Below are 137,758 nucleotides of genomic sequence, written 5' to 3' on the forward strand. Positions count from 1 at the left end.
GCTCGCATTGTGTCCTCGTTGGAGCAAAACACAGCCTGTAGACCGCGTCCGACATTTGTATTTCCTCATACCAGGCAGTGTCTTCGTAAAATTACTCTATTCCACTTTCTGAAGCCTCAATATGCTTCCTATAATATGGAGCCCAATACTGCACATTAATCTAGCCGAGTCCTTCTGTTCAACATCACTGCAGTTTCCACTGTTGCGAAGGATACAATAATTGAATAATTAGTCGATTAGTTACAAGTTTATAATTTCAATCCCAATCTAGAATGTACCTTGGTGTATATTTTGTTCACTCTGGGCACATGATAATGATGCAAATTCTGTGAAAGCAGATCCTGTCAATCTCTTGGCATTCACAAGTGGCACTTGGAGTCATCTAGAATCTGGGTCAGCAGCTTTTCTTTTAAACTCTTTTGTTTGTGGCCCGATGCTGTCATTTCCAGTCCAATTTACTTCTGTTAACTAGCACTGGTCCTTGGTGACTCACTTTGACAACAAGAGGTTCAGTGTGTGCATTTGATAAGAGCTCACACACAAAAACCATACCCATACCACTTAATTAATATCTAGCTGAAGTTACACCTGGGCTTCCAGTAAAGGAAGTATTAGTTCCTCATTTTAATGATAGTTGCTTCAGTGACTGAGTAACCATGTCTATCTTTACAGCTGACAGCCAACTTCTAGTTTCATCGAAATGTAAGCTTTTGGAGGTGAAAACCCGAATTGTTGTGACTGAATTACCTACTGGTGCAAGAGTGGAACATATCGCCAGAGATATAAAAATCACGTAAGTTGATGCATCGTTGATTCCCGATCATATTCACCATATGGTAAAATTAAATGGAAAGGAATATTGCTACAAACTGATGAGAGACAGTTCTGCACTGTGAACACGAGAAAATAAATGGAAAGGCACATAACAGAGTGGAGACAATCATTTCATCATTCAGACTAAGGCAGGTAGAGCATAGTTCTCCTGTCGGGAATGCAGGAATTCTGTCACGCCAACCATCCCACCACCACTGTCCTACAAAACAATTTCATTCCCATGATGAGCATGTAGGCTAGCGAATCTGTCAAATTTCTCCTCCATTTCTACTTCGACATTTAAAAATATCAGAATTGTAAGGAATTCTATTACCGGGTCAAAAGATTCCGGTGGTAGGATAAGCAATGTGCACAGTTTTGGTGCTATTATTCCTGTAGGATGTTTCCAAAAGCAATGACAAACTGTTGCTGTAATGAACCAAAAATGGAAAACAGCAGCACGGCAATTTGGATTGCTGCACGTTGTTGAACTCACCTTGACTGGATGGACTTGTCCAGCTGGCTGGGTACGGTGCTGCATGAGATGTAGCGACAGGATGGAATACCAGACCATGGAAATCAAGCTGATTCCAGTTAATCACAAGATGAGGAAGCCATCTCTGCTTTATCCATCCCAAAAGCCCATTGTGGCACAGAATCATTTCTTAATTAATTCAAGAACTCTTTCCCCCAATATTCTCTTCAAAGTGCAATTTTACAATATTTGTTCTAATCAGTCATTGGATTACTCAGTCAATCGGTTTCAATTGCACAATGTGTCATTAAGTTGGTTCGAAACTACCTTTATCAGTCAGATCAGAGAGAAAAACTAAAGCGGACTTGGGTTCGGTTTGAGTCATGCTACAAACATGACGAAGTTTAAAGTTACTTGAAAGGGGCAACCTTTTATTCTATTGATAATCCAGCTTGCCCTCAATTTCAGCATTGCTATTCAGCTATGTGTAAAGGACTTTAAATGATTGATTTTATTTAACAGCATTATAAAATTTCACCTGTAATGAAACATATCCACACACAATATGATTTAGGGGCATATGTTGAGCATCCCTGGTAATCTCGAGATGACTGTTAATTGCTCTTTCATTACAGAGTTCCAATGCGAACCAGAGTGAACATTTCAGATCCAACCTCCCCAATTCAGACCAAGTTTGTCTACAAGATTTCAGATTTGTATGATTGCTATTTTTTTTTATTACTTTCACGATGTATAATTTCAGTGTTCAAACCATCATTTCAATTCAGATTTTACAATGTGTCATGCATGTGGTGTACAAAGCAGAAACTAGTTACTTTAAATAATTTTGCCTCTTTCGAATGGATCAGATTATTCAGAAGCGACTGTATGATAGCTTTAGTGGGCCATTTTTGTGGAAGAAGAGGAGATGAAATGGAAGCAATCAAAATTAGAAATGCAAAGGATGGGGAAACATCTTTGTCTGGAAGGTGGATCAGTAACCGAAAGGGAGGTGAATTGTGGTTGGAGCAGGTGCTGCCAACCATGCAGGAAATGACTCCAAGCTGAGAAACATTGAAGAATGACACAACATGGGGGGAGCATGGGCTCCAAGCTTTTTTGTGCGCTGCACTTTAAACCTTGGAGGATGTGACGAAAAGGAAGAAATATTGCTGTATCCACAGGATCCGGACACATACTCGGAAGGAGGTCTGAAAGGCAGTAGCAGTCAAGTAGTACTTGGTTCCCAGTATCCCTGTGATAGCGGATTGCCCCAGTGCCATGGGGGGGGTGGGGGTGCATTTTTTAAAGCGCAAATCCGGGCACCCTTTAAAAAAGTGCCCCGATCTCTTGCCAGCTCTATCAGGCACTGCCCCACCACCGTGATGGCATGGACAACCCCTCCAACTGCAAGTCTGTTTTATCGCCAGCACTCTGTGCACAGAATGGAAAGTACCAGTCAATGAATGCATCTTCAAATGACATATCCTGCCAACTGCACCACTAGCCTCAGACACGGTTCAATTTTCCACGCCCCCAAGACTAACCGACCAAAAATCTTTATCATTGAGGTCTCACACCTGGCATTCATATGCTCCACCTTACCCTCATACGCTTCACACTGCTGCCAGCCTCACACATGCATCTCACAGCTTGAGCACACTGCCAGCCATTCAACCATGGCAGAAACATCAACTAAACAAATTGCACCACATTCACCGACCCACTTCCCTCTCTCTCTCTCCATAGCAGGACAAGTGGTGCAGAACTGGAGGCAACAGGAGCTAACTGGTTGGAAACAAGCCAATGGCAGAGTGCAAACCATTGAAGAAGAGTCTATCCTTATCAATAATCCTTCTCCTCAGATCCCCCCAACTCCTCATCCCACAATCTCTTCTGTTTTACAGGTTGCAGAAGCATGTACTTCTTGCTTTTCCCACATCATAACCTTAACTCTGGGCAGCACGGTAGCATTATGGATAGCACAATCGCTTCACAGCTCCAGGGTCCCAGGTTCGATTCCGGCTTGGGCCACTGTCTGTGTGGAGTCTGCACATCCTCCCCGTCTGTGCGTGGGTTTCCTCCGGGTGCTCCGGTTTCCTCCCACAGTTCAAAGATGTGCAGGTTAGGTGGATTGGCCATGATAAATTGCCCTTAATGTCCAAAATTGCCCTTAGTGTTGGGTGGGGTTACTGGGTTATGGGGATAGGGTGGAGGTGTTAACCTTGGGTAGGGTGCTCTTTCCAGGAGCCGGTGCAGACTCGATGGGCCAAATGGCCTCCTTTGGCACTGTAAATTCTATGATTATCCTTCTGCCTTCCTCCTATCAAAGACCTATAAAGTGCAACCGAACCAGACAGTGGAGGATCAGCAAAACGACAATGACAATGAAGGCACATTGAGCTCACTTTCACACTCAGCCACCAGCTCAGACTCTGCTGTGTTTAAGGATAGCACAGAGGCAGTAGGAAGTCATGTGCTGCAGTGGATAGTGTCCCAGCCTCTGAACCAGAAGCTCTGGGTTCAAGTCACCCTATGGCCACGGAAGGAGCATTCTTAACGTGGCCAAACAGGTTAATTATCAACCTGCAAGCCCTTCCAAAGTGCCTACAGGGGGAGTCTCCTAGCCAGCCATGCTTGCTGCAGATTCCTTAGCTATAGCTTCTGGTGACAGGCTAGAGACCTGGACCAGGGTTCTCCGAGCCCGCAGTGGGTCAGAGAATCGCCGGGGTGGGCATGTAAATCCCGCCACGCCGCTCCGACACCGGGCCGCCGATTCTCCGGCGACCAGAGAATCGGCGGCAATCGTGCCAGCGCAGTCACCGCGGTGCCGGTCGGAGGCCGTTGAAAGCTGCAGCGATTCTGCGCGCTCGACGGGCCGATGCCCGCCAAGTCCCGTCGGCGTTGTTTGTGTATGGTCCTACCCGGCGGGACCTCGGCGTTCTGGCTGCGGGGGCCGTCCTGGTGGGGTAGGGGGGGCAAGTGGAACCAGCTCTGGGGAGGTTTCTCAGCTGCTCAGTTGGTAGCAAGGTCTGTCCCTTCCTGATGGTGAGGTAGTACAACACACACTGGCCAGAATTCTCCCACCATCGGGATTCTCTTTTCCCACCGGCAGCGCACCCTGCCCACGGGTTTCCCGGCCGTGTGGGGTGACTTCAATGGGAAATTCCATTGATAAGCTGCGGGGAGACAGAATCCCGCCACCAGCGAATGGTGCGCCGCCCAGCAATACACTGCGCGGGAACCGGAGATTCCCGTCAAGCAGATCCCAGCAACACGCGGCGAGGGAACCGGAGATTCCCGTCCAGCAGATCCCAGCAACACGCGGCTAGGGAACCGGAGATTCCCATCCAGCAGATCCCAGCAACACGCGGCGAGGGAACCGGAGATTCCCGTCCAGCAGATCCCAGCAACACACGGCTAGGGAACCGGAGATTCCCGTCCAGCAGATCCCAGCAACACGCGGCTAGGGAACCGGAGATTCCCGTCCAGCAGATCCCAGCAACACACGGCTAGGGAACCGGAGATTCCCGTCCAGCAGATCCCAGCAACACGCGGCGAGGGAACCGGAGATTCCCGTCCAGCAGATCCCAGCAACACGCGGCTAGGGAACCGGAGATTCCCGTCCAGCAGATCCCAGCAACACGCGGCTAGGGAACCGGAGATTCCCGTCCAGCAGATCCCAGCAACACGCGGCGAGGGAACCGGAGATTCCCATCCAGCAGATCCCAGCAACACACTGCGAGGGAACCGGAGATTCCCGTCCAGCAGATCCCAGCAACACGCGGCTAGGGAACCACAGATTCCCGTCCAGCAGATCCCAGCAACACGCGGCGAGGGAACCGGAGATTCCCGTCCAGCAGATCCCAGCAACACACTGCGAGGGAACCGGAGATTCCCGTCCAGCAGATCCCAGCAACACGCGGCTAGGGAACCTGAGATTCCCGTCCAGCAGATCCCAGCAACACGCGGCTAGGGAACCGGAGATTCCCGTCCAGCAGATCCCAGCAACACGCGGCTAGGGAACCTGAGATTCCCGTCCAGCAGATCCCAGCAACACGCGGCGAGGGAACCGGAGATTCCCATCCAGCAGATCCCAGCAACACGCGGCTAGAGAACCGGAGATTCCCGTCCAGCAGATCCCAGCAACACGCGGCTAGGGAACCGGAGATTCCCATCCAGCAGATCCCAGCAACACACTGCGAGGGAACCTGAGATTCCCGTCCAGCAGATCCCAGCAACACGCGGTGAGGGAACCGGAGATTCCCGTCCAGCAGATCCCAGCAACACGCGGCGAGGGGACCGGAGATTCCCGTCCAGCAGATCCCAGCAACACGCGGCGAGGGAACCGGAGATTCCCATCCAGCAGATCCCAGCAACACGCGGCTAGGGAACCGGAGATTCCCGTCCAGCAGATCCCAGCAACACACTGCGAGGGAACCGGAGATTCCCGTCCAGCAGATCCCAGCAACACACTGCGAGGGAACCGGAGATTCCCGTCCAGCAGATCCCAGCAACACGCGGCGAGGGAACCGGAGATTCCCGTCCAGCAGATCCCAGCAACACGCGGCTAGGGAACCTGAGATTCCCGTCCAGCAGATCCCAGCAACACACGGCTAGGGAACCGGAGATTCCCGTCCAGCAGATCCCAGCAACACGCGGCTAGGGAACCGGAGATTCCCATCCAGCAGATCCCAGCAACACACCGCTAGGGAACCGGAGATTCCCGTCCAGCAGATCCCAGCAACACGCGGCGAGGGAACCGGAGATTCCCGTCCAGCAGATCCCAGCAACACGCGGCGAGGGAACCGGAGATTCCCGTCCAGCAGATCCCAGCAACACACGGCTAGGGAACCGGAGATTCCCGTCCAGCAGATCCCAGCAACACGCGGCTAGGGAACCGGAGATTCCCGTCCAGCAGATCCCAGCAACACGCGGCGAGGGAACCGGAGATTCCCGTCCAGCAGATCCCAGCAACACGCGGCGAGGGAACCGGAGATTCCCGTCCAGCAGATCCCAGCAACACACGGCTAGGGAACCGGAGATTCCCGTCCAGCAGATCCCAGCAACACGCGGCTAGGGAACCTGAGATTCCCGTCCAGCAGATCCCAGCAACACACTGCGAGGGAACCGGAGATTCACGTCCAGCAGATCCCAGCAACACGCGGCTAGGGAACCGGAGATTCCCGTCCAGCAGATCCCAGCAACACGCGGCTAGGGAACCGGAGATTCCCATCCAGCAGATCCCAGCAACACACTGCGAGGGAACCTGAGATTCCCGTCCAGCAGATCCCAGCAACACGCGGCGAGGGAACCGGAGATTCCCGTCCAGCAGATCCCAGCAACACGCGGCGAGGGGACCGGAGATTCCCGTCCAGCAGATCCCAGCAACACGCGGCGAGGGAACCGGAGATTCCCATCCAGCAGATCCCAGCAACACACTGCGAGGGAACCGGAGATTCCCGTCCAGCAGATCCCAGCAACACACTGCGAGGGAACCGGAGATTCCCGTCCAGCAGATCCCAGCAACACACGGCTAGAGAACCGGAGATTCCCGTCCAGCAGATCCCAGCAACACGCGGCGAGGGAACCGGAGATTCCCGTCCAGCAGATCCCAGCAACACGCGGCGAGGGAACCGGAGATTCCCGTCCAGCAGATCCCAGCAACACACTGCGAGGGAACCGGAGATTACTGTCCGGCAGATCCCAGCAACACGCGGCTAGGGAACCGGAGATTCCCGTCCAGCAGATCCCAGCAACACGCGGCTAGGGAACCGGAGATTCCCGTCCAGCAGATCCCAGCAACACACTGCGAGGGAACCGGAGATTCCCGTCCAGCAGATCCCAGCAACACGCGGCGAGGGAACCGGAGATTCCCGTCCAGCAGATCCCAGCAACACACGGCTAGGGAACCGGAGATTCCCGTCCAGCAGATCCCAGCAACACGCGGCTAGGGAACCGGAGATTCCCATCCAGCAGATCCCAGCAACACACCGCTAGGGAACCGGAGATTCCCGTCCAGCAGATCCCAGCAACACGCGGCGAGGGAACCGGAGATTCCCGTCCAGCAGATCCCAGCAACACGCGGCGAGGGAACCGGAGATTCCCGTCCAGCAGATCCCAGCAACACACGGCTAGGGAACCGGAGATTCCCGTCCAGCAGATCCCAGCAACACACGGCTAGGGAACCGGAGATTCTCGTCCAGCAGATCCCAGCAACACGCGGCTAGGGAACCGGAGATTCCCGTCCAGCAGATCCCAGCAACACGCGGCTAGGGAACCGGAGATTCCCGTCCAGCAGATCCCAGCAACACGCGGCGAGGGAACCGGAGATTCCCGTCCAGCAGATCACCAGGAATCCTGACATCTACTTCGCTCAGCCGTCCAAGCATTCTTTTAACATCCCAATGTTCTGCTCTGTCATTCTGTGTGGCATTATGGCTTTCCGTGTCCCAGAAGGAGTTATGAACAAGGAAATGGAAATGAGGGAGGAACTCGGGAACATTACAGCCACCAGAGAAGTGGTACTGAGCAAATTGTTGGAACTGGGGGAGTTGTTACACACCACAGTGATCAGCCAGATGGTAATTGGATCACCCTTGGTCATCCTTTGGTTTCTCATGGCAACTCGAGCGCAACTGGTACAGTGAGCTGCCATGGAGTGAAGGAATCACAAACTGCACCACGCCTCATCTCCTCCAATCTTCAATAGGGCAGCACGATAGCACAGTAGTTAGAACTGTTGCTTCACAGCTCCAGGGTCCCAGGTTCGATTCCCGGCTTGGACCACTGTCTGTGCGGAGTCTGTGTGTTTTCCCCGTGTGTGCGTGGGTTTCCTCCGGGTGCTCCGATTTCCTCCCACAGTCCAAAGATGTGCGGGTTAGGTAGATTGGCCATGCTAAATTTCCCCTTAGTGTCCAAAAAGGTTAGGCGGGGTTATGGGGTAGGGTGGAGGTGTGGGCTTAAGTAGGGTGCTCTTTCTAAGGGCTGGTGCAGATTCGATGGGCCGAAGGGCCTCCTTCTGGACTGTAAATTCTATGGTGTGAAAATCGCATGGACTTCTCTGTCAGTAAGATTGAGACTACCGTTACCATATCCCACCCTTCCACTGATCCATCAGACTAAATTTCCTCTAAAGGTTCCCCCCTACCCAAGACTTGAACTCACATCTTTCTCAAGTTTCTATCCACTGTCCCCCCTCATGCCCTCTCCAAGCTCGTCTTGTCCATTAGATTTACCTCCTGTCCTGTTCCTATTCTCACTAAACTGCTAACCACTGAACTTTGTCTCTTCATCCTCATATTAGCTGATATTACTAACTCTCTTCAGGTACTGTTGCCTCATCACCGCACACGCCAATAAAAGCCGACCCCTTTACTCCTCCACCATTCCAAACTACCGCCCTATCTCTCGTTCCTCTCCAAAGCCCCTGAACATGTTGCCATCTCCCAAATCCATTCCCATCTTTCCTGGAACTGCATGTTGAATCCCTCCAACCAGGTTTCCAGCCCTGTCACATCAATGGTGCTGACCAAAGTCACAAATGAGGACGGCACGGTGGCACAGTGGTTAGCACTGTTGCCTCACACTCCATTCCGAACTCAGGTCACTGTCTGTGCCGATTTTGGACTTTCTCCCCGTGTCTGCGTGGGTTTCCTCCGGGTACTCCGGTTTCTTCTCATCGTCCAAAGATGTGCAGGTTAGGTGGATTGGCCATGCTAAATTGGCCCTAGGTGGAATAACAGGGATGGTGTGGATATTGGGCCTAGGTAGGGTGCTCTTTCAGAGGGTTGGTGCAGGCTCGATGGGCCGAATGGCCTCCTGCACTGTAGGGATTCTATGACATCCTATGTGACTGCGATAAAGGCAAACATTGATTCATAAATTCATAGACCTTTACAGCATAGAAGGAGGCCATTCAGCCCATCATGTTTTTGACACGGTTGACTACACCATCCTCCTCAAATGCCTCTCCACTGTGAGGCAGCTGGGTGGAACTCTGAAGGGATGAGGTATTGACCGGGGCCAGCCAAGCGATGAAGCTTAAAGGGTATCAGATATGTGAGTGAATGCTGGCCACCGGAGAAGGTGAAGAAATGACAGACTCCAGGGCCAGGAGCAAACGTTGTGCCAGGAAGGCCTGAAGGCAACTGGTGAGAACACCAGCCTGACTGTCTCTCTCTTTCTCTCTCTCTCACACATCCCTCGCAGAATTCCAAGAGATTTTAGTATGGAGCCAGTGGAGCTGTCAATTCTACTCATCACAGACTCCAGCAACTAAGAGAGGCCACAGCCAGGGAAAACCCAGCACCAGGAGGCCAGGGCAAGCTCAAGGGTCAGCCACGGTTCAAGGCAGATATGGGCTTGAAGTTGAAGAAGAAGGAGGGTTTTCATGGAGCTGTCGGACATGTGCCGCAGGAGACTCCGCCACACAAGGGGGACTGTGCAACACATGTGCCATCTTTTTTCAAACCTGGCATCTGATGGAGGAGGAGGAGGACACCAGTTTTCTGTGACTGTGAAAGTCATGGTCGCCCTCAGCTATTACACCACTGGATCATTCTAGGATTCAACGGGAATCTTTGTGGCATCTCACAGACATCATCCCACAAATAAATCCGTGACGTGATGGATGCACTCTATGTCATGGCCTCGGTCTGCATTAATCTTGACCAGGCCCATCAGGATGAGAGGGCTGTGGTTTCTGTTACCATCGTTGGTATGCACTGGTGCAAAGGGGCCATTGATGGCATTCATGTGACACTACACACCCCCGTGGCATCAGGGAATCCCATACATTAAAAGAAAGGGGTTCCACTCCCTTAACATGCAGCTGGTGTGTGACCACCAGATGAAGATCATGTACATGTGAGCACATTTTCCAGGGAGCATGCATGATAGCTCCCTCTTTGTGCAGTCTCAAATCCCTGGAATATTCAAGGGTCATCCCAAGCTGCAGGGATGCCTAATTGTGGACGAGCAATACCCGCTGTGGCCTTGGCTGATGATGTCTGTGCGGAGGACTGAGACCGGAGCACAGTCCCATTACAACAAGGCTCACAGTGCCATCTGGTCTGTGACTGTGCAGTCTGCTGAAGATGTGCTTCCACTGCCTTGAGTAGTCCAGTCGGGCCCTTCAATACAGTCCACCGAGAGTCTCCCACACATTTGTGGTACGCTGTGTCCACCATAACGTAGCGCAACAGTGGGGCAACATTCTCAATGAAGAAGACCAGACCAGGAACGTTTCCTCTAATGAGAAGGACGTCTAGGTGGGGGTGAAAGAAGAGGTCAAAGATCAGCCGGAGGTTGGAGGCCAGGCAAGGGACAAGGGTTCGCGTGGTCAGGTGCACCAGGGATGCCCTCATCACGTTCCAGTTTGCACAATAACACCATCATGTTGTCCATCAGCTCTACGACCCCCCCAACACCCCCAAGACCTTTAGGACCCCCTTCAGGACTGAGGGTGGAGGTCCATTACAAAACTATCTCATGGGGGTGCTGGGCCTGGTGCATGCTTAGCAGGAGGGTGATGACCACTCGCAGTGAGGAAAGTTCTGATACTCCTCAGCTTTTGGGTATGGCTGACTCCAGTCTGTCTGCTGCGAGCAGACTGACTCTCCGACTTATTGCCACTGAGAGTCGGGGCCACATCCCTTTGGCCTGCTGCTCTAGAGGAGGTTAGGGGGTTATGGTTCACTGCTTAATGGCAGAGTCCTTCCAGAATCTAATTGATTTTCTGTTTGAGTGGCATAACCTTTAACCTTACATTGAGGGAAAGTGGGAAAAGCTGTGTCCAGATGGAGTGAGGACCTGTTCAAGTGGGGAGAGGCTCAAAGAGGGTGAGGCCTTCAGGTTGTGAATAAGGGAGGCTGAGGGGCAACCTGATAGAAGTTCATAAAATTATGAAGGGTATAGTTAGGGTGAACAGTTGGAGGTTTTTTCCCAGTGCGAAAATGACAATTACAAGGGGTCACAAGTTCAAGGTGAGGGGGTAAAGGTTCAGTTCAGTGGGGATGTGCGGGGTAAGTTTTTTTACACAGAGGGTGGTGGTGGCCTGGAATGCACTGCCAAGTGACGTGGTTGAGGCAGATACATTAGCGACCTTTAAGACTTACCTGGATAGGCACATGAACAGACGGGATATAGAAGGATACAGACGGTTAGTCTAGATAAGATACGTGATTGGTGGGGCTTGGAGGGCCGAAGGGCCTGTTCCTGTGCTGCACTGTTCTTTCTTCATTGTACCTCTGGGTGTATTCCCAGGCTGCACATCAGAAGTGGAGGCGGCCTGCTCCTTTTCATACCTGTTGCCTGAAATGTTCTTGGTGGCTGTCCTGTGGAGGGCCTGGAGCTGGAGGGACCCAGCCCACTTTCGGGTGACACTGATGTTTCCGCGTCACCCTGTTCTGCCTGCTTCCCCCCGAGAAGCACAGGTATCAGGAAAGGGGGGGGGGGGGGATCAGAAGGCATGGTCACTCCCTGGGTCTCTTGGGCGGAAGGTCCAGCACATCCTCCTCCCTCTGGGTGCTCGCGGGCCACTAGGTAACTCTACTGGATGGAGGGGCAGCTGGAGTGAGCTCCAGAGCCTCAACGCCAGTCCTGGAGGCCCCCAGTGTCTGAACAATACGATTGAAGCCCTCAACCAAGGTCCTCGGGAACTGGGGCACGCATTGCCCCAGGCTTTCCACTGCAGATGCCACCCTTGCCATGTTGACCTGGGTGCCAAGCATTGCCGGCAACATTCCTATGACTGAAAGCTTTGGGACTCCTCCATTCCTCCTTGTAGTTGGAGGAATGTCGCTGACAAACCCTTCCTGGTATTCCTGGCTCTGTCTTTGCATCTATAACAGCTGAGGGATGAACGTGTCCACAGCACAGCACCTGGCTGGGGCTCGGCTGAGTCCTGGGATCCAGCAGACCTCCGACTGCCTGATCTCTGGGACGTTCCTGTCTCCAGCTGATCTGCATCAGAGGCTGTGTGGTGCTCACCAGAAAGTGACCCAGAAGCCTGTCTGCTACGTTCTCCCACCAAGGTGTGTGTCTGCACTGGTGAATGGTGAAGGTGATAGCTGTGACATATCATCCACCTCCTCCTCAGACATCTCCAAGATGCTGTCAAGGGTAGAAGGGGGCACTGTTATTGACAACAGCGGCTCATTGGTTGATGTTCCTGCAAGGCAGGGGACATAGTTTTAATACATGGCCTTGTCAAAGTTTTGGACAACAAATACCTCACTTGAGACTGGTCAATGAATGAGGGTGCAATGGCTCCTCACCTTCCTGTCACAGGCCAACCTTGTTCTCTGTGCACGCCCACTCCTAGTTCTGCACTGTGAGTTCCATGGCCCTCTCTTCAAAAGGGGTTATGATCCTTAGTTTGGGCATTTCACCGCCTGTCAACTCTCTCCCTCTCTCTCTCTGGTTGTGGATAATCTCCTCCTGCGGGAACAGAAAAGGGGATAATGTGAGCAGAATGCCTGGCGGATCAGAGGTCGTGAATAACTAGCATATGTGGGCACTGTGCTTAAGTAAGGGAGGGCTCTTATGAGAAGTGCCAGGTGGTTTGAGGATGATACTGGGAGATCGGGTGCTGAGGACCTGCAAGGTGGTATCACGTGGGTTCAAGGGGACATTTTGGGGATGATGGAAGGATTGAATGCCACAGACAGACAGGGAGCACTTACCCTTACAGATCGCAGTAGGTCATTCATTTTTTTCCTACGTTAAATCCTTTTCCTCTTGGTCATACCACTGGCACTAACCAGTGCTGCCACTGTCTCCCAGGTGGGATTGGTGCCCTTGCTGGAGGGCCTCATGCCAACACGCGGGAAGATTGTGAACCGCCTCTCCTCCCCAGCATCCAGCAATCGAGTCAGAACCTCTTCCAAGAACCTGGGAGCTGGTCTTCTATCTGCCATCCTCCTCGGTTAAATGGGAGTGAGTGCTGTGGAGTCGGTTAAATACAGCGCCCCCTTGATTAAATTGCTCAGATGACCCCCACGCCGAGGAGGGCGAATCAGACACTTCACGCCTCATGTGAAAAAAAATTAAAATGAAAATCGTTTATTGTCACAAGTAGGCTTCAAATGAAGTTACTGTGAAAAGCCCCTAGTCGCCACATTCCGGCGCCTGTTTGGGGAGGCTGGTACGGGAATTGAACCGTGCTGCTGGCCTGCCTTGGCCTGCTTTCACAGCCAGCGATTTAGCCCTGTGTGCTAAACCAGCCCCTGGAGGGTGGAGGAACGTAATCTCACAAACTGCCTAAAGGTGGCGCTCTGGACCACCCCACTGGTGCTGGTGGAATTCGCCCCCTGTTTTCAGTGCCAAAAATGACACTTTGGCATATTTCGGAAATTTACGGCCATTAACTTTGTCGTTCAGAATTTCACCAGAGTCAGAAGTGCTGTGAATAGGATTTTCAGCCACGCTTATCCCAGCGTTGACCCATATCCTCTATTAGCTGAAGAGCTACATTTCGTGAGAATATCTTGGTAGATTCTCTGGAACCACTTTCCTACCAGCACTGTGATTGACTGTCTTTAGGATGTTAGTATTAATCCCCCACCTCTTAGCTTGTACCATTAGTTTGACTGCATCACAGATTGTCCTCTTGAATTCACTGTGAATGGATATTAGTTACATGCAAAAGAGTTCCTTGTCAATTTGAACATGCTAAATGAGTTGAAAAAATTTATTCTAAAGTCATTCAACTGCATGTTAGATAAAGCTGTTTGTTGAACATCTAATGACTTTCAGATATCAGTGTTATGTATTCAATGGTAATTATATCTTTGATAATCTTTGACATCTTTCTACAGCTGCAAGAATTGCACCCCAAAGTCATCTCCACTCGTACCTCAGTGCAACCCCAAACCTCCACCCATTGATGAATGTTACGCCCATGAAAACAAAACATGCGGGCACACCCAAAGACGTGAAGTTAGTTTATGGCATCAAACCCCTACAGTGGCACCTGTTGAAACGACAGTAGATTTGTCATCGATATCAGATGCTCCATAGATTGTTCTAAAGATTATACAGATAATTGCCCCTGTTTCTTTACGGCATTTTAGCTTTGTCTTTTAGCCATACTGGCCTTTTACCTTCTTGGAACAGATAATAAAATTCTTTGCTGCTTGCTTCATAATAAACACTGCTCTCCATATTATGCATCATTTGTAAATGTGTCATGTTTTGCGGCAAAATTGAGACAATGGGAAAACACGGCATGCTGGCACTCAATACCCATTTTCTAAAAGTGAACACTGGAACAGTTGAAATATTTAAGAGTAAGAAGTCTCACACCAGGTTAAAGTCCAACTGGTTTATTTGAAATCACAAGGGGATCCACCGGCCCTGTCGACCCTCACTGTGGCAGAGCAGAGGGCCCTGGACGTGGTCGGTGGCCTGGAGGAAAGGGAGGCCGCAGGTGTAGAGTTCAGCCACGGGCGAGGAAGTGAGATCCTGTGGAGCTGTAGTGCCCCATGCCATGTGTGTCAACCCCAACCCCAACATCACCCTTGCCCTTTCCCCACACCACCCCATCCCACCCTCACCTTCAGCATTACCCTCACCCCCACACCACCCTCACCCCATACCACCTTCAGCCTCACCCCCACCCCATACCACCCTCACCCCGACCCCCACACCACCCTCACCCCCACCATCCCCCCACCCTGCGGTCTAGTCATGCATCGTGTCTTGTGTCTGCTGGTGATGGGGCGGGTCCATCCGTTGTTCCCCCGTCCCCAGCCAGTGCCACAGCTGGAGCACCCCCACCCCACCGTGAGCGAAGCACTGACGAGGAGAGCAGCTCCGTCAGCAGCCCTCGACCCGAGACTCAGAGACACCTCGGTTGGGCATTTTAGTGGAGGCTCCTGGGACACCACCTGGTGCTCACCACCCAGCTCCACATCAGGTGGAGGTAGGAACGGCCAAGGGGGCGGACTGTCAGAGGGCAGGCCGAATCCAGGGACTAGCAGCCGTCCAGATGGCTTTTGGGCTTCTGGAACGGACAGTCCCATCGACTGCGGAGATGCAGTCGCAGAGCCAAGGACTGCATGAGGGGTTGTCAGTGAGCAGCCAGTACCCGCCAACGCAGGTTCAGGAGTCCAATCACATGCAGGGGCAGGAGATGGTGCCAACCATGGGAGCCACCCAGGACAACATAGCACAGGTGGCAAGGATTTTGGCTATGGATCGGCATTACCAAGGCCTGGGGCATTCAGTGCAGGCGCTGGTCAAGGCCCAAGATGCGGTGTCCGTGCCCCTGGCCAGTTTCCCTGTGAACCTGGAGACAATCAGAGCGTCACGTGCACGTTGGCCCTCCAGCATACACGTCGTGGGGCCTCACGGGCATACCTGAGCCCCATGTCCTGCCCTCCCTCATCCTCCTTGTCGGATGAGGCCTGCCGTTCATCCTCCTCCTCCTCCAGCACGTCGCCCCTCTGCCGTGATGTTGTGGAGGACACAGCAGGCCACCACGATGCAGGCGACCCTCTCAGCATCACACTGGAGGATCCCTCCAGAGTGGTCCAAGCACCTGAACCACATCTTCAGGACCCCGAAGCACCGCTCGATCATGCCCCTGGTTGCTGCATGGGCGTCATTCTGGCGGGCATGTTGGCAATGGCGGCGAACCTCGATGCCCATGCAGCATCCTGGTGGGCTCGGTCCACCGTGAAATGGAGGTACCGAGCTGACTGGACATATAGGGTCTCCATGACGGAGCGGATACAACTGTGAGACCCCGGACAGGTTGCCAATCGGTGCCTGGACGTGCCCCGTCGCGTAAAACCCACCGGAACCAAGTGCTCTCCCCCAGACACCCGCTATGCCAAGTGTGCCATGATCTGGCTGATATGTCGCACTGTCTCCCTGCTCAGCCGGAGTCTTCATCGTCATGCCCGGTCCAGCAGGCGCTGCCGGCACACACGAGGCCTCATGCGGCACTCCTTTGCACCTCCTCCTCTTCGGCCTGTTGGGTGGCCAGCTCTCCTTCCTGGGTGGCTGCCTTCTGTTGCTCTGGGGCTCGCTCTACTGCTCCACGCTCCGCTGCTCCACGCTCCGCTGCTGCACGCTCCGCTGCTGCATGCTCCGCTGCTGCATGCTCCGCTGCTGCATGCTCCGCTGCTGCATGCTCCGCTGCTGCATGCTCCGCTGCTGCATGCTCCGCTGCTCCACGCTCCGCTGCTGCATGCTCCGCCGCTGCACTCTCCACTGCTGCCCTATCCGCTGCTGCATGCTCCACTGCTGCACACTCCACTGCTGCCCTATCCGCTGCTGCCCTATCCGCTGCTGCATGCTCCACTGCTGCACTCTCCACTGCTGCCCTATCCGCTGCTGCCCACTCCGCTGCTGCCCACTCCGCTGCTGCCCACTCCGCTGCTGCCCTATCCGCTGCTGCCCACTCCGCTGCTGCCCTATCCGCTGCTGCATGCTCCACTGCTGCCCTATCCGCTGCTGCCCACTCCGCTGCTGCACTCTCCACTGCTGCCCACTCCACTGCTGCCCTATCCGCTGCTGCCCACTCCGCTGCTGCCCTATCCGCTGCTGCCCACTCCGCTGCTGCCCTATCCGCTGCTGCCCTATCCGCTGCTGCCCACTCCGCTGCTGCCCTATCCGCTGCTGCATGCTCCACTGCTGCCCTATCCGCTGCTGCCCACTCCGCTGCTGCACTCTCCACTGCTGCCCTATCCGCTGCTGCCCTATCCGCTGCTGCCCACTCCGCTGCTGCATGCTCCACTGCTGCCCTATCCGCTGCTGCCCACTCCGCTGCTGCACTCTCCACTGCTGCGCTATCCGCTGCTGCATGCTCCACTGCTGCATGCTCCACTGCTGCACACTCCGCTGCTGCACACTCCGCTGCTGCATGCTCCACTGCTGCATGCTCCACTGCTGCATGCTCCACTGCTGCCCACTCCGCTGCTGCACTCTCCACTGCTGCACAGTCCGCTGCTGCCCACTCCGCTGCTGCACTCTCCGCTGCTGCCCACTCCGCTGCTGCAGCTTCACTGCTGCCCTATCCGCTGCTGCCCACTCCGCTGCTGCTCACTCAGCTGCTGCCCTATCCGCTGCTGCATGCTCCACTGCTGCCCACTCAGCTGCTGCACTCTCCGCTGCTGCCCTATCCGCTGCTGCCCACTCAGCTGCTGCCCTATCCGCTGCTGCATGCTCCACTGCTGCACACTCCGCTGCTGCAGCTTCACTGCTGCCCTATCCGCTGCTGCACACTCTGCTGCTGCACTCTCCGCTGCTGCCCACTCCGCTGCTGCAGCTTCACTGCTGCCCTATCCGCTGCTGGATGCTCCACTGCTGCACTCTCCACTGCTGCACACTCCACTGCTGCCCACTCCCCTGCTGCACTCTCCACTGCTGCATGCTCCACTGCTGAACGCTCTGGTGCTGCACACTCCGCTGCTTCCCGCTCCGCTGCTCACTCTCCACTACTGCACTCTCCACTGCTGCCCGCTTCACTGCTGCACTCTCCGCTGCTTCCCGCTCCGCTGCTCACTCTCCGCTGCTGCCCTATCCGCTGCTGCATGCTCAACTGCTGCACGTTCCGCTGCTGCATGTTCCGCTGCTGCCCACTCCGCTGCTGCACAGTCCACTGCTGCCCACTCAGCTCCTGCACTCTCTGCTGCTGCAACTTCCTCTTCCTCCTCGAGCAGCTCCAGGGGCGGGGGTATGGCGGTGGGTGGGGTGCGGGGCTCGGGGCACCTGTACGACCGGTGTCACTCTGCAGAATCATAGGCCAAGATGGGTGGTCAGTGGGGTGCGCAGCAAGATGGCTGCCTTGCAGGCCATGGCAATGGCGGTCCGTGCCTGGACACCACCCCAATCTCGTGGGGGAGGGGCTGGTTCATCCTGGCCCATGGCCAGTCCCGTGGTAATCCCTCCCCTCCCCTTGGCCCTGGCAGGGCCCTCCCAACCCCAGCCAGCCTGGCCAGTGTTTGGTCTGACAGCCCACAGTCACCCTCTCCATGTCCTACCTCCTCTCTCTTCCTCATCCGCCACGTTGCTGGTTTCACGACTGTGGTGAATGTGTAACTGGTAATTCACACTGTACCTTACTGTTGTCCCTGTGGGCCCCATCTGTGAGCCCCTGTTGCGGCTCTGCCCACAGGTGGAGATGAGGAGCTTGTACAGGGCTCTGCTCTAAGCTCCGCCCCCTTTAGGGAGTATAAGTGCTGCGGTCCTGCGAGTCCGCCCTCAGTATCGTGCAGTAGCAGGCAGGCTCAGTTGTAAGCCGATTAAAGCCACAGTTTACTCCAACTCATGTCTCAGAGTGAATTAATGGTCGCAACAACGACTTTTAAAAGCACAAGTGAACCGCACCATCGGGAACTCTGCCCATCGGAGGAGGAGAACACAGAGGCCCCGGAGAATACTGCGTCAGGCCCGCTAATGATATGCAAATGGTGTTTACTGTACGTGCATTCGGTACACATTGACGCCGCTGTCGAGGTGACGGAGAATCACAATTTGGCATTAAATCGGCACCCGCCGTGATTTCCACGTCAAACCAATTCTCCGCCCAATCGCATTCCCCGATTTCAGCGTCAGCCAATGGAGTCTTCACCCAAGAACTTTAAGATATAGACACTGCTTATCCGGAAACCAATGTAAATCAGTGAACATTGCAGGCAGAAAGGGACACCCCCCCCAAGATTACTGGGAAGGGGCCCAGCCTTTACTGATGCAGCCAACCTTTACTATTACTTTCCTCATTTCCTGTCAGTTCTTAAGGCTGAAAAACTGCAGTTTGAGAAATACACAACAGATAAAACTCAAAAGCAAAATTTATTAAAAAACCAACAGGAAAGGGTAAAATATCCCTACAAACAAAACCATCTACTCACCACAGTAGACTTATCAGCTTTGCTGCACAGTATCGTTCAAGTAGCACTTATTACTGACAGAACCCAAGTCTGAGAATCATTTTCCAACAATGGCGCCATCTAGTGCTGTGTTTGATAAAATCCTTCCTCTAATAGAGCTTGCTTGAGCAAGGTTTTGCAGCACCCACCACTTTTACTGCCCTGCTTAACACATACAGCATCATATATCGGGCAAATGAAACACTAATGATTTCCCATTACCTTGGGCGTCATTTGCAAAGACGCCATTTGAATTTTATTAAACAGCGCCTCATTAAAGTGCAAATTCTGTTATTAAACGCTGTGGTGGTTGTACTGTAACATTCACTTGCTTCGATTTGACCTATTCCCTAAATCTAAAACATTGCAAGAGAAATCAATGTAACCCTTTATTAGGTTGGATAAAGACTCTGGCAGACGAGCCTAGGCTGTGGATTTCATAACACCATAAGTTCTTAATGATATCAACATTTTGTATCTTTTCCCTCTATTGGTCATGGGGAAAGCTGCAAAGAATTCACTGTGGCTCTCATTCAAGCTTTGTCAGTTTCACAGTCAGCTCTATTTCACCACCCTCTGGTTTGGCCCCTCTAATGCCTCTGATTGGTCAGACTATTTGCCCAACTATTAAGGGGAGGTGATAGCAGAGTGGTATTGTCACTGAGGACCAGGGTTCGAATCCCCCAACAGCAGCTAGTGAAATTTGAATTCAGTTATCTAGAATTAAAAGTCTAATGACCCATCTGGTTCACTTTAGGGAGGGAAATCTGGCATATATGTGACTCCAGATCCCCAGCAATGTGGTTGACTCTGAGGTGCGGCAAATCACCCAGTTCAAGGGCAATAAATGCTGGCCCAGCCAACGATGCCCACATCCAACAAACTAAAACTAATAGATTAGATTTAAAAATTAGACAAACACCACATCCCCTCATTGGTCGGAGGGTGGGTACTGGGGCCTCGATTATTTTTTCATTGTAGAACTTCCTAGACACATGCTCTGGACATAGCCTCAAAATTGGAGAATCCAGCCCTTAATCTCAGAAATGGAGAATCCCGCACACAGTGTTCGACAATTTATCTACGCCTTGCTATGTAGGTTGCAATGGTCTCCCCTGACGCTCTCCCCATGGAACTGAAATTGAATTGGTGCAAGGTCAGGGAGAGCTTTGGGTGGTAGTGCCCTCTTACTAAATTCACAATTTCTATAAATGAGTTTACACCGGGCAAGTTTGGGGATGTAAGGCTATGGATTAAATTATTAATTTAGGCCTTGCACGCATTAACAATATTGCCTTTTCCTTCCCCTCCTCCTTAACTCTCTTTGCTCTGAAGAAAAATTCTAGTCGCTCAACATTTCGTAACCGATGTTCAGCAGAGGGGTTGAAGGGATTCACTCGACCCACTATAGGCATGTCTGCACCTCGCTTCTCCTCCGCAAATGTGACTTCGATTTGACCAGGTTCTGAGTTGATGATCTTGCAAGTGTATTTGCTGCTTTCTTTTACCTCATTGCCAAATAACTTAGCTCCACAAGTGAGGTACAAACAATAATTCCCTTCACGGGTTGAAATGCACCAATAAATGCGATGAATGTAACAATTGCTTGACTCTTTTAAAAGCTTCTCTCTGGGCGTCTTCCAAACCCAACACTTGTTTTTCTTTAGTAGCATTTGCAAAGGGACCAATAATGTGGAGAAACCTGGCAGAAAAAACCCATAGTGATTTACCATTCCTAAGGATTGTCATAATATACACATCAATACATTATGGTGCAGACACACACTGATTGACACACTACAAGACCAATCAACACACACAACACCGCAGCCAATCACCAGTTAGAGCACACTCACTATAAAGCCAGAGGGCATCAGTTTTCCCGCTCATGCGGGATGCAGCCTCTGAGAAGGACAGAGCTCACAGCTTGTAGCACAGATCTTTGCCATGTGCTGAGAGTATAGACTGGTTAGGATAGGCATAGGTCTTCAGTTTAATCTAACACAGTGTCGACCCACATTGAAAGTATGTTCAACAGTTTATAGCTTAATAAAATAGTGTTGTACTATTTCAAGTGTTGGTAGCCTGTATGTGTTACTGCTAAGGTAAACACAGTCTCCACAAATCCAGAGTACCCACCACATCAGGGATGACTTGAGCTCAGATGTGTTTCTGGGAGCTGGTTCCTTCTTTATTGCTCTGACATTGTCTTTCCTGGGGTTTAATCCTTGTGCATCCACAAGATTCCCCAGATAGGCAACATCAGTGGCTTGAAAAGTACATTTTTCCTTCTTGAGTCATATTCCGGCCTCTTGAAATGTCTTTAGCACCTCCTCTAAGTTAGCGAGGTGATCAGCTTCTGATGGTACAGTTATCAAAACATCATCCAGATATACTATGACTCATAGCAGACGCAGACCTTATAATAAACTTTCCATTGTTCTCTGGAAAAGAGCACATGCCAATGACACATCCAAGGATAGGCATGAAACAAACCTTTGTGTGTGTTTATCTTTGCATAACCTTGGCAAGCCTTGTTTAACTCAGGTTGCTGATATGTTTGGCTCATGTCTAGTTTTCTATAAGACTGACCTCCAGCCAACTTTGCACACAAGCCTTCAACCTTGGCAGGCTGATTAACTGTTAATTTGTAGTCTCCACAGATGAGGATGGATTTGTCAAGCTTTAGTAGGGGACTATGGGTATTGTCCACTCCGTGAAATGAACTGGCTGGATAATACCCAGTTCTTCCAATCTCTTCAATTCCGTGTCCAACTTTTCTCGCAAGGCATATGGTACATAAGAACATAAGAAGAAGGTGCAGGAGAAGGCAATTCAGCTCCTGGAACCCACTCCACCATTCAATACGATCATGGCTGATCTCCTTCAGCCTCAACTCCATTTTTCTGCTTGTTCTCCATTACCCTTCAATCATTACTAATTAAAAATCTATCTATCTCCTCCTTAAATTTACTTAATGTTCCGGCATCCACCGCACTCTGGAGTAGTGAATTCCACAACAGATTCGCAACCATTTGAGAGAAGTAATTTCTCTTCATCTCTGTTTTAAATCTGCTGCACCTTATTCTAAAACTATGACCTCTCATTCTAGATTTCCCCACAAGAGGAAGAATCCACGATACGTCTACTTTATCCATACCTTTTATCATCTTATATACCTCAATTAGATCTTCTCTCAGTCTTCTAAACTCTAGGGTGGAAAGGCCTAACAGCTGGATGAAGTCCTACGTGCTGAATTTAGGGAGTTTGGAGCTAAACTAAAAAGTAGGACCTCAAAGGTGGTAATCTCAGGATTGCTACCAGTGCCGTGTACTAGTCAGAGTAGGAATGACAGGATAGACAGGATGAATGTGTGGCTTGAGAGATGGTGCAGGATGGGGGTATTCAGATTTTTGGGACATTGGAACCGGTTCTGGGAGAGGTAGGACTAATACAAATCAAACAGTCAAGACACGGGCAGGACTGGAAACAATGTCCCAGGGTGCTTGTTTGCTGGCGCTGTTGGGGAGGGTTTAAACTAATGTAGCAGGGGGGTGAGAACAAACGCAGGAAGTTAGAGGCTAAAAAAGAGGGGATAGAAACAAAAGTCAGTAAGGGGAAAAGTGGAAGGCAGAGAAACAGATTGAACTGAATTTATTCAATGCAAGAGGCCTAACAGATGAACTCAGGGCATGGATAGGTACATGGGACTGGGATAATATAGCTCTACTGAAACATGGCAGGGCAGCACGGTAGCATGGTGGTTAGCATAAATGCTTCACAGCTCCAGGGTCCCAGGTTCGATTCCCGGCTGGGTCACTGTCTGTGTGGAGTCTGCACGCCCTCCCCGTGTGTGCGTGGGTTTCCTCTGGGTGCTCCGGTTTCCTCCCACAGTCCAAAGATGTGCGGGTTAGGTGGATTGGCCATGCTAAATTGCCCGTAGTGTCCTAATAGTAAGGTTAAGGGGGGGGAGTTGTTGGGTTACGGGTATAGGGTGGATACATGGGTTTGAGTAGGGTGATCATTGCTCGGCACAACATCGAGGGCCGAAGGGCCTGTTCTGTGCTGTACTGTTCTATGTTCTATGGCTGAAGGAGGGGCAGGACTGGCAGCTCAATGTTCCGGGGTACAGATGCTATAGGAAACATATAGCAGGAGGTAAGAGAGGAGGGAGAGTTGTGTTTTTGATTAGAGACAGTATCACGGCAGGAGAGAAGAGGATATAGCCAAGGGTTCGCCCACTGAGTGTATATGGGTAGAACTGAAAAATAAGAAGGGTGAGATCACTTTGATAGGACTGTACTATATGCCCCCAAATAGTCAGAGGGAAATTGAGAAGCAAATATGTAAGGAGATTGCAGATAGCTGCTGGAAAAATAGGATGGTAATAGTAGGGAACTTCAACTTTCCCAACATTAACTGGGACAGCCATAGCACTAGGGGTTTGGATAGAGAGAAATTTGTCAAATATTCAGGAAGAATTCCTCATTCAATATGTGGATGGCCTGACTAGAGAGGAGGCAAAACTTGACCTCCGCTTGGGGAATAAGGAAGGGCAGGTGATGGAAGTGTTCATGAAGGATCACTTTGGGACCAGTGACCATTATTCCATTAGTTTTAAGATAGCTATGGAGAATGATAGTTCTGGCGCAAAAGTTAAAATTCTAAATTGGGACAAGGCCAATTTCGATGGTGTTAGGCTGGAACTTTCAAAAGTTGTTTGGGGCAGCCTGTTTACAGGCAAGGGGACAGCTGATAAGTGGGAGTCTTTCAAAAGGGTGTTAACTAGGGTTCAGGATGAGCACATTCCTCTTACAGTAAAGGATAAGGCTGGTAGAAGTAGGGAACCCTGGATGACTCGGGATATTGAGGCCATGGTCAAAAGGATGAAGAGGCATATGACATAGACAGCTGGGATCAAGTGGAGCCCTAGAAGAGTATAGGGCTTGTCGGAGTAGAGTTAAGAGAGAAATCATGGACGGTATTCTCCCCCGCCACACCGGCTGGGTGAATCACCGGGGCGCCGCGCGAATCGCGCCACGCTGCCCCGACCCAGCACACGATTCTCCCACCCCACCGAAACGAGCGCCACGAGAATCGCGCCAGGCCGCTCGGAGAATCGCCGCAAATGGCGAGCAGCAATTCTCCGGCCCGGATGGGCCGAGCGGCCGCTCCGACCCGACAGGTTCCCACCGGCGCCGTCCACCCCTAGTCACTGCCGGCAGGAACTGTGCGGGAACGCTGGGAGGGTGGCCTGTGAGGGGGGGAGGGGGGCTCCTTCACCGGGTTGGGGGGGGGGGGGGGGGGGGGGGCTCCGATGGGGTCTGGCCCGCGATGGCGACCCACCGATCGGCGGGCTGGCCTCTCCCCCCGCGGGCCTACATCCTTCGGCGGCCGGCCCCAGAACACCGGCGCCATGTTGGTGAGGGGCCGGCGCGCTTAAGAAGTTTCCTGCGCATGCGTAGGATGGCACGGCCCAACTGCCCATGCGCACCAATATGCGAATAAGCCGCGTAAGGATGCTGGAGTGGCGTGAACCACTCCAGCGCCGTGCTGGCCCCCTGTGGGAACCAGAATAGGTTGTGTCCAGGCGCCTGTTCGTGCCGTCGTGAAACACAACGGCGTTCACGACGGCACGGGCACTTAGTCCCGGAAGCGGAGAATCCCGCACCAGGAGGGCAAAAAAGGGGGCATGAGATTGTCTTGGCCGATAAGGCAAAGGAAAATCCAAAGAGCTTTTGCAGATATATAAAGGGCAAATAAGTGACTAGGGGGAAGGTAGGGCCTCCTAAGGATAAACAAGGTCATCTATGTGCAGATCCACAAGAGATGGGAGAGATCCTAAATTAATATTTCTCATCAGTATTTACTGTTGAGAAAGGCACGAATGTTAGTAAGAAGTCTTACACCAGGATAAAATCCAACAAGTTTGTTTCAAACACTAGCTTTCGGAGCACTGCTCCTTCCTCTGGTGAATGTTCGGGAAATTGGGGAAATAAAACATGAGGAGTGCACATATTACAGAAAAGGAGGTGCTGGAGGTATTAAGGTGCATCAAGATAGAATAATCCCCGGGACCTGATGAAATGTATCCCAGGACGTTGTGGGAGGCTAGGGAGGAAATTGCTGGCCCCCTAGCTGAGATACTTGAATCACTGACAGCCACAGGAGAGGTGCCTGAAGATTGAAGGGTAGCAAATATTGTGCCCTTGTTTAAGAATAAGCCTAGGGATAAGCCTGGGAACTACAATCCGGTGAGCCTTACTTCTGTAGTGGGTAAGTTGTTAGAAGGTATTCAGAGGGACAGGATCTACAAGTATTTAGACAGGGAAGGGCAAATTAGGCTTGGCTTTGTAAGGGGAAAGTCATGTCTCATGAATTTGATTGAGTTTTTGAAGGGGTAACCAAGAAGGTAGATGAGGGCAATGTGGTCAACGTTGTCTGCATAGACTTTAGCAAGGCCTTTGACAAGGTACCGCATGGTAGGTTGCAAAAGGTTATGTCTCACGGAATCCAGGATGAGGTAGCCAATTGGATACAAAATTGGCTTCCCGATCGAAGCCAAAGGGTGGTTGTGGGTTGTTTTTCAAACTGGAGGCCTGCGACCAGTGGTGTGCCTCAGGAATCGGTGCTGGGTCCACTGTTATTTGTTATATATATAAATGATTTGGATGAGAACGTAGGAGGTACGGTTAATAAGTTTGCAGATGACGTCAAGATTGGTGGCATAGTGGATAGTGAAGAAGGTTATATAAGATTGAAACCGGATCGTGACCAATTGGGCCATTGGCTGATGAATAGCAGATGGAGTTTAATTTGGACAAATGTGAGGTGATGCTGTAGCCATCTAAGATGGCCATCTGCAAAGGACCATGGGAATTATGGCCAACCCAGGACTCAGACAGATACACAGCCTATGTGTATCTAAAACACAGGTAACCAGACCTGATCGAAACCTCTGTCGTTTGCATTTTAATGGCCCATTTCTCAGGACAATAGAACTCCAATCAAGCAACCGATACAGCCACAGACTGATCGACGCCACTCCCCTTACTCAGAAAGCATAATTGCCAAGGTCAATGACCGCTAAGGACCTGCCCAGCCACCAAGGCACCTGCCCCTTTATTGGCCGAAATAGAAGACAGTGATCAGAGCCCTGTTGAACTATTGGGTCCAAGGTTAAGGACCGCCCCAAAGAGTGCGAAATCCCAGAGGGATAAAAGAGGACACAGCCATGTGTTCTGTCTCTTTTGGATCCGGTCTGTGCCAACCCAATTGCAGCAGGAACAGCTAGCTAAGTTCAAGACCAACGATCGCTACCTGACGGATGAGCCCAGCAGAGACAGAGCCACTTTATTCGAACCAGCCAAGTGAAATCCAGATAAAGGCCTTATCCATTTGCACAGTGCCGGTTGCCCTGAAGTTAAGTATAGGTTATTGTAGCTAATAGGTGTAGTTTAACTTGTAGTAGATATTGTGTTTGCATGTTGAGATAACTTTTGAGTATGCAAATAAACCATCTTTTGAACTAACTAACTGGTTGTGTGGTCATTTGATCGATATAAGGGGAGGCGTGAGGTTCATAGGCAGTATTGGCGACGCTGTTGGGTGGGAAAAACAGAGCAACAATGCATTTTGGTAGATAAAATCAGGGCAGAACCTACTCAGTTAATGGTAGGGACTTGGGGAGAGTTACAGAACAAAGAGATCTAGGAGTACAGGTTCATAGCTTCTTGGAGGTGGACAGGGTGGTGAAGAAGGCATTCAGCATGCTCGGTTTTATTGGTCAGATTATTGAATACAGGAGTTGGGACGTCTTGTTGAAGTTGAACATGACATTTGTAAGACGACACATGGAATCCTTTGTTCAGTTCTGGTCACCTATTATAGGAAGGATATTGTGAAACTAGAAAGAGGATGCTGCCAAGACTTGATATTCTGAGTTATGAGGAGAGGCTGGATAGGCTGGGACTTATTTCTTTAGAGTGTAGGGGGCTTAGGGGTGATCTTATAGACGTCTATAAAATAATGAGGGGCTTAGATAAGGTAGATCGTCAACATCTTTTCCCAAAGGTAGAGGAGTCAAGAACTATAGGGCATAGGTTTAAGATGAGAGGGGAGAGATACAAAAAAAGGCTAGAGGGGAAATTTCTTCACACGGAAGGTACATAGATACATACAAGATAGGAGCAGGTGGCGACCTTTTGGCCCTTCGAGCCTGCTCCGCCATTCATCACGATCATGGCTGATCATCCAACTCAATAGCCTAATCCTCCTTTCTCCCCATAGCCTTTGATCCCATTCTCCCCAGGTGCTATATCCAGCCACCTCTTGCATATATTCAAAGTTTTAGCATCAACTACTCCCTGTGGTAATGAATTCCACAGGCTCACCACTCTTTGTGTGAAGAAATGTCTCCTTATCTCTGTCCGAAATAGTTTACCCTGAATCCTCAGGCTGTGACCCCTGGTTCTTGACACACCCATCACCTGCATCTACCCTGTCTAGTCCTGTTAAAATGTTATAAGTCTCTATGAGATCCCCCCTCATTCTTCTGAACTCCAGCGAGAACAATCCCAACCTAGTCAATCTCTCCTCATATGACAGTCCCGCCATCCCTGGAAGGTGGTGAGCATCTGGAACAGGCTGCCAGAGGCCGTGGTAGAGGCGGGTACAATCTTTTCCTTTAAAAAGCAGTTAGACAGTTACATGGGCAGGGTGGGTATAGAGGGATATGGGCCAAATGCAGTCAAGTGGGACTAGCTTAATGACAGAAACTGGGCTGCATGGACAAGCCGGGCCGAAGGGTCTGTTTCCATGCTGTAAACATCTATGACTCAATGCCAAGTATGTGAGTAGTAACCAGAACGGGGAGGTCTCTCCCTCCACTTTCTAGGAGGCGCTGAAGGCAGTGGCCAGGGGAGAGATAATAACATACAAGACACATAGGGATAGGAGGGGAGAGGGCAGCTAGACAACGGTTAATCAACTCCATACGGGAGGTGGATTGGCAGTACTCCACGGTCCTGACCACAGACCTGCTAGCGGAGAGAAAACATTACAAATGGAGTTTGAGCTAATCTCAAACGGAAAAGCAGTGAGCCAGCTCTGCCGGACACAGGGGACCTTCTACAAATATAGTGACAAGGCCTGCTGGCACACCAGTTGAGGAAGCAGGTGGCCGCACAAGAGATCACACAAATCAGGGATGAAGAGGGACAGGTGGTCACGGCTCCAGAGGAGATCAATAGAGCCTTTGCAGTCTTCTACCGCTGACTGTACACATCCGAACCCCCAAAGGGGGACTTGAAGATGAAGCAATTCCTGGATGGGGAGGTCTTCCCAGCTATGGGGGAGGAAAAGAGGCAGGGACTGGATCACCTCTGGGTCTAGAGGAAGTCATGGAGTGCATCAACTCCATGCAATCCAGAAGGTGTCAGGACCAAATGGGTTCCCGGTGGACTTCTACAAAAGGTTCACGGCAGTATTCATCCTGCACCTGTTCTATAACTCGCTGTCAAAGGGGTCCTGTCGCCTATGTTGGCACAGGCTTTGATCTCACTGATTCCAAAAAAAGGCAAAGACGCAGCGGAGTGTGGGCCAGACAGAACCATCTCACTCCTGAACACAAACGCAAAAGGCCTAGTGAAAGTTCTGGCAAGACGACCGGAGAGTTGCTTGCCAAAAGTGTTCATGGAAGATCAAACCAGGTTTGTAAAGGCAGACAGCTGACAGTGAACATCAGATACCTTCTCAACATGGTCATGCCCCACCCAGGGAGGAGACACCAGAAGTGATCATCTCCTTGGCTGCAGAGAGGGCCTGTGACCGGGTGGAATGGAAGAACCTCATTGAGGCACTGGAGCAGTTTGTGCCAGTGTTCACTTTATGGGTGAATCTTCTGCACACTGCTCCCATGGCAAGCATCCAGACAAATGCCAACAGCTCAAATTACTTCTGGCTGCACAGAGGCATGAGGCAGGGATTCCCACTGTCCCCGCTGCTGTTTGCTCTGGCATTTGTGTCACTGACTATCGTGCTCAGATCAATGAAGGGGTGGGGAGTCACTCAGGAAGGAGACAGGGAGCACAGAGTCTCTCTCTATGCGAATGACCTGCTCCTCTGCGTCTCAAACCCCCTAGCCAGGGTAAGATAATGGAACTCCTGAGGGAGTTCAGAGTCTTCTCGGGATATAAACTAAACCTGAGCAAGAGCAAAATCTTCGGGGGGGGGGGGGGGGGGGGGGGGGGCGAGAAAAGCAGAGCTGGGATCACTGCCGTTCAAACAGGCCCAAACCAAGTTCAGGTACCTGGGGATCCAGATAGCCCACAACTCGGTCCAGCTCCACAAGTGAACCTGTCTAGCCTGATGGAGTAGGTAAATGGGAACCTGCGGAGGTGAGATTCACTCCCATCTCCCTGGAGGGGAGGGTACAGACAGTAAAGATAAACCTCCTGCCAAGGTTTCTATTCATATACAGTTCGCTTTCTCCCCAAAGTATTTTTGCCGGGGCAGACAAACTGATCTAAGCCTTGGTGTGGGCGGGGAAGAACCCCAGGATCTGTAGAACTGTCCTGCAGACGGGCGACACTCGGATGGTCTGCTACTGCCAAACCTCCTGAACTAGTATTGGGCAGCAATATTGAAAGGTTGCAGGGTTGGCTGGGGGAGCTGGGTGTTTTGGTACCTGTCGAGATGGTAACTCAGTTACAGTTGACGCTCTGGAAAGAATGCTAGAAGTCGTCCAGTAGTTGAAGGAAGGTTTATTGTGCTACACAACTTAAATGATTGTGTGAGCTCTTACTTACAGAACTGCACTTGTAAAATGAGGTTACACTTTTCTATGCTCTGCAACTAGGCCTGACCACACTAGCAGCCCTGAGCTCAATTTCCGTCCCTGTTCTCCTCACAGTCTGTTCAGCCAAAGTGAGGGGGAGGGCCTTCGCCGTCACTCTTATACATGCCCGTGCTGCCCCCTGGTGGTCTTTCCATTACCCATCAGCCCCTTCTGTACACACTCAAGTAAGGATCACTACACTGGGAACGGAGTGGATACAGGTTGAAGAAGTTTCATGAGTCGGGACGTCCCTGAGGACACTGATCACTGCCCACTTCCATTCTCCTCAGCCAAACACTCAGCAACACCCAGTTGTTGTAGCATTGCTGAAAGTCTGGGGCCAACTAAGGCACCATTTCAAACTGAGAGACATATCTGTCTTGTAATAATAATAGATTCATCCTAGACAGAATGGACGCCAACATACAAGACTTGCAGAAGGGAAAAAGTGGTGCTGAGGTCCAGGGACATTTACGTGGAGGGCAACATGGCAACTTTGGTGGGACTAACAGAGAAGATCTCGGTGCTACACACGCTCGCTATGGGACTTTGTTCCCATTTAGTTAAATCCCGCCTACAGTCTCGAAGAAAGATTCCCAAAACTTCCTTAATTCAGAGCAGGACCAAAGCATGTGCGAGTGGTTCACTGGCCCCCTTGAACAGCGCTCGCATCTGTCCTCCACCCCCGGAAAAAAATAACATTCACCCGTGTTTTAATCACGTTATTCAGCCAGGGTTTTGAGTTCATTTCCCTGATGGCCCAATCCTTTTCTCAGCTGGATTATTTTTTTAAGTTGCCACTAGATGGCAACAAGCATTGACAAAACGTTCTATAAAAATATCAGTTGTCCATATTTTAATGCCAGCTCAAATATTACAGTGAATAATGGTTTTAAATTTCTGAGTAATGACTTTATATTGGCTAAGGCTTGCAGTAAAGCATAGTCATACTCAACTTGCCTTCTGGGTCCCTGGTGTTTGCTATCTTCACCCCCGCCTAAACAAAAGTCCTTAAACACTACCATCCTTACTGCCCAATCTCCAAAATTACTTTCTTCTCCGAAGTACTTAAACATGTTGTCACCTTCTAAATCCATTCCCTGAGAACTCCATGTTATGTTTGAATCCCTCCAATCAGTTTTCAACCTTTGAAACAGCTCTCATCAAACACAAAATGGCATCATCCCATGCAACTATGATAAAGATAAACCATCCCTCCTCCTTCTTCTTGTCCTCCACCTCCACCTTCTGCAGCCTTTGACATGGTTGACCACACCATCTTCCTCCAATGCCTTTCTAATCTCATCCATAACTCCCTGGACTCCATTCTTATCTATCTAAGCATATCCAGAGTATCACTTGCAATGACCTCTCTTTCTGTTCCCATATGCCATTATCTCTGGGATCCTCTAAGGATTCACCTCATCTACATACTGCCCCTCAGTGACATCTGAAAGTGTTCGGTTTTACTGTACACCGACAACAAGCAGCTCAACCTCACCGTTCAATATCTCGACCCCTTCACTGCTGTTAAATTATCAAATGTTTCTCTGACATCCAGTCCTGGGTGAGCAGGAATTTCCTCTAATTAAATATTGGGAAAAATGAAGCCATTGTTTTAAGTCACTTAGGCTATAGTATTTCATAATGACAGCGAAGTAGGCAGCAACTTTCGTATTGACCTTTCATATGGTTCCTGTCTCCAAACCTAGGTTCACGTCACCTCTCTGCTGGATTGACTTCTGGGGCGGAATTCTCCGACCCCCCCCCCCGCCGGGTTGGAGAATCGCCCGGGACCGGCGTCAATCCCGCCCCCGCCGTGGCCCGAATTCTCCGCCACCCGAGAATCGGCGGGGGCGGGAAATGCGCCGCGCCAGTCGGCGGGCCCCCCGCGGCGATTCTCCGGCCCGCGATGGGCCGAAGTCCCGTCGCTGACAGGCCTCTCCTGCCGGCGGGAATCAAAACACCTCTGGTGCCGGCGGGATTGGCGGCACGGGCGGGCTCCGGGGTCCTGGGGGGGGGGCGATCTGACCCCGGGGGTGCCCCCACGGTGGCCTGGCCCGCGATCGGGGCCCACCGATCGGCAGGCGGGCTTGTTCCGGGCACTCTTTTTCTTCTCTCCCGCCATGGCCTTCACCATGGCGGGGGCGGAAGAGACCCCCCTCCCCTGCGCATGCGCCGGGATGACGTCAGCAGTCGCTGACGCACCGGCGCATGCGCGGACTTCCACTGGCTGGCGAAGACCTTTCGGCCCTGGCTGGTGGGGCGCCAAAGGCCGTTCGCGCCGGTCGGCGGGCGGCAACCACTCTGGCGCGGGCCTTGCCCCTCAATGTGACGACTTGGCCCCTAAAGGTGCGCAGAATTCCGCACCTTTAGGGAGGTCCAACGCCGGAGTGGTTGACGCCACTCTGCTACGCCGGGACTCCCCGCCCCGCCGGGTAGGTTTGTTGACTGGCATTTGGATTGTTTCTGCAGGAGTTAACATGGCACTCTAATCCAGAGAGAATCTGATTCCATTTCTCTGTGGATCCACTGCACTTCAATAATCAGAGCTCTTCAGTCTCTGGCTTTAGGGTCACAGTAGAGGTGCAGGAAGTATGTCTTCTGCAGTGGCAGCATCACCAAACTTAACTGTCAATCAATACTACTTTCCGTCAAAGCCTCAGCATGTGCGTGCACATGTACACACCCCTGACACACATACACACCCCTGACACGTATACACACACATACACACCCATGACACATGCACACACCCTCACACATATACACACACATACACACCCATGACACATGCACACACCCTCACACATATACACACAAACACACACATACACACAACCAAAAAAAAATACACAGAGGTCTGATCAATTTTGCCAAAAGGTTTAGTACATGATATATATCCATATTTTCTGTTACAATTTGTACTAAGAACTATTTCAATGTTAACAGCAATCATCCTCTGAGCAGTGGCTGAGGTCTACAACTTAATGTTTTTTGAAACTTTATCACAAATTACCGGCTCTTTCCTCCAACTGTGCTTCTCACCGATTCTTCTTTTTGACCCAATCACCAAAGAGGTTTAGTGGTCAGATGTCACAGAGGTCCATTCCCCAACTCAGGAAAATAGAGGTGTTTAACTTTACTCCTGGACATTTGTCACATGTGTGATTCTTTTCATCAGCCGAGTTGCAGTCAACAGCAAGATTTTAGTGAAATCAAAAGGAAAGAATTTGAATTTATAGAATGTCTTGCAGACGTCAGAACGTTCCGAAGTTCTCAACAGCCAATGGAGTACTTCTGAAATGTAATTACTGTTGCCATGGAGGAAGCACACCGCAAAGCCACACAAACAATAATGTGATAGGAACCAGACCATTTTTCATGTTATTGGTTGAGGGAATAACTATTTATTAGGATATTGGCGACATTTGGAATAATACAATTATTCATCTAGTTTAACATCTTGGATAATCATCAGCACGGATGGGCAACACGATGGCACAGTGGTTAGCACTGCTGCCTCACAGCGACGAGGTCCCAGGTTCGATCCCGGCTCTGGGTCACTGTCCGTGTGGAGTTTGCACATTCTCCCCGTGTTTGTGTGGGTTTTGTCCCCACAACCCAAAGATGTGCAGGGTAGGTGGTTTGGCCTCGCTAAATTGCCCCTTAATTGGAAAAAATGAATTGGGTACTCTAAATTTTTTTTTTAAATCATCAGCACATAGGCTGTGGATTGCGAGCCCCCAGGGGCCAGGCGAACAGATATTTCACAGCGAAATGAAGGGAAGTGGGGACTGAAGAATCTCTTGCACAGTCTGAGGCAGCAATGATTGAAGTTGTGAAGTGCAATGGGAAGGAGGTTAGAGAGGATTGCACCTCGAGATCATATCAGGCACAAACATCAGTGAGAATGGAGAATGAGACAGTTTAGGCGTTGCGCAGTGAGACAGCAATGGATGCTTTAATGACTACTTCAAGGAATGCCAGCTTGTGGGCTTGTTCAAAGAAGAGTCAAACTTGGAACAGCAGGGGAGTGCGGGGGGGGGGGGGGGGGGGGGGGGGGGGTGATGAATGGCTGCATGATCATTGAGGAGACATGAGACAAAGAGGGAAGAATAGGGAGGTAAAACAAGGGAACTCGGGTCTAAAGTGGCATCCAGAATGTGCATGTGATGGGGCAAAAGGGATTTTAGAACACATGACATGGTGGAGGATCAGAGAAAGGCTGTAAACATGCAATCACAGCTAACCACTGAATACAGATCTAAAAGGCTGGATTAATCCATAAACATATTTCCAGCACTCCTGTCAGCAATGTACTCCATACAATTCACATGGGGAGTTGGTGGTGGATGCTCCCTTGGGGTGGGGATGGAGGTCCTTGGTGTCTACTCACTCGTGCTGACCGGTGAGGTCGTTGACCTTTTTTTGACACTGAAGGGCAGTCCTCCTGGTCACAGTCCCTGAGCTCACAGATGCCATCACCCCATCCCAGGTAGCACTGATTGCCTTGCGACTAGCTCGCCTAGACCCTCGGGGGTGGGGGAGAAGATATCTCTCCTGGCCTCCACGATATCCAGCAGCTTCCCCAGGTCAGCGTCCCCGAATCCTGGGGCGGGTCTCCTCGGCACCATTGTTGCGAGCTGGCTGGGGTTGGCTGAGTAAGTGCAGCTTAAGTGCTGCTCGACCTGGTTACTGGGGGGGCTGGCGAGCACGATCCCGGCGATGAGAAGCTCGTGAGGCCTTGTTAACTGGACCAACGAGTTACATTGCGGGCATCGCTGGGCCGAGCGCCAGGAAGCTCGTGGCAATTTCCGCTACCGCACTTGATAAATCTTTCCAGAGAATCGCGCCCGAGGTCTTGGCAGCTTTAGGGCAGCTGCAAACAGGTAAAGCCCCGGGGCTAATGGGTTCCAAGTGGAGTTTTACAAAAGGTTCGCTGGACAGCTGGAGCCCTTATTGGTAGGGATGTTTGAAGACTCTGTAACACAGAACTCCTTACCTGTGAAGCTGATGCAGGCATCTATTTCACTTCTATTCAAAAAGACAATGAGCCGGTGAAATTGATGTCATACTGCCCTATTTCATTATTTAACGTGCACGCCAAGATATTGGTCATGGTGCTAACACTGCGGTTGGAACCATGGAAGATCAGACAGGATTTGTCAAAGGCTGGCAATTGTCCAACATGCAGCGATTGCTAAATGTGGTGCTTTCCCCATCAGAGGACCCAATCCAGAGGTAATCATCTCATTAGATGCTGAAAAGGCATTTGATAGCGTAGAATGGGGCTATCTTTTTGAGGTTTTGGAGAGTTTGGGTGGGGGCCCAAGTTTGTGTCTTAGATACGCCTATTGTACAAAGCTCCCTCGGCTAGCGTCCGCACCAATACCACAAGCTCGGGGTAATTTCAACTAAATAGGGGAACGAGACCGGGGATCCCTGTGGCCCACTTTTGTTTACATTAGTGATAGAGCCTTTGGTCATTGCTTTGAGGGCTTTGGGTAAGTGGAGAGGGTTAATTAGGGGATAGGGGAGGTGTGGAGCACAGGGTGTCCCTGTATGCTGATGACCTTTTACTTTACGTGACAAACCTGATCCCCATCCTAGGTGATATATTGGAACTACTGAGGTTCTTTTCAGGATATAAGTTAAAATTGGAAAAGAATGTTTTCCGGTGAACCCCCCGGGGAGGGGAGCCAATCTGGGGGTGCTACCATTTCGTATGGCAGGTTCCAGCTTTAGATATCTGGAGGTCAAGGTGGCTTGATTTTGGGGCCGACTTCGAAAACGGAATGATACTAATCTGGTCGGTAGAGCCAAGACCGACTGGCAAAGGTGAGATAACCTACCCCTGTCCTTGGTGGGCAGGGTCCAGTCAATCAAGATGAACATTTTGCTACAACTTTTGTTTTTGTTCCAATATATGTTGGTTCTCTATTTTAAAATTTTTTTTGGGACGGTCAAGAAGTTGATATTGTCGTTTATATGGGCGGGCAAGATCTCAAGCATTCATAAGGTAATCCTACAAAGGGATAGACAGTAGGCGTTGCCGAACCTGATATTTTATAATTGGACAAGCTAATGCAGAGAAGGTGTTGGGTCGGTGCAGTGATTCAGGAGCTAAGTGGGTGCAGATAGAATCCAGGTCATGTAGGGGGTCTGGTCTGAGGGCATTGGTGACGGCCTTACTCCCATTCTCAACGAGAGGCCTCTGGGAGGTTGGTTGGCGGTGAAGTGTGGGGGTCCTGGAAGGGGGAGGGGGGGTCACTCAGAGACCCCATAGCGGGGTGTTCTCACTTGGAGTGGTGTGGGGTAATGCCCGTGTGGGAGAGGTGCGGACACCCTCAAGCACATTTAGGGATCAGTTAGGTCAGCTCCCCAGTGATGAAAACAATTCTAAGTGTGGGCTAAACCTGTGAGAAACTCCTCAGGGCCCAAAAAAGTGACTTAAGTGTGGTTAGATAGCAGTTGGGAACACACCGACAGTGCCATAGGAAAACTCCCAGCAAAACCCACCACAAATAACATTTAGAAACCTTTCCGTTAGATCGTGCCCATGGAGACAATCACAACAACATTTTTTTAAAAATTTAGAGTACCAATTCAATTGTTTCCAATAAAGGGACAATTTTTAAAAATAAATTTCGAGTACCCAATTCATTTTTTCCAATTAAGGGTCAATTTAGCATAGCCTGCACATCTTTGGGTTGTGGGGGTGAAACCCACGCAAACACGGGGAGAATGTGCAAACTCCACACAAGACAGTGACCCAGAGCCGGGATCGAACCTGGGACCTCGGCGCCGTGAGGCAGCAGCGCTAACCCACTGCGCTGCCCCCAATAAAAGGGACAATTAAGCACTGTCAATTCAACTATGCTGCACAACTTTGGGTTGTGGAGATCTCGACAACATTTTAAATTGGGGTCCGTGTCAAAGCTGGCTCCAATATGTGGGATCTGTGAGATTAGATGCCACATTTGGGGCATGGGAAGGGGCTGAAGAGAGTGGGCAATGTGTTCCTGGAGGGCGGTTTGTCAGTCTAAAGGAATTGACGGAAATGTTTGAGGTCTTGGCCTTCAGATATCTTCAAGATCGAAATTTCATGAAACAAATTTTCTCAAGATTCCCATGGGCTGCCAGCAACTCTAATGGAGAGGGTTCTTTTGCTCGCAGGGTCGGAGAGGAGGAGCACTTCCGGTATTTATAGATGGATTTTGTTGGAGGATTTAGTGTCAGTGGAGGGAGTTAAGGCTAGGCGGGAGGAGTTGTCGTCCATATTAGATGATAAGGTGTGAGTTAGGCCCTATGCAGGGTGAACTCCACATCCTCGTTCGGGAGGCTTGATTTGATCCAACTTAAGGTAGTTTTTAGGGCGCACTAAGTCTAAAATGAGTTATTTCTTTGCTGAGATGGAGGATGAGCATGAGCGCTGTTCAAGAGGTCCTGCTAACCACGCGCACATGTTGTGGTCTTGTCCCAAGCATGTGGGTTTTTGTGTCTCCTTCTTTAACACCATGTCAGCGATTCTGGAGATTGAGCTGGAGCCCTGACCTTTAGCGGCCATATTTGGGTTGTCAAGACTCGATGGAGCTGTGATGGGTGCAGGGGCCGATGTCCTGGCCTTCGCCTCGTGGATTGCCTGGAGGTGAGTATTGCTGGGGTGGGAGTCGTCATCTCCACCCAGTGCCTCTGTGTGGCTAGGAGTCAACCAAGAAAGTAAAGCGCACTTCAAGGGGTGCAAGTGAGGGGGTCTATCAAAGATGGAAGCCTTTTGTTGTTTATTTTAGGAATTGGTCACCCTTAGCTGTTAAGGGGGAAGAAGGGAAGGGGGTGGATAGGTTTTGTGAGGGGTTATTTATGTTTTTTTTATGTAGGTAACTGTTTACTCTTGCCATTTTGTATTGTATAAAGCGAAAATTTTGAATAACAATATTTTAAAAAAGAACTGTGGGGAATTACAAGTGGTGTTATGGAATTAGATTTTCCCTTTATGATGCATCCCCTTAAAATCATGAAATGGTAACAGCACGGAAGGTCGTTCCTCAGCCCATCATGGCCATTGAAAAACCAACTCAGCTAGTCATACTGCCCTGCTCTTTCCCCGTAGCCCTGCAGAGTCCTATCTAATTGTCATTCAAAGGCCCAGGCTATACCTGCCTACATCACATTTTCAGCTAGTTTTGGATCCTAACCTTGTCGTCTTTGGAAGCAGAACAACAACAGACTGCTCATTGGTTTTGTCTGTCAGTGACACTTTACCTTCTCATTCCAGAATCTTCCAGCTTGATGATTGATAACCATGTTACCATGGTTTTACGTCCAACAATACATTTTCCTGTAATCTGTTCAATTTGAACTTGTGGCCAATATCAAGATTTCTCCAAACTTACTTACCCGTATTTTAATGCGTCACTTTTTATCCTGGGACAGCATTGATTTCAAAGGTCATTTAAGAGTCAACCAAGTGAGGATGGTAGAATTTATTCCCCAAATAGCAGGTGGATTTTAATAACAATTATTAAACTACAAATTCAAATTTCACTCTCTGGGATTTGAACCCAGATCCCACATCGGGTCCCTGGATCATTAGTCCAGTGATAATACCACTACGCCATTGCCTCCCCCTAGGAAATGATTAAGTGTGGAATGGCACTAAAACCTAGAGAACAAATTCTCTGGCAAGAATCAAAGCAGCTGGATTGATCCAGATAACGTGTTACAGTAGGTGTTCTACCCTTTATCATAAACTGTACAAAAAGCTTCAATGTGAAAGCACTACAAAAATTGTGTCCAAATCCTTGTAAAATAGGTCCACCCATACCTTTGTCGTTCAATAAGCTGGTGATCGAACTCTGTCAGAAAGCCTTGAGCATTTTTCAAAAATCCTAATGTTAGCTCACAAATTCCAATTTTAAGTTAATCCTGATTCAGTGCAGTTAAAAGAAGATAGCTGCTTTTAAATTAATCTCAAGACAGTAATTGTTGATTCTCATTCCCTCACTACATTTTCTCAATGCAACTTACTAATTGTCTATCTGCAGGATGAGAAAGCAGTGACTGATTGACATATTAGACCCATGAAAATAAAAGGATACATACACACACAAATATGTTTCACGAATTTATTTGTAGACTACATATTACACATCGCAAGCAATTACTAGTACAGAAAATATTTGGTGGACATGGCCATAGTTTGATGGGTAATCGTTTACTCTGTTATTTTATATGGAGCTGTTTTTCCCCTGTTGGGTCTTGAAAAAGCCTTGGCAAATTTGCTAAACAGAACTGGGGCATGATTCAGCGTCCTTGTCACACCAGGCGTGGATCCGGGCTCAATAGGCGAATCCGCGCTGGGTGGGAAACCTCACGAGTCACCTGACTCGCTCCACCCAGCGCATTTAAATCCGCGGTCGCTGGAGTGCCAGGGTCACAGGTTGACATTGCCAGGGGGCCTTGCCAGGTAGAGGTGGAATGGGTGGCGGGGAAGATAAAGATTGGGACTGCGGACTAAATGGCGCCCCGATCTGCGAGGAACCTTTCCTGCGCAGGAAATCCCTCCAAGCGAGGCCTGGGCAGTGAGAAACTCCCCGAGGTCAAGTAAAACGGCAAAGGGTCATTTGTTAGTGGGAGGTTTCTCAGCGCTGCAGCTGCTGAGAATTACCCCGCTAAACGCTCTGTTCACCAGACTTTAACTTCAGTCCGCTGAATCATGTCCCTGGGATTCCCTGGGATTTAACAGGAAACACCAGAGAAGCTCAAGGCAATCTTTACTTGTGAGATGTGTCAGAACAGAAGCTGATATCTTATTGTCATTAATATACTAAAGGGCAAAGGGATCTTTGTGAAAAGTACCGGCCATACTCAAAAGCGGACAAGAGTAGTGCATGGTCTACAGGATAAAAAGCTTTTAAATGCAGTTTATAGAGAAAAAGTGATGCCAAACATTTGCTCTTACACTCCCAAATATGACTAAGATGGGTGGCACTACTGATGATTTTACACATAAAGAGCAACTTCCCATAGCCTTCCAAATACTCATCTATGTAATGATCTTCATAGCAACCACTAATAAAAAGTCTCCAATACCTTCCGTACAAATTAATACTGAAAAACTGCAAAACAATAGAAGGCATCCCAAAGGCCAATCAGTTCAAATAAAAATCACTGTAAAGAGCATGTTTAAGTTGGGTGGCACAGTGGTTAGCATTGCTGCCTCACAGCACTGAGGACCCGGGTTCAATCCCGGGTCACTGTCCATGTGGAGTTTGCACATTTTCCCCATGTCTGCGAGGGTCTCACCCCCACAACCCAAAAAGATGTACAGAGCGGGTGGATTGGCCACGCTAAATTGCCACTTAATCGTGAAAAAAAAACATGTTTAATACTGACTATACTTAGTCTCCTTCATTCGACAGAAGCAGTAATATACTTGGCTCCCTCAGGAGTAAGACAAAGACAAATCTTTGGTCCTTAATTATCTCATATTCGTCTATTTTTTAAAAAATCTCAGAACATTTTCATTAAGTTTATAGTTATCCATTACATTTCGCAGACATACCGTTATGACAATTTTTTAAAAAAGCTTTTAAGTTTGCAGCTGCATTAACTACTGGATTATGGAAAGCTTGTTTAAGTTAGAAAGTTATTAAACTCAAGAGAATGAATGCCTTTGAGATCAAAGAAGAATTGTTAACTTCTGTGACAGCCTTGCATCGCGTAAAACAAGAGTTTGTGCGGGGTCAATTGTTAATTAGATATATCACAGAGAATGAGGAGTTATCACAGTCCTCCTTTTTTTTTTAAAAAAGTGTTAAAAATCAATCCTTTCACATGCTTTGCGAGTTCTTGTTCATTAAAAAAATCTGCGTTACAATAATATCTGGTTAAGTAATCACTCAGTTTTGAGCCTTTGATGTGTATGTAGAGTGCATTCCTTCACAAGGTGCATTATTTAACTTCACCGCCACACATGCTAAGAAGGGCATTTCTGTAATCGCCCGATGTATCATTCTGCAGAAGAAAAGGAATTTGTTATCACAATCCCGCAGAGGAAACATACAGTTATCTATGTGATTGAAGCTGAATCGCTCAGAAAATATCATTTTAGAAGCTGGAGATTAGATTTACATCCAGGCCTGCTAGAGGAAAAACTCTTCTCTTGGACAATACTGAAGATCTAATACTAAAGATGTAATTAGAGCACTTACTCATAATAGTTGTAAAATTGGAATGAGACCACAGCTTAGCTTAATGACGAGCTTAAATAAAGGAAGCCAACAGGGAAGTGTACTGGATAGATTTCCATTGAGACCATGTGGATATTTTCCACATAAACCTTTTGTCAGGAAGATCCATGTGAAGAGCTCAAAGCAGTTTCTGCTACATTTCAAATGGAAAAATCGGAGAGATGTCACAAATAGCAAAAATGGGTGATGCATCAATGCAAACCCAAATGTGTTATGTCTTTAATCTTTTAGAACTACAGTGCAGGCAACTAATCTTCTCTGAGGCTTTGAGAAATGTACAGAGACTCAGGAGAAAGAGTATATTTTGAGTATTCTCAAAGTTTATGCCAATGATCCCATTTAAGAAATTATTGAACACAGTTAACTGGGGAATGCTTTCGAGCAGTGCTTATCGGGCGAGCCGGTTCAGCTCAGTGGGCTGGACAGCTGGTTTCTGATGCTGAGCAAGGCCAGCAGCGCGGGTTCAATTCCTGTACTGGCTGTGGTTATTCATGAAGGATCTGCCTTCTCAACCTTGTCCCTCGCCTGAGGTGTAGTGCTCCTCCGGTTAAATCACCATCGGTAGCCTATGGTCATCTGGGGAAACGGCAACTTTACTCTATTCAAATTCTAGTGGCCTTTTGGCACTTTAGCAACTCTGCTTTATGTTTAAATATTCCTACTAGGAGAGGTTTGCCCTCTCCTCTCTCGTCCCTAAGGGCTTTGTATATTTCTTATAATTTCCGTTTTGTTTGTCCTGTTCATCCATTCTAAGCCTTGTTCAACTGCATTCCACATATAGTATTTAACATCATAATTTAAACATTTCCCCTCAACTGAGATGACAGCAAAATCTGTCAATCACTTTCTCTTAATTCCTTTCTTCCTTTGCAGTTTGTGATTTTAAAGTCATGGTTTGGCTTTATTCCTTCTCTGTGGCAATTGTCAGGTTATCTGAAATTGAATAATGTTTCATAGCATTTGTAATGCTAAAATATGAATGCTACCCTGATTCTGTGCAAGGAGGTGGTCACGATAAGTGTTCTCCCAAGTGACTTCTGCAACACCGGGTCAAAGAAAGCAATCTTCTACCACATTGATTAATTCTTTCATTTAAATGTATCCATGTAAAATTAGGCTGATTTAAAGTTACCTCTCATGATCATATTATTTTCATTCCAAATCCTTCACACATTATATTATCTTTGTCCTTTTCTGGCAATCTGGCCCATCAATGTACGGGAGTTTTTTCAAGGCTGACTATTTTATTATGTGCTCCAAGACATATATATATATATAAAAATAATATATAAATAATATATATATATATAAATAATATATATATATATATATAAATAATATATATATAAATAAATTATATATATATATAAATAATATATATGTGTGTGTATTGTCCTGCCATGCGTCTCCTTCTTGAACATTTTTGTATTTTTATTCATTATTGGGATGTGGTTAGCTGGGCCACCATTTACTATCCATTCCCAAGTGTCCTTGAATTGAGTGGCTTGCTTAGTAATTTCAGAGGACATTCACATTACTGTGGCTCTGGAGTTACATGTAGGTCAGGTAAGGATGGCAGATTTCCTTCCCTAAAGGATATTAATGAAGCAGATGGGTTGTTACGACAATTGACACTGGTTTCATGGTCATCACTAGACTTAATTGCAGATTATTTATTGAATTCAAATTTCACTGTTTGCCATGGTGAGATTCAGACCCAGGGTCCCAGAGCTTTACCCTGGGGTCCTGGGATAACTAATCAAGTGACAATACCACTTTGCTATTGCTTCCCCAAACATCCTGAAACCTCGGATATAGAATCCACTTCTGGAGTAAGCCATAATTCAGGAATCTTCAAAATATAATTGTACAGACAGTGACATCTCTACTCAAGTATCTTCTAAATAGTCAGCTCTCGTCCTTCATTACTCCCTCTGTCACACATTCGTTTACCTGTGCGAATTTGTACTTACACCAAATAGTGGTTCACAGCCCCACAACATCACTCACCCACAAATTTGACTGTTATATTAAACTCTCAAATTTCCCACATTCTTTCCACGTAGAAAGTGCGCACTGCGCATGCACCAACTCTGCGTATGCCCAAGTTCACCGTTCGCATTGTCGTGGCAACGGAACCCTCACAAACGACGGGAGTTGACTGCACTTTAATGTTCATACAAGGATGCTCTTTTGCATTATTTATTTTTAGGCTGGCATTTAGTTACTGATCTATCTTTCACGTCTACCGCTGCAACTCCTGAGTTACAAACCACTGACTAGTTTTTGTCTTTATCTTTATCACAAAGTGGCACCTTTCTGTTTCATTGTACCAGCCTCCCCGAATAGGCGCCGGAATGTGGCGACTAGGGGCTTTTCACAGTAACTTCATTTGAAGCCTACTTGTGACAATAAGCGATTATCATTTTTGTTATCATTGTCATACCTTGATCATACTGAAAAGAGATTTTCCATAGATAGACTGGAACTTCTCACGGATATCAAGCAAGTCGACTTCACTCCTTGAAATCATAACCCTGATAAGAGTGTCATCATCTGTCCCAGCTCCCTAGTTACAAAAGAGAAAGTGTGATTGATTGATTTATTGCCACATGTACCGAAATAGTGAAAAGTATTTTTCTGCAGCCGAGGGAGCTACTTAACTACATTCAATAAACTCCAATCAACTTACCATGTATAATATGCTGTTTCTGCACGCTTACATGCAGTATTCTCTATCAAGATCAAAGGAGATCTAAATTTACACCCTGCTTTGACACCGATATATAATGAACAGGTTATAATTGTCAGGGTTTGGAGTCATGGAGTACGGGAGCTTTTATCTCACTCCCTGTAAATAGTTATTTGACTTAATAAACTGTTCATTAGTTAATCTACTTGGTGTTCACCAGTCTTTCAAGATACTGCAAGTTTTATCAACTTGGAGGCATGGTGGCACAGTGATTAGCACTGCTGCTTCACAGCTCCAGGGACCTGGGTTCGATTCCCGGCTTGAGTCATTGTCCGTGCGGAGTCTGCACGTTCTCCCTGTGCTTTTGTGGGTTTCCTCCGGGTGCCCCGGTTTCCTCCCACAGTCCAATGATGTGCAGCTTAGATGGATTGGCCATCCTAAATTGCCCTTAGTGTCCAAAAAAAGGTAGGTTGGATTACAGGGATAGGGTGGAGGTGTGGGTTTAAGTAGGGTGCCCTTTCCAAGTGCATATCTTCACATTTTCCTACATTATATTCCATCTGCCAAGTTTCTGCCCACTCACGTAACCTGTCTGTACCGCTCTGCATACTCACCACTTGACTTCCCACCTATTTTTGTGCCATCTGCAAACTTGGCAATAGAGCATCCACTTCCCTTGTCCAAGTCATTAATATATATTGCGAATAATTGTGGGCCCCAGCACCGATCCCTGTGGCACTCTAAGAGTTTACAGGTTGCCTCCCAGAAAATGCCCCCCTTATCCCAACTTTGTCTTCTATTAGTTAACCAATCCTCTACCCAGGCTAATATACAACCCCCAACACCATAAGCTCTTATCTGATTGAGTAACCTTTTGTGTGGTATTTTACCAAACACTTTTTGGAAAAGCAGACATATTACATTTGTCACGATCTTCAGGGAGAAAAGCATTGTTTCGTTTGGCAGCTGCAGGAATGGAAAGACGGTGGACAAATTCTGCTAAATAAGACTCAGATAAGGAATTCAGTGGGCAGCATACAAACATACTGATGGGCATGTTCACAGAGATACTAGGGTCATTAGCTGCTCTGCCAAATAGGGTGCAGTCACTGCCAAGGAGCGCAGTTTCAGCCCCAAGTTGGCAGCACAAAAGGCACAGAGCTCTCCTCCACCTCCGCCTCTGCACAATCTCCACTGCTGTGATACAGAAGCACTGCCTCGTGTGGACAATTCACTAAATTCTCTGCCCATTCTTTCAATAGGCAGACGATTCCCTGGAAAAACCAGGTACTCGCCTCAAAAATAAATCCAGCATGGTCCAGGCACTTTGCAATAACAGAAGTTCTTAATAACAACCTTGCGTACAATTTAAATGTTGGCCCTTCAAGGAAAAGCCCATCTTGCATTGTTGCACTCAGAGCCATGTAAGCAGTCGTTGCCCCAGTGCAGTGTGGTCTAATTTAGGTCTCCCATAGGGGACATCTTGAACAGATTGTGCCAGAAGTGGTTGGGGACACTGAACGCCCGAGTAAAGAAGCACTAGACCTTGTGTGGCAGGGCTGGAATTCATATATGTGGCCTCAAGTATCACAAATCTAACATCACTATTCCTCACCATTAGGACCCTGCATGGAGTGTAAAAGGCACGTCATTTCATCTTAACCATTCGGCCAAGTATTAATTTCCTCTTCTTGAATAAGTGAAATTAACTAGATAGTTTGAACGTACCTGCATGGCGTTATGAAGAGTTATAGCAAAATATTCAGGAACGCTTCTTACACACTTCACTGAAACAAAACATAAATATTAATGTGTGTGGAACCTTACTGGAATTTGACAAAATGTCAGGTGAAAACTGGCACGTAACTCTCCAGTTTCACAAACCAGATCTTTCTTTAAATATTGCACCTCACAGAGAAAATAAAAGGAGTGGCAGTGGTCTACGCAGTCACTCTGGTAGGGTGGAGCCGGATAGAGCCGGCAGCCTGCTCCACAGACAGCGGCCCAGCCACCATCTTAAAAGGGTGCCCCATCAGCGCTGCAGCCTAACAGCCCCCCCCCCCCCCCCCCCCATGGGACTCCCACTTGGGTCCGTCCCTGGCACTGCTCCTGGTTCAGTTTAACACTGCCAGCCTGTGCCACGGCAGTTCCCAGCATGTGCCTCCTCCTTCCCCCCAACACCGGGGAAGGGGGCATACTCACATCTCCTCCCCCAGAAGGATCCCCTCAACTGCTTCTAGTCTAGCCAAGCCAGTTGTGAACTTCAGCGCGATATGCATAGTGTGTGTGTGTTGGTGGTGGGGAAGAGAGAGAAAGACCACTTCCGATGGCAGCCATGGAGTGAGCGGCCGCACATTTGGTAGTTGCTCAGGAGGAATGTTTTGTTCCCTTTGCCAGTTTGAAGGGTGGAATTTTGGTTGGAAAAAGGTGTAGGAGTGCCAAGAAAAAGTGCGACTCCTCGGGTACAGTTGGTGGTTGGGCCCACGGACTAAGAGTGGGCCGAGAAGAAGGGAGCTGGTGGAGCAGGAGAATCTTCGTGAACCGCAGGTCAAGATGGCGGAGAGTAAAGGGCTTGTTCTGCCCGCCCAGTGGCCAATGGAGAAGCTGATAGACTTCTTAAATGAGAAGTTCAGCCAGGAGAGGAGGGAAGCCCTGGAGGACCTGGCCAAGGTGGTAGTGCTTCTGAAAGCATGGTTTGACTGGATGGAGCAGAGGCTGTAGTTCCAGGGCTGGGCGATTCAGAAAGTGGAGGAAGTGGTGGGGGAGCACGAGGAGCAGCTCGCCTCATTGGTGGCCGAGATGGGGGTGATGCGGGAAAGCCAAAAGAGGCTGAAAGAGCAGATGGAGGATCTGAAGGACCGCTCCAGGAGGCATAACTTGCAGATCCGCGAAGGAGCGGAGGCCGGCACGTACGTGACCAACTGCTGGAAACGCTGATGGGGGAGGGGGTCTTTGACCAGCCCCTGGAGGTCGACTGAGTGCACAGGGCGCTGATGAGGAGGCCACAGTTGGGCGTGCCACCGACGGCGATGGTGGTGCGGTTGCAACACTTCTTGGACAAAGAGAAGATTCTTCAGTGGGCGACGAAGTCCACCTGGGAGGGGAACGAGCTGTGGGTAAACCAAGACCTGGGTGCAGAACTGACGAAGAGGAGGGCCAGTTATAATCGGGTGAATGCTGCCTTCCTTAAGAAGAGAGTGAAGTTTGGACTGCTGTACCCGGCCCGCCTCTGGGTGACTTTCCAGAAGCGCAAGTATTATTTTGGTACGCCAGAGGAGGTGATGGAGTTTCTGAGAGACAATGGGCTTGCAGAAGGTGGACATTGACCTTTGGAGGAGCAGTTTCCTTTTGGTGGTTGGAGAGGGGGTGGGCGGGGTGGTTGAGGGAGGGTGGGGGCGGCAGAAGGTTGGGAGGCCTTGGGCAGGGACTGCCATGCTACTTAACAGGGTCACAGTGGGGGTGATCAGATGGTTGGTGTAAGGGAGGGGGATGGGGTTGTTGTTTGGTTTGGGGGAAGGGAGGCTTTTGACAAAGATGTGGTCACGGTGGCAAAGTTGAAACAGAGGTGATGACTGTGGGCATCCGAGGGTGGGCCTGGAGGGTCGCGTGACACAGACCGGGGTCTGCTGATTGGCAAGGCTGGTCACATAGAACGTGAGGGGTATGAATGGGCCGATCAAACAGTCACATATGTTTGCACACCTGAGGAGTCCGAAGGTGGACATGGCTTTTCTACAAGAGACCATTTAAAGTTTGGGGATCAGACAAGGTGAGGGAAGGATGGGTAGGGTAGGTGTTCCATTCAGGCCTGGGCATGAAGACAGGGGGGGGGGGGGGGGGGGGGGGGGGGGGGGGGGGGAAAGAGATTTGTGATGGTTAGTGGGAAGCTGGAACTATGTGGAGTTTATGATGCGGGTGCTGGGAAAGATTCCTGGCCTGGACTCGCACCGGTTGATCACGGAATGGGGATTTTTACACGGTGATTGAGCCAAGTTTGAACGGTCGAGGCTCAAGGTCGGGGAAGGTGTCGGCAGTGGCGAAGGAGCTGAAGAATTTATGGACAACAGGGGGGTTGGGGGGGGGGGGGGGGGGGGGGGTTGACCCATGGAGGTTTGGAAGGCGGAGAGCAAAGGAATTTTCTTATTTTTCCCATGTGCACCGGGTGTACTCCCGGATGGACTTTTTTTGTGGTGGTCAAGGTGTTGCTGGTGGGGGTGATCGACTCGGGAGTATTTGCCGATTTGGGGGGGGGGGGGGCACCAACAGTGGTGGCTAGACGTGGGGCTGTTGGCGGATGAAGAGGTGTGCGAGCTAGTGAGGGCCGCCAGGGGTACGTGCAGCTGAAGAACATGGGGAGGTCACGGCTGCCACGCTTCGGGAGCCGCTTAAGGCAGTGGTTCGGGGTAAGTCTATTTCGATTTGGGCACACAGGTAAAAGGCAGAACGGGCAGAGACAGCAAGGCTGGTTGAAGAAATTCTGAGGGTGGACAGGAGGTACTCGGAGGCCCGGGAGGCAGGGCTGCTGACGGAGAGACAGAGGCTCCAGATGGAATTTGAATTGGTGTCCACCGGGAAGGTGGTAATGTAATTGCAGAGGGTCAGTGGGACAACATACAGCAAAGGGGAGAATGCGAGCAAGATGCTGGCCCACCAACTTAGGAAACAGGAGGCGGTGAGAGAGATTGGCAGAGTGAAGGACAGGATGGGAAGGGTGGTGCTGGACCCAATGGGGGTGAATGGGAAGTTTGAGGAGTTTTCCAGGAGATTATATAAGTCGGAGCCCCTGGCCGGAGGGGGAAGGAATGCGGCGGTTCCTGCGTGGGTTGGAGTTTTCCTGGGTGAACGAGGAGCGGGTGCAGAGATGGGTGGCCCCCACTGGGTTGAGGGAGGTGATGGAGAGTATGGGAGCAATGCAGGCAGGGAAGGCCCCAGGTCTGGCTGGAATCCCGGTGAAGTTTTACAAAAGGTTTGGGGTCGATCTCCCCCCCTACACTATTGCAGGCGTCCATCTCCTTGATACTGTAGAAAGAGAAGGATCTGGAGCAGTGTGGATCTAACATTCAATATCGTTGCTGAATGTAGACGCTAAGTTGCTGGCGAAGAGTTGGCTTCGCAAATTGAGGACTGTGTCCTGGGGCTGATTGGTGAGGACCAAACGGGGTTTGTGAAAGGGAGGCAGTTCATAGAATTATCATAGAATTTACAGTGCAGAAGGAGGCCATTCGGCCTATCGAGTCTGCATCGGCTCTTGGAAAGAGCACCCTACCCAAGAACAACACCTCCACCCTATCCCCATAACCCAGCAACCCCACCCAACACTAAGGGCAATTTTGGACCCTAAGGGCAATTTATCACGGCCAATCCACCTAACCTGCACATCTTTGGACTGTGGGAGGAAACCGGAGCACCCGGAGGAAACCCACACACACACGGGGAGGATGTGCAGACTCCACACAGACAGTGACCCAAGCCGGAATTGAACCTGGGACCCTGGAGCTGTGAAGCATTTGTGCTATCCACAATGCTACCGTGCTGCCACAGTTGTTGGAAAATGTGAGGAGGCTGCTTAATGTGATTATGATGCCCCGGAGGGGCAGGAAGTGGAGGTGGCGGTGGATGTGGAGAAGGCTTTCAACCAGGTGGAGTGGGAATATCTGTGGGAGGTGTTGTGATGGTTTGAGATTGGGCAGGGGTTTGTGGACTGGGTCCAGTTGCTGTATTAAGCACCGGTCGCAAGTGTGCGGACAAACTGGGTGAGTTTGGGATATTTTGGGTTGCACCATGGAACAAAACAAAACAGGGGTGCCCACTCTCCCCGCTGCTTTTTGCCTTGGCCATAGAGCCATTGGTTATGGCACCTTTAGAGCGTCCAGAGATTGGAAAGGATTGTGCGGTTCTCCCGGTACAAGCTGAACATGGGAAAGAGTGTGGTGTTCCCGATTGAGACCAGAGGGTAGGAAAGGGGGTTGGGAGAGCTGCCATTTCAGGTGATGGGGGTGAGTTTCAGGTACTTGGGCATCCAGGTTGCGCGGGTTGGGCGCAGCCGCACAAGTTAAATTTGGCTTGGTTGGTGGAGCAGATGAAGGGGAACTTTAAGAGGTGGGATGTGCTGCCATTGTCATTGGCAGGACGGGTGCAGTGAAGATGACGGTGCAGCCGAGGTTCCTGTTATATTTCAAAACCTACTGATTTTCATCCAACAAAGTCGTTCTTTAAAAAGGTCAATGCGTCGATCTTGAGGTTTGTATAGGTGGGGAAGACCCCGCAGGTCAAGAGGGTTTATGTGGAGCGGGGGCGAGGAGAGGGAGGGTTGGCATTGCCGAATATAATAAATTACTACTGGGCGGCTAACATCGTTATGGTCAGGAAATGGGTAATAGGGGAGGGTCGGTATGAAGAGCAGGTGGAGGTGGCTTCTTGCAGGGGAACGTGTTTAGGGGCATTGTTGACAGCGCCTCTGCCATTCTTGCCAGCCAGGTACGCGGCGAGTCCAGTGGTGGTGTTGGCTTTGCGGGTATGCGGGCAGTGGAGGCAACATTTGAGACTGGAGGGTGCCTTGGTATTGGCACTGATTTGTGATAACCATAGGATTGCACCAGGGAGGCTGGATGCAAGGTTTCGGGGATGGCGGCAGGTAGGTATTGAGCAGTTTTGGGATCTGCTCAGAGGGAGCAGCTTTGCGAAATTAGAGGACCTGGAGGAGGAATATGTGCTGCCCAGGGGGAATGGTTTGAGGCACTTGCAGGTGCGGGATTTCATGAGGAGGGTGCCTTTCTTTCCCGAGTTGCTGCCACTGGGGCTGCACGATAAGGTGCTGTTGAGAGGGGGAGTAGGGGAGGGGAGGTGTCCGAGGTTTACAAGGGGCTGATAGCCGGGAGGGAGCCCCGATGGGAAGAGGCCCAGCGGAGGGTGAATGCGCCCTCGTCGTGTGCAAGGCTCAGTCTTATCCAGTTTAACGTACTCCACAGAGCGCATGCGAGGGTGGCGAAGATGAGTCGGTTCTTTGAGGGAGTAGAGGACAGGTATGGGCAGTGCACGGGGAGGCAGCAAGCCATGTTCACATGTTTGGGAATGTCAGAAACTGAAGGGGTTCTGGCAGGGATTTGTGGACAGAATGTCAAGAGGCGTTGGAGATTCGCTTGGAGGTGGAAGTCGTTCCTGGACTTCTTTAAGGAGGATTGAGGTGTGTGTATGTGTGTGGTGGGGGGGGGGGGGGAGCATGTAGGCAGGATGGGGTACTGATTATTTATTAAGCTGCACAATTTGCTTCTGCTCTTTTGTTGTATTTGTCGCTTGTTTATACAAAATGCCCGAATAAAATATTTTTAAAATGAGGGAGAAAGTGACAGAAGGATCGGCAATGTGTTCGAAGAAGGGTGGGAAGAGGTTTGTATGGTGCAGAAACAGCAGCAACACTCCTGTTGGGCTGAATGGCCTACTTCAGTATTGTAAATGCTACGCGAGATTATGTAACAGAGAACACCGGCCCTTGCTTCTTACCAATGGCTAGCAATGCAGTCCTCAGACTTCCAGATGTCTCCGAAGAAATACTTTCTTCAATCTGATAGCCTGAGATTTTCATGTATTCTGCAAAAACTGAAAAAGTTTGCACATTATTAAAGTCAAGTCATTCTCAAACACTACACAATGGGGTCTTTTTTCCCCCTGTGTACAAATCATACACCGATATTTAGAACTTGAAATTAGAAGCAGACATTTTTACACAACAGATAAAAAGTGGCCTACCATTCCTGATCACTTCAGATCACCAGAACATCTGATGATATATATTGATCCGAGTTTCTCACCGAGTAGTGCTACTGTTTGTCGCCAGTCTTTTCCTCCTGAAGACCAAGTGTGGAGTATTGGAATCATTTTAACCAGCCAGCTGGCCGGGTTGCAGGTGTTCTCTCCATGGCCACCTTCAACTGCTGCAGCAAGAATTTTTCCAAAGTTGGGCATCCCACCCCACCACCTGAAGAGTCAGCAGAGAACACGACCCTACCAATCGAGGCATTCCAGCAGACATCTGACTCTGAGGAGTGTTAACCGTCTGGAGACAGGTCTTTCGTCCTTCACTCAGGCAGAAGTCCCACCTCAGAGGACTAACTGGCTGACAGCTCAATAGTCCCAGCAGTGTCAGCAACAACAGTGGCAAGGTCCCAACATACCAATTAGGAACAGTGACTCACAGCAGGGGGAAAATGTAAGGTCCAAGGGAGGTGGGGATCTTGATGGGAGAGCACACACAGTGGGCTGATCTGGTGGAGGTGGGCTGCCCAATGTGTAAAAGGGGCTCTGGGGATCGGCTCCTCCCCTTTCCATCCAAGGCCCATGATCTGCCGGCTTCCCCTACACCTGAACTCCTTCCGGCAATCTCGGAAAGTGCGGCCAGGCAGGAAGCAGTCAAGAGCTCAACTGGGACTGAGTGGGCATGGCACCCTGTTCCTCCCCCCACCACCCCCAATAAATGCAAACCAGAGACTTCTGTCTCAGAAGCAGGAGTGATCATTGCACAGGATCTCCGTGCAATGTTACCAAACAACCTTCATACAAATAATGCATTACAGCTTAGCTGCCTCAGGGTCTTAAAAACTTCCATTACTTAGTGAAGGAGCTCATAGAAACTTAAACAGAGTGAAGGACTGCTGAATCCAGCATATTTGCTGTGCCAAATCCCTGCAATAGGACACCCCACATACCCATCCCCCATCTATGTCCTCTTCACCGGACTCCTCCAATAGCTCAGTCTGCTAGATCAGTCCACTAGCCTCTTAACCCCATCTACCTCCCTGGGATCAGAGATCGAAGGCCAAGGACCGCTCCCTCCCAACCCGGCCTTCCCACAGTAGGCCGGCATTCTGAGCTACCAGTGCCTGCAGTTTTTATTCCCTAGTGTTTCCAGCCCCAACAGCCTCAAGCAGGTGACTTTCAGGCAGGGAACTGTGGTGCCACCCACATGCTGTGCAGCTAAAACGCCCCAACATTGTGGAAAAATCAGGATTTCCTGGCTGGTGGCCCACCCACCCTACCTGCCAGCAGATTAAAAGGTTAAAGCTACCCCCCTGACATCAGGTCGGCCAAAGAGGATGCTGTGGAGAGCTCCCCTTAACTACCACACACTTGAGCGTCAAACAAAATTAGATTCAAGTCAACTTTCATTTTGGGCTTACGAGAGAAGATAATTACTGCTCTGAATATTATAATGGGTGCAATGCACGGACTGTTTCACGCATACAATTGTTCTGCTTCAGACGTTGTAAATACTTTCGGATGCACTAGATATGCAAACTTTATCTTATTTAACATCCCCCCAATAAAATGTGAATGGGACTTTGTTCTTTCAATGAAGAGATGCGCTTTAAGAGAGTATACCAAGAGATTAGATGCCTAATGTACCCCTCTTAATCAAATGCATTGTACATAATGTAGATGAATAATAGTCTCACCTACCTTTCAGTCACTTCATGCACCAATATTTCAAATGAATTCCATTCCCCCCCAATATTGGGCACGATTCAGTAGACACAAGTTCAAGTCCGTTGAACCACACATTTAGCAGGGTGTTTCTTGGCAACTGCAACACCCTGCTATCCAACGGCACTTTGCATTTTATTTGCCTCAGTGAGTTTCTCCCCTCTGAGGCCCGCACTTAGAGGGATTTCCTGCTGGCAAGCTTCAAGATTCCTCACAGATCAGTGCGCTATTTTGAGCGACAGCCCCGATCGCTCTCCCGCCACCCCCCCCCCCCCCCCAATCACCCCATTTTTGTGACCTCCCTACTCAATCTCCCAACCATCGGAGGTTCCCCAGGAAACCACCACCACCCCCCCTCCCCCCCCAAAGTGGCAAGATCCCCCTGAGCCTGACCCCTGGCAGTGCCAACCTAGGCACCCTAGCAATGCTGGGGTGGCACTGCCAGGGTGGCACTAAGATGCGAGGCTGTTAGTACCAGTGCCCAGGTGCCAGGGGGAGTGCCAGGGTACTAGCCTGCCATGTCCCCGACCACCCTGGGGTCTCCAATGGCCTGCGTGATGCCCCCCTCCACACATTGTGTCCACCAGTACTAAACTGCGCCCTGGCGAGGTCTCCTAGGCGTGGCTGATGAGTCGCAGACACCAGGTAAATCCTGCATCTGGGTTTTTTAAAATAGAGCCATTAGAGCCAGTTTAGGGGCTCACGCTCAATTCACCCATTGCACCCGGGTCCGTGCTGGGCGCAACGTGATCACTGAATCATGCCCATTGTGTTAAAGGGTCACAATTTAATCTACTGCGTGACAAATATTATTACATTTTAAATAATGATTTGTTACCAGTGATGAAAGGTAAACCAGGTAAGCTCACCTTGCTCAAGGTAAGGCGCACTCTTGGTCCCAATGATGGTGAGGAATGTGGATTCATCTGTGCCACACTTCAGTTCTCCAGCTTGAAACAGCTCCTATGATATAAAGTTGTTATTCATTCAAAATCTTACAGAACAAGACAAAGCCACTCAGCCTGACACAACTGTGTCAGCTGATTGGAAGTGTAATGTAGTCCTACACCAACTTTTCCAGTACATTAATTAGTCCTCTACATGTGCAACTGCCTTTTGAAAATTCCATTGGAATTTTCTTCCAGCACCCGTCAGGGAATGCTTTCCCAATCTGAACCTGCATGAAGAAATTCTGTTTCATTTCTCTTCTGCTCTTTTACCAATTAGTATTTGTTTGCTGTACTGACCTATAATAATAATCTTTATTGTCACAAGTAGGCTTTCATTATAATAATAATATAATAATAATCGCTTATTGTCACAAGTAGACTTCAATGAAGTTACTGTGAAAAGCCCCTAGTTGCCACATCACAGTAACACTGCAATGAAGTCACTGTGAAAAGCCCCTTGTCGCCACACTCCGGCGCCGAAAGAATTCAGAATGTCCAATCCACCTAATAGCACATCTTCCGGACTTGTGGGAGGAAACCGGAACACCCAGAGGAAACCCACACATACACAGGGAGAACGTGCAGACTCCGCACTGACAGTGACCCAAGCCAGGAATCAAACCTGACACCCTGGCGCTGTGAAGCAATAGAGCTAACCACCTACTTGCCAAAAGGAAGTATTTGCCCCTACTTGTTCCATCAAAACTTCAGTATGTTGAAGACTTCCATCAAAACCTCTCAATATTTTGAAGACTTCCTATTAGCTTCTGTTTTTAGAACAACCCCAGTTTCTCCAATCTCTCAAAATAAATTAATCCTCTCATCCCTGTATCAGCTTGGTAAACCACCCCTTCTTTTATATTCGCTCCAGAGTCATCAAAATTATAGCATCATATTCCAATCCCAGACCAGATCCCAATAGCTGCTCGGATACTGGACAGAAACTCCAATATTTGATTTAATGTGCTGTGAAAGACTGAGGAAAGGATACTTTGCTCCAAGAGTGATTCCATACAGAAATAGGAATATTGTATATTAAAATAAACTTTATTACTAACACAGGATTAAAATAGATTTACCATAATTCAAGAAATAGCTCACAATTACCTATTAAACAATGTTTAACAACAAAATGAAGCACCAATTCCTAACTGCTATCTGTTATCTCCACTCAATCAAAACCCAACTCAGGTCATAATCCACTTTTAAATACAGTTAGCCAGCCCAGTAATACTTGCTGTAAAAAGAGATGTTTTGGACAAACTGCTTTGAGAGGGAGGTCGTTCAGGAACTGGCTTGTATATTCTTGCCTGTGTCAAACTACTTTTTAAACTGACCAGCATTTGGCAAATAGCTGCTTGTCTGTTCACCTCCCCAATCTAAACTGAACTGAAACACAACACCTACTGCTTCAGCCCCTGGTTCCTCCCATTAACTGAGATGAGATGAGAGGAGAAATTTCTCATCCCTGGAACTATTCTGGTAAACCTCCTCTGCACCCTCCCAAGGACGTTCACATTCTTTCTAAAGAGATCAGTCTGTAGTTACTACTAATGTCCTTAACTCTGTTGAACAAGCACATCACATTTGTCATTCTAAAATCCTCTGGCACCTCCCCTGTATCTAGGGAAGATTGGGAGAATGTGCTAACTTCCACTATCTCACTTGGGATTGCAAGCCATCTGGACCAGGCAACCTACCCACACAGCCAGCACTGTACACCTTTCCTATCAATTTTCACTCCATCCATTACCGTTACCATTTCCGCTCCTTCCGATATTTTGTCAGCATCCTCTTCTTTTGCAACCACCATATACAAAGTATTCATTGACCCTTATTAGCCCCACACCATTTCTGACTACTTGATTACTATTGCCTGAACACCTTTGAGTTGCCTTTTATATTAAGCTCCCCTGTCAACTTCTTGTATTTGGCTGAAGATTTCACTTGACATGTTTCATAAAACCTCCTTTTTGTTTTCACATATTTTCTTTCACCTACATCATCCAAAGAGACTTCTTGTAGGAATGTAGTCAGCCTGAACCATCACCTTAAAGATCAGCCATTGTTCCTGCCAATCTGTGGTTGCATTTTACATCCTAGCTAGATCCTCTCTCATTCCATTTCGGATGCAAGTTGAAAGGTTGATAAAAGTTTACAAGACTGGGTTTACTGCAGCACAGCAATGCAAGTTCAAACATGCAATTCAATGCAAACATGCATTACTGTGTCAGCATTATATTTGCAAATGGTTATTCTCAAGCACAGATCAACCAAATGAAGGAGGTACAGCAGCAGAACAGCCTCAAAACTAGCTACAAATGTGCAGATTAAGGAGTCTATGCAACCATTTGCAGAGAAAGGCCTAGTTGCAATAAAGAAATCCAATTTTGAAACGTTTTGACTGACCTGTGCATCTTTTTTTAACAGTAGCTTCATCGTTGGCTGTGCTCTCATCTCTATTGGCCTAACCAAAAGAGAACGGAAATGTTAATTTTATTAATTAGGGTTTTCGTATTGATCAGAAAGTGTGAAAGGCATCCTTAACTCACTGAAAGACATTGGCCCAGAGATTGCTGAAACAGCATAGCCCCAGGGCGTGTGTTGTGCAGTGTATTTTCAACCACATCCTTTGAATTGCAGTACATATACAAAACAATTGGCTGAAAATGGAAACTGCCAATCACACAAAGATGCCAATCTCAAATCTGGGACCTTATTCACATTGGCTCAGGAGATAAATCATCAGGCACAACGAGACAAATAGATAGAGAAAGAAACAGAGCAAATGACAGAAAGGGAATAGGAGGAATTGGAGCCAAATTACAGACAGAAAGAGAGGGAAAGAAGAAAGTAGATGAGAGAAAGGAAAAACATTAAAAAGGAACAGAAGACATGCTTAGCCTGATCAAATTCAAGGTGGTCCACAGAGCGCATATGACTGTGGCCCTTATGAGCAGGTTCTTTGAAAGGGTGGAGGATAGATGTGGATAGTGTGCGGGAGGGCCCGCAAATCATGTCCACATGTTTTGGGCATGTCCAAAGCTGAGGGGATTTTGCCAAGGATTTGCCAATGTCATGTCAACAATATTGAAGGTACAGTTGGTTCCGAGTCCAGAGGTGGCGATGTTTGGTGCGTCGGAGGACCCGGGAGTCCAGGGGGGAGAAAGGGGCAAAGGTTTTGACCTTTGCCTCCCTGGTAGCCCAGAGATGGATCTTATTGGCGTGGAGGGGCTCGGAACCCCCAACATCGGGGGTATGGGTCAGTGACATTGCCAGGTTTCTCAGGCTTGAGAAGGTCAAGTTCGCCCTGAGAGGATCGATACTAGGGTTCGCCCGGAGGTGGCAGCCGTTTATCAATTTCTTTGGGGAAAATTAAGCTGTCAGCAGATATAAAGGAGGGGAGGGGGTAAATAGTTAGCGAGCAAGGGGGAAGGGGGAACTGGGTATTTAAGCTACGTTGGCTGGGTTTGGTTGTTGGTTGGGTGGGTGTTATTTATCATTTTTTTTTCCTCTTGAAAATTGTTGTGAAAAATTATATATGCCTTAATAAAATACTTCAACCCAGCTGTGCTTGACATGGGTTTAAATCCCATCATGGCAGCTGGTGGAATTTGAATCCAATTAATAAATCTGGAATATAAAGCTAGTCTCAGTAATTGTGACAACGAAACATCAATTGTTTGTAAAATCTGATCTGGTTCACTAATGCCCCTCACGGATGGAAATCTGCTGCCCTTACCGGGTCTGGCTTGCATGTGACTCCGGACCCACAGCAATGTGCTGACACAGGTCATCCAAAAATGCGCAGGTTAGGTGGATTGGCCATGCTAAATTGCCCCTTGATGTCCAAAGGTGTGTAGGTTGGGTGGGGTTACGGGGATAGGGCGGGGGTGTGGGCTTGGGAGGGGTGCTCTCTCGGAGGGCCGGTGCAGATTCGATGGGCTGAGTGGTCTCGTTCTGCACTGTGGGGATTCTATAAAAAACTCTCATCTGTCCTCTAGTGTCCTAGCAAGCCACTCAACTCCAGGGCAATTATGGATGGGCAACAAACGTTGACCCTCTCAATGACATCCTCGTACCATTAAAAAAAACAGATGGTGAAAAATGGAAAAAATGCCTTTCTTAAAGACCATGTGCTGAATTTATTTTAAAGAAATCTTTATCATTTTCTCTTTTGAGTGTTGAAACAGCTTTATTTGCTGTGTGAAAATCGTTGTCTTCCATTACAAGTATGGATGGCAAAATCAGCTAAAAACTAACTAGATTTTTTTTTTAACGGAGAGAACAATTCACTATCAGTGAGATTCTACAGATTCAGCTGATCCCTTTCTGGCCTCCAAGGCTGTGCTTAACACAACCACCATAAATGAGATCATGAGAAGTGTCCTAATGGCATGAATTACCCGCCCTAAAAGGGTATCAGCAAAATTAAATCTCAGCTACAGTGCAAATCCAGCAATTTCTTGGCATGCGATTTGTTTGCTGACTTTTAGGTTGCTAAGGCTCTCCCCACAGGCATGCAGGGGCCTAGTGGAGCCCTGCACAACTGCAGGTTCAAGGTACGAGATTCCAATTGGCCAGAAGGGGCCCAGACAAGTTTTTAAAAATTCTTCAGAACTCACAATTGGGAGCCGGAGTACCCTCCCAGCGCTGCACAAGAAATCCTTGTCCCACCCCGCCGCCCCACTCCGCAGCATCTAGTTCCCCCCCCCCCCCCCCCCCCCCCACCCCATGCCCCACCCACTGCTGGGGACTGTTCCCACAGATCCCAGGCTGCAGCCTCCTGCCACAAAATTCCCACTCATCCACCAGCCAGACAGCCGGATCTGGCTGGGTCCAGATGAGTCAGAGAGAACATTCATGTCGATGAGGACAGGGCCTCCACGTTCCTGAGGTGCAGTGTTCTTGGGGCTCACGTGCACTATTCCGGCCCCCTTTCAAAATCAAGGCCATAATAACTGAAAACATTTAGAAAATTATTACTGTGGCATTTCACATTCTGAAGAAGTCACATTTCCCAAAACACCAAAGTGATCAAAGCTGCGTTTTAAAAAAATAATCGGCACAGATCACACACCATAAAACACCACTGTATGGGTGAAGAAGCGCATTCATGACAAGAAAGATTTTGCTCATCTAATATCCCTGTCCTTAGTGGCCTACATCGGTTCCGTCCTCCAACACATCAAATTTAAAATTCTAAATCTCGTCACTTCCATATATTCTCCTTCAGCCTTATAATCACTTCCCTAAATTATGTTTTTCCAACGCTTGTCTCTTGAACAGCCTCCTCCCTTCACCCCATTGCCGGTGGCTGGGAATTTCACTACACACAAAATGACCCTCCCCAAACTCCTGCAGCACGCACTCTGCCAATATCATTCTTAAAACCCACCTCTTTGACTAGGCCTTCAATCTTCGATCAGCCCTCCTAATATCGCGTAATGTCTATTTATTCATTACACTACATGAATGTTGCTCAGTGCATTACTAAGGCAGCACCGGGGTGCGAGATTTTGCAAGGAAGGTTATGCCGATGTTTCCGGTGACACCGCCCTCCTCAGTGTTGGACGGGGTGTTGTCGGTGATGGGGTTTGGATGGGTTTGGGGGGGGGGGGGGGGGAGCATCTCGGCGATTTATGCTGGATTCTGGAGGAAGATATGCCGTCATTGGAGGGGGCTAAGGCCAACTGGGAGGAGTTGGGGTGGTGCTGGAGGAGGGGTTACGGTGTGGGGTGTTGTGGAGGGTGAACGACTCAATCCCTTCTGTAAGTTTGGGGTTAATACAGTTACAGGTGGTGCACTGGGCGTACCTGACTAGGTCAAGGACGAGCCGGTTACTTAAGGGGGTGGAGGATTCTTGCAAGCAGTGTGGGAGAGGTCCGGCCAACCATATACATATGCCCGAAGTTGAAGAAATTTTGCGGAGGGGGGGGGGTTTTCAGCACCATGTCGCCGATCTTGCGCGTGGACTTGGAGCCCAATCCCCTGGAGGCTGTATTTGTAGGACCTGCCAGAACTGCAGACAGGGGCGAGGGCAGATGTTTTAGACTTTGCCTCACTGATTGCTCACAGGCAGGTCCTGTTGGGATGTAGGTTAGCCTCTCCACCCTGTGCCTCAGTGCGGCTGGGGGAAATGATGGAGTACCTGCATCTTTGGTTTCAGATTCCAGTATCCGCAGTAATTTGCTTTTATCCGTTCATATCCACCCGGGCATAGCCAAACAATCTCCTGCAATGGGTTATTTTCCAACTGCATTGTCAATTCTGAAGACCAGGGGTCTATCCTGGTCACTTTCTGAATTCTTAACCACTGTCCCTTGGCAACATCATTCAAAATCACACCCTCAGGTTCCAAATGTACATCAAGGACAGCTCAACATCAACCCACCCTTCTCACCGTCTCTCTGATTAGACACGTAACTTGTCCAACATCCGTTATTGGATGAGGAGGAACTTCTTCCGATTAAGTATCGGGAAGGCCACACCTACTGTCTTCAATCACTGCCACAAAGACCGTTCCTAACCACAAAGACCATTCCTCTCTCTCTTGCCAGTGAGAAACTGGACAAGATTGTTCCCAATTTTAGAGTCCTTTTGACCCTAAGCTATGCTCCTAACAGCATATTCTCTATTACCAAGATAGCCAACGTCCATCTTCATGACACTGACTGTTACAAATTCTGCCTCAGTTCACCTCCTGCTGAAACCCTTATCCAAGTCATTGATACATCTGCACTACTGACTATTACAAAGCATTCCTGGCCACCTCCCATGTTGAACCCTCTGTAAACTTGAGCTTAACTAAAACACCGCTGCCCATTTCCCAACTCGCTCCAACTTCCAATTATCCATCACCTATGTGCCTGTCAACCCACATTGATCTTAATTTGATAATTATCACCCTGGTTTTCAAATCACTTCATGTTTTTGTCCCTCTTTATTTCTGTAATCTCCTCCAACCCTCCCCACATTTCATCACTCAACCAGTCACGAGAATGCCTTTAGCTGCCGAGGCCTTTGCAACTCCCCCCTCCCTAAACTAGTTCATCTCACTGGCTTTCAGTCTTTAAGATGCTCCATACACTTGCTTCTTTGACTTGCGCTTTTTGTCACCCATCTTAATATCTCCTGTTGATTTTGTTTGATAAGCATCTTGGCAAGCTTTACGACATTAAAAGTGCTATTAAATGTTAAGTTGCTGTTATTTGCAGATTAAAACAATTATAAATTAGTTGCATAGACATATCTCTAAACGCTTAAAATCAAGGACGGTGGTTTAGCACTTTGGTACTTTGGTATGCAAAATAAATTTTTACCTGGAGAAGAATCACCAAAATCCTTTGGAAATGGCCAGAAGTGTCACTAACGATATGTTCTTCCAAATCTTTGCCATATTCTGAAACGTATTAAATGAGCTAGTTAGCTGATGGTTGCACAGTTCCATTCATGACTCCTCATATAATGAAGCTATCTGTACTGGCAAATCGCAAGGCCTGGAGAACATTCACACCTGGACTGATAAATGACAAAGTAACATTCATGCCACACAAGTGCCAGGCAATTACCGCCTCTAATAGGCGAGTTTAACCATCTCACCTTGACATTCAATTGCCTTACCATTGCCAAAGCCCCCACCATCAACACCTTGGGGTCACCACTATCCAGAAACTTAACCGGAAAAGGCCAGATACTGCAACTACAAGAACAAGTCAGAGACTGGGAATCTGCAGGGAAGTGATTCACTTCCTGAATTTCAAAAGCTTTTCCACCAGATCCAGTTTATGCAAAAGGCCTGAAAGCCAGGGATGGCTCTGCACCAACAGTTTGTGGGACACCCGGCCGCATTTTTCTGGGGAGTCAGGCAAAGAATTGCTTGCCGTCAGGGCTGCCGTCCCTTTAAAAGGGCAGCTGCTCATCCCAAGGAGTTGCCAGTCAATCAGAGGACCAGCGTCTCAGAATTTTCAGCAGTATCATCAGGGGAGGTGGCCAATGCTGGGACTGCACCTAGAAGGGGAGGACAACATGGAAGGAGGTCACATGGGGTGCCAAGGGGCTAGTCAAGTGGGGATGGGGGGAGTAGTTCAGGATGTGGGTGGGCCTTTGGTGAAGGTAAGGGTGGAGGAATGCCACAGGTGTGCCTACTGCTACCGTGGCCAATGAGGCAAGCCCCAGAAAATGGGTTGGGGCTGTTGAAGGTGGGGTAGGGTTTACTATGGGCTGGAGGGAGGGAGGGAAGGGGGGGCGGAGAGAGCAAGAGAGAGAGAGAGAGAGAGAGAGAGAAGAGCTGGAACCTAAAGCTGTCAGTTTACAAAAGGGAGTTTCTTATAACAATCAATCCAATCAACATACAGAAATCCTCAACCATGTTGCCACTGGTACAGATGGGGTTGGGGCTGTAAAATTTATAGCTCCAGTTTACACACTCCCAACAAGACTAAACTGCCAGCATTTCGGAGTTTAACTAGTCAGGTCAGTAAGTGCCACAAAACCATGGGTTTATGAACCCTACTGTTTAATTATGAAATGACTCAGCTTGAATTTTTCCTCAGTTTCTCTGCAGTGTTTGGAGGTTGTTTATAAAAGCACCTCCCAACACGGTAGCCAATAGCAACTTTCCTTTAAGGTCCCAGTGAAACATGTTTTCGACTAAGCATCTAAGATGGGTTGTCTGAAGAACACTTTTAGGGCTGAATTTAATCTAGGTGACGAGGGCAAGCCTCCAAGAGCACCTTGTCACTCCCTCGGAGGAAGGACTGCTGTATTAAGGTAAGTCGTATACTTCCAGTGGGAGGCTTTCCCCAGGGCGGCAGAAATACTGGGCCCGGAGAGCTTTCAGCCAATCAGAAGCCAGCAACAGTGCATTACTGTCAGCACCAATGGGAGCAATGCCCCCCCCCCCCCATTGGTTGGAGGTGGGAGCAGGGAGGTAGCTCTCAGCAGATACCTGCCCCATTCCGGATGCCAGGTCCTTTGATCAGGTGCAGTTTGTTTTTCAGTCTCCACACTTGACGACTTGCTCTTAATTCGTGGCAGGACAGAAAGGCTGTTTGTGCACCTAGCTGGTTTAGCACAGGGCTAAATCGCTGGCTTTGAAAGCAGACCAAGGCAGGCCAGCAACACGGTTCAATTCCCGTACCAGCCTCCTCGAACAGGCGCCTGAATGTGGCGACTGGAGGCTTTTCACAGTAACTTCATTTGAAGCCTACTTGTGACAATAAACGATTTTCATTTCATTAAATCCCATTCGTAATTGGGGCAGGGGCTGAGGCAAAGCGGCAGCGGGGTCCCCATCCAGAACCCTCTCACCCAATTAAACGCCCCCACCTTCAAATGTGCTTTGGAAAGGACATTAAAGTCCCCCCTCAGTATGCTGTATCTGGCATTACAGTGCCAGGAAGTGTTTTCGTAATGCCATTGTGGTCATCATCTGTGGTTTTGACTTATTTCTGAAGATTTGATGATGTGACATTTGATCTGAGCGCAGCTGGTGATGCTGAATGCCATGACGCTTGATCAGGTGGCATTTCCCCACTGTTTGCCATTGCATTAACCAATTGTAGGTCTCACTTACCAAGCCCCAAATAAAAGATTCCCCATTTATTTTAGTGAAAATAAATTTATAAATCAAGAAACACAAGATTTGAGGATAAGTAGTGTTAAATAAAGCTGCAATGTTTCTATTGCATCAATCACAATCCGAAAGACCAAATAAATTCTGATTCATCGCTACAGGTCATTGCTAATGAAATTTCTCATACAATTTTCTGACAATTTACAAATCGCAATAATAAATCAATAAATAATAGAGCCGTATCTAATCCAATGCACCAACCTGACATGTATCTGCAGTGAAGGTCAGCTGCAGGATGGGTGGGGTGAGGCTTTGGTTCATGGGTAGAAAGCACTTAATGCCCAATTCCTGCACGGCCATACACGTCACAGACCAACATGAACTCTCTCTCCCATCTCATATATATTCCTCTCCATTTCTATAGCGCCTTTATCATAAAACATGCCACGGCATTTTATAAACATTACCAAATTGACACTGATCCACGTATTAAGCCAGGTGGTCAAAATCTCAGTCCAAGTACTTTCTCAGGAGTGTCAAAAATGAAGGGAGAGGGATAGAGAGGCAGAGAGGTGTAGCGAGGGAATTCCAGAGCTTGCTCAAGAGAATTGGAGAAACACAGGAGGCTGGGAAGCTTCAGCACTGCAGAGAAATAGGAGGGGTCAAAGGTCACGGAGAGATTTGAAAATAACAGCTAGAACTTTAAAATCGAGGCACTGCTTAACTGTAAGTCAATGTAGGTCAGTGAGCCCTGTGGAAATGGCAAGTAGCATTTGATGCAAGTTAGGACAAGTTTTAAATTACCTCAGGTTTGAGGAGAGTGGAATGAGACACCAGCCAGGAATGTATTGGAATATTGAGGCTAGGAATAAGAGATATGAATGATGATTTCAGAAACAGATAAGCTGAGGTAAGGGTGGAACCGGTCATGGAGGGAGAAATAGGCAGTCGTATTGGAAACTCATCCCATAAAATCCCTCCATGCAGGAGGTGGCCATTCGGCCTATCGAGTCTGGACCGATCCTCCGGAAGAGCGCACTATCTAGGTCCACTCTCCCGCCCTATCCTTGTAACCCCATGCATTGATCAAGGCTACTCCATCCAACCTGCACATCTGTGGACCGTGGGGGAATGTGCAAACTCCACACAGACAGTCACCCAAGGCCAGAATCAGACCCAGGTCCCTGGCACTATGAGGCAGTAGTGATAACTACTGTACCATCCATCCTGAGATCAAATATAACACCAAGGCTGTGAAATGTGTCGTTTAGCCTCAAGAGAGTTGGCAGGGAAAAGGGATGGAGTCAGTAGTTTGGAAATGGAATCGGTGACAGGGCCAAAAATAATCACTTCATCCTTTGCATTATTCAGTTAGTATTGGATGTCAGTGACAATTCAGAGACATCGGTGGTGAGGTAGTGTTGAGCACTGTAAACATACATGTACAAATGAACATTGTGCTTTTGGGTGATGTCACCAAGAAGCAGCCTGTAAATGAGCAAGAGGAGGCTAAGGTTAGATCTTTGGGGAACAGCAGAGGTAACTTTGTGGGAGCAGGTGATTCTCTAGCTGTGTATGGGTACGTAAGAATGGAGTCAGGCAAGCATAGACCCAGCCAGCTGGATAATGGAAGTGAAGGACTGGAGCACAATTTCATGGGCAAAAAGGATTGAGGCAGGTCAAACAGGGAGAAGAGGCATGTCATAGTCAACTGGAATGTAATTTATGAATTTAGTAATAGCTGTTTTGGTACAATGAAAATCTCTCTGCCTCACCCAGTTTGCATTCTTTCCCATTCACTCCCCCAGTTTGTATATCTCTTGCTCTCCTTCCCAATTTGTGTTCATCTCCCTTTCAGTTTCTCTCCAAATTTTGCCCTTGTGACTTGCAGTTTCCACTCAATTGCTTTGGCCCCAATGCTGTTAAACCTTCCCTACCTGTACCTTCCAAATACCAGGGAGAGCAGCTGTGCTCAGACAACTCTGTATAACTGCAAGCCACAACAGAGAGACCATAGTCAGTGAGCGGGTAAACCGTGCATAAAACAGCGGCTTCCCCAATGTTGTGAGCGGCAGTGCTCGGGAGATGAAGTGCCCATTAGACCCCTGCCAAAAACAGGATGGTTGGGAACCCGAGAAGCCAGATACAACTGCCAGAAACCATTTCTTTATATTGCAGGGGTGACCTCTGCTACAATGGAACAATTATGTCACGACCTAGGCTCACGGTTCACAATTCGGTTCGGCAGATCAGATATGAAGGCTGAGGAAGGTGGAGTGCAAGTCAATGAACACAAAACTGTCTCGAGAAGCAAAAGTAACCACAACCACTGTTATCTGCAATTTGGTGACACGCATGATGCTGCCTGAGACGTAGGCCCCAGAGTATACATGGTCCCCACCTCATCTATTTTACCAACCACTGCTGTCAAAACAGTACAAAATATATTACAGTATACCTTGCTGATAACCCCGAATGATTGCTCTCAGTTCCTGGTTGGTCCTTGAGGCAAGAATTTCTATCAAGCACTTTTCATCAGTTCCCGCACCCTGAAGAAGATACAAAATACATTTGAGACACGAGCATGATCATTCAAAGCATATTGTATTGGGGATTCCAAGTGAACTGTTGAGGCAAATTTATGTCAGATGCATTGAACAAAAATTCAACTTTCACCAAGATTATTCAGGAGCGCTCGTGTACGATCCTTCGACCACAGGACTATGCATCAATGTCTATAGTGTCACCGTGCCACGCTTCAACCCACATGCACAGCAGTAACTGACTTTTCAAAGCTGCACAGAGGCTCTCTCCACCATGCTGACATTTCCAGATCAGATCAAAGCTGGTAAAGCAGCAGATTTTCAAATCACAACATGAAATGAGAATTGCTTTACATCCTTTTATATTACACTTTCCACACAAACTCATTCTATTTCTTGTAACAGCGAGAAAGAAAAATGACATTTGTGAATTGCTCAAGAAGGATTAAATATTTGAAGATTAATATTTTAAATTCAAACAAAGATCCACGTCATGATTAACACAACCCAGCTCAAGTCAAGGGTTTGTCATTCTTCTTAATCCAGACGAGTCAGTGGCTATTCAAAGTTTAGAATGTTGATCAAAGAAATATCTATAACTGAGAGCTTTAAAGCCAGTGAAGCACTTTTAGAGGGTACACATACTTGGATATGATTGGTCTTTTAATATGGTCACACGTGTAGATGAGCTCTTTCTGTAATCTCATTCTATGCTTGCACACTTTCTGAACTGCAACTTCAAATTTATGGCTTGCAGAACTATAAACGTTTACTGCACAGAATTAGGTAATTTAGTCAATCACATCCGGATCTTTGCTGCAGCAATCGGAACCTAATCACACCATTCCAATTTTCCCCAGCTCATCATCTTCAGCGTCAAATATTTAATTTTCCCTTAAAAGGTGCAATGCTCTCTTCCTGAAACAGTGCCTATGGTGAAGTACTCCATACTGCAATAAGGACATTTCTTATTGCAGGGATAGGGTGGATATATGGGTTTCAGTAGGGTACTCTTTGCAAGGGCTGGTGCAGACTCTATGGGCTGAATGGCCTCCTTCTGCACTGTAAATTCTATGATTCAATTTAAATTGAATGACTCCTCACCTCAGTGCAACCAGTTTGCCATACAGAGTTTCATTATATAAGAATGCATTCTGCCAGATGTACATTGTCTATAAAAACAGCCACACAAAAATGATAAAAACAGAACGTGCAGCCCAAATTGTCCATGTTGGAGTTTATCCTCCAGGTGAACATTAGGTTGAAACCACAGCCTCACTCCATACCCATGTCTATTTTCCTTTCCGTATATTTTGTATTTAAATGTTGCCATGGTCTCTGCTGCAATCACCAATACAGTAATGTATCCCCCCAACTTCAATCTTTTTGTGTAAAAATGGTTTCTGCAGCTCTCGGTTCTATATTACTTCCTTGTTGTATATCTATACTCCTTTGTCCACACTTGGCAAAAACTGGAAAGATTCTTTTTCCATCTACTCCGTTCCACTCCTACATGAGTTTAATACAACTTTCAGCAATTCGCACTTTAATCTTCACTATTCTAACATAAACTGCTTCAATGTCCAGGTCTTCTTTCACATTTGTACTTACCTGGAATACTAGGCAGTGTTATTCAGATCCTGGGATTTAGAGTTGGCAGGAACGCATTCTCACCAATACCAGCTACCCAGCAGCCATTTAACGTGCCGCAGGGTGTTAATTGGCTGAGGCCAAGGTTTCCATCCCCATCGGGGTAGAAACATACAGAGAAAATAGAAGCAGGAGGTGGTCATTCGGCCCTTCAAACCTGCTCCCTCATTAATTCTGATCATAGAATGCAATAACCTGACCCCACCTTTACCCCATATCCCTTGATCCCTTTAGCCCCAAGAGCTATATCTAATTCCTTCTTGAAATTACAGACATCAACTACTTTTTGTGGTAGTGAATTCCATAGATTCACCACTCTCTGGGTGAAGACGTTTCTCCTCCCTTCAGTCAAACTATGACCCCTAGTTCTGGACACCCCCACTAATCAGGAACATTCTTTCTTTTACCCTTCCACCCAACTTTGTATCATCTGCAAATGTGGAACAACAACATTTAGTTCCCTCGTCCAATCGGCAGCATGCTAGCACAGTGGTTAGCACTGTTGATCACAACTCCAGGGTCCCAGGTTCAATTCCCAGCTTGGATCACCGTCTGTGTGGCCTCTGCATGTGTCTCCCCCTGTGTCTGCGTGGGTTTCCTCCAGGTGCTCTGGTTTCCTCCCACAAGTCCCGAAAGACGTGCTGTTAGGTGAATTGGACATTCTCAATTCTCCCTCTGTGTACCCGAACAGGCGCCGGAATGTGGCAACTAGAGGTTTTTCACAGTAACTTCATTACAGAGCGTTAATGTAAGCCTACTTGTGACAATAAAGATTATTTTTTTTAAAAACATTAATATATAATGTGAGCAGGTGGGGTCCTAGCACAGATCCCTGCAATACCCCACTAGTCATTGCCTGCCAATCGGAAAAAGACCCATTTATTCCAACTTTTTGCTTCCTGTCTGCTAGCCAACTTTCTATCCATCTCATGACACTACCCGCAATCTCATATGCTTTAACTCAACATAGTAATCTGCTATGAGAGACCTTGTTGAAAGCCTTCTGAAAGTCTAAATAAACCACATCCACCAATTCTCCCTGGCCAATTTTACTAGTTATATCAAAGAATTCCAATAGATTTGACAAGCGTGTTTTCCCCTTTCATAAATCCATGTTTAATTTTGTCTGATTAAACTACTGCTTTCCAAATGCTGTTATCCAAAATCCTTGATAACGGACTCCAGCAACGTCCCTACGAACGACGTTAGGTTCATTGGTCCATAGTTCCCTGCTTTCTCTCTACCTCCCTTTTTGAATAGCGGGGTTACATTCGCTATCCTTCAATCTGCAGGAACCATTCCAGAGTCCAAAATATTTTGGAAAATGACCGCCAATGGATCTATTATTTCTAGGGCTACTTCCTCAACTACACGGGGATGACGATTATCAGGCTCTGGAGATTCATCTGCCTGCAAACCCATTAATTTTCCTAAAGCCATTTTGCTATTAATACTAATTTCCTGCAGCTCATCACAAAAACTTCTGTATCTCCGAACCTTCGGTACATTATTCATGTCTTCCTTTGTGAAGCAAAATATGAATTTAGTTCCTCAGCCATTTCTTTGTTCCCTGTTATGAATTCCCCCATTTCTGACTGTAAGGGGCCTACATTTTTTATTTGTCTTTTTCTTTTTATTTTGCAGTCAGTTTTTATGTTCCCCGCATATTGTATTTTTCCTTCTTAATCAATCCCTTGGTCGACTTTTACTGAATTTTAAAATGCTCCCAATCCTCAGGTCTATTGCTTTTTCTTGCTAATTTGTATGCCTCTTCTTTGATTCTAGTACTATCTCTAATTTCCCTTGTAAACAATGGTTTGGCCACAGTTCCCTTTTTACTCTTGCGCCAAATAAGAATAAACAACTTTTGAATTTCACCCATTAGTCTCTTAAATGCCTGCCATTGCCTGTCCACTGTCCTTCCTTTCAGTAATATTTCCCGGTCCATCATAGCCAGATCATGCCTCATAGCATCATAGTTACCTTTATTGAGATTCAGGATTCTAGTCTTAGAATCAATTACCTCACTATCCACTACGGTAAAGAGTTCTATATTATGGTCACTCATCCCCAAGGGTTCTCACAACCAGGTTTCCAACTAATCCTTTCTCATTGCTCAGCACCCAGTCTAAGATGACCTGTTCCCTTGTTGGTTCCTCAATGTTTTGGTCCAGAAAACCATCCCGTATACACTCCAGAAATTCCTCCTCTATTGTACTGTGACAAATTTGACTCACCCAATCTATATGCAGATTAAAGTCACTCATAATCACAGCTATTCCTTTATCACAGGCATCTCTGCTTTCCTGTCTAATGCTATGTCCAACATTACCACTGCAGTTTGGTGGCCTGTATACCATCCCTACGAATGTTTTTTGTCCCGTTGTGTTTCTTAACTCAACCTGTACAAGTTCACATCGTCTGTGCTAATACTTTTCCTCAATAGTTTCTTTAATCAATGCAACTCAACCACTTTTCCTTTCGGTTTGTCCTTCCTAAAAACTGAATAACCCTCAATGTTTAGTTCCCATCCTTGGTCACCTTGGAGCCAGGAGTCCATAATCCCAACTACATTACACCCCTTTACATCTATCTGCGCAACTAATTCATCCATTTTATTTTGAATGCACCGAGCATTGAGGTATGAAACCTTAAGGCTAGTCCTGTTAATATTCCATAACTGGTCCCTACTAGTTATTACAGTGCCATTATCTGATACTGGCCTTTGGTTTCTCTGCCCATCACTTTTCTCATTCTTCTAGATATGATTTTCTCTTGTTCTCGATTCCCCCTGCTCTGAAATAGTAACATAGGTTCCCATCCCCCTGTCACATTAGTTTAAGCTCTCCCCAACTCCCCCCCCCCCCCTTCCACCCACAGCAGGGACATCAGTCCCCGTCTTGCCCAGGCGTAACCCGTCCAGTTTGTACAGGTTCCACCTCCCCCAGCAACTGGTCCCAATGCCCCAGAAATCTGAAACCTTTCCCCTCACACCATCTCTTCAGCCACGTAGTCATGTGATATATTCTGCTATTTCTACTCTGAAATAACAGAGACTTGGTTTAGCAGAAGTCCTGCCTAAGACAGCTGTCAGTCAGTCAAATTGTCAGCAGCTCTGTAGTCCCACCAGCACCAGGTTCAAACCGTGGCCACTGCTGAAACCACAGACAATCCCTCAAAGAGAGGAGCTAATGGAGGTTGGACCAAGTACAGGGTATCGGCCAGGCCTTGCCGCAGGTCCCAGTGAGGGGAGAGTTTGAGAGGGGTTCACGGAGGGCCAGCTATGAAAGGCCAGGGAGGAAGAGATGGTTGAAGGATAGAATTACTTTGTGGGGTGCCTCCAATCGGCACTGTGGACCCCAGAGGAAGTATTTACCCAACATAATTTACCCTTTACCCAACACCTGCCTGTACATCTAAAGCTGCCAGGCTACAGCTGGTCATGGATAAAATAGTGGCGGGGCAGGATGAGGTACTTAAGTGGCCACTAATTAGCAGGTAGGCGACAGGCAGGCCACACACTGGATTTTACAAACCCCCTGCCCACAAACCCATCAGTTTGACAGGCCATACAGTCTATTCCTGTTCTCATTTTGTGTTCATACCTGACAATATACCCGTTGAACCTGCACTGCAACTTCGTTATTTGTTACTATCCTTTCCGCAGCATAAGAATCATCATTTGTTTTAGCAAGTCTGTGTTGGCTGCTTCAAAGAGCCATCCAGTTAGTTCTACACCCCAGAATGCATTTCACCTGGACAGGGGGACGTGTCCACTTTAAGTACCACCAGCCTCTCCAGCAGCTCCTCTGTTTTGTTTTGACAATGTAATGTAAAAATAGATGAAGCTATGGGATAAAATCCTCTTCTTGCATAAACGCCAGTGCAAAGAAGTCCGGGTCTCTCAGTTTAGGCAGAAGGCATGGCGAACAGATCTCTCTTTTTAATCCTTAACACCGGCACTCCTCTGGCAATCTTTTACTGTTAATGTGCTCAGAGATGACATTAGGATTTATTTTTCTATGAGCCACTAATCTATTCTCACATTGTCTCTCTGTCCATCTTACCTCCCTTTTCTTTTGTTCTCTGTATTGTCAATATTCAGCTGGATTATTCCTTCTCCTTGTATTATCAAACTGTCATTACTTCCTTTTTCTGATTCAGTCTACTCCCCAACTCCATTGTCATCCAGGGAGCTTTACTTTTTAAACAAGTACCTAGATTGTAAATGAATCACCTCGGGGGCGATTCTCCCAGCCCCGCGCCGGGCCAGAGAATCGCAGCAACCGCACCACGACGCCAGCGCGTGATTCTCCGAGGTGCGGAGAATCGGGGCCATTTGCGCCAGCGCGTTTGGCACGGTGCTGGAATCGGCAGGGCCGCCGATTCTCCGGCCCGTATGGGCCAAGCGGCCGCGCCGATACGACAGAGTCCTGCTGGCACCATTCACCCCTGGTCGCTGCTGGCGGGAACTCTGCGGGAATGGTCGGGGGGTGGGGGGAACGACTCCGATGGGATCTGGCCCGCGATCGGCGGGCCGGCCTCTTCCTCTCTCTCTCTCTCTCTCTTCCCCCCCCCCCCCCCACCCCCCCACCCCCGGCCTACTTTCTGGTGCACCGGCACAATGAACACCGACTCCATGTTGAGTCGGGGCCGGCACGCTAAAGAAGTCCCCCCGCAGGCGCGGGTTGGCACAGCGGCCATTTGGCGCTGCGAAAGGAGGCTGGAGTGGTGTGAACCGCTCTAGCTCTGTGCTGGCCCCATGTGGGGACCAGAATCGGTCGCACCAGGGCCCGGTTCGCGCCGTCGTGAAACGCGACGGCGTTCACGACGGTGCGAACACTTGGGCTCCATATCGGAGAATCCCCCCCCACCTCATTTTTAAAATGCAGCCATTGCTCCAGAATATTTCTCCCTGCCAGTTTTTGACTCCAAGTTCCTGGGTCATTTCCTGGATCCCCCGGAGAGTTCACCAATTAAATAATATGCTCCTCTTTATTCTTCCTGCCAAATGCACAGTTCACACCTTCCCTACATCTGCCAATTATTTGCCCACTCACTTAACCCATCTAAATCCCTTTGTACACATTTTATTTCCTCCTCACAACGTAGTTTTCTACCCATCTCTGCGACATCAGCAAATTTAGCTACCATAAATTCAGGGTCAGTCCAGGTCACTGAGATAGTACAGGCCCCAGCACCGATTCCTGTGGCTCCTCACTTGACACCCCAAAAAAGACCATTTATCCCCAACCTGTTTCCTGTTAGCTAACCAAACCTACATCCATGATAATGGGTTACCCCTTACGCCATGAGTTCTTATTTTGTGTAGCAATCTTTGATGTGGCACCTTATCAAAAACCTTTTGCAAATTCAAGTACACCACGTCTACCAGGGATAAAGTCCTCTTCCTGTATAAACGCCAGTGCAAAGAAGTCAGGGTATCTTGGTGTAGGCAGGAGACATGGTGAACAGATTTCCATTTTAATCCTCAACACCAGCACTCCTCTGGCAGTCCATTTACTGTTAATAAGCTGAAAGATGACATTTGGATTCATTTTTCCACCTTACATGTTACTTCCTTAAATAACTCTACTAAATTGGTCAAATAGGGTTTTACAAAACCATGTTGAATATATTCCTTCTGCCTGTTTAGGTGAGTGCAAAAGAATCCCACGGATTCAATTTGAAAAACTGCAGGAGAGTTCTCCAGTGTCCTAGCCATCATTCATCTTGCATCCAACATCAATAGGCACACCATCTTGTCATTAATCTCATTACTGCTTGTGGGGCAGTACAAACTGCCTGCCATGCTTCCTACATTACAACAGCTTCAAAATGTCATTGGCTGCAAAGTACTTTGGGAAATCCTATGGTTGCGAAAGTCACCACATAAAGGTAAGTTCATTTTTTATTTTAAATTGACAGACCTGCTTTTTGCCCATTGAGCAAAGCTAAATCACTATAACTGCAGCTATGAAAGTAAGATGCCGAGGGCAACCATTCTGTTGCATCCCTCAGGTAACCAGAGTATTCGCTCTTGATATCTGTATATAGATGAACTTCAAGTTTGAACTAGTCTGTGTGCTGGGAGGCGATAGATTTCATTGAGTGGGGCCAACAAAATATGCTGGAAATAAAAAAAATTAAATAGAAATGGGTACATTATATTCGTTACTGTTTGATGGTGGGGTGTAAATTCTGAAGAAAATGTGAAAATGGAGAATAAAAATGTTTTTTTAAAAAAAAAAGGAAAATGATGGCAATATTCAGCTGACTGTGCCGCATCTGTGGAGAGAGAGAGAGAGAGAGAGAGAGAGACAGCGAGAGAGAGAGAGAGAGAGACAGACAGACAGACAGAGAGAGAGAGTTAATGTTACAGGTCTGTCCCAGTCTGCTCACTGACATTCAACATGTAGGGCAAGAGGAGATAGTGAACTGCCCTGTCAAGCACAAATCTACAAAAAAAAAATGAAGCGGGAAGATTGAAGAAATGCATTTCATCCACTATTCGTGTACAGAGAAACATTTGGCACAAACAACTGACAATGGGTTATTAAATATTTTTCATATGTGGATCCCAACAGGATTGAGGAGAAACCCCAAATTCTATAATTACCAACCAAGCATCGATTTCCCACCAACCTTTGAAGTAGATGTACGAATAAAAAGACTGAAAGAAAACATTACACCTCAAGTTCCATTCAGGCGTAATTCCACGCCAACTAAATTTCAGGAAAATGCAATTCACATCACCAAAATCCTGGAACCCCTGCCTAACAGCACTTTGGGTGCACCTACCCCAATGAGCTGCAGCATTTCAAGGCAACAGCTCACCACCACCTTCTCAAGGGAAATTGGGAATGGGTAAGAAGATCTGGCATCACCAGCGAAGCTCACATCCCATTAATGAATTTTTAAAAGTTAACAGGATACAGTGATCTAACTGACCAATTATTGGCTTAATATGGCTGTTGGTCTTTTATTTTTGCCATTCTGCATTATAGGATGTTGAATATTTCATTAAGTAACTGTTAAAACCCCCACGGTGGCCAGGGGTGTGCACCTTTTGTCTCCCCGTGACCTCCAATGAATGTGAAATTCCCAGGTAAGGGGGCGGGGCTTCCCCTTTAATGAGAGGAGCCCTCACTGTATAAAAACCCCGGCCTGGGTGCAGGTTGGGCAGGAAAACCCTTCATGGAGAGGAGATTTGTGTATTGTAATAAAATAGTATTGTTCTCCATCCTACTTGACGTTTATGCTTATTCTCTCGGTGCGGATACTACAGTAACTAATCAGTAAATGAGGGAGTGTCTGTGAAGGTTATTTATATGGTATATGCTGAAATTGATTGGAGTGAATAAAGATGTCCCACATATGTTACAGGGCCTTTTCATTATACACCATTTCTTAACTGCGTGTGAAGAAATAGACACAGATGCAGTCGGCAGTGTAGTTGGAGACAAAAGGGGTGCAAAGAGACATCGATACATTCGGCGACTGAGCAAAGCTTGTGGCAGATGACTCTTTAAGTCCGAGTTTGTCAAAGAGTTATCGGACTCGAAACGTTAGCTCTTTTCTCTCCCTACAGATGCTGCCAGACTTGCTGAGATTTTCCAGCATTTTCCCTTTCGGACTAAAAACTGGTGGACGGGTACAAATCAAAATTTAAAAAACGGTTAATAAAATGTATTGATCTCAAGAGGATTGAAACACAAAGGAGTATAACGCTCTGGTTAGAATCCATCTGGAGTACTGCATTCTATTCTGGGAACTTCACCTCAGGAAGGAAATCAAGGCCTTGGAGAAGCACAATTTCATTGAAGTTATTTCGCAGCTAAAAGGGTTGTTATGTGGACAAGTTCCATAGGCTCGGCTTGTATTCCATTTAGTATATAACTTTATGTGGTGCTCGAATTCAGGTGGGGAGATGATTAAAAGAGCCGATAGGATATCTAGGGACAAAACTATTTCCCCTGGTGAGGAATCTAGAATATAGTGGCAAAACCTTAAAATTAGAGTTTAGGCACGCGGGGCTGATGTCAGAAAGCATTTCAACACAAAAGGAGAATGGTGGGAGTCTGGAACTTTATCCCCAAAAGGTGAGGTCAACTGAAGGTTTCCAGCCGAGATTGACCAACTTGTGTTAGGCAAGGACATCGAGGGTAATGGAATCAAGGGGAGTAAAGATAAAAACCTGTTAAATTCCAACTGAAAGACTGAACAGATTCGATGGGCTGAATGGCCTAATCCTGTTGTCCTGATATCAAGCTCAAACCAATAAACTATTCCTATTGTTACAATTATGCACAGTTCTGCGGGCGAGTAGCTAAAATGATGGGACCCAATTTCCTGTTAAGAATGACTGGCCCTCCTGCTGTTGTGGCTGGCCTACTCGGCTGGTTTCCTACCCAGAGGTGAAAATTCTCACAGCCATCTTTTGGATGAGGCATTAAAAACTGAACCTCTGCCCAAGCGTTGGGACCCACCCATCCTGCTGCTCCAACCGTTCTCTCTCTCTCTCTCTACCCCTCGCTCTCTCTCTCCCCAAGTCTCTCCTTAAAATCTCCTTGAACAAGTTTTTAGTCACCCGTTTTAATATCTCCTATTTTGGCCTGGTTTCAGTTTTTATTTGACGGCATTCCTGTGAAGCATGTTTTGCAACCGCACAAGTGCTGGAAAAACGCTAGTTGTAAAAATCGGTTTTCTGACGAATGTCTCTTCTTGCAATACACCCCTTAATCCTCGCTCCTCATTCTGCTCAGTAGCAGCAAGTGAGTAACAGTCATGACTTTGGTGATTGAGTTCCAACATTCTGGGCTCAAGTTACTTCCTTCCTGCCACATGGACTGTGTAAATTTGAACGCTGAACTAAAGCAGCAATGGGAATTTTTAAAATTCTCCTTAAAACTTTGAAGGCAAATTTTCAGGCAACCCACTTGAAGACTAAAAGATTAAAGGGAAATTTGTGCATGTACAGCAGGGGTTTCATTAAGTCTGTAATGCGATATTGTTCCTCTTATTCTGCACAAAAACATTTATTTTCACATCATGTTAATAAACCAAGTCTTTAGAGCTACATTTTATCTTGCTGCAACACCAATTGAAAATAGTTCAGTAATAAGTTAAGTCCAACCACAATTCCAGTGAGTCTTAGAAGACATACTGCTCAATGTTTACACTATCTTCCTATTCTCTGGTACAAATACATCACACGGAGCAGTTCAGCTGCCAATGTAAACTGGGTAGAGATTCAATAAATTGTTGAATGCTGTCCAAACAAAGTCAGAGTTCTCTCGCTCGATGACTCAACTTGCTGAAGCTATGGAAGCAGAGGATTATAGAGCAAGACAGATCTGGGTTCAATCCCCAGTCTGTCCCGAATTCGCTGACATCAGTAGAGTATTAGCATGCTGCTAAAATTGACCTTGGCTCCTTTAATCAGCTGAGATTCCCAACTGACTGCCGCTGGGTCAGGATAGAGGTAAATGTTGGGCTTTATTGTCATTTCCTGTGAGCAAATAGACTACAGACCTCGAGTTCAGCGGGGCCCATTGCTTGCATGCTACAGGTGCCAGTGGGATGCACCCATATTTCTGCTGGCATCACACAACTTCATATTTAGCACAGGCGTAACTAACATCTATCGGAGAGCAGGCAGAACTTGGCATCGATTAATGCGCAATGCTGATTTGAACCCAGCAATAGCATTTTGAGGCTCCACCCAGCAGCCGATGCCCTGACTCAACGTGTGGTCAGCTGGCACCAAGGGCTAGCCACTGATTAAAAGCAATTTACTGCAGATGCTGGAATCTGAAACAAAACCAGAAAATACTGGCCAATCTCAGCAAGGCTGACAGTATCTGTGGAGAGAGAAGGGAGCTAACACGACATGCGCTTTGACAAAGAGCCATCCAGACTCGAAACCCTAGCTCCCTTCTCTCTCCACATATACTCTCCACTAATTACAGGGCTCATGACTCCAGTTCACAACCCACCCACACATGTACAGTATGCATATAATGAGAGCCATGCTGGCAAGAAATGAGAGAGCAGGCCGCTGGCATGTTAAAATAATGATTCCACTATGAGGCCTATTCTCGGTGAGTCCTGCAAACTCAACAGAATATGTGTGAAGATTTCTGTTGGTCTGATACATGCTGCATTCTGCACAACATCACCATCATGAGGAGACAGACCTTACCATCAGCCAACAGACAGAAAGTGTTGGGAGGGGGGGGGGGGGGGGGGGGGGGGGGAGAGAAACAGTCCCAGTCTGTCATCCTTCTGTCATTGAGCAATACATTGTCCTCTTGGCCACAATGCAAAGATAAGCAAAGATAAAAGTCACCATAAAATGAACACTGAAAACAAAATTTATTTGAAAAAGAATGTCGTATTCTGTAGATAAATTAATCTTTCTTGTGCAGGTCTTCCATACGTGTTTGCCTGCCATACGGCTCCTATGCAGTGCTAGCCCAGCGACCACAGCATGGTTGGTGGAAAACTCCCAGTGGAGATGTCCTTGAAGGGCCACCTCAAACAGCTTTGGAGTTAGCAGCTCCAGCACAGGCAGCACCATCTTGGCACGCGTGATATCTATCTGGACTGGCTGTCAGGCAATACCCAAGGGCACTGGTGCAGCAGCAAGTGTTGGAGCATGGATGTGGGCATCCCAAGAGAGGACAGCTGACCTGTGCACCGGGGCAGCACCTCAACAATCCCCAAAGTCTACTTGTGGACAGATTACTGGACTGCTGTGACACTTTGCAAGCCCCTTTGAACACGGATACTTGTAGACATGCCGGCTGCAGTCTGAGCTGCAGATTAGCAAATTAAACCTGCTGGGCACACAACGATCTTCCACTGCAGCAAGCAAGACTGCGCTATAATGGAAACTGGGATATCATTGTTGGGTCCAAAAATGTACTCAGCACGTTCCCCAGCCACAATACATCTCTCCTTTAAACAGTGTGGAGTTGCTTTATGTAACCAGAGGTAGATTGTGGGCTTTCAGCCGAGCTGGGTTAGTGCTGGCCACTTGCAGAACTCTTGCTAATGTGTAGAATAAAAGTGGCATGCTATTGGTGTTTATACTACAGGTTCATCGTGCATCACCTTTCCCATGCCTCTTTTCAGAAGCTATCCAATTTAGTTCCCAGTGTCTCAGCCCATATTCAAAAATTTCCATCTAGATGAGTTAGTTCAAGGAGCCTGTTGACTATACCCCAGCAAGGAATGTTCATTTCAGGGGCAGGGAACACAATTAGTGGAAAAAGGTGGGGGGGGGGGGGGGGAGAAAAAGGTCAGCCTGGAATATAAAACTGGCACTTTGACAAAAATCCATTGCCCTTTCTGCAACTTAGTTTTGATCAGGTCGATTGGTGCCACCTGGTTTTGACATGTGACGCTCAAGTGCAGACCAGCTCTACCTGTGGTCTCCAGTGAACTTCACAGAACCCAAAGTGAGGTGAAGTGAGCCATGAACTTTCCCCTCCATCTTGACCTGCTTTTGTTTGTTATTTCCTTGGCTTGTCCCAATGCAAACACCCCCCTCCCTCCCCCACAGGACCATCTGTCACTTGTTCTTCGGTTTTGCTTTCACGGAGCATTGATCTTTGTTCTCCTATTAACACATTCTGCCATCTTACCGTATTATCAGCACCTTCTTTGATCCTTAAAATTTCCTTTGTCTTGTGTCTATGGCATGTCAATGTGCCCTCAGCTCCGACCTATCCCGGACCTTCTATTCTGCTCCAATTGCTCCACCGCCCTCTCCAAGTCTCTATTGCGTTTCTAACAGTTCGACAGAAAAGTCATATGGACTCAAACTGTTCACTTGTTTCTCTCTCCACAGCTGCCGTCAGACCAGTTGAGTTTATTGAGCATTTTCTTTCAGATTTCCAGCATCCGCAGTATTTTGCTTTTATATGAGGGGAAGAGAGTTCTGCCTATTGTAGGTGGTATTGATTGTGCAGCCTGATGGCACTTTGTGCAATGCAGGGGGTTCTGGCTGCAGGTTCAGTGCAGATATCAGTGGATTACAGGATATTATTAGTTATCAGTAGTATAATTGGGCATTACACTAACTCAACTACAGGGGACCTAACCTCTATAAAGTTTGCATGTAAACAAATTTGCAGTTATCATATGTTTGGAACATCTGGCTGGATTTCACATGACGCCACACATGCCCTGACTAAATGTCAAAGGGGTTGCATATAAAATAACTCATAGCGGTAAATTATTAACTTTGGGAGCTGCCAACTTTATGGTTTTCTTTATTCATTTACAGGATGTGGGCCTCGCTGGCTCGGCCACCATTTATTGCCCATTCCTAGCTGCCCTTCAGAAGGTGGTGGCCTTCTTGAACCGCTGCAGTCCTGGAGGTGTAGGTACACCCACTGTGCTGTTAGCGAGGGAGTTCCAGGATGTTGCCCCAGCGACAGTGAAGGAACAGTGATATAGTTCCAAGTCAGGATGCTGAGTGACTTGGAGGGCAACCTCCAGGTGGTGGGGTTCCCAGGTATCTGCTGCTCTTGTCCTTCTAGATGATAGTGGTCAGGTGTTTGGAAGGTTCTCTCTGAGGAACCTTGGTGAGTTACTGCAGTGCATCTTGTAGATGGTACACAAGGCTGCCACTGGTGGAGGGTTTGAATGTTTGTGGAAGGGGGAGCAATCAAGTGGGCTGCTTTGTCCTGGATGGTGTCAAGTTTCTTGAGTGTTGTTGGAGCTGCACTCAGCCAGGCAAGTGGAGAGTATTCCATTGCACTCTTGACTTGCGCCTTGTAGATGGTGGACAGGCTTGGGGAGAGGGGGTGTCAGGAGGCGAGTTATTCGCCATAGGATTCCTAGTCTTAGAATTGTCCTGGTAGTCACCGTATTAATATGGATAGTCCAGTTCAGTTTCTGATCAATGGTAACCCCAGGTTGTTCCAGCAGCACCACTGCTGGGATGACGGGCAGTGCCCAATGTTGAGAAGCCCAGGTAAGTCTGCTGTTGGGGGCCTCAGCAAATTTGGGGGGAAGAAATTGGATTATTGTGTGGTCTGGTGAGATGTGCCTCTGATGGGCCCACCCTTTTTTGATACTGCCCCTCGCTGCTAAAGCTGCCAGGCTTCCTGCATGGCATGGACTCAATGACAGGCGGGCATCCCAACACCTCCAGAAAAGGGGTGGGAAGGCAGCAGGAAGGTCGCCCACTAGATTTTACGTGCTACCAGCATCACCCACCCACCCCCAACCCCATCTTCAGAGCTGCTGGCGGAGGAAGGGTAACATTTTGCCCATCATGTGATCAAATTTCCATCCAGAGTTGGCAACCCTGTCTTTGCTGAGTTATGTTTCCAGATGTTCACAGGAAGGAGGGGAGGGTGTGCTAGAGTGCTCAGAAATCCACTGCGACGGGTGATACTGAGCCACAGCCAAACTTAATGACAGAATACCATTTACATTTTTTTCTGTCTTGCCGCTGCAGGCCTGGATCACTGGGGATCATCCCCAGCATTTGAGATCATGGGGCAGGCTGCGGCCGGGCGATGGCCAAAGCACTCCTGCTTCTCCTGGGCCACAAAAGGTGCTGCAAAAAGCACAATTTGGGGAGTTAAATCAAGTCTTGATCAGCTTGACCAGCAGCAGTGTTCCAGAATTAGTAACTAGAATCTTATAAAGAATTAACTCTACCCCACCTCAATCCCATTATTTTCATTCTATTTCATCTCAACTTTTACCTTTTATTTCTTTCTTGTTTTTCTTTATATGAATATCCCCCCCCCCCCCATCTTAACCCCCCTTTCCTTACCTTTTTTCCCCTTTGCTTCCCCCTTTTCTCATTTTACCTCTCTCCCACCCATGTCTTCCCCTCCCCCCACATCTACATCTGTCACAGTTTACCCTCTGATTTTAGTTTCTCTGCTGTTTGGCCTTTCACGCCTTTTATTCTCTCTAGGGACTGCCATTAACACTCTTTTCCCTTGGTTTCTGTAGCCACTAGCACTCTTTTCCCTATGGCAATGACTCATCTTTCATTCCCTCACCCTACAGTATAAATATCTCCCACTTTCTATGCCTTTTAGCTTTGACAAAGGGTCACCTGGACTTGAAACGTTAGCTCCTTTCTCCCTCCACAGATGTTGCCAGATCTGCTGAGATTTTCCAGCATTTTCTCTTTTGGTTTCTTGTAACAGTATGTACTTGATGCGACCATCAATTCGCTCGAGACACGAGTAGAAGTAAACCGTGGCTTTAATCAACTTAGAACAGTGCCTGCCTGCAACTGATCCAATACTGAGAACCGCCTACAGGTCGACTGCTCTTTATACCTCCCTTCAAGGGGAGGAGCCATGGGCGGAGCCCATACATGCCCCAACCTGTTCCCCTATGGATAATGCCATACAATGGCCCATAGGAGGAGCCCACAAGGGCAACAGCATAGCACAGATACAAATACAATGGTGGATTATTGGCATAATACATTCACCACAGTACTATTGGGAGCATTAAACATGGTTAAAATCTAGACTGATGAAGTTGTGTACTTCTGGCATCTTACAGATCATCCACACAGAACAAGATTTTCAAGGAATCACAGTTAAAAAAATAACAAGAATTTTTACCTTGAGTGCGTTGTGCAATTCAAAGACGTCATATTGTAGAGGAGTCTTCATCAGACCAATAATCAGCTTTTCAAACTTCCCACCCAATTCAGACATTAGATCCTCAATAAGATCCTGTTGTATATGAATAAGGTTACTGTTATACAGTGCATTCTTTCAACTAGCCTTTGCCAAGATTCTACAGTGAATACAGTTGACACATGTTTGCACTTAGTGAGAACCCTTCCCACTAAACTAGTCAAGAGTAGGAATTTGAAAGGAATTTTTCAGAGTGGATACTGGTCCAGCCTCAGTAAAAATAACTAATTTATGGCCTTCACCTCTCTAATAGCCCAGAGGTGAGTCTTCCTGGGGTGGAGGTCGCCAAAGGCTTCGGTTTGTTTGGGAATATGTCAGAATTCCTACATCTGGAGAAAATTAAGTCTGCCATAAAAGGAGTGGAGGAGGGGTTTTATTCTAGATGGCTGCGGTTCATCACCTTTTTAAGGAGCTGGTTATCATCGTCAACAAGTGGGGGGGTGGGGCGGAGAGGGAGGTACGTTTTTGTTAAAGTCGGGTTTGGACGGATATTTTGTTAAAATGTATAAATTTGTTGGAATATTTTGTATGCTAGCATTGGAATTTCTTTTTTCTTTAATTTTTCCAATTAGGTGGCAACTTAGCATGGCCAATTTGCCTGTCCGGCACATCTTTAGCTTAAATAAACTTGTGAAAAGCTGTGATGGGAACTTCCAATTACCTCTGCTTTTAAAAGAATGGCAATTCTTAAATCTTGAATGGAATACCAGACCAGCAGCCTGAATAATCCAACTGATTAAAAAGGTCACTGCTTAATCATAGAATTTATAGTGCACAAGGAGGCCAATCAGCCCATCGAGTCTGCACCGGTCCTTTGAAAGAGCACTCCATTTAATCCCACACTTCCAACCTCTCCCTGTAATCCAGTAATCCCACCTGACCTTTTTGGACACCAAGGACAATTTAGCATGGCCAATCTACCTAATCTGCACATCTTTGGACTGTGGGAGGAAACCGGAGCACCCGGAGGAAACCCACGCAGACACAGGGGGCGAGATTCTCCGCAAATGCGGAGAATCGTAAAAGTTGCTGTGGGACAGGCCGTGACCCACGGCAGCCTTCACGCCCACTTCCGGGGCCGATTCTCCCCCCCCCCCCCCGGGCGGGGCTAGGAGCGCGGCCCCGTGCGTCATGGCGGCGCGGCCTTGACGACGGTCGTCCAGGCTGCACGTCAAGTGTCACGCCGGCTGACGCAGCCGATGACGTCAGCTGCGCATGCACAGGTTGGACAACGCCAACCCGCGCATGCACAGTTGGCATCTTTTCCCTCAAGTCGCCCCGCAAGACGTGACGGCTTGATCTTGCGGGGCGGAGGAGGGAAAAGAGTGCGTCCGTTACGGACGCACGGCCAACGATTGGTGGGCACCGATCGTGGGCCTATGCCCCCTTGGCACGGCCGTGGTACTGCCGTGCCAATCGGGCCCCCAGATGCCCCAAATGGGCATCTGCCGCCCGTTTCACGACGGCAGCGAGCAGGTGTGTTTGCTGCCCTGTTGAAACGAGCGTGAAGGCCCGGCCGCTTGGCCCCGGAGAATCGCCGCTCGCCGTAAAAGACGGCAAGCGGCGTGGGGAGGGGGAGAATAGCGGGAGGGCGTGAAAAATGTCAGGAGGCCCTCTCGCTATTCTCCCACCCGGCGTGGGGGGCGGAGAATCGTCCCCAGGGAGAACATGCAGACTCCACACAGTCACCCAAGCCGCAAATCGAACCTGGGACCCTGGCGCTGTGAAGCCATTGTGCTAACCACTATGCTACCGAGCTGCCCTGCGAAAAAATCTTACAGGAATTTTGATGTGGGAATGAGGGTAGGAAAAGCAAACAGGGAGTTAAAGGGACAGGAACACGGAATAGATTTGAGGGAAAGATGAGTTTGAATTAGGTATAGGTAATTGCATACAGTTCCAAGTAACCACAATAATCATTATTAACGTTAAAGTAAAGGATTTACCAAAAGATTGAAATGCAAAAGGAATGAAAGACTATAAATAAAGGCTTAAAAAATTTATGACTCTTTATGAAAGCTAGGCTTGTCAGGAAATGCAGTAAGCTCTCATGGGAAGAGGTAGAGAGGAGGCCAGGGTCATGGAAATGGCAGGATTACACAGTCACAGATTGCAATGGGATTTCTTTACCTGAGCAGGCAAAGGAGGGTCCACTGGCTTTCAATGAAATCCAGGCCACAGGAGCCAAGTTCACAGTCTCAAGAGTCAGAAAACCAGATCCTACCATTGCCATGGTAGCAATCAACCTTTTAAGCAATTTGAGGAAGTTTGAGTCATTTGAAAGATTGCTCCATTTGTGATTTGTGCACATCATAGGCGGGATTTTCCGGAATCGGCACGATGACTCGACGCCGGCGTCAAAAACGGTGCAAACCACTATGGCGTCGAGCCAACCGGAAGTAACGGAATCCTCCACACTTCCGGGGGCCAACCGGCGCCGAAGGGACTGTGTGAGACCCGCATGTGGTAAAGGGCCGGTGTGATCCCGCACATGGCCCCCCCCCCCACCCTCCCGCGCCGAGGACTGCCCCAGCCAACTTACCTGCCAGGTCCCACCATGGGGGACCATGTCTAATCCACACCGGGGCCCGGAGAATTGCCGGGGGGGGGGGGGGGGGGGGGGGGGGGGGAAGCTGCCAATGGCCCCCGACCGGCATGGCGTGAACACCGCCCCTGCCCGAAAACCGGCACCGGAGAATACGGCAGCCGGCGTTGGGGCGGGATTCGTGCTGCCCCCGGGGATTCTCCGACCCGGCCCGGGGGGGGGGGGTCGGAGAATCGCGCCCCATATACCAGTGCACAGTGAATGAACGTGGTACATAAGTAGAAAACATTTGAGGACAATGGAGGAGTTCAACCTTAATAAAGAAGATTGATGAAATTATAGACAGAGGTTACACATCTGGCTTAAAGAGAATACAATAGAAGTGGAGAATAAAGTAAATAACAAAGGGGACAGATGCTCTTAACATGATGTCTAACCAATGTTGCAGGTGTAAAAGGCAGGAGAATGGCACTAAGCCACAATGTTCGCTTGGAGAGCAGCTGTAAACAAGATGGACTAAATGACCTCCTTCTGCACCGTAACAATTCTGCGGTTTCCAGTGCCAAGTGCCACATACCAGTGGGAAAGTCTGCCATATTCAGACAGTATGCAGAAGTAAAGGAAGCAATAATGCTCCAGGTTGTAGTAAAACTCCAGCTTACAGTCATGCACCAGGTTGAGATTGTGATAGATCTAAAGCTAGTTCAGGATCCTGGAAAACTGTGAACGCACACATGATAGGTTTGGGACAGTTCCCATTATTGAGCAGGAAGATCAAGAGTTGCACTTGGCCAGAGAGCAGATGAAAGATGGGAATAGTAGGGCTAAAGACTGTGTTCCAAAGCATAAGGTAACAAACTCACCCTGGTGGGACGAAATTGGCTTAAGAAAATACAGTTAAACTAGGCCAAGTTATTTACAGTAGGGATCAGTAAGGCTATGTCTGACATGACAAGAGCAACCATTTACCATTCCTACACACAAAGGGTTGTATCAGTACAAAACATTATTTAGGATGTCAACTGTATCTATAAGGTCCTAGAGCACCACAGATCAGATACTAAGTGAGGTTAAAGGAGTTTTGGCACTTATATGACATTCCAATTAGCAGTACGACACAGTAAGAGCACATTGCGAAGTTGAATAAACTCGAAGTTAAAGTTTTACATTAAAGTTAAAAAGCACAAGTATTGACTTCCGGTGGCGGCGATTACATAGGAAGCCGCACATTTGGGAGCTCCCGTTTCAAACTGACTTTTAGAGCCCAAAACGGAAATTTTTCGACGTCTCCCGGTGGGAGAAGGTGTGCTGATCGACTTTCTCCGCAGTTCATGACGCGAACTCGAAGTGGAAAGGGGGAAAAAACGGCAGCAGCTCCCCAGAAAAAACGGGGGAAGGAATCCAAGATGGTGGCCGGCAGACCTCCAGAGGAGTGGAAGCAGTGGGCCCAGGAGCAGCAAGCTGCTCTCCTGCGCTGTTTTGCAGATTTCAAGGCTGAGGTACTGAGCTCTCTGCAGGAAACGAACAGAAGGCTCTCGGAGATTCAGACGACCCAGGGTGCTGCCATCAAGGCGTTGCAGGCGCAGGCCACTGAACGAGAGGAGGAGGCCGTGGTCCTCGTGAGTACGGTGGAGGGGCACGAGGCACTCCACAAGAAGTGGCAGGACCGCTTCGAGGAGCTTGATCACCGCATGAGGCGGAAGAATCTGCGGATCTTGGGCCTTGCGGAGGGGCTGGAGGGGTCGGACCTGACAGCCTACGTGGCTACGATGCTGAACTCGCTAGTGGGGGCCGGGTCTTTCCATCTGCCCCTGGAGCTGGAGGGAGCCCGCAAGGTACTGGCCAGGAGGCCTAAGGAGAATGAACCCCCGCGTGCGGTGCTGGTGAGGTTCCACCGGTTCAGTGATCGGGAGTGTGTGCTGCGCTGGGCCAAGAAGGTGAAGAGCAGCAAGTGGGAGAATGGGGTAGTACGGATCTACCAGGATTGGAATGCGGAGGTGGCTAAGCGGCGGTCCGAGTTTAATCGGACGAAAGAGGTGCTTTACAAGAAGAAGATAAAGTTTGGAATGTTGCAGCCTGCGCGCCTGTGGGTAACTTATTCGGACTGGCATTATTTCGATTCCCCGGAGGAGGCGTGGGCCTTCGTGCGGACGGAGAAACTGGACTTGAACTAGGGGTTGGGGGTTGCGGGGTCGGTTGTAATACTTTATTGCTGGTTTCTGCTGCTGCTGTGTTCTCTTTTTCTGTACTTTTGCAATTTTGATATGGTTATTTATGGGGGTGTTGTTCTGTTTTTTTTTTGCAGTGGGGCATTGTTTGAGTTTTGTATCTTGCGGGGCGGGTTGGGGGGTTTTGCTGTATTCTATGTCGGGCTGGGGGTATGGAGTGGGGCTGGTATTTGGGAGCTGCGTCAGAAGGGTGTGGTGGGGCAGTGCGAAAGCACGGGCTTTCCTCTGGTTTCCCGCGCTGCGGGGCTGGGGGGTGGAGACGATGACGGGGGGGAGGCGGGGCCTTAACTGGTTCTTCCCCGCGCTGGAGCGGTGCCTGGAGGAGGGATAGGATGGGGGATGATCCCACTTTGGGAGGGGTCGGGTTATTGGCGGGAGTTTCCGGGGTCAGCAGAAGTTAGCTGACCCACGGAAGTACAATGGAGGACGGTTCGCGGCTAGGAAGGTTCCTAACCTGTGGCGGGCAGTCGACGGGCTATGGCTAGTCGACGGGGGAGGGGGGCGGGACGCCCTCTGATCTGGTTGGTCACCTGGAATGCGAGAGGATTGAATGGGCCGGTGAAGCGGTCGAGGGTACTTGCTCATCTGAGGGGGCTAAAGGCAGATGTGGCAATGCTTCAGGAGACTCACCTGAAGGTGGCGGACCAGGTTCGTCTGAGGAAGGGGTGGGTGGGGCAGATTTTCCACTCTGGGTTGGATGTGAAGAACCGGGGAGTGGCGATTCTGGTGGGGAAAAATGTGTCGTTTGAGGCATCGGAGGTGGTGGCGGATAAGGGGGGTAGGTATGTTATGGTTAGAGGCAGGCTACAGGGAGAGAAGGTGGTACTTGCTAGTGTGTATGCCCCAAATTGGGACGATGCGGGCTTTATGAGGGGTATGTTGGGACGGGTCCCAGATCTAGAGGCGGGAGGTCTGATCATGGGGGGGGGGGGGAACACTTCAATACGGTGTTGGACCCTTCACTGGATCGGTGCAGCTCTAGGACAGGTAGGAGGCCGGCGGCGGCCAAGGTACTGAGAGGGTTTATGGACCAGATGGGTGGGGTGGATCCATGGAGGTTTGTCAGGCCGAGGGCACGGGAGTACTCTTTCTTCTCCCACGTACAGAGGGTCTACTCTCGGATAGACTTCTTCGTGGTGAGTAGGGGACTGATTCCGAGAGTGGAGGAGGCCAAATATTCGGCCATTGCATTCTCCGACCATGCTCCGCATTGGATAGAGTTGGAGATGGGAGAGGTGCGAGACCAACGTCCGTTGTGGCGGTTGGATGTGGGGTTGTTGGCGGAGGAGGAGGTGTGTAGGAGGGTCCAGGCAAGTATTGAGGGGTACCCAGAGGTGAATGATACAGGGGAGGTTCAGGTGGGGGTGGTCTGGGAAGCCCTGAAGGCAGTGATTCGTGGGGAGCTGATATCCATCCGGGCACACAGGGAGAGGAGTGAGAGGGATAGACTGGTGGGAAAGATGCTGGAGGTAGACAGGAGGTACGCAGAGGCACCAGAGGAGGGACTGTTGGGGGAGAGGCGCAGCCTGCAGGCTAAATTTGATTTGCTGACCACTAGAAAGGCGGAGGCACAGTGGAGGAAGGCACAAGGGGCAGTGTACGAACATGGTGAAAAGGTGAGTAGGATGCTGGCTCATCAGCTCCGCAAGCGGGATGCGGCTAAGGAAATTGCTGGAGTGAGAGACAAGAGTGGGAATGTGGTGCGGAAGGGGGTAAAGGTGAATGAGGTCTTCAAGGACTTTTATGGGGAACTATACCGGTCGGAGCCAACGGGGGAGAGGAGGGGAATGGAGAGGTTCCTCGACGGGCTTTCTTTCCCAAAGGAGCAGGAGGAGCAGGTGGAGGGGTTGGGTGCGCCGATTGAGCTGGAGGAGCTAGTTAAGGGGATCGGGCAGATGCAGTCAGGGAAGGCGCCGGGGCCGGATGGGTTCCCAGTGGAATTTTTAAAAAGTTTGTGGACCTAGTGGGCCCCTTGCTGGTGCGGACACTTAATGAAGCGTGGGAAGGGGGGACTTTGCCTCTGATGATGTCGCGGGCGCTGATCTCATTAATCTTAAAGAGGGACAAGGACCCCCAGCAGTGTGGTTCATACAGGCCCATATCTCTCCTCAACGTAGATGCCAAGGTGCTGGCAAAAATCCTGGCCACCAGGATAGAGGACTGTGTGCCAGGGGTTGTACATGAGGACCAGACAGGGTTTGTGAAGGGAAGGCAGCTGAACACGAATGTGCAGAGATTATTGAATGTCATCATGATGCCGGCGATTGAGGGGGAGGCAGAAATAGTGGTGGCGCTGGATGCGGAGAAGGCCTTCGATGGAGTGGGGGTACTTATGGGAGGTTCGGATTTGGTGAAGGTTTTATTAGATGGGTGAGGCTGCTATATGAGACCCCGATGGCGTGCGTGGCCACGAATGGGAGGAGGTCGGAGTACTTCCGGCTTTACCGAGGGACCAGGCAGGGTTGCCCCCTGTCCCCCTTGTTGTTTGCATTGGCAATCGAGCCGCTGGCGATGGTGTTGAGGGATTCAGAGAGGTGGAGAGGTTTGGTGCGAGGTGGGGAGGAACATAGGGTGTCGTTGTATGCCGATGACCTGTTACTGTATGTGGCGGACCCGGTGGGAGGGATGCCGGGGGTGATGGAGTTGCTAGCTGAGTTTGGGACCTTTTCAGGTTATAAACTAAATTTAGGCAAGAGTGAGGTGTTTGTGGTGCACCCTGGAGACCAGGAGGAAGGAATTGGTAGGCTCCCGCTTAGGCGGGCAGGGGAGAGTTTTAGGTACCTGGGGGTGTAGGTGGCCAGGGACTGGGGGACTCTTCACAAACATAATTTCACCAGGCTTGTAGATCAGATGGAGGAGGAGTTCAAGAGGTGGGACATGCTGCCATTGTCGTTGGCGGGGAGGGTGCAGTCCGTCAAAATGACGGTACTTCCGAGGTTCTTGTTCCTCTTTCAGTGCCTGCCCATCTTCATCCCCAGGGCTTTCTTTAGGAGAGTGACTAGCAGTATCTTGAGCTTTGTGTGGGCACATGGGACTCCGAGAGTGAAGAGGGTTTTCCTGGAGCGAGGGAGGGATAGAGGCGGGCTGGCGCTGCCCAACCTTTTGGGGTACTATTGGGCGGCCAATGTGTCAATGGTGCGTAAATGGCTGATGGAGGGGGGAGGGGCGGCGTGGAAAAGAATGGAGATGGCGTCATGTAGAGGTACGAGCCTGGGTGCCATGGTAACGGCACCGTTGCCGCTCTCCCCCAAGAGGTATACCACGAGCCCGGTGGTGGCGGCGACCCTAAGAATCTGGGGACAGTGGAGACGGCATAGGGGGGAAACAGGGGGCTCGATGGAGGCTCCATTAGGTGGCAATCATCGGTTCATCCCAGGGAACAGGGATGGGGGATTTAGGGGGTGGCAAAGGGTGGGCATCAGTAAATTGAGGGACCTGTTTATTGGCAGGAGGTTTGCGGGCCTGGGGAAATTGGAAGATAAATTTGGGCTTCCCCAAGGGAACATGTTCAGATACTTGCAGGTAAAGGCGTTTGCTAGGCGACAGGTAGAGGGATTCCCTTTGCTGCCCTCGCGGGGGACGATGGACAGAGTGCTTTTGGGGGTGTGGGTCGGAGAGGGGAAGGTGTCTGACATCTATAAGGTAATGCAGGAGGTGGAGGAGTAGTCAGTGGAGGAGCTGAAGGCTAAATAGGAGGGGGAACTTGGGGAGCAGATAGAGGACGGAACTTGGGCGGATGCCTTGGAGAGAGTCAACTCTTCCTCATGTGCGAGGCTTAGTCTCATCCAATTTAAGGTGCTGCACCGGGCCCACATGTCCGGGACTAGGATGAGTAGGTTCTTTGGGGGTGAGGACAGGTGCACCAGATGTTCGGGGAGTCCAGCGAATCATGCCTATATGTTCTGGGCATGCCCAGCACTGGAAGAATTCTGGAAGGGGGTGGCGGGGACGGTGTCGAGGGTGGTTGGATCCAGGGTCAAACCAGGGTGGGGACTCGCGATTTTCGGAGTTGCGGTGGAGCCGGGAGTACAGGAGGCGAAAGAGGCCGGTGTCCTGGCCTTTACGTCCCTAGTAGCCCGACGGAGGATCTTGCTGCAGTGGAAGGATGCGAGGCCCCCCAAGTGTGGAGACCTGGGTCAATGACATGGCGGGATTTATAAAGTTGGAAAGGGTCAAATTTGCCCTGAGAGGATCAGTACAAGGGTTCTATAAACGGTGGCAGCCTTTTCTGGACTTCCTGGCTCAAAAATAGGTATCTTGGTCAATAGCAGCAGCAACCCCTGGGGGGGGGGGGGGGGGGGGGGGGGGTGTTCCTTATTATAGTTTCTATTTTTATTTTTTTTCGCTACGGTTACGTAACTTAACATTGTGTTAATTTAAGTTGTTGTTAATATGTTGGGTTGTTCATTGAGGAGGGGCGAAGTTTCATGATTATTGTCATTATTGTTATTGTTGGTATTTTAGTATTTTAGTATGGTTTGATGTTGTTGTATAAATTCAAAATTTTTCAATAAAAATTATTTTTTTAAAAAAGCACAAGTATTGCTTCACAGTGTCAAGTTTAACATACCTAGGTTACCGACTAGATGATGAATGAACTAGTCCAATGGAGGAGAACGTTGAGGGGGTTTTGACAGCAGAGACCAGAGAACAAAAAAGAACTTCTAACATTCAGAGGGATTATTGTTTATTATTCATCCCAACTTGGCTAACTGTTCAAAGATGGAGCAGATTGGGAGTGGTGCGTGGAGTGTCAGAAAGCCCTTAAAAGAAGTGAAAAATGTACTGACTGGTGCTGCTGAATGACCCGCTATGGCCCCAAAATAAAATTGATTTGAGTGTGTGATGCCTCACCACAGGGGTTAAGTGTGGTGTTGTCTCACATAATGGATGCCAGCGTGGAGTGGCTGATGGAACCATCAATTCACTAGACACGTGCTTTAAGATATGAACAGTGGTTTTAATCTACTTACAACAGAGCCAGCCTGTTCAGCGTTGAACTCTCGATGGACTGAACGACTGGCTCTGAGCACTGGTATTTATACAGCAGTCCTGGGGGAGGAGTCATGGGCGGAGCCAAGGGTGGAGCCCTGTACAAACACCTAAGCATTCCCAGCGCTACTCCCCCTAGTGGTCGGGCAACGCAACTGCGCTTACAAATGCATGGTCTCATGTATATACAATACAGAGTGAATTACGGAGTTACATTCACCACATTCACACCCTACAAAAAAATCAAGTCCGGCGGGGGTGGTGGTTCATAAATTGAGTCTGTCCGGTGGTCGGACTGTCCGCTGTGATCTGCGGAGCACCGGGGTTGCAGCCTCTTGTGGTGGCTGGATGGATGTTGTGGGTTGGGATACGATGGTGGACTCCAGGGAAGATCTCGTCCGAGCTCCGTACACGTCTGGTTTGACTGGGGACTGAGGGCGCTGGAGGTTAGCCGGTGCAGGCGCGCGGAACAGGTGGAGCGAGCTAGTGGGCTCAGGAGCGCGAGGGGGCGGCTGGGTTGCGCGGAACCGATGCAGCGAGCTAGTGGGCTCAGGAGCCCGAGGGGGCGGCAGGATGGGGTGTAGGGTGATGGGTGCATCTGTAGTGATAGAGGGGATGCTGGACCCGGCGGGTGCAAGGTCCCGGAGGGATACGGTGTCCTGACGGCCGTCGGGGAACTCGACGAAGGCATACTGGGGTTGGAGTGAAGCAGGCGCACCTTCTCAACAAGGGGGTCGGTTTTGTGCGCCCTGACGTGCTTCCTCAGGAGTACAGGGCCCGGTGTCTTCAGCCATGCCGGGAGCAAGACCCCCATGGTAGTGCCCATGGAAAAATTGAAGAGCCTCTCGTGAGGGGTCTGATTGGTCGCTGTGCATAAGAGGGACCTAATAGCATGGAACGCGTCTGGGAGAACTTCCTGCCAATGGGAGACTTGGAGATTCCTGGACCGGAGGGTCAGTAGGACGGTCTTCCAGACCGTCGCATTCTCCCTCTCCACCTGCCCGTTCACCCTGGGGTTGTAGCTGGTAGTCCTGCTCGAGGCGATGCCCTTATCGAGCAGGTACTGACGCAGCTCGTCGCTCATGAAGGACGAACCCCAGTTGCTGTGCACGTACCTGGGGAAACCAAACATGGTGAAGATACTATGCAGGGCCCTAATGACTGTGTGGGAGGTCATATCGGGGCATGGGATAGCAAATGGGAAGCCGGAGAACTCATCTATGACGTTTAAGAAGTAAACGTTCCTGTTAGTTGAGGAGAGTGGCCCTTTGAAATCGATCGCGAGGCGTTCAAAGGGCCTAGAAGCCTTGACCAGAAGTGCGATTTGCACTCCGCACAGATCGGGCAGTCTCTGGTGACGGCTTTTACCTCCTCAGTGGAGAAAGACAGATTTCGGGCTTTGATGTAGTCGGCGAGCCGGGTGACCCCCGGGTGGCAGAGGTCGTTGTGGATGACTTTCAGGCGGTCGATCTGCACGCTGGCGCATGTCCCGCGGGATAGGGCATCTGGGGGCTCGTTGAGCTTCCCCGGTCGATACGTAATATCATAGCTATAGGTGGAGAGTTCGATCCTCCACCGCAGGATTTTATCGTTTTTAATTTTGCCCCTTTGCGAGTTGTCAAACAGAAAGGCAACCGATCGTTGGTTGGTGATGAGGGTGAACCTCCTACCTGCGAGGTAGTGCCTCCAGTGACGAATAGCCTCCACAATGGCTTGTGCTTCTTTTTCGACTGCCGAGTATCGGAGATCCGAAGCGGAGAGGGTACGGGAGAAAAATGGGAAGCCGGAGAACTCATCTATGATGTTTAAGAAGTAAACGTTCCTGTTAGTTGAGGGGAGTGGCCTTCCTGCCTGATTTAAGGTGGCTGCTAGAGCTACTTCTGAGGCGTCGCTCTCAACCTGAAATGGAGTGGATTTGTCCACTGCCCGCATGGCCGCCTTGGCGATGTCCTCCTTGATGCAGTTGAAGGCCTGGCGCGCCTCAGCTGACAGGGAAAATAGTGTGGCCTTAAAGAGTGGGCGGGCTTTGTCCGCATATTGAGGGACCCACTGGGCGTAGTAGGAAAAGAAACCCAAGCACCGTTTGAGGGCCTTCGGACAATGAGGGAAGGGGAGTTCTAAGAGTCCGGGTCTGGGCCCAGGACTCCGTTTTCCACGACATAGCCGAGGATGGCTAGTCTGGTTGTGCGGAAAACGCATTTCTCCTTGTTATAAGTGTGGTTTAATTTCTGAGCCGTCTGGAGAAAACGGTACGCGTCATGGTCCTGCTGGTCATAGCTGCAGATAGTGACATTGTCCAAGTACGCAAACGTGGCCCGCAGCCCGTTCTGGTCCACCATTCGGTCCATTGCTCGTTGGAACACCGAGACCCCGTTAGTGACGCCGAAGGGGACCCGGAGGAAATGGAAGAGGCGGCCATCGGCCTCGAATGCCGTGTAGTGGCGGTCCTCCGGGCGGATTGGAAGCTGGTGGTATGCAGACTTCAGATCCACTGTGGAAAAGAGCAGATACTAGGCGATCTGGTTTACCATGTCTGCAATCCTGGGGAGGGGATACGCGTCAAGGAGAGTAAATCTATTTATGGTCTGACTATAGTCAACAACCATAGGGAATTTTTGCCCCGGTCTTCACGACCACCACCTGAGCTCTCCAGGGACTGTTGCTGGCCTCTATGATACCCTCACTGAAAAGCCTTCGGACCTCCGATCTGATGAACACCCTATCCTTCAGGCTGTACCGCCTGCTGCGAGTGGCTAGGGGTCTACAGTCCTGTGTGAGATTGGCAAAGAGGGGAGGGGGGGTAGATTTGTAGCGTGGCAATGCTGCAGATAGTGAGTGGGGGCAGGGGCCCGCCGAAGCTGAGGGTGAGGCTCTTAAGGTTACACTGAAAATCTACGCCCAATAAGAGTGGCGCGCAGAGTTCGGGCAAGACGTAGAGTTGAAATTTTGCATAGCTAGCGCCTCGGATTGTGAGTGTCGCAGCGGTGCGCCCCTGGATCTGGACAGAGTGGGAGCCTGAAGCGAGAGAGATAGTTTGCCGCACAGGGAAAACGGGGAGCGAACAGCGTCTTACCAGATCTGGGTGTATGAAGCTCTCAGGACTCCAGGAGTCGAAAAGGCATGGCGTGCTGTACCCGTTGATTTGGACCTCTGTCATCGAGTTTCGCAGATGCTTCGGGCGCAATTGGTCCAGAGTGACTTGAGTTGCGGGTAGTCGGCGGCTCGATCAGCTGTGCTGGAGTGGCCCCGTGATGACTGCCCTCTGGGTTCGTAGTCGTCGAGGTGAGTTTCAGAGTTTGAAGGGGATGGATCCCAAGATGGCCGCCCCTATGAGTCGCACATTGCTGACCGCATGGAGGAGGATTGCCAAGATGGCCACCCCCATGAGTCGCACATGTCGGGTGGGGGCAGAGTCGGCATTCAGGCTGCAGCATTTCGGGGCCTGCGGACCTGTGAATTCAGGGAACGAGTGCTTTGAGCCGTGGGAGGGTTAGAGGCTGGGGCTTTCTTCGCCAGACACACTCTGGCATAGTGTCCTTTTTGCCCGCAGCTGCTGCAGGTCGTGTTGCGGGCCGGGCAGTGCTGTCGCGATTGCTGATTCTGGCCGTAAAAGTGGCAGGCTGGGGCAGCATTGTGGCTGGGCGGCCGCACGGCGCAGGCCTGGGGGAGTCGTTGGTCGGGGGCCCATGACGGGGTCGCGGGGTCCGCAGGGAACGAGGTGAGGCTGCGGAAGGAGACCTCCATCGTGGTAGCAAGTTCAACAGTCGCTTCAAGATTTAGGGCCCCCTTTTCCAGCGGTCGCTGGCGCACGTAATTTGACCCAAGGCCCGCAACAAAGGCATCGCGTACAGCAAGCTCTCTATGTTCTGTCGCGGTAACCGCCTGGTAATTACAGTCACTAGATAAAGTTTTAAGCTCTCTCAGGAATTCCGCAACGAATTCCGTAGGCCGCTGGCGGCGAGTAGTGAACATGTGTCGTGCATAGACTTCATTAACAAGCCTCACATACATTTTGTCGAGTAGTGCTAGGGCTTGAGTATACGAACCGGCACAGTTTAGTTGAGTAGAGATTCTATGGCTCACCCTCGCGTGCAGTAGGCTCATTTTCTGCTCCTCCGCTGTTTCGGCTGTGCTTGCTTCCGCCAGGTAGGCTTTAAAACACCGCAGCCATCGAGAAAAAATTTATTTTGCCTCTGCATCCTGCGGGTCGAGTTCCAATCGCTCAGGCTTGAGGGCTGATTCCATGATTGATCCTGACTGTTTCTTAAGTAGATTAAATTGATGGAACCATCAATTCACTAGACACATGCTTTAAGATATGAACAGTGGTTTTAATCTACTTACAACAGAGCCAGCTTGTTCCGCGTTGAACTCTCGATGAACTGAACGACTGGCTCTGAGCATTGGTATTTATACAGCAGTCCAGGGGGAGGAGTCGTGGGCGGAGCCAAGGGTGGAGCCCTGTACAAACTCTTAAGCATTCCCAGCGCTAGTCCCCCTAGTGGTCGGGCAACGCAACTGCGCTTACAAATGCATGGTCTCATGTATATACAATACAGAGTGAATTACGGAGTTACATTCACCACAGTGGCGTGTTGCATATACTTTGTATACTTAAATAAAGTCAGAGCAAAATTACTCAAGTTGAGAAAGAGGCTTTAGCTGCTGTTACTAAGCTCCAGGAATACTTGTATGGTAGGAATTTCACTTTGTAAATAACACCATAAGACATAGGAGCAGAATTAGGCCACTCGGCCCATTGGGTCTGCTCGGTCATTCAATCATAGCTGATATTATTGTCATCCCCATTCTCCTGCCTTCCCCCCATAAACCCTGGTCCCCTTATTAATCAAGAACCTATCTATCTTTGTCTTAAAGACTTTCAGTGATTGGGCCTCCACAGCCTTCTGGGGCAAAGAGTTCCACAGATTCACCACCCTCTGGCTGAAGAAATTCCTCCTCATCTTAGTTTTAAAGGATCGTCCCTTCAGTCTGAGGCTGTGCCCTCTGGTTCTAGTTTTTCCTACTAGTGGAAACATCCTCTCCACCTCCACTCTATCCAGGCCTCGCAGTATGCTGCAGGTTTCAATAAGTTCCCCCCCACATATCCTTCTGAACTCCAACGAGCACCAAACTCAGAATCATATTTGTTTCAAAGAAGGGAGCATCATCATTAGCAGCAGCATGATTTCAGAGTAAGACACTGAATTTGATGGCCCAGCAATACAATATGAAATATCCCAAGTCGTCAGACCATGCAAATTCAGATGTTTATTTTGAGATTTCCTGGAAAGGCTGATTCACTTTTAGCCACTGAGTTACCTGTAAATTACATTACATACACAAATTACATACCAGTGTCTGCCAGAGAAACTAGTGAAGAAACACACAAGGGTTGTGGTGCTTAGTAAAGTGCTCAATTATGTTGGAGTGTAATAATGACAAATTGTACACATAGAAATTAGCTGAGCAACTGCTTTGAAGTTCGAGTCATTACTCTACCAAGAATTTGAGAAAGATTGTTCGATGAACCTCATCGAGAACACACAATAAGTGTAGGAAAGCAGCAGTAAGACGGTATCCAAAGGTAAATCGCTATATTGAAGAGTTGGTGAAAAGTTGTGAGGTGTGTTAGAATGAGAAATGATCCAACCAAAGTTCCTTTCATTCTTGGTTAAACACAAGAAAACAATGGGAACAAGTTTGTTGATTTCTTTGAAGGGGAAGGAAAATATTACATAGTTTTAGTCTATAGCTTCTGCAAGTAGATAAAGTTGAGTTGATACTCAATACCACAAATGTCACAATCATTGAGGTTTTGAGAAGTTGGGTTGCAATATATGGTTTGCAAGACTAGTCTGATACTGCTCCACAGTTTACATCAGAAGTGACTCAGGGCAGCACGGTGGCTCAGTGGTTAGCACTGCAGTCTCACGGTGCCAAGATCCCAGGTTCGATCCCAGCTCTGGGTCACTGTCCGTGTGGAGTTTGCACATTGTCCCCGTGTTTGCGTGGGTTTTGCCCCCACAACCCAAAGATGTGCAGGGTAGGTGGATTGAACATGCTAAATTGCCCTTAATTGGAAAAAAAAAGTGAATTGGGTACTCTAAATTAAAAAAAAAAGAAGTGACTGAAATATTTCCAAGAAAGAATGGAATCAAACACATTCTAATATCACCCAGCATCCAAAGGTGCTGCAGAAAGACGTGTACAGATTGTGGTAAAGTCTTTGCGAAGTATTTTCTAGGTGACAAGTTAGGTAGTAATTTTCAGGTTTCTCTTTGACAAAGGCAAGACAATATTCTGTTCTCTTTCAGAATAACGGATTGCTTATCTTATGAGAACAGGTTGCTTATCTTATGAGTTAGTGTTGAAGCAATCTCCTAAAAGAAGGTTTAGTTTGTCTTACCTTGATGTCAATAACAATGTAAGAGAAAAGAGCAAAGTGAAGATGAATCATGATACACCGGCCATGTAAAAAGCCACCGCCGTGATATGGAGAAGTGTGTGATTGGAGTTGTTGTAAAGAGATTAGGTGCGTTAACCTATCAAGTGAAAATTGAGAGACTCTCAGAGTCAGGTAGATCATTTGCTTGAAAGAGCAAATCTGACAAAGGAAAAGAATGGAAACCACCCCTAAAGTCCAAATTCCTCCGATAGGCCAGTGAAAGTCAGAAGAAAGGTGAAAGTCGCAAATGTATTCTGGAAAATTAAACACATGAACCATTTTATATTTTAATGTACAAGTTTTTAATTCAAGTGGGGCGGGAGTGTAGTATATTGCAAGAGCTGAGCCTTTTGCTTTGCTATCCTCTCTGTTTGTTCGGGAGGTGTACAAAACGTTTGTTCGACAATGGCTGCTGTGAATCCACACAGTGAGTTTCCCTCAGTACAATACACAAAAGCATTGTTTGTCAGTGGGAGATTGGTGATTTAAGGAGTGTGGAGGTAGGTTTGCCAGTTGATCCCCAGGGAGGCCAATCACACCTTGCGGTCGAATGGAGGTGGGGAGCAGTGGATAGCATTTCTGCTTCTCCTGGTCCAAAAATTCAGAATCACAGGAGGCCATTCGGTCCATCGAGTCTGCGCTGGCCCTTGGAAAGACCACCCTACTTAAGACCAAGCCTCCACCCTATCCCCGTAAACCAGTAACCCGACCTAACCTTTTAGACACTAAGGGGCAATTTCGCATGGCCAATCCACCTAACCTGCACATCTTTGGACTGTGGGAGGAAACCGGAGCACCCGGAGGAAACCCACGCACACACGGGGTGAAAGTGCAAACTCGACACAGTCACCCGAGGCCAGAATCGAACTTGATACCATGGAGCTGTGAGGCAGCAGTGCTCAGTTCTGCGGCACCGTGCTGGTAAAGCACATGTGCCAGCTTTGACCACCCCCACCTCTGCCATGATTCCTGAGCCCCGACACAACCAACAGCCATAACTGTTTAAAATCTGAGGCACCTAGTCGCTTCAGTATTTTAAATTATTGATTCGCCTTTCAAAAGCAGGTTACTCGCCTATCACCTACACCATATATGCACATACTTCCTGTTTGATTGGAACGGGATGAGAGGTGAATGAAGAAGCTGCTCTCAAGAAATGGATGAATAATGTATTCATCTCCCTGTCCTCCTTCCATCCATCCCTCATTAATCAAGTGGCCCATCAATGGAACAGGCTCCTGAGGAAACAGATTTTGTTGATCCAAATGCAAATTAGACAGCTATGTGTCAGATACGAAGATCAATTTAAGGCATGACATTAAAGGGCAGCAGGGTAGCATGGTGGTTAGCATCAATACTTCACAGCTCCAGGGTCCCAGGTTCGATTCCCGGCTGGGTCACTGTCTGTGTGGAGTCTGCACGTCCTCCCCCTGTGTGCGTGGGTTTCCTCCGGGTGCTCCGGTTTCCTCCCACAGTCCAAAGATGTGTGGGTTAGGTGGATTGGCCATGCTAAATTGCCCGTAGTGTCCTAAAAAGTAAGGTTGGGGGGGGGGGTTGTTGGGTTACGGGTATAGGGTGGATACGTGGGTTTGAGTAGGGTGATCATGGCTCGGCACAACATCGAGGGACGAAAGGCCTGTTCTGTGCTGTACTGTTCTATAATAAGTGCAGCTCATTTGGAAGGATAAGGTAACTCTGGGCCTACATTTTGTAAAGATTACCCCCACTGGTGTTTTTTCTCCCCTCATGTCCACTTCTGTTGTAAGCGTATCGATACAGAGATCGAGTATCCTAATTGGTCAACATCTCCATTACCATTATATCTAAAGACTACCGTGATTGTAGAAGGAGAACTAGACGCACCTTTATTTTATTTTTGGTCTAATAATTTGTGCGTTTCAATCAATTCCACAAAAGGCAGTTTGAACAGCATAATGAAGCATGCACATAAATGTTTTCCTACCTTGCCAAACAGAGTTTTGTATTGCAGGCAGATCTTCACACGCTGGGCACCACTCCTAGTCGTTAAGATTTGAATGATGGCACTTTCATCAGTCCCTACAGTACAAGAGAAAATCTCAAGCTTAGTCAGTAACACGTGACTCAGGAGACAGAATTGTGTTAGTTTATTGCATACACCCTATAGTTCTGATGAACAATCTGCACTTGAAACATTAAACCTGCCCTTTTAGATACTGGGAATCATAGAATTTACAGTGCAGAAGGAGGCCATTCGGCCCATCGAGTCTGCACCAGCCCTTACAAAGAGCACCCTACTAAAGCCCACATATCTACCCTATCCCCATAACCCAGTAACCCCCACTTAACAATTTTTGGACACTAAGGGCAATTTAGCATGGCCAATCCACCTAACCCGCACATCTTTGGACTGTGGGAGGAAACCGGAGCTCCCGGGGGAAACCCCGCAGACACGAGGAGAACGTGCAGACTCCGCACAGACAGTGACCCAGCCGGGAATCGAACCTCAGACCCTGGAGCTGTGAAGCAACTGTGCTAACCACTATTCCACCATGCTGCCCACAAAGGGGAATTGGGTAACTGCAGCATGTCTCAGTAATGGAAGGTGACTTTGGATGAAGCCAGAGGGAATTTTGGGAAACACGAGCACAGATTTGGAGGCATCACCATATTTGAGGAATGGGGAAGATTGGATCTGGGGCAGTATATTACATGGACAGAGCAGTTTTGAAAGGGTCGGGAGGCAGTACCCAAGAAGAGGAATCTAAAAGATAAATTAAAACTTTCCAATTTGTTATAAATTCAGGTCATTAAACCAAAATAACCAGCTCTCTGATTTCACTCTTCACTCTGTAATTATTATGCCCTATTAGAATCATAGAATCCCTACAGTTCAGAAGGAGGCCATTCGGCCCATCAAGTCTGCACTGACCCTCTGAAAGAGCACCCCACCTAGGCCCATCATCCCCCCCAACACAGTAACACCACCTAACCTTTTAAATGCTAGGACAATTTAGCTTGGCCAATGCACCTAACCTGCACATCTTTGGACTTTGGGAGGAAACCAAAGCACTTGGGAGAAAACCCACGCAGACATGGGGGAGAACGTGCAAACTCCACACAGTCACCCAAGGCTGGAATGGAACCTGGGTCCCTGGCTGTATGAGGCAGCAGTGCTAACCATTGTGTGGCTCTTTTTCTGGATTTATCCAAATAAACGGTTCTTTGTATTTATCCTTTCAAATCTATGTATCATTTGAAATATCAATGATTAGATCACCTCTCAATCTTCTAAATTTAAGGGACGACAAGCCACACTTTTACAACCCATCAGCTTAAATTAACCCATTAAGCCTTGGCATCATTCTGGTGAACCTGTTCTGCACCTTATGACAAATACAGCTTTCCCGACTTGCAAAGCCCAAAACGGAATACAGTGCTAATTGGTTATAATTGCGACATTTGAAAAAATTTCCCTTTCAGTAGTTATTCATGAAAGAAGGAGATGTGTTCATATTATGCTAACAGTAGCACAACTTTAAAACGTCTAATAAAGATCCTCAATTATCAGGATGCCAAAAATATTTTGTTGTGCTAGTAAGGTAAAACCAGGGGAACAGGCATTTTACTTGGAATCACTGTTAAATGTGTTGTGTTCCAAAGCCTTACAGGAAGGAGAGATCAGAAGGTATTGGTTTAAGCTTTGCCCTAGAATGTGAACATCTAACCATGGACTGACGGGGAAAAAAAAAGTGTTGCATTGTCAGATCTGCCACTATTTGAATAAGATGGTGAACCAAAACCTGTACCAATGACTCAACTGGTTTATAAAGATCCATAATTCAACTTGAGACAAGGCATGTAGTCCCGGCCTACATTCCGCCCTCAACTACAACTAAGGTAGATTCACTGGCTGCTCACCCCATTAGCATTTGGGGAATGTACAAAACGCCATTCCACATTTGCCTATATAGTCAATAAACTTCAAGGCAATTAATTAAATGTAAAGTATTTAAAAATCTTTCTGAGGTCCAAGTGATTATCAAATAAATGAAAATCTATTTTCTACCCCAGCCATCCAGAGCGGAAACAGAAGAGGAGGACATTGAGGTCTTTCTCAGATTGAACTACACGATCACAAAGCAAAAAAATCATAGTTCCTCTGCCAAGTATCTTGAACCCCAAGGTGCCAGGAGACAATGCACAATCTGGGTTCTGCTGGATACTGCCATCGAACTCAGCTACATTTGTGTCTCCTAATAGCAGGACAGCTACATACTAGCAAATGGAGACTGACAGCTGATCATAAGTTCTCAAATATTGTCTTTATACACATCATGTAGCAAAATTCTAAACATAAGAATGACGCCAGAAACTTACAGAAGAAACATTATCTCATTTGAGTATCATGCATTTCTAACATTGGTGTTAATGTACGAGTACTTACCCAGTCCTTTCATTGCTTTACGAAGCAACTGTGCATCATTATCTGCATCAAAGTTTGGGTAATCCTTAATAGTCCCTCTTGGAGCCTGAACAACAAATACAATTGAAATGGATTTACTTTTTCTTTCAAAGATATAGACAACTGTTGGTTGAGAAATGTTTGTAAATTTGTAAATTTTTGCAGACTAATGCAAAGAGAGCATGTTTTCACTCTTTGCCTCCTAAATGCAAGCTTTACTGTTATTGCAAAATGTTACACATTCTAGATGATGGGATAGCAGCTTAATTCCCACAGTACTGACAAAGCTGTCCTCTCGGGATAACTTACACCTTGGCAGTATTGGACAGAGCCATAACTTCATCCAGCTGGATACACCGTAATTTGTAATGTTAATCACTCAATTCTATGTAACCAGAATTTACAGAAAAACTTTATTTTCAACACAGGAAAAACATTATCTTTGCTGTGGTGAATTTGAGTTTTAATAATAATCTTTATTATTGTTACAAGTAGGCTTACAACACTGCAAAGAGGAGACTGTGAAAAGCCCCTCGTCGCCACACTCCGGCGCCCGTTCGGGTACACAGAGGGAGAGTTCAGAATGTCCAATTAACCTCACAAGTACGTCTTTTGGGACTTGTGGGAGGAAATCGGAGCACCCGGAGAAAACCCTGGCAGACACGGGGAGGATGTGCAGACTCTGCACAGACAGTGGCCCAAGCGGGAATCGAACCTGGGACCCCGGCGTTGTGAAGCAACTGTGCTAGCCACTGTGCTACCCTGTAACTTTGCACAGTGCCATTTTACCCACAACAGTACCAAGTTCAACATCAGCCCAGCAGACATTGTACCCATTAAGTCCCTCGTGTGCATCAGTGTTCCTAACCAGCCTCAACAAGAGTAACAAGGTTGAATTTTTGTACATATTACAGGTAAATCCTGTTTTCACAAAATGGATCAGGGCCGAGTTTATTCGGTAAAATAAAGATTTTCTTTAAAACTGGTATTGTGGTTATTGAGGAGAATTGGATGTGTTGAGAGCAATGCTGTTTGGGGACAGATCAGACAGAACAGATGCTGAAGTATATGGCTGAGTGGGATGGCTATTTGGGGGGGATCCTGCCTGTATGCCACACAAGGGCTGGAATATTAATAAATGAATCCTTTCTGAGGAAACGAGCATCTTCCAGTGTGTTATGGATTGAGAGGTGGTAGGTAATTTGGTGGTCAGGAAGGAGTTAGCAGGAGAGGTAAAAGCAATGGGGAAGCGAATGCCAGTTGCTAAACTACCGCAAAGATAGAAGGCACCTGCCTACGCCAAATCATGTACATATAGTGTGCCGAAGAGTTCTGCATTTTGTCCGTTTGAAGTTGATTTCTTCCTGTAAAAGAAACTTCCACCAGTAACGATGCCATCTCTGTGCTATCACTTCAATGATCGTTTAAGCAAGACAAATGTTCCCCGGTTCTCTGCGCAAGTTCAACATTGAAGCGGACAGCCTCGCAGTTCTCAAAATACATTTTAGCCTGTGACTTGAACCCTTCAGCCTTATCAGCAAAATGATCCTATGTGCAGTCTGTGCTGCAGGACTGACCAGCCCAGAATTGTCATGAGTAAACCCGCAGTTTCTCAGAATAAGTAGATTGGCACAATTACTGCAGTGCTGACTTTGAACGTGTTGCTTCCTCGGTGGAAACTCAAATTTAATCCTTGGAAAACCAGGATCGGAGATCGGTCTGCCTGAGGGACTGGAGAGCATGGCTACTATTAGGTTCTTTGAGAACTGGCTACCAGATTTTCTTAAGTTGGATGTGAAGGCCGGATGCTTCAAATTGGAAAGGGCACATAGTATCCTGTGACGGTGAAGGGACGAACTTCATCCCAGGTCTATAATTATTCGTTTCCACAATTTTAAAGTCTGACAGAAGGTTCTGGAGGTGGCAAGGCATGGTTGGACCTGGCTCCACGAAGGAGCGAGGATTTTCTTCTTCAAGGACTTGCTGGCGATGCAGATAAAGCTTTGAGGGTTCGATAGAAGTTGGAAGGCACCTTAAAGCTGCTGGAGTGAACATTATGCGTTAACCTGCGACCCTGAAAGTTCTATCCGGTTACTCTGCAAAGTCTTTTGGCAATCCGACCGCTGCTTTGGCCTTTGTCACGACCATGAAGGATAAGGATTTGGACTGTGTTCTGCAACTCAGGGGGGTTTGGAATGGGGAGGGGCATTTGACTCCCATTCGCTTGTTGGCTTTTTTTCCCTCCTCCTTGTTGAGGAGATTGGTAATGACAGAATGGAGTAGCATTAATACTACAGCTCCTCAGTCTTATGGAGGAATGTGTCCTCAGAATTATTGTGGACATGATTCTTTTGCATTTTTATTATTATAATGAGGTGCATGTTGTCGCCATTATCCCACATTGGTACAAATCCTGCATTGGCACAGGCAAGTCTTTTATTTATGAAAGGAACATATTGTGGATACTTGTGCTCTGGTGTCAATTTGTGCCTCTGGTGTCAAATGAGTTGGGGGAAAGATGTTATGGCGCATGTCCAATTATGGCACAAACATTTGGTCCCGCTCTTCTTCTGTGGCCTACGCAATGGTGGCAGTTATTCTTAAAATTTGTTCATTAAATGTACGGAGTAGTATGCAGCATGGTGGCACAGTGGTTAACACTGCTGCCTCACAGTGCCATGGACTGAGGTCCAATTCTGACCTTGGGTGACTGTCCGAGTAGAGTCTGCAAGCACGTTCTCCCAATGTCTGCGTGGGTTCCCTCGGGTGCTCCCGTTTCCTCCCACAGTCCAAAGATGTGCAGGTTAGGTGGATTGGCCATGCTAAATTGCCCCTTAAGTGCCCACAGGTTAGGTGGGGTTATGCGGAAAGGGCGGGAGAATGGGCCTGGGTAGGATGCTCTTTCAGAGGATCGGTCCAAATCCGATGGGCCAAATGGCCTCCTTCTGTACTGTCGGCATTCTATGATTCTAATCATCATCCCATCAAATGGAAAAAGATTCTCTCCTTTCTTAAGGAGGAGGAACTGGACATAGTCTCTTTACAAGAAATTTATTTGGATGATAAGGAGCACTTACAATTGAAATGGGACTGGGTGGGGAAGGTATTTTTCATCTCTTTTTCCCCAAGTAGAAGGGATGTGGCATTCCTGATCAACAAGAACATCCCCTTGAAGGTAGATACTTGTGCTAAGGACAAGGGTGGTAGATATGTGATCATTAGAGGTTCATGCATGGAGATATTGTCTCAATAATGAATGCGTACAGACCTTTGAATTACTCTCCAGGCTTTTTGGACTTTGCAGAATTGCCTTTGGCCAACTCCTTCATGGCTGGTGACTTTAACAGCTACCTGAACTCTTTGGTAGACAAGCTCCTGGTTAGACAGAATCCTCCCACATTGGAAGCTAAGGCATTGGCGTGGGATGTGTGGATTCTTGGGAGGATCCTACACCTTCGGGATGAAGACTTTACATTTATATCAGCCCCTCATCAGTGTTACACCAGAATTGATTATTTTTCTGTGCAGAGGGCAGTCCTATACCTGGTATCTTCCGGTTCTGTAGGTAGTTTTGTAATCTTGGATCATGCTCCCATTTTCTTGGAATTTTCGCATGAGGGCTCACCCGATTTGATGCCTCCCTGCTAATAGATATTTTGTTTACTACTTATTTCAAGAAAGAGTTCGAGTTTTTTCTTTCAGTCACCTTGACTGCTGATATTTCCACTTCCATATGATGGGAGACATGCTAGTTGGGAGAATACCCAATTATTATTTTTCCAATTAAGGGGCAATTTAGCGTGTCCAATCCACCTACCCTGCACATCTTTGGGTTGTGGGGGTGAAATCCACGCAGACACGGGGAGAATGTGCAAACTCCACACGGATTGTGACCCAGGGCCGCGATTCGAACCTGGGTCCTCAGTGCTGCAGTCCTAGTGCTAACCACTGCGCCACCATGCTGCCCTGCCACAGTATTAATTTGGCTGGTCCAGTACAGTACAGATTCTTTCTTTTCCCAATGGTCAAACCATCTAATCTGCACATCTTTGGGTTGTGGGAGTGAGACCCACGCAGATACTGGGAGAATGCAAATTCCATCGGACAATGACTCGGGGCCGGGATCAAACCCAGGTCCTCAGCACTGTGAGGCAGCAGTGCTAATCATTGCCTAGTTCCAGTCCAGTTTCTGATCAATGGTAACCCCCTGGATGTTGATTGTGGATGATTCAGTGATAGTATGTCATTGAATGTCATAGTTAGATCCTCTCTTCTAGGAGATGGTCATTGCCTGGCACTTGTGTGGCGTGTATGTTACGTGCCATTTGTCAGCCCAAGCCTGGGTATTGTCCAGGTATTTCTGCATTTGACCATGGATTGCTTCATTATCTGAGTCGCCACAATTGGTGCTAAATCATTGTGCAGTCATCTGCAAACATCCCCACTTCTGACCTTATGATGAAGTAGCTGAAGATGGTTGGGCCTAGGACATCACCCTGAGGAACTCCTGTAGTGATGTCCTGGAGCTGAGATGATTGGCCTAGATTACTGTATTTCCTGCAGAGGCTGCCTATATTACCGTCAACTAGAGTCGTTAAGGAAATCAACAGTATGATTAGTTCATTTATCTGGAACAAGAAGAAAACTCACCTTAAGTGTGTTAAGCTTCAATTTCTGCAGATTAAGGGAGGTTTAGGTGTCACGAATATTAGGCTATTTCAGCTGGCCTCTCATTTAAGATTTATAAGGAATTGGTTTAGGAAGGTTCAATACTGAAGCAGGTCAGTCAGCTTACCTTCTACATTTCTTGTTTTATGGTGACTTTGTGAAAATCCTATTATATCAATAATCTTAAGAGCGTGCAGATTGGTCCATTGATTAGAAGAGAGATCGAAACGGACTTCCGCTCTCTCTCCTATTCAGGGCATCCAGACTTTACACCCGGTCCAATCGACCATGGATTCAACACTTAAAAAGATGAGGCATTTGTAGGCTGGGAGACATGTTCACAGTCGTTTTCTTATCATCCTTTGAGCAGCTATGTCAACATTTTGACATCGTGAGACACTCCTTTTTTTAAAATAAAGTATTTACAAGTTGGAGGGTGTGATCCAACTACCATATTGCGCCCGAAAAGCAGCTTGCCTTGTCTCAATGTGGCCGATGAAAGCCAGGAGGCTCCCCTCCCGGGATCTAGCTGGCTCACCACGCCTCGTGAGATCCAACGCAACCTCGCGAGACGCTGCGATGTAAATTCAACCCATTGTAGGTGGATCACCTTTAGCAAACCTGCATATGAGAGTGAGGCAGTTAGTGTGCAGATTCCCAAGGTAATTGACACTTTGGAATTCATTCCCTTTGCCTCGGAAACCTTGGGCGAGTGCCGTTCAGCACTGATACCCACAAACAGGGGCCAGCTAGAATGGCACACAAAGGGGGTCTCCCAGGGAATCGGAGACCTCCAGCTGCATGTCCTTTGGACAGGGTGGTTCCTTCGTACTGCTGGTGCCACCTGGGCAACCTGACAATGCCATCTTTTTGTTTTATAATCTTTATTGTCTCAAGTAGGCTTACATTAACACTGCAATGAAGTTACTGTGAAAATCCCCTAGTTGCCACACCCCGGCACCTGTTCGGGTACACGGAGGGAGAATTCTGAATTTCCAATTACCTAACAAGCACATCTTTCGGGACGTGTGGGAGGAAACCGGAGCACCCGGGAGGAAACCCACACAGACACGGGGAGAACGTGCAGACTCCACACAGACAGTGACCCAAGCGGGAATCAAGCCCGGGTCCCTGGCGCTGTGAATGAAGTGTTAACCACTGTGCTACCGTACCACCCCCGAGTATAGAAGTTTCATGGTGGGGTGCAGTGCAGTGCAGTGGGGATTAAAATAAGAGAAGCAAAGTGAGAATAAGAGAAGCAAAGTGAGAATATGAGAAGAAACGAACAGCTAACATAAAAACGAAATCCAAAGGTCTTCTATTGGCATATAAATAATAAAACAATAGTTGAAAAGAGGAGGGCCGATTACAGATGAAGATAGAGGGTATGGCTGAGACACTAAAGGAGTACTTTGCATTTGTCTTTACCAAGGAAGATATGAAATGAAAATGAAATGAAAATCGCTTATTGTCACGAGTAGGCTTCAATGAAGTTACTGTGAAAAGCCCCTAGTCGTCACATTTCGGCGCCTGATCGGGGAGGCTGGTACGGGATATGACCCAGATCAGTGAAAGATGAGATAGTTGAGAGACTTTGTACTTTCCCGTGCTTAGTGGCACATGAGGCAGACAAAGCACATGTTTGTCTGTTTCCATGGCTAGTTTTTCATGGAATAGGTTGCCAGCCTATCACCAGAGGGTATACCTATCAAACATGGTTGAGCAGAAGACTATCTCACTCTTATCACATATCATAGGCATATCAGAAGGATTTACAGGTTGATAATCACTTGTTTAGCCATTTAATGAATGCACTTTTTGTGGCCATTAAGTCCTGGAGTAGGACTCGAACCTGGAGCTTCTGCCTCAGAGACAGGCGCTACCCACTGTGCCACAAGACTTCCTGTTGTGACACTTTATGGGCCAAAAATTGCGAATGAGGAGCATTAGATAGGTTAGTTGTACTTAAAAGGTATGTCACCTATTCTGGCTGAGATGCAGCCAAGGATGTTGAGGGAAGGGTGAAAAGTGTAGAGGAACTAGCCACAGTCTTCCAAACCTCCTTAGTTACAGGAGGGGACCAGAGTACTGCAGAATTACAAATACTACTTCCTGATTCAAAATCAGAAAGGTGCAACAATAAACCCAGGACAATTAATCTTGGTTGTGGGTGGGACAGATTTTAGGAATGATATTTCGGGACAAAATTATCAATCACTTGAATTAATGAAAGCTAGCACAGGTTTGTTAAGGGGAAGTCAAGTTTAATTAAACTTGCTTGAGTTTTTTGATGCAGTTACAGAAAGGGTTGATGAGGGTAATTCTGTTGATGTGGTGTATACAGCCTTCCAAAAGGCATCTGGTCAAGTGGCACACAGCAAGCTTCTCCGTAAAGGTAGAGCTCACAGAATTGGAATAAAAGGGATAGAGGCAGCATGGATTAAAATTGAGCGAGTGACAAGAATCATAGTGGTGAACTATTGTATTTTGCACTGGCGGAAGGTTTATAGTGGAGTTCCACAGGGATGAGTGTTACAGCCCAAGGCACAAAAGATATGCAGAGGAACAGGTAGTATGGAGGAAGCAGGGTGGCTACAGAAGGAGTTGACAGGCTAGCAGAGTTGGTAAAGAAGTGGCAGATGGAATACAATGTGGAAAAGTGCAAGGTTATGCACTTTGGTAGGAAGAATGGAGCCGTAGGCCATTTTCTAAATGGGAAAAGGCTTAAGATATCAGAAGCACAAAGGGACATAGGAGTCCTTGTTCAAGATTCTCTTACTGTTAACGTGCAGGTTCAGTCGGCAGTTAGGAAGACAAATGCAATGATAGCATTCATCTTGAGAGGGCTAGAATACAAGAGCAGGGATGTACTTCTGAGGTTGTATAAGGCCCTGGTCAGACCCCATTTGGAGTATTGAGCAGTTTTGGGCCCCACATCTAAGGAAGGACGTGCTGGCCTTGGAAAGGGTCCTGAGGACTTCCCTGGAATGAAGAGCTTGTCATATGAGGAGCAGTTGAGGACTCGGGGTATGTGCTCGGAGTTTATAAGGATGAGGAGGGAATCTTATTGAAACTTGCAGGATACTGAGAGGCCTAGATAGAATGGGTATGGGGAGGATGTTTCCAGTAGTAGGAAAAACTAGAACCCAAGGGCACAGCCTCAGACTGAAGGGACGATCCTTTAAAACAGAGATGAGGAGGAATTTCTTCAGCCAGAGGGTGGTGAATCTGTGGAACTCTTTGCCGCAGAAGGCTGTGGAGGCCAAATCACCGAGTGTCTTGAAGACAGAGATAGGTAGGCTCTTGATTAATAAGGGGATCAGGGGTTATGGGAGAGGAACGGGGATAAGAAACATATCAGCCTTGGTTGAATGGCAGAGCAACCCGATAGACCGAATGGTCTAATTTTCTTCCTATGTCTAATGGTACATCTCTGCATGGTTTCAATTCTCTGTTGTCCTAAAGCTCTCCCCTCTACTTTTAAAAAAAATTTGGATAATAGAACAGCTTCTTCAGTCCAAGGAAGCAATCATGCAATTCAAAGCACTTCAAATTCTGAAAAATAGGGAAATCCAACACAACACTTGTCGTAAAAGTGCAGAAGCACACTGACTGGCTTCAGCAAGAACATTAACTTTATCTTGTCTCCTCCTCATCATTCAACTTTGAAATTTCCTAATCCCGTCAGTTTACCAGAAGCTTTTGCACTGCATGAATTAATTCCTGTTCAATTCAGAGGCATTTATTCAACATTGCAATATGTTGCAATATTCAAAGTTGTGACACGACTAGGCTTGGCAATTAAGCTAGCGTTTAGAAGGCTGGCTCTAGGTTGGAAAGCTCAGTTATTCAGAAACTAAGTACAGTCAAATCAAATGTAACAATTCATTACCTACATAATCTCACTACAGACACGGAGAGAAAAAAAAATGATGGTTAGAAATAACGCTGTTTAAGAAATCCAAGTAAAGATTATCAAAATTGAAGATCATTGACACTTAAATAATTTTTGAAGTGAGCAAAATAATTTTTATTAAAGAGCTCTGGCAACTGGAATAATTAATCTTTATATCGATTTAACTAATCAGAAGGATAAGGAGTCGTGCAACAAGCCACAAAATGGTTCAGTAAAGCAAGGAGTTGAGGCAAATCTATGCACAAGAGCAGTGTTACTGTTTAAATGCTTTGATTTTTTAGCTCATCAAAAGTTTACTTCAAGGACTACTTCAATCGTTCCACCAGCTGCGGATTACTCAGCACAAGACAAATCTTCATCATATTAGGCTTGCTTTAAACCCTGCCCACCTAGAGAATATGAAACAGATGGATGGTTAAAATGGGAGCCACGCCTTAGCCTTCTGATCCTGCTGTCTGTCCACATGCTGTTACTGTAACCTGCTGCTGTAGCCGGCTTCCAGGAAAGTTGCTGGAAGGCAGCAAGTTTCTACTTGCCTTAGGCAGACCAACAAATCAAGAGTACAATTTAACATCAGTGTTGCAGAGGTTCGATTCTCAATCGATGTTTAGTTGACAGATTGAAGTCGGGCATTTATATCAGGGGGTTTAGGATTACATTCTTACTCCCAACCACTATCAGTGGCCACTGCTAGATACTGCTCATGGGTAGAGGCTAGTTGAGAACAGGGTTATGCTCAGCTATGATCGACACATAACCTACGGTAAGTCTTCACTTAAAGTTGTAGTTGTGATCCTGAAAATCGTGACTTTAAGTGAAACAATTTAAAGTGAATCATAGGTTCCCATAGGAATCTATGTTAAAGCCAGAATTAGGTTTGTTTTCTTGGCAGTAATCTGCATGTTGGAAAACTGTAACATACATGTGTATTACTGTGCATTCCTGTGGTGAATGTAATATATATATGTATATATAATAATTCACACTGTCTTTGTAAGCACAGTAGCGCTATCCTACCACTAGGGGGAGTAGCTCTGGGAGTACTCAGGAACTTGTACTGGGCTCCACCCTTGGCTCTGCCCATGACTCCTCCCCCTAGTGCAGCTGTATAAATACCCTTGTCCAGAGTCAGCCTGAGTTCACTAAGAGTTCATCAACAGGTAACAGGCTGGCTCTGAAGTAAGTCGATTAAAGCCTAGATTCATATCGGAAACACGTGTCTGGTGAATTGATGGTTCCATCAATTCCTAACTTACAAAATAAAATAAATAATTAAATATGAAAGTAGTATGGTCTAAATCAGGGGTGGCCAAACCATAGCTAGCAAGCCACGTGCAGTTCTTTAGCACACAGTTGCAGCGCATTCCTTCTGTGTAACCGATTAAATCACACATTGGCGGGAGGTAGATAGTCGGGTACAGCCTCAGCTTCACAGAAGTCAATGACTTTTTCCAGCATCCTCATGAGATTTATTTTGTAGCTTCCCATTGATTCTATGTAGAGCTGAGTGTCCCACAGCGCCATTTTCTGGCTCCCAACTCATCCTCCCACTGCTGATACTTCAACCTGCTGCTTCTATCTAGGAAAGGGGGAAACAGTTTAATACTGGACAGAAATGTAAGAACCTACTGAATTGGGACACACGTACTCGGTTCACATTTGTTGTCCAGTAGGTTGTTTAGCCCCCCCCCCCTCCCCTGCCCCCTCCCACCAAGTAAAATATTTTTTTTAACCTCAATTGATTTTCCACATTGGAAGAGCAAGTTTGCAAAAGTTAGTTAATCAGTGAGCCTGTGCAGGCTCTGATGTGCGTCAACAAAGCAGATTTATTTCTGCCACAATCTGCATAGTGTGTCGAGGAGACCTGGAAGGTGAGAGAGAAATAAAATTAAGGGTTCTTCACAGAAGATGCGATATAGCGATTTTAAAAAAGTGTGTAAATTTTGCCTGCATCTTGTGGCTCTTGAATGTCTGAAAATTACTGTATGTGGCTCCAAGGTTCACAAGGTGTCACAGAATTTACAGTGTTGAAGGAGGCCATTCAGCCCATCAAGTCTGCACCAGCCCTTGGAAAGAGCACCTCCACCCTATCCCCATAACCCAGTAACCACACATAACCTTTTTTTGGACACCAAGGGCAATTTATCATGGCCGATCCACCTAACCCGCACATTTTTGGACTGTGAAAGGAAACTGGAGCACCCGGAGGAAACCCACGCAGACATGGGGAGAATGTGCAGACACTGCACAGACAGTGACCCAAGTCGGAAATCGAACCTGGAACCCTGGAGCTGTGAAACAACTGTGCTACCGTGCTGCCCCCTCTAAGGTTTGGCCACCTGGTATAAATTTAAATTAAATAACACCCACCAGTCTATTTGTTTTCCCCCATCAGCAGTTCCTTGGGTTCAGAGATGACTCGCTCCCAATCCAGTATGAGAGGGTTGTGATAGCCAATAAGTCCAATGCAAAATCTCCAGCCTTTGTCAGATGTTCAACAGGTGTTGCCTGGAGGATTAGTTTGATGCATTGTTTGAAAGTTTCTGCACTCTTTCTGCCTCCTTGACTTCACCTCTGCATGTTTCTGATGAAGCCCATGTTCAGTGCCTTTCCAAATGAATCTTCTCCCCCTTTTATTGGGGGCACCTTCCCCACAAAGCCCAGTGCCCTCTGAACCTCTTCCCCCCAACCTCCTCCCCCCCAATCACCCACCAACCCTCCAGCCTCGCCCCACTCCCCTTCAGCCTCTCCCATGAGACACCAATTGCCACCTCCATCACAAACCACTAGGCCTTCTCTACCATGCCCGCCCTGGGACCTTGACCGTTACCGTATCCTCTGGCTCCGGCACTTCGGCTCTGGCAGGTTGGTGTAGTTCCTCTTCTGTCCACTGTAGCGCTGTCGCTCCAGGGACTGTTAGGCTGCCGGACCATCTGATTGGCTGGGAGATCTCCAAGACTGGGCTTCCTCACGAGTGAGGGGTGAACTCCTGCCTTCAGCCAATCAATGGCCATTGAAGCGTATTTTGCACGCGGGGCAAATGTTTGTTTTGGATATTCCTTGTTGAGAACTTTCCATCAGAGAGCTTTGAAAAAACAATCAGTCCCCTCAAGTGGGAAAGCCACGTCTGGTGGCTCTCATTTCAGAATCACGAAAATCTGATCACGGGACTCAGTGTTACATTAACACACAATGATGGCATGAATCAATGCCAAATAATACACAACGACAATAAACCAAAACTGAAGCAACAAATCAGGAATCCGACTTTAAAGCAAGACAACTTAAAGTGGTGAAACTTAAGACAGTGAGCATACTATAAGTTAAAATTGGAGCACAGCTATTAATGGGTATGGGCAGCTTCATGCTTTTCTTTTTAAAAAATTTGCTTTATAATGGTACAAATTGTATAAGGAGTAGTGTTATTATTAAACAAAACAGAACTAGAAAATTTTAAAAAATGGTCTGAAAAGGTTAAATAACCATTAGTGCAAGTCACTTGAAGAAATACCAAATTATTAAAAATGTTGAAATATTTGCACCATATCCCACCCACTGCCATCCTTCCCATGGTTGCTAATGAAGCTCTACAATGCACCAGTTCCTTCTTTCACTTCCAGATCTATAGGGTTTGGTGATTTCAGCCGAGTGTGGCAGCATAAGCAGTACAACTGTCAGTACTAAAGGCTAGAAAAAGCAAACCACGTCACTGCTCCTGACCATTACCAGTGTCATCTTTTGGAAAGTGGTTTCACGTTTACAGAATTGGGTTTGACTTCACTGCTCTCTGAGTAGCTTTTTAGGTTCATTTATGAAGAGTTCATCGAATTTACAGTGCAGAAGGAGGCCATTCGCCCATCGAGTCTGCACCGGCTCCTGGAAAGAGCACTCTACCAAAGGTTAACACCTCCACCCTATCCCCATAACCCAGTAACCCCACCCAACACTAAGGGCAATTTTGGACACTAAGGGCAATTTATCATGTCCAATCCACCTAACTTGCACATCTTTGGACTGTGGGAGGAAACCGGAGCACCCGGAGGAAACCCACGCACACACGGGGAGGATGTGCAGACTCCACACAGACAGTGGCCCAAGCCGGAATCGAATTTGGGACCCTGGAGCTGTGAAGCGATTGTGCTATCCACAATGCTACCGTGCTGCCCTACAAAAAGAGTTGGTCCTTTGGAGAATTATTAGAGGGCTACCACCATTAACTTGTATTTACCTTGTGTTTTTAAACTTCGAAACATGTGTTGGTTGGTACATAGAAGAGTCATGAACAAAATCTATCACCCTTATTGGGGTGGGCATGGTGGATAGTGTGTGGGGTGAGTGGGAAAGCCCACAGTGAGACACAGACTAGTTCAACTCCACTGATACCAGCAGGACTGACGTGAATGGCAGCAGATGAGAGTGGAATTGGGACAGGAGCCAAACACCAAATTGGAACAGTGCTCAATAGGTCAGGGAGGGATGTCTGGGAGAGAAGGCACAAGGACACTCCTGTCCTTGCTTTTGCTGGTGGCTTATATCATTGTCAAAATAATTTAGTGTCCAAACATTTCAACAGTTACCAGCGTCCCCACCTGATTATATCTGGTCACCTCTACATGAGAAAGGTCACACCACTGCCACAAGACAGACACAGTTAAAATAGCAAACCAATTAACAGCAGTCATATCCTTCACAATTTATCAAATCCTGGAGAAAAGTATTGGGAGAGGGAATTTCCCCTCAGAAGGAAAAAGCATTTCAGACCAGTATTCTCATTTCTTTTGGGGTGGTGGGGGTGGAGTGTGTTGACGTCGCATAAGTCTCTGCTTTGACAGACTTACTCCAACAGTAGTGAGATTTGGTGTCAATTGCCAGGTTGCTAGATGAACTCATTCGCAGCTGCCACACACTTTAGTCATGAACTTTAGCCAGACTGCAGTCATAGCAGCATTGACACGTTGCTATGGAGTAATATCAAGTACTAACCACACAGCGCTCGCTGAATAAAAATGTCACCAAGCAGCAGTAACCATTAAATAAAATCAGTAATCTCGACAAAATAAAAACCGCAAGAAAATTGGTTCCAGAACAAGAGACTACCATCGTCGCATGTGATCTCCACACCCACCATCACCAGTAGGTTCAATCCCAGGAGGCTAGTACATGTCTCTCAGCTTGAATTACAATTTGGTGTTTTAATGAGTCTTAGTATGACTGGCTGAGGGAAGGGGAATATAGAACTGGAATGCATACATGGAATCAGGTTACAACAGGAACGTGCCACCCTTTGCCCATCAAAGTGCCTGCCGACACTCCCTCACAAGATGCCCATTTGGGTTAGATGCCAGAGGTTGCTGACACTGCAATAATACTTCGGGAAATCATCAATACCATTGAGATGGGGAAGCGAAATGAAGCACAGAAAAAGATCCACCGAGCAATCCCAGAGGGCTGTGTCCCGTCTGGATTCAGGCTTCCTCTGGCTTTTTCCAAATACTTGGAATCAGTTCAATATTTCCACCCTCTTTTCAAAAGAAGCGCAGCCACTAACAGTATTAACTGGAACTCTCCTGTCTCGCATGGCGGAGTATTCAGTCCAGTGTTATTTAAATAGAGCAGAAGAAATTTAAATCGAGCATTCTCCTTCAGTAGAAAGTACATTCAAAGTTATTTACTCTGCAAAACATTAACTAGTGTATGAACAACGGCTTTTTTGTCATTCAATTTGCATTCGGTCTTACCTTCCCTTTATATGCCATTCTTCCAGTCTAGTCAAAACAAATAACAAAAAAAAACTATTTAGTGAAGGCAACCACAAAAAAGAAAGTTTGCATAAAAAGTTATCTTTAAAAAAACTTGTCACTTCAAAGTTTCATCTAGGTCACCATCTTGTTTGGCTTTAAAATCCAAAAATACAACCAAATTATAAACCATTTTTTTTCTGTTAAACTGAGCGGAAAAGAAAATAAAATCTACCCGTTGCTTCCTCTATCCCACCCACTCCCGTTTGGTTTTAAAAAGTATTAATGACAGTCACAATGAAGAAATGAATACCTGGTAGGCAAGTTCTGCAAAGACTTCTCCCGGTTCTGTAAAAGCACAACTCGAAGCAAAAACCACTAGGACTGTGAGCTCATATTTTCCAAGTCGTCCAACTCCAATTCACCCCACCCTGCCTCAGGAAGTGGTGTAAAAGTCACACCGGCTGCTGGGAGTTGTAGTTTTACCCAGTGAGAGATTTTATAATCATCTTGTCTTTTATCCATTCACGCCGATCAATACTGGCCCAGAGGTTCAGTTCAATGGGTTACAAGGGTTTCAGCAAGTCGATGGTCGGCCACAGAGATCAAGGAACGGTTATAGTTCTAACCCAGGGTCGAACTGCTTCAGAAAGGTGAGATTTTGTCTCATTGGAGGGAGCTGGGGGTACATACTTGTTTGTAGGAACAATCCTTGACAGGTTTCAACTTGCATTGTCTGCTTACTGCATCACTCACAGGGGAGGTTGTGGCATAGTGGTATTGTCACTGGACTAGTAAGCCAGAGACCTGGAGTAATGCTCTGGGACTCAGCTTCAAACCTCACCACTGCAGATGGAGAAACTTAAATCAATAAAAATCTGGAATTAAAAGTCAAATGATGACCATTCTTTAACGGCCTTCAAAAGGCATCTTGACAAACACATGGATAGGATGTGTATCGAGGGATAAGGCACAAGGAAGTGCTGAGGTTTTGGCAAAGGTTGATATCATGACCGGTACAGGTTTGGAGGGCCAAAGGGCCTGTTCCTGTGCTGTATTGTTCTTTATTCCAGGTGGCTAAGAGGTCCTCTCTGATCTTCCCTGCTGTGTATTGAGTAACCTGGTGATGTTATTCAGGATCAGACATGCTACATGTGTAATTGTGCAGTTTTGTTGCAAATCTTGACTGTTAAACAGTTCGTATTTTTGGTGTATAACAGTCAGTGACTCACAGGAGTTCTGTGTTTTATATTAATGGGCTTGACCCTCTTTCTAGGTTAAAAAGAGCCCAAACAATTTGGTGGATCAGCTTTAATTCCCTGCTATGAGGTAAGCCAACTACATAAATGTGGGTGAACTTTGACACACAAAATGTCAGGTAAAATCAACAAAATCACTGATCCTACTGCACTAGATCGTGCACAAGATTGGGATCATGTAATTCCTGGAAACACTCGGATACCATTGAGTATGAAAGTTAGACTTCACTTTGGTCCCTGAGTTCTTCTTACACCTGAGAACATTTGTCCTGAAACAGTTATTCACCAGGGCAGTTTTCTGGCATTCAGGTGGAGTCCAGGGAATTCACTTGGAAATACTGGCTCAGAATCACTGGATAGTCATCCTCCAGAGGTATCTGCCAAAATGTGTGACGGGTCCCCTCAGAGGTATCTGCCAAAATGTGTGACGGGACCCCTCAGAGGTATCTGCCAAAATGTGTGACGGGACCCCTCAGAGGTATCTGCCAAAATGTGTGACGGGACCCCTCAGAGGTATCTGCCAAAATGTGTGACGGGACCCCTCAGAGGTATCTGCCAAAATGTGTGACGGGACCCCTCAGAGGTATCTGCCAAAATGTGTGACGGGACCCCTCAGAGGTATCTGCCAAAATGTGTGACGGGACCCCTCAGAGGTCTCAACACACTGATTTTTTTTTTATAAATTTAGATTACCCAATTATTTTTTCTATTACGGGGCAATTTAGCGCGGCCAATCCACCTAATCTGCACATTTTTGGGTTGTGGGGGCGAAACCCACGCAGACACGGGGAGAATGTGCAAACTCCAGACGGACAGTGACCCAGAGCCGGGATCGAACCTGGGACCTCAGCGCCGTGAGGCGGTTGTGCTAACCACTAGGCCACCGTGCTGCCCCTCAACACACTGATGACATGTGAGTTGCCCAAGAAGTTTGGGATCCTCTGAAAAAGTCTCCAACTCTTCAGATAGACGTGGAGATATCAGGCGGTTCGGACTTACTGTCCTAAATAGTTATGCAGGAAGAGGTAGAAGGATTAAAATCAGTTCTAACTCTTGAGTAATTGTATTACTGGCCGCCTAACTCCCCATTGAGCCATTGAACTCCACTCCCATCTATCCACTCGCCAACCCTCTGACTACCCCTCTGATCCTCCACCTCACTTTGATCCCCTAGTTCCCAACCAACTACCCCTCACCCCCACCCCCCCCAACTATCCCCTTGACCATCCCCAACCACTCGACTACTCCCCAGACTATCAACTACCCCGTCGCCCACTTACCTGTCACTCTACATCTCCAACTACCTTTTTCTAAATTCATTGTTACGGGATGTGGGCTTCGTTGGTTTGGCCAGCATTTGTTGTCCGTCCCTAATTGCCCTTGAGAATAGCCATGATGTGGAGATGCCTGCGTTGGACTGGGGTGAGCACAGTAAGAAGTCTTACACCAGGTTAAAGTCTGTTGCTCTTTAACCAGGTGTTGTAAGATTTCTTACTGTGCCCTTGAGAAGGTGGTGGTGAGCTGCCTTCTTGAACTGCTGCAGTCCACGGTGTAGGTACACCCACTGTGCTATTAGAACATAGAACAGTACAGCACAGTACAGGCCCTTCGGCCCACGATGTTGTGCCAACCATTTATCCTAATCTAAGATCAACCTAACCTACAACCCTTCAATTTACTGCTTTCTATGTGTCTGTCTAAGAATTGCTTAAATGTCCCTATTGACTCTGATTTCACCACCTCTGCTGGCAGTGCATTCCACACACCCACCACTCTCTGTGTAAAGAACTGACCTCTGACATCGCCCCTATACCTTCCTCCAATCACCTTAAAATGATGTCCCCTTGTGACAGCCATTTCCACCCTGGGGAAAAGTCTCTGGTTATCCACTCTATCCATGCCTCTCATCACCTTGTACACCTCTGTCAAGTAAACCTCTCTTCCTTCTTCGCTCCAGTGAGAAAAGCCCTAGCTCCCTCAACCTTTCTTCATAAGACGTGCCAGATCATCGACATGGATACCACCATTACCCACTAGGTACATGGTAGATACTCGTGCGACTCAGCCAACATTGTCTACCTCATACGCTGCAGGAAAGAATGTCCCGAAGCGTGGTACATTGGCGAGACCATGCAGACGCTGCGGCAGCGGATGAACGGACATCGCGCGACAGCCACCAGGCAGGAATGTTCCCTTCCAGTCGGGGAACACTTCAGCAGTCAAGGGCATTCAGCCTCTGATCTCCGGGTAAGCGTTCTCCAAGGCGGCCTTCAGGACGCGTGACAACGCAGAATCGCCGAGCAGAAACTTATAGCCAAGTTCCGCACACATGAGTATGGCCTCAACCGGGATCTTAGATTCATGTCGCATTACATTCACCCCCCACCATCTGGCCTGGGCTGGGCGAAATCCTACCAACTGTTCTGGCTTGAGACAATTCACACCTCTTTAACCTGTGATTATCCCTCTCTCCAGTTGCTCCGTCTGGACCTGTCGACTTAATTACCTGGAAAGACTCGCATTCAAAGTATCGCATTGCATCTTTGACTCTATATATATATATATATATGTTTCTGGAAACCACCTCTTCATTTACCTGAGGACGGAGCAGTGGCTTGATTCGAAACAAACCTGTTGGACTTTAACCTGGTGTTGTAAGACTTCTTACTATGCTCACCCCAGTCCAACTCCGGCATCTCCACATTATTGGGGATGGTCATTGTCCGGCACTTGTGTGGCATGAATGCTACTTGCCATTTGTCAGCCCAAGACTGGATATTGTCCAGCACTTGCTGAATTTGCACATGGACTGCTTCATTATCTGAGGAGTAACGTATGGTGCTGAATATTGTGCAGTTATCAGCAAACATCACCACAACTGACCTTATGTGAGAAGGAGTTCATTGATGAAGTAGCTGAAGATGATTGGGCCTAGAACACTACCCTGAGGAACTCCTACAGTGATGTCCTGGAACTGAAATGACTGACCTCCAACAACCACAACCATCTTCCTTTGTGCCAGGTATGACTCCAATCAGCAGAGAGGTTTCCCTCTGATTCCCATTGACTCCAATTTAGCTAGTGCTCTTTGATGCCTTACTCGATCAAATACTGCCTTGATGTTGAGAGCAGTCTCTCTCACCTCACCTCTGGAGTTCAGCTCTTTTGTCCATGTTTTAACCAAGGCTCTAATGAGGTCAGGAGATGAGTGACCCTGGCGGAACCAAAACTGTGCATGAGTGAGTAGGTTATTGCTAAGTAAGTGCCGCATGATAGCACTGTTGATGACCACTTCCATCACTTTACTGATGATTGAGAAAATACTGATAGGGCAATAGTTGGCCGGTTTGTATTTGTCATGATTTGTGTGTACAGGACACACTTGGGCAATTTTATGCATTGCTGGAAAGATGCCAGTGTTGTAGCTGTACTGGAACAGTTTGGCCAGGGACGGGACCAGATCTGGAGCACATGTCTTCAGTACTGTCGCCGGAATATTGTCAGGGCCCATAACCTTTGCAGTATCCAGTTCCTTCAGCCATTTCTTCATACCTGCTACTGGTTCAATAAATCAGATTGAACTAACTTCAAGGTCTGGAGTATCTTTTGCTTAAAGCTGCATCCAGTTGCAGCCTGTGTTATCCCAGAGTACATAACACAACAGCGCAAGTGAATATTTAAATCCTTAAATGTCCGAGAGTTTCCGACTCTAACCATCTTTTCAGTCAGGGAGTCTTGACGCCCACCTCTGGGTGAAAAGGCTCCTCCTCCACTCCCGGCTAAACCTAACACCTCTTATCTTATATCTATGCCCCCTGGTTATTGATCCCTCTACTAATGGGAAAAGTGCCTTCCTATCCACCCTATCTATGTACCTCATAATCTCTCAGGGACAGTACAGTGACGCAGTGGTTAGCACTGTTGCCTCACGGCACTGAGGACCTGGGTTCAATCCCTGCCCCGGGTCACTGTGTGGAGTTTGCACATTCTCCCCCATGTCTGCACGGGTCTCACCCCCACAACCCAAAAAGATGTGCCGGGTAGGTAAATTGGCCATGCTAAATTGCCCCTTAATTGGAATAAAAAGATTATATACATCTCTCTCACATCCCCCCTCAATCTTCGCTGCACCAAGCAAAACAGCCCCAGCCTATTCAATCTTTCCTTGTCGCTCACACCTTCAAGCCCAGGCAGCACCGTGGTAGATTTCCTCTGTGCTCTCTCCTGACAATCGCATCCGTCCCATAATTTGGCGACCAGAGCTGAACGCAGTACTCCAGTTGTGGCCTAACTAGCGTTTTGTACAGTTTCAGCATGATCTCCCTGCTCTTGTATTCTATGCTCAGCCAATAAAGGCCAGTACCCATATGCCTTCTTAGTTACCCTATCTACCTGGCCCGCAACCTTCTGGGATGTGCACTCCAAGGTCCCTCTAATCTTCCGTACTTTCAACGGTCCTACCATTGATAGTTTCATCCTTTGACTTGTTAGCCCTCCCAAATCCATACTCCAATCCCACAGCCAAGTTCTGATGCTGGAGTGAAAAGTGGCGCAAACCACACCGAGCCCTTCGGAACCCCAGCACCGAGCCCTGCGGAACCCCAGCACCGAGCCCTGTGGAACCCCAGCACCGAGCCCTGCGGACCCCTCACCGAGCCCTGCGGACCCCCAGCACCGAGCCCTGCGGAACCCCAGCACCGAGCCCTGTGGAACCCCAGCACCGAGCCCTGCGGAACCCCAGCACCGAACCCTGCGGAACCCCAGTACCGAGCCCTGCGGAACCCCAGCACCGAGCCCTGCGGAACCCCAGCACCGAGCCCTGCGGAACCCCAGCACCGAGCCATTCGGAACCCCAGCACCGAGCCCTGCGGAACCCCAGCACCGAGCCCAGCGGACCCCCAGCACCGAACCCTGCGGACCCCCAGCACCGAGCCCTGCGGAACCCCAGCACCGAGCCCTGCGGACCCCCAGCACCGAGCCCTGCAGAACCCCAGCACCGAGCCCTGCGGAACCCCAGCACCGAACCCTGCGGAACCCCAGCACCGAGCCCTGCGGAACCCCAGCACCGAGCCCCGCAGAACCCCAGCACCGAGCCCTGCGGACCCCCAGCACCGAGCCCTGCGGAACCCCAGCACCGAGCTCTGCGGAACCCCAGCACCGAGCCATTCGGAACCCCAGCACCGAGCCCTGCGGAACCCCAGCACCGAGCCCAGCGGACCCCCAGCACCGAACCCTGCGGACCCCCAGCACCGAGCCCTGCGGAACCCCAGCACCGAGCCCTGCGGACCCCCAGCACCGAGCCCTGCGGACCCCTCACCGAGCCCTTCGGGACCCCAGCACCGAGCCCTGCGGAACCCCAGCACCGAGCCCTGCGGAACCCCAGCACCGAGCCATTGGGAACCCCAGCACCGAGCCCTGCGGAACCCCAGCACCGAGCCCAGCGGACCCCCAGCACCGAACCCTGCGGACCCCCAGCACCGAACCCTGCGGAACCCCAGCACCGAGCCCGCGAAACCCCAGCACCGAGCACTGCGGACCCCCAGCACCGAGCCCTGCGGACCCCTCACCGAGCCCTTCGGAACCCCAGCACCGAGCCCCGCAGAACCCCAGCACCGAGCCCTGCGGAACCCCAGCACCGAGCCCTGCGGAACCCCAGCACCGAGCCCTGCGGACCCCCAGCACCGAGCCCTGCGGAACCCCAGCACCGAGCCCCGCAGAACCCCAGCACCGAGCCCTGCGGAACCCCAGCACCGAGCCCTGCGGACCCCCAGCACCGAATCCTGCGGAACCCCAGCACCAAACCCTGCGGAACCCCAGCACCGAGCCCTGCGGAACCCCAGCACCGAGCCCAGCGGAACCCCAGCACCGAGCCCTGCGGAACCCCAGCACCAAACCCTGCGGACCCCAGCACCGAGCCCTGCGGACCCCAGCACCGAGCCCTGCGGACCCCCAGCACCGAATCCTGCGGAACCCCAGCACCGAACCCTGCTGAACCCCTTCACCGAGCCCTGCGGAACCCAAGCACCGAGCCCTGCGGAACCCCAGCACCAAACCCAGCGGAACCCCAGCACCAAACCCTGCGGAACCCAAGCACCAAACCCTGCGGAACCCCAGCACCAAGCCCGCGAAACCCCAGCACCAAACCCTGCGGAACCCCAGCACCAAACCCTGCGGACCCCTTCACCGAGCCCTGCGGACTCCAGCACCGAGCCCTGCGGACCCCTTCACCGAGCCCTGCGGAGATCTTCACCGAGCCCTGCGGAGATCCTCACCGAGCCCTGCGGAACCCCAGCACCGAGCCCTGCGGACTCCAGCACCGAGCCCTGCGGAACCCCAGCACCGAGCCCTGCGGACCCTCACCGAGCCCTGCCGAACCCCAGCACCAAACCCTGCGTATCCCCAGTACCGAGCCCTGCGGAACCCCAGCACCGAGCCCTGCGGACCCCTCACCGAGCCCTGCGGCCCCCTTCACCGAGCCCTGCGGACCCCTCACCGAGCCCTGCGGACCCCTTCACTGAGCCCTGCGGACCCCTTCACCGAGCCCTGCGGAACCCCAGCACCGAGCCCTGCGGACCCCTCACCGAACCCTGCGGAACCCCAGCACCGAGCCCTGCGGACCACTCACCGAGCCCTGCGGACCCCTCACCGAGCCCTGCGTATCCCCAGCACCGAGCCCTGCGGACCCCTCACCGAGCCCTGCGGACCCCTCACCGAGTCCTGCGGACCCCTCACCGAGCCCTGCGGAGCCCTCACTGAGCCCTGCGGACCCCTCACCGAGCCCTGCGGACCCCTCACCGAGTCCTGCGGACCCCTCACCGAGCCCAGCGGAGCCCTCACCGAGCCCTGCGGACCCCTCACCGAGCCCTGCGGACCCCTTCACCGAGCACTGCGGACCCCTCACCGAGCCCTGCGGACCCCTCACCGAGCACTGCGGACACCTTCACCGAGCCCTGCGGACCCCTCACCGAGCCCTGCGGAGATCTTCACCGAGCCCTTCGGAACCCCAGCACCGAGCCCTGTGGACCCCCAGCACCGAGCCCTGCGGAACCCCAGCACCGAGCCCTGTGGACCCCCAGCACCGAGCCCTGCGGACCCCTTCACCGAGCCCTGCGGACCCCCAGCACCGAGCCCAGCGGACCCCAGCACCGAGCCCTGCGGACCCCCAGCACCGAGCCCTGCGGACCCCTTCACCGAGCCCTTCGGAACCCCAGCACCGAGCCCTGCGGACCCCCAGCACCGAGCCCTTCGGAACCCCAGCACCGAGCCCTGCGGACCCCCAGCACCGAGCCCTGCGGAACCCCAGCACCGAGCCCTGCGGAACCCCAGCATCGAGCCATTCGGAACCCCAGCACCGAGCCCTGCGGACCCCCAGCACCGAGCCCAGCGGACCCCCAGCACCGAACCCTGCGGAACCCCAGCACCGAGCCCTGCGGACCCCTCACCGAGCCCTGCGGACCCCCAGCACCGAGCCCTGCGGAACCCCAGCACCGAGCCCTGCGGAACCCCAGCACCGAGCCCTGCGGACCCCTCACCGAGCCCTGCGGACCCCTTCACCGAGCCCTGCGGACCCCTTCACCGAGCCCTGCGGACCCCCAGTACTGAGCCCTGCGGACCCCTCACCGAGCCCTGCGTATCCCCAGCACCGAGCCCTGCGGACCCCTTCACCGAGCCCTGCGGACCCCTCACCGAGCCCTGCGGACCCCTCACCGAGCCCTGCGGAGATCTTCACCGAGCCCTGCGGACCCCTCACCGAGCCCTGCGGACCCCTCACCGAGCCCTGCGGACCCCTCACCGAGCCGTGCGGACCCCTCGCCGAGCCCTGCGGAGATCTTCACCGAGCCCTGCGGAGATCTTCACCGAGCCCTGCGGACCCCTCACCGAGTCCTGCGGACCCCTTCACTGAGCCCTGCGGACCCCCAGTACTGAGCCCTGCGGACCCCTTCACCGAGCCCTGCGGAGATCTTCACCGAGCCCTGCGGACCACTCACCGAGCCCTGCGGACCCTCACCGAGCCCTGCGGACCCCTCGCCGAGCCCTGCGGATCCCTTCACCGAGCCCTTCGGAACCCCAGGACCGAGCCCTGCGGAACCCCAGCACCGAGCCCTGCGGACCCCCAGCACCGAGCCCTGCGGACCCCCAGTACTGAGCCCTGCGGACCCCTCACCGAGCCCTGCGGACCCCTTCACCGAGCCCTGCGGACCCCTCACCGAGCCCTGCGGACCCCTCACCGAGCCCAGCGGAGCCCTCACCGAGCCCTGTGGACCCCTCACCGAGCCCTGCGGACCCCTCACCGAGCCCTGCGGACACCTTCACCGAGCACTGCGGACCCCAGCACCAAGCCCTGCGGAGATCTTCACCGAGCCCTGTGGACCCCCAGCACCGAGCCCTGCGGAACCCCAGCACCGAGCCCTGTGGACCCCCAGCACCGAGCCCTGCGGACCCCTTCACCGAGCCCTGCGGACCCCTTCACCGAGCCCTTCGGAACCCCAGCACCGAGCCCTGCGGACCCCCAGCACCGAGCCCTGCGGACCCCCAGCACCGAGCCCTGCGGAACCCCAGCACCGAGCCCTGCGGAACCCCAGCACCGAGCCCTGCGGACCCCTCACCGAGCCCTGCGGAACCCCAGCACCGAGCCCTGCGGACCCCTCACCGAGCCCTGTGGACCCCTGCACCGAGCCCTGCCGAACCCCAGCACCGAGCCCCGCGGAACCCCAGCACCGAGCCCTGCGGACCCCTCACCGAGCCCTGCGGACCCCTTCACCGAGCCCTGCGGACCCCTTCACCGAGCCCTGCGGACCCCTTCACCGAGCCCTGCGGACCCCCAGTACTGAGCCCTGCGGACCCCTTCACCGAGCCCTGCGGAGATCTTCACCGAGCCCTGCGGACCCCTCACCGAGCCCTGCGGACCCCTCACCGAGCCCTGCGGACCCCAGTACCGAGCCCTGCGGACCCCTTCACCGAGCACTGCGGAGCCCTCACCGAGCCCTGCGGAGCCCTCACCGAGCCCTGCGGACCCCTCGCCGAGCCCTGCGGACCCCTCACCGAGCCCTGCGGACCCAAGCACCGAGCCCTGCGGACCCCAGTACCGAGCCCTGTGGACCCCCCAGCAGCGAGCCCTGCGGACCCCAGCACCGAGCCCTGCGGACCCCTCACCGAGCCCTGCGGACCCCAGTACCGAGCCCTGCGGACCCCTCACCGAGCCCTGCGGACCCCAGTACCGAGCCCTGGGGACCCCCAGCACCGAGCCCTGCGGACCTCTCACCGAGTCCTGCGGACCCCAGCACCGAGCCCTGCGGACCCCTGCACTGAGCCCTGCATTAACCTCATGCAGCCAATCAGAGTACTTGACCATTGTTACCACTCTGTTTCCTTTACCTCAGCTAATTTTCTAACAAAGTCAATGATCGGTCTTTAATCCCATTTGTTTCAACCTTATCTAACAGTTGTTTTATCAAATACCTTATCAAATGCCTTCTGGACATCCATAGAAATGACATCCATAGGCATTACCCCATCCACCACTTGAGTCACCTCTTCAATGAATTAATTCAGGTTCATCAAGGCATGAAATACCCATCTACAAATCAGTGCTGCTCTCTCTGATCAGCAGAAAACTTTCAAGGGCCTGAATTTTTTGTCTATCAGGCGCACTGACTCGGCGGGCCTGGAAGTTGGCGCGAAACATGGTATTGGCCATGGAGAGGTTAGGCACCAAGAAAACAGACAGTGTGGGTTGGCGCTTCTAAAGTGCTCCCTAAAGGGGACGGCTGCTGCAGAACTGTCTCAAGGAGCTACAGACTTGCAAAATGTAAATTGAGGTGGAAAAAAACAGTAAATCTTGTCTAGGCAGCACATTCAAGCTCAAACCTCAGTCACCAGACACACTTTAAAATGTAATTTCAAGGGCAAGGGCGGCACGGTGGTTAGCACAGCTGCCTCATGCCGCTGAGGACCTGGGTTCAAATCCCGGCCCCAGGTCACTGTCCATGTGGAGTTTGCACTTTCTCCCAGTGTCTACGTGAGTTCTGCCTTGTTATGCTCTAAGTGTGGCATAAGCGGCTTCCTTGTGGTGCACTTGACAAAGGAAGGTTCTGACGTGGAGATAACTTCAACACGTTTATTAAACTATATACACTTCTATTACTCGGGTTCGACACTACTGCTAATCCTACTATAGCTACTCAGACTGACAAACTAGTCTGCTACAATCCACGTGGTGGGAGTGATATTGAATCAACCCTGTGTCTGTACTCACTAACTGTCTCCACTGGAAAGAGGCAGATCATGTGTGCTGTGTCCTTTATATATGGGTTGGTGTAATGCCCCCCTGTGGTAGTGTCACCTCTGTGTATATCGTGAATGCCCATTGGTCGTGTCCTATCTAACTGATCTATTGGTTGAGTGTGTGTGTGTGTGATGTCTCTGGTGCTCCCTCTAGTGTCTATCTCGTCTACATGTATTTACATTAACCCCTTGTGTATTTACAGTGATGCACATCACCATAAATTCCATCCCCACAACCCAAAGATGTGCAGGGTAGGTGGATTGGCTACACTAAATTGCCCCGTAATTGGGCACTCTAAATTTATTTTAATTAATTAAATAAATAAATAAATAAAATGCTATTTCAGCCTGACATTTCATCCTACCCTGGACGGAGTTTGCAGCTAAAATGTAACGGTCGCCTGATCAATCGACCTGCCTGCCAATCATTAAATCAGATGGACCACGTTAAATATTGTTCAATTGGACCCCTAACGAGCTAAATTGCCTGTTTGATTGTTGGCAGGAATGTTTACGACTCTTGCATGCACCCGCTGACCAAAATATTGAGCCCAACAGAATCGACGAAATTTTACATTCGGCCAGGTTGATCGCACACCCAACCCCCAAACATAGAATTCTGGCCACGGAGTTCAGTCAACATCCTGAAAAAGACCCCTTTATCCCCACTCTCTGCCTTCTGCCAGTCAACCAATCCTCTATCCGTGCGAGTATTGTACCCTTAACACCATGGGCTCTTATCTTATTTAACAGCCTCCTATACGGCACCTTATCAAAGGCCTTCTGGAAATCTAAATAGATCACATCCACTGGTTCTCCTTTGTCTAACTTCCTTGTTACCTCCTCAAAGAACTCTAACAGATTTGTCAGAAGTAACCTCCCCTTGATGAAGCCAAGCTGACTCAGTCCTATTTTATCGTGCTCTTCCAAGTACTCCGCAATTTAATCTTGGGAATGTACCTGGACATAACACTAGAGTTAGGAAAATTAGGAAGTTTTGAATTAACACTGATGACACAGTTATTATTCATAGTTTTGACACTTCTAAATATATGTTAGTTTGCACTAATTGGAAGTATCCAGGATTGTTGCCGCTAGTTATTTTCATGGTCGCGTGTACTCGATGCCTTTCAGGGGGGAACCAAAGGTAGGTCTTCTTCCACCTAATCCATGGCTGCACATGGAGACATCATTCTTTGACAAGGGTGATGACAACCATGTGCGAGGGGCCTCACATTTACACTATTGCGCTTTCCTCATGGAGAGACCCTGTCACAATGGAAAGATTAACCATAGGAGCAATAGTCAGGCTGGTCCATTTCCCCGGGAGGATGGAAATTTTCAGTCGCGGTTTGGCTGCATGCCTCCTGTAAACTTAACCCTCATTCCCCCCCCTTCTTTTCTAGCCATGACTGGAACCGATGGTAAATGCTTCAGAATGAATGGCAGCTTCACACCTTGCTGGGATCTCATTTTGGTGAGAACCCCCTGGGCCAGACCTGCTGTCGTGTGGCCTTCACCAGACAATGAGGATTTGCAAAGCAAAATGCTCTCGTACGGTTGCCACATGATTATTAGGGTTTGGCTTTAGTTGGCTGGTTGTGCAGACCCACCTGAACGGACTCTCTCTTCACCTTGATGTTTTTCAATTGGATATCAAAGGCTTGATGTTAAGCTGTCACTGTCTCAGGACGGTGTGTATCACGTATCATATTGCCTGAATCACCTTTTACCTTCATCCTGTCATCCACCAACTTCTCCCCATTACCATTGACCACCACCCCCCCCCCCCAACCCCTCACTCCCCGCAATGCCACCTTCACTCTACCCTTGGTTACCATTGAGCCCCCACCACACTAGACTCTTATCAATGTCAACTTGGACATGTCGCCCTCTACTGGCTTCAACAGCAAATCAGTTGTAATGCAGAGTATATTCAATATAAACTTTATTTAAAGGGGAGGCGCGGTGGCGCAGTGGTTAGCACTGCTGCCTCCTGGCCCCGGGTCACTGTCCATGTGGAGTTTGCACAATCTCCCTGTGTCTGCGTGGGTCTCACTCCCACAACCCAAAGATGTGCAGGTAGGTGGATTGGTCATGCTAAATTGCCCTTAATTGGAAAAAAAAGGTAGGGTACTCTAAATTTATAAGAAAAAACTTTATTTAGTACAACTTTATTTAACTCACTAAGCCTTTGGCTTTGTGCTTATTTGAACAGTAACATAAGTTTCAAGACTCACAAAGTGAACTCGAAATATTACCCGATAGCGTGAACTGGCCAAGCCCGCTATGGAGGGTGTGCTCTTAGTTTCCAAAATCAGGAGACTAGATTCTCCGCCGGCGGGATTCTCTGTTTTTCCGACGCCCGGGGGTTTCCTGACGCCGTGGGGCTGCCCCACAATGGGAAACCCCATTGACCGGCCGGCGTGATGGAGGATCTCGCTGGCGGGTCGAGACAGTAAAGTGGCGCGACGGAGAATCCAGCCCAGGGTCTCTTGTTGCGAATGCTGATCCCAGGTTTATTGCTGCTGATACCTCAGAAGCTTCTTCATTTTATCTGTTACTGTGAAGGCATCTGTTGTCCCTGGAGAGTCTTTTTTTCTCTGTTTTAACACAAAGTGCTATCAGTGAAGAGTCCAGCAGTATAAGGTGTTGTTCTCGTATTTCCCATAAAACTAGAGTTGCAGTTTTCACACACACAAGTCTGTTAGCCTCTGTTACCATCATGCCTCACAGCACAATGTTAGACATCTCTCTACTCAGCATCCCCCCCCCCCACCACCCCCACTCTTTGATCCACTTAATTGAGCAAAGTGAATCACAAAAAAATCTTAGCCAGTTCTTCTCATAGGGCAGATATTCAAGCCCAAGCTGCCTTACAACTAATCATAACTACTTAAAGCTATTACATTAATGTGCATATATATATGGCATAGGAACAGCTTCTTCCCCACAGCTACAAGACTCCTCAACGACTCCCCCTCGGACTGATCTGTCCCCTGTAAGAACACTATTCACGACGCCTTATGCTGCTCTTGCTCATGTATTTGCTTTGTTTGGCCCCTTAGAACATAGAACGATACAGCGCAGTACAGGCCCTTCGGCCCTCGATGTTGCACCGACATGGAAAAAAAAAACTAAAGGCCATCTAACCTACACTATGCCCTTATCATCCATATGCTTATCCAATAAATTTTTAAATGCCCTCAATGTTGGCGAGTTCACTACTGTTGCAGGTAGGGCATTCCACGGCCTCACCACTCTTTGCGTAAAAAACCCACCTCTGACCTCTGTCCTATATCTATTACCCCTCAATTTAAGGCTATGTCCCCTCGTGCTAGCCACCTCCATCCGCGGGAGAAGGCTCTCGCTGTCCACCCTTGTTCCGCACTGTAACCAATCACTCTTTGTCGAAGTACCATTTCTCAATGTTCTCTGTTGATTATTCTTTTTGTATGCCATGTACGTACTGTGTACGTTCCCTCGGCCGCAGAAAAATACTTTTCATTGTACTTTGGTACATGTGACAATAAATCAAATCAAAATATAAAATTATTCATTGGCAATCAATCCCGTTTTTGCAAAATCAACTCCATCTCTAATTTCTTTTCCATCTGAACTTTCCAGCGTTGTAACATAAACAGAGTATTGTTGCTCTATTTATGTATCTCGGTGAACCACAAGCCTTTCCCTTATATTGATTAAATGACCAGACAACCAGTTAGTTAGTTCAAAAGATGGTTTATTTACATACACAAGTGTTATCTCAACATGCAAACGCAATATCTACTGAGAGTTAAACTACACCTATTAGCTACAATAACCTGTACTTAACTTCAGGGCAGCCGGCACTGTGCAAATGGATAAAGCCTTTATCTGGATTTCACTTGGCTGGTTCGAAGAAAATGGCTCTGTCTCTGCTTGGCTCATCCATCAGGTAGCGATCGTTGGTCTTGAACTGGATGTTCCTGCTGCAATTGGGTTAGGCACAGGCCGGATCCAAGAGAGACAGAACACATGGCTGCGCTCTGTTCTATCCCCTGGGGTTTCGCGCTCTTTGGGGCGGTCCTTAACCTTGGACCCAATTGTTCGACAGGGCTCTGATCACGGTCTTCGATTTCGGCCAATAAAGGGGCTGGTGCCTTGGTAACTGGGCGGGTCCTTTGCAGTCATTGACCTTGGCAGTTGTGCTTTCTGAGTAAGGGGAGTGGCGCCGGTCAGTCTGTAGCTGTACTGGTTGCTTGATTGGAGTTTTATTGTATTGGGAAAATGAGCCATTAAAATGTAACAAGCGGGGGTTTTGGTCAGGTCTGGTTACCTGTGTTTTAGATACACATAGGCTGTGTCTGTCTGTGTCCTGGGTTGGCCATAATTCCCATGGTCCTTTGCAGGTGGCCATCTTAGATGGCTACAGTATACGTTTGATACAATAAAATAATAAGCATGACTGTTATTACTAAATATGATATAATTCGTTTCCAAGGGTAAAGCTGTACATTTATTCCCCAGTTCCAAATATCGTCCCACCAACTAGTTTCCTTAATTTTATTTATGTCGGCTTTGATTACTTATTTCTGTTTTTAAAAATATTTTTTTATCTCCTCCTTTTTCACATTTTATCCCAAATTTACACCCAACAATAAACAATAATCAGTAATGAATGTAATGCCAATCCCCATATCAATAACAACGATCCCATCCTCCGACCAAACCCCAGACATTAGCCCGCATGTTAACATAAACAAATGACAAAAAGGAATCAGGAATCGCCCAAAGTCACCATTATCACATACAGTCCCTCTCCCCTAACCCTCCCAAACCCCCCCCCCCCCCCCCCCCCAATGTTCGATGTCATCCAATTCTTGAAAGTGCATCAAGAATAACGCCCATGAATTGTAGAAAATCTCCATCCTTTCCCTCAGTTCAAATTTGACCTTTTCAAGCATCAAGAATTCCAGCAGGGAATTCCCCGCCATGTCAGGGCACAGGGTGGACAGGTTGATCTCCACCCTAACAGGATCCGCCTCTGGGCGATCAACGAGGCGAAGGCTACAACATCTGCCTCCGTGTCCGTTTCCAACCCCGGCTGGTTCATTATGGCCTCCCGAGGGCCCGGGTCCAGTTTTTTTATTATTTCTTGTAATACCTTCTGATATTTAATGAACATATTTAAGGTGCTTTTTAATATTTCTTAAAGTTTCTAGAAACAGTTGTGTATTTGTTACATATTTCTTCCAATAACCCTTAAGTTCAGATTTCAATTCCGCTGTGACATCAATTTGCTCTTGTTTTCATTTATGAATATCAACCAACTCAATTTCACCAATTCTAGCTGAAACCTGGGGTTTTATTCAAAATTTGGGTTTCTCAACAGAGCACATTCTGGTCCCATACCAATATCTTGTCGGTGAGTTAGTAACACAGTGCTCTCCTTTACTCACATGTGCGGTGCTTGTAATTTCTGCTTTTAGGGCTCTAACTTTGTCATAATATGCAGCAATGCAGATAATGATATACAGACAGGCAGCTAATGAACACAGAGAACAGGACATGACCAATGAGCAGGCAGGACACTCAGGGGTGGTATCTCACTATAAAATGCACGAAACACTCAAACTCCGCCTCTTTCCACTGATGAACATCTACAGAGTGAGTCAGGGTGTATGTACAGTATCACACCTCCAGCACGTGGCTAAGAGCTAGTCTGGTTCAGTCAGACAGAGTAACCACATTTAGGTTAGCAGAGAGTCAAACTCACAGAGAACTGTGCTAACTGTGCTACTGGTTCAATAAATCAGATTGAACTAACTTCAAGGTCTGGAGTATCTTTTAGTTAAAGCTGCATCCAGTTGCAGCCTGTGTTATCCCAGAGTACATAACACAACATGCTACCAGGAGACTGCTTAATCTAGGTGGTTTACATCAGTCCATTCCGTGAGGACCAGCGAATGTAGCCCGGCACCATGGAGAAAATTCCGGCTCCTCGCCAGCTCAGGACCTCTGGCAATCTCACTGCCAAATGGCGGACATTCAAGCAAAAGTTTCTGCTGTACATCGAAGCTTCAGACCTCGTGGGTGCGTCTGATGCAAGGAAGATTGCGCTTCTCCTCTCAACAGCAGGTGATCAAGCCCGGAACTCTTCAACTCTTTTCACTTCACCGAAGGCCAGTACAATGTTTCGGACCATCCTGGACAAGTTTGACAGTCACTCTGAAGTGGACACCAATGAAATCTTCGAGTGCTACATATTCAAACAGCGTCTAAATGGTAAAGATGAATCTTTCAACTCCTTAACTAACCTCCGCCTGCTAGTGCTGTCCTGCAACTTTGGTGATATTGCTGACTCAATGATCAGAGACCAAATCGTTTTTGGAGTTGACTCTGATCCTCTGAGAGAGCAGCTACTGAAAATCAAGCATATGACCCTGCCAGTCGTGATTAAAAAAAACACAGTGCATGAGCACGCTGAAAATCGCCCAGTAAAAAATCAGCTGAAAATGAGGAACTTGCCTCCCACGATTTAGAGAGTGTGCAGGCCATCTCCCGGACGCAGCGCCTCAGCATTGATGAAAACAGCCATTTTGCGGCTTTCCCCGGGGCCCGACGCTGGAGCGATGCGAACGGGATAATGAAGTGGCTGACAGCCGCACTGCACAGGTGCAGACGTCAGCCGACCACACTGCGCATGTGCGACGATCCGCGGAGAGTCAGGACGCCGACGTCATGACGTGCTCGAACTAAGGCAACGCCCACTTAAAGAAACACTGCCCTGCAAGAGGCAGGTGATGTTTAAACTGCGGGAACCCTGAACACTATGCAGCCTTGCGCAGGTCTGCACCACCAGTCAGGGGCCAGCGCTCCCAATTCCAATGACGGCGCGTTCAGAGTGTGCAACAACTATTACAGGATTCTGATCCTGGCAGCATAACTGATCCAGAGGGAAAATGTCTGGACTCCGCCTACTGTGTGGGCATCATTACCAAATGTGAATATGCCACATCCAACTCATCACAAAGTCAATCCATCCTCGCTGTGGATTCTGCGGACGAATGGCGTGCGATGATGCAAGTCAACCACTGCTCCATCCAGTTTAAGCTGGACACAGGTGCTTCTGCCAACCTCCTCTCACAGGCAGATTTCAAACACATCAAGAAGCCCCCAAGGTCCTTCCAGCAGACTACAGTCTCCTGGACTACAACGGAAATAGCATCAAGGCACTGGGATCTTGCCATCTACTCGTCTCCAACCGGAGCACCCATGCACGGGTACATTTTGAAATTGTCAAGACAGACAGGGCCATCCCTTCTTGGCGCGCATGCCAGCAAGCAGCTGAACCTCGTGCAGCGGGTTTACACAACGACATCCTCCATTGTAGATCTTCAGGCCGACATTGACGACATCCTTGCTCAGGATCTGTTCGATGGGATGGGCACGCTGCCATATTGATACAAGATTCTGCTACGACCTGATGCCAAGCCAGTGGTCCACGCACCACACCGGGTCCCGACTCCGCTGAGGGAGCGCCTGAAGGCACAGCTCAAGGTTCTTCAGCAACAGGGCATCATTTCCAAGGTAACCGAACCGACTGACTGGGTCAGCTCAATGGTATGTGTTAGAAAGCCTTCCGGAGACCTGCGCATCTGCATTGATCCCAAGGATCTCAATAAGAATATAATGCGTGAACACTAACCCATCCCGAAGCGGGTGAAACTCACCAGTGAGATGGCACACGCACGTTTTTTCACCAAGTTAGATGCGTCACATGGATTTTGGCAAATCCAGCTGGATGAGTCCAGCAGAAGGCTCTGCACCTTCAACACACCGTTTGGCAGATACTGCTATAATCGTATGCCGTTTGGCATTTTCTCGGCATCGGAAATCTTCCATCGCATCATGGAGCTGATGATGGAGGGCATTGAAGGGGTTCGTGTGTACGTGGACGACATCATCATATGGTCCACGACCCCTGAAGAGCATGTTTCCCGTCTCCAGCAGGTATTCTGCCGTGTCCATGCCAATGGCCTGAAGCTGAACAGGGCCAAATGTTGATTTGGCATGTCGACACTCAAGTTCCTAGGTGACCAGATCTCTGTGCAGGGTATGCGCCCGGACACACACAAGGTCAAGGCCATCGAAGCCATGAAGGTCCAGGAACACAAGAAGGCGATGTTGCGCTTCCTGGGCATGGTCAATTTTCTGGGCAGTTCATCCCAAACCTGGCCTCACACACCACGGCCCTCAGACACCTGGTAAAAAAGTCCATTGCCTTTGAGTGGAAGGTAGCCCATCAGGCAGAGTGGTTGGAGCTGAAAGCCAAGCTCACCACTGCACCCGTCTTAGCATTTTCCGACCAAGACAGGGAGACGAAGATCTCGACAGATGCAGCCAGGGT

General features: G+C 48.7%; 2 protein-coding genes across 2 annotated transcripts in view; one reads left to right on the plus strand and one right to left on the minus strand.

Moving 5' to 3' along the window:
• Window positions 1–14,463, plus strand: part of LOC119963350 (immunoglobulin J chain-like) — a 19,273-nt gene extending 4,810 nt beyond the window's left edge. Inside the window, exons 2-4 of the mRNA XM_038792356.1 lie at window positions 673–793; window positions 1,924–2,004; window positions 14,110–14,463. Coding sequence (XP_038648284.1) covers window positions 673–793; window positions 1,924–2,004; window positions 14,110–14,311 — 404 coding nt within the window. The 3' untranslated portion in view covers window positions 14,312–14,463. The remainder of the gene's footprint in view (window positions 1–672; window positions 794–1,923; window positions 2,005–14,109) is intronic.
• A 24,658-nt stretch (window positions 14,464–39,121) lies between these two features.
• On the minus strand, window positions 39,122–118,285 carry LOC119963351 (annexin A5-like). The gene is given in 14 exon segments (XM_038792357.1): window positions 39,122–41,026; window positions 43,709–43,831; window positions 45,683–45,741; window positions 51,455–51,550; window positions 54,301–54,394; window positions 56,791–56,805; window positions 56,807–56,848; window positions 61,704–61,783; window positions 66,417–66,507; window positions 82,767–82,880; window positions 101,021–101,115; window positions 103,484–103,568; window positions 117,824–117,850; window positions 118,137–118,285. Coding segments are annotated over 13 exon segments (975 nt in total). The 5' UTR covers window positions 117,842–117,850; window positions 118,137–118,285; the 3' UTR covers window positions 39,122–40,963.
• Between the last annotated feature and the right edge of the window lie 19,473 nt (window positions 118,286–137,758).

Source organism: Scyliorhinus canicula, chromosome 3 (assembly GCF_902713615.1).
Source record: "Scyliorhinus canicula chromosome 3, sScyCan1.1, whole genome shotgun sequence".
Classification (NCBI taxonomy): Eukaryota; Metazoa; Chordata; class Chondrichthyes; order Carcharhiniformes; family Scyliorhinidae; genus Scyliorhinus; species Scyliorhinus canicula.